Genomic DNA, 117,568 nt, shown 5'->3' with positions numbered 1-117,568 from the left:
TCCTGAGCAAAGAGGGAAGATAGTGTTGAAAACAATTGGGTTTCAGCTATCTATCTCATTCTTCCACTCTTTCAAACAATCACTGGATTGTGTGCCATGTGACAGGTTGTTCACAAGGGTCCTGGGGCAGCACCCTCCAGAGCAGTGAGCTTATGCAGAAAGAAGTATAATGCTCACAGAAGCAGGTCATTAACAGTGCTGGTAGGTGCCTTCAATGCCTAATTCTTTCCCCATCCCCCATTCCCAGCAGCACCTGAACTCTCTGTGTGGAAGAGTCAAGGATCTGCAATGACCTCTCCACCTGTTTTGTGCGTAGGGTGCACTGATGATGACCTGTAGCCCACATCCCATGTACCATTTCAGTGAGATGTGTGGGCAGTGGAAGAATTATTTACCCTGACAGCTTGGATAAGATTATTTTTCTGTGTCTGGCACTGCAGGACAGTCCTCTGGTGAAGGTGTAGGGCACTGTCCACCCTAGCGACTACCTCCTGTGCTGGATTGGTCACATGGCTTGGTCTCATCCTTCCATTCTTAGAGTACAAGACACTCCTCCTGGCCTCCACTCCACTGAGGGAAGTGGCGGTGGGCTGGAGCACCCTGGAGTTGCAGGGCCTTCTCCTCCTTCCATGGTAGGTTTGTGACAAAGAAGTTGATATCTGGGGCCTTTCAAATATGGCAATCAGGTATGATAGCGGGATGTGCGTCATCCAGCTTGCCTGACTACATAGTACATCAGAAAACTCCCCAACCATATGATTAATGAGCCCTGCATTGTGAGATTCAGCACAAATTCCCACTGGGCCCCAAGGCAGGAGACACTCGCAGTTCCACCCCAGCCATGGGATTCAGGCCCAGAATGGAAAATCCTGGCCATCATCTGCTCATTACAGCACACCTTTATGTTCAATCTTTACATCTACCTCAACTCAGGATCAGCATGGGAGGGACATAGTTGCATGTGTGAGCACAGACAGTAAGTGCCTTTACCTATCCTAATAATAACTGGATCAAAATCAGAAGCAGCCAATGTATCCTTTCTTCGTTTTCTCTGTTTCTTAGTCCAGAAACATTCAGCTACAGTTCCTAAATCCAGCCGCAGCCCGGGTGAGTTCACTCAACACAGGCCAGGGATCAAACTTATCTGAGAATGTTCAGTTAATTTTGTACCAAATTTGCCCCAAGACATTGCAAGTCTATTATTCATTGTTATAAGTAATGTTATCTGTGCATTCAGCTCTGCGTGATGCAAGGCATTTTAACAGAGAGATTGAGGGACAAAGAGTACATGGGCACAGACTGTACATTGCTATTTTCAGTTTAGTGACAAATTAAAGAGTGTATGAAGTTTCTGTTTGGGGCTGTTATCGGCAGCTGTGGCTTTGTTATTTGTATAAATATTGGCCTTAATCCAAATCCAAACTAAATACACGTTTGTCATTCATCGTTATCAACCTTCTAATAAAAGTCAAAATGTTTACGAAATCTTCATAAGTATTATTTCTTCACAAATTGGAAGATTACCTTGTGGTCTACCATTTCGACCAGCATAAGGTCGACATGGGAATGCTAATGAAGAAAGATTCAAAATTAACACTCATTTGTGATCTTAGAAATACATAAGAATGAGACTCTTGGCTCCTGTTTTGTTTCTAGTTGGCAGGGTGTAAGTTGAGGAATAGGACTTTCTTGTTGTGGATTCATTTCAATACAGCTCCCTGCCTCTTTCTGATGTTGGTACTTCCTTCTAAAACATAACTTTTTGGGTAATTATCTCCACCCTTGCAATTCTGAAGGTTCCTTCTTTTCTATTCTCAGAGCATCCTTCACTATTACTACTTCATGATGGAATCCCTACAGGGCAGAAAGGGGCCATTTGGCCTATTGAGTCCGCACCAACACTCAGACAGTGCATTCCATCCTGGCCCTATCCCCACAACCTCATGTATTTAGCCCGCTAATCCCCCGAACTAGTACATCTTAGCACAAGAAGACAATTTAGCATGGCACCTAACCTACAAATTTTTGGATTGTGGGAGGAAATGGAGCACATGAAGGAAGCCCGCACAGACATGGGGAGAACATGCAAATCCACACAGTCACCCAAGGTCAGAATTCAACTTGGGTCCCTGGTGCAGCGAGGCATGAATGCTAACCACTGTGCCACCGTGCCACTTTTTACTCCAATCAAGGTTGGTTTCACCAATTGGAGAGCTTCAATGTTAAATGTTTCACTTTCTGAAACCCAAAAAGCTAAGCACTGAACTCAAAAGTTGACATTCCACATGTTTAAATTTGATGCCACATGCCAGACCCACTTGACACTGACTGTTGCTTTAAACTGGGTGAAAAAATGAGCCTACAAGGAGGTTGACTCCACTTGGCACTTGCCAACCTGTGAGGTGGGTGAGTCCCTGCAGGGGAACTTCATATCCAGCAAACAAAACCTTAATTGTATGATTTCTCAGTGGTTTGATTTGGAGCATGTTGATGCATTTCTACATTCATCAAGTTGAAGAGAAAATGAATCATAGAATCCTACAGTGCAAAAGGAGGCCATTCAGCCCATCGAGTCTGCACAGACGACAATCCCACCCAGGCTCTATTCCTATAACCCCATGCATTTACCCTACCTAGTCTCCCTGATGCTAAGGGGCAATTTAGCATGGCCAATCTACCTAATTCGCACATCTTTGGACTCTGGGAGGAAACCGGAGCACCTGGAGGAAACCCACACAGACATGAGGAGAATGTGCAAACTCCACACAGCCACCCAAGCCAGGAGCTGAACCTGGATCCCTGGCGCTGTGAGGCAGCAGTGCCAACTACTGTGCCACCTTCATCATAATTTGTGTTGCCTTCTTTGCAAACAATACTCTCAGACCTATTTAAATTCTCCATTGATTAAAATGTTTGTTCTTGTTACCATTCATGCTTGTTATTCCATAGTTTACAGATTTCAGTTGTCAACATGATCAGCATGATGTGGTGACTGTCCCTTACTTTGCCGTGTTGCAGGGACAATCACCACATCATCTTACACAATTTTTTTCAGAAAGTACTATCTATAGGTTGACTTGGAGTGTTTGCTGAACAAGCTGATGTGACTTCTACCACTCAACCCCAGTGTCTAAGAAATAAAACAGTCTGTACCTTGGCACTTAGCTAAAGGAAATAATGATTGTCAAAATTGACCCATTATTTGAAAAGGCAATCACTTAAGAATTTAGGAGGAAATTAGTTGGTAATGTATTATGATATGCTGCAGTTCTACTTTAATGTTGAATGTTAACAATGAATTTGCCTTTCATTGAGAAAGAAATATATTACAAAGATTAGGAAACTCCAGTTCCAGTGGTTAATTTGTATTACAGTGCCTCAAAAAATTATAGTTTATGTATGCAACATAGAGCACATAGAACATTCATGACCCAGCTTCCATTGACTAAAAACTCAGGCCATTGAGTAAAAGAAAAAAGAATCAATTACCATGATTTTATTAAATTTACCTCGTGTGGGATTATAAATCCACTGATGGTTTGTTTTGCCATCTTTCCCCCTTTCTTTCTTGCCCAAAAGTACTGACTTATGCTGGTCAGTAATTCCATGGACATTAGGAGTCTGGAGCAAATGGAAACTCTTCATGTGCAAATCCAGAGAGTGAGCACTGGGAAGTTACTTAGGTGACATTATAAAACCCTACAACCACACATGTGCAATTTCCACTAGAGCTCAACAGTTTGAGCTTTGGTTGGGTTCCGAGCTCAGGGCATTGTGTCCTCATCCATACGTTTGTTGACTGTAGTCTTGACTATTCTAGTCCTTTCTTGGCCAGCTTCTGTAAGCCCTATTTTCCAGCCTCTGTAAACTGAGGTATGCAAAATCCTACTGCCCGTACCCTGACTTGCACCAAGTTCATCACCTCCATTGACATCTGCTCCAGCAACACCTTAACTTTAACATTCTAAACTCTTGTGTTCAAATCTCTCTGTTTCTGTGTAGAATATCATTTGCAGATTCAGGCATCAAATGTGCACCTGCCTCGAGGGGGTAATTGTACATGCAGGTCACCCCATTCCGTGGGTTTAAAGATGAGACCAGTCTGACTACTTCAGTGTACACAGTGACCAAGCTTTGTCATCTATTGCAGCTTGACTCACAGATCGGTCCACCTGGGATAGTTGTCAATGTCACAGTGACCTTATTTTTTATGCCACAGGACCCTGCCTGTGCAGGGATATGTGGCTTATATGTCAGTTTACTCTTGCATTCAACAACTGAAAGCCATAATTGATCTGGGAAATAGTTTGCAGGGGAAGGAGGAGACACCAGCTGGAAAGGGCTCCAGCCCTTTATCTGGCAGGCTTCTTGAGCCCCGGGAAAGTATGTGGGCACCGGAATTCTACAATGACAACACCAATACATAAATAGACAGAAAGAGAGTGGTTAAAAAAAAGGGTGCTGCATGGACAAGTTGGGCTGAAGGGCCTGTTTCCATGCTGTAAACCTCTTTAACCTCTGTAAAGGATGTCTGCTCGATTGCTGTGTTAGTGTCAGTGATTACCTAGCAAATAATGTCACTCTGCTTCTTAATGACCAATATCTCGGAGGTGCCCACATTTTAACAGCACTAAGTACTTCTGCAATTTTGAGGAAAGAGATACTAAATTAGTTGATCTTTTTAAAAGTTTCTTATATTTCATGGCCTTCCCTATAATAATCCATGCCCTGAGCAAATGGGTAGTAATGGTAAAGAGCTGCTTCTCTTATAATGTGCCCATAATTTCTCTGTATGTATTGCAAATGGACAAGATTCCTTTTGGCATGGCAAATTCAAAGACTAATTCCCTGTTTAATTTTCAGGAAGAAATAAAAAAACACTCCAATGTCTCCAAGAAATTCTCTTTAAAAGTTTGTTTTTGTAAAGGCCTCAGTGGAGATGTCCACCATGTCCACGTGCAGCATCCAATTCCTCCTCTGAAACAATGTAACTTCTCAGTCACTATAATGGATGTTATAGTGTATATGTTAGTCTTCACTGCCACATATAAATATTCTCTGAGGGACATGAATAAGTAGTTTATGGGCTGGATTCAATGCATCACACCGCAATGATAATCAAGGTGCTCAGGCCCATTTAATGGAAAGGCCCCGTGTCAGTTTCCTGGTGCCAGCAAATCCTCCAGCGAGTAAGTCAGCGGGCAGGAACGGCTGATGTGGGATTCCCAACTGCAGCAACAGGATGTTACTTAGGCTCATTAATGAATCAATTGATACCAATTATCCACGATTATCCACAATTAGTGGCAGCTCCAAGTTTAAGTAGTGGGTATATGGCTTATCCTTGCCTTCGGAAGTGCAAGTCCTACGAACTGCATGCTTTGTATAGCGCACGAAAAATAATACATTTCAGTGTATACTAATACATGTGAAAATAATAAATCAAATCAAATCAAATTGAACCTGTTTTAAAACAGTAATGCTCTGCAGCTGCTTAATTTTTTAGAAGGAGTCATTCACACAGAAGTGCAACTCCTGTCAGGTGGCTAAGGGGTGCGGCTGCTGAAAGCCATCCACTGCAGTTGACTCCGATCTCCTGTTCCCACCTGATGTGACCCCATTCCACAATCCTTATCCTGCTCACCATTGGTTTGGGATCCCACCATGATGCTGCAGGCACTGGTGGCATGAAGAGATGCCAGCCAGGATTGCATTCATGCAGTGTTAATGTAAGCCTTACTTGTGACGAATAAATAAGTGTTTTGGGCAGGAATTCTGTTGCTGGGGATCTCAGTCAAAGGGAAGCCTCAGCTGTGGCCATTCGAGTGCCTGAAAGGCATTTGATTCTGTCAGACTTCCCCCACAGTGTGTTGCCAGCCTAAAAATATCTTTTGAACTTGGAGCCACTAAAATAATGGACTTTATTTCTTCTTTCTTGGAGCACAGCCGGCAGGATCAGAAAACCCCACATATTTACCCTGTGAATCCCCTGACACTAGGGTCAATTTAGCATGGCCAAATTTAAAAGAATCATCCAAATTTGCACTTCTGTGTGAATGACTGCTTCTAAAGAATTAAGCAGCTGCAGGGCATTATTGTTTTAAAGCGGAGTCAATTTGATTTGATTTGATTTATTATCACATGTATTAGTATACACTGAAAAACGTTATTTCTTGTGCGCTATACAGATAAAGCATGCTGTTCGTAGAGGAGGAAAAGAGAGGGTGCAGAATGTAATGTTACAGTCATAGCTAGGGTGTACAGTTCATAAGAGTTAGAGTTTTAAAAGCATGGAACAAGACTAAAAGATAGAATCAGATGGTCTTCTGGGCACAGATCACAAGAAGTCACCACACTCCGGCGCCATCTTGTTTAGCAAAGGATATCAATGTCCCAAGAATTAGCTGTTAATGTTTAATTCTGTGAAAAAAAACTTTGCTTCTATGTTTAGCTACCCAAGTAAAAAAAACCCACAAATAATGATTGTTAAAGGGTTATTGACAATAAATGTCAACTATGGCTCAGTTGGTGATATCCTCGCCTCTGCATCCAAAGGTTGTGCATTCAAATCCCACTCCAGGTCTTGAACACAAAAATGAAGGTTGGCATTCCAGTGCAGTACTGAGGGAGCACTTCACTGTCAGGGGTGCTGTTTTTCAGACTAAGTGCAATAAGACCAAGACCCAACTACAGTCATGGGTGGATGTTATGAGGTCCCATCGCACTGTTATGAGGAAGAGCTGGGGAGTCATTTGGTCATTATCACGTTGCTGTGTGTGGGAGCTTGCTGTGTGCAAATTGGCTGTCATATATCTCACTTTATGAATATACATACGAATTAGGAGCAGCAGTAGAGTATTCATCCCCTTAAGGCTGCTCCACCATTCAATAAGATCAAAGTTGATCTGATTGTAACCTCAACCCCAATTTCTGCCTATCACAAATAACTTTTCACCCCCTTGTTAACCAAGGGCCACATGGCCTACTCCTGCCTCTATTTTCGAAGTTTCCATCTTTATATGTAAAAATTTCTCGATCTCTGCCTTAAAAGTATTCAAAGACTGCTTCCACTGCCCTCTGAGAAAAAGTTCCAGAGACTCACAACCCTCTGGGATGAAACATTTCTGCTCATTAATTAATTTCAAAATTAATCAAAAGCACTTTGAGATGTCTGGTGATTCAGAAAGTGCTATATAAATGCAAGTTAAACTTTATTTTTTTTAACGGTTGTATATCTATCATTTGCCCTTAACTGCTGTCCCATTTTGATCATTCCTGAGTCAATGTGGAAATTAGTTGATTCCCACCATTACACTTTGTCAGTGAGGTAAGACTCCCACAGTCTAAAAGACATGCTGGTTCGGTGAATTGACCCGAACAGGTGCCAGACTGTGGTGACTAGAGGAATTTCACAGTAACGTCATTGCAGTATTAATGTAAGCTTTACTTATGACTAATACATAAACTTCACTTACTTTAAGGGAGGATTGTAATCGTAGAAAGATACTGTATATTATTATTATTATCCAGAATGGAATAATTAGCACAGGTTTCTTTGGTATCATGAGCTTTCGGACACTGCCCCTTCATCAGGAGCCTGAGGAAGAAGCAGCGCTCTGAAAGCTCATGATTCCAAATAACCCTGTTGGACTTTAACCTGGTGTTGAGAAACTTCTTACTAAGTCTACCCCAGTCCAATGCTGGCATCTCCACATCATGGCTACCTCCTGAATAACAACTGTCTACACTCTGCTACATGCAATGGAGTTACCGCATTCTTTGTTACAGTCATAGCAACTACAATATTATTAATAATAGTATCCAAATAGAAACAGAAATTCAAATTCTAAAAGCAAAAACAGTAGGAACAAACTCACTAAGCATGTTTATAATTCTAGCCAACTTGTCTGTAAAATTTTGCTATTTAGCATAAAGTGATGTGCTGGTGACATTCACTTAGGATTCACAGAGTAAGGGCGCTGCTAAAAAAGAATGAAACAACTATTCAATAGAACTTCAGCAGTGTTTCCCTTTTCTCCCCGTGTATGGTTGTGCCTGGCTTATATTTGTTAATATCCATTGTGGCATGATTGAAGTAGGAAAACTCATCACATGGAATATATAGGTTCAAATCCATGTCCCAACTCCGTGGAGCAGTGTGCCACAGCATTCTGCAGAGTGACTTCAGCAAAACATTGGCAAAACATTGCAAAAACATTTATTGTCATAAATCTCAGAAGGCATGGATGATTGAAGGGTGCTGCCCTTGGGGGTACCCTGTATTTGTTAAACCTCACTCAACCAATATATAGACTGCGAAAGACAGCATATATTTAAAGAATGAAAAGGAATTTATTTGCTAATGCATGCATCAGGTGAGACACTCAGTCATTTAGGGTTGACTGTGCTCTCTGACCTAATATTACCCGGTAAACTTATACTATTCTTAACATTTCAATATCCTGCCTAGCCTTGTCAATCAGACTGGACGGCCCAATCACAATATTCAACATCATTACCTTAGGCAATATTGTTCTACTTGTCAACAGGAATAGGAGCTTATTAGCTTATTGCCCATATAGGTTCCTTCCCCTTTATCTGAGAAACCTCACCCACCTCATTACCAGTAACCAAGGCATTATTAACATGTGTGATTTTTAATTCATGAAAGGAGTCACTCTTTTGCTGGAATCTGGGTCTTTATCAGCTTGAGAGACTGCTCCAGCCTCGCTACCCATGAATGAATCCGCTCCCTTACATACCAAGCCTATGATTAAACTTGCCTTTCGCATATCCAAAAACAGATAAGAGAAGCTGCCTTTCTGTGCTCCACTGTATTAACAGAATTTGGCCTGTCTACCACTGCATTTTCCATCATGCTGCATTCAGAATGAAGTTGGCCAAGGCGCACAAGATAGGGTTGAAAATACAGTTTAAACTTATAATGCTTTGTTAATTTATATATATAGTTTATAATACCTTTGCAGTTATAATAGCTTTGCATATATTGTTCCAGCCACATTGTGAATTATTACTACATATATAAGGCACTTTATAATTACGTTAACTGAGTCTATTTATTATGGTAAAATGAAGGACCTGATACTGGAATTCTTTACTACCCACCTCCCCCAATCAGTCCCTGCTTTTTGCCCTTGGATATAGACCAAGATAAGGCCACTAAATATAAGTGTCCCAACACTTATTCTTATGTCCTGAAGGATGACTTGCCCCTTTGTATCCTTGCTTGCTCAACTTAAAACCTATCACTGATACCATCCCTTCTGTGGACTTAGACAATCTTGTACAATTGCACTTTACTACATTGACAAGCACCATCAGTGCCAAGATCATGAAGAATATTGCAATCCCTTGTGAGGATTGCTGTTCCCAAGGAGCCCAGCCAGCCTGAGAGCCAACCACCTAAGATAAATAGTTCAGGGTCTTTGCGTTTCTCCACCTCTTTCCTGTTATGATTAACCAGATTAGTTATGTTTTCCGAACTATCTGGTATGGCCTTGCAACCAATCACCTGATCCAATCACTGCACAAGTTCCACCCCTTGCTGCCAAGACTTAATCCAATGCCAATCTGTGTTGAAGTACCACTGCGCGTGACTACTTCTCATCAGTAACTTTGCAAAGGCAATTGCTGTAACATTGGTGACTCGTTCCAAAATGGAGTATAGAACCAGAATTTCAAGTATTGCTTTAGCTACACCATATTGGGGAAACAATATGCCAAAGAACTGTTCTGTATCTGTAATAGCTCGTTGATGTCTTGGCAAGGGATGGAATTTATTACAAATCAAAGGTAACATGACTCTTCCATCCAACAGGGAGCCAAGGGTATGCCCCATCCCTCAAATCCAATATGTTCCATTGAGAGTTGGGTATGTGTTGCCTCCTTTAAAGCAATAATAAATATTACACGATTAGTCATTACTTGGTGGACACAGACATAGCTGGGTGGTTTGATCTACCATCTGTTCACATTCACTCATGCCCAAGTTTTTCCCTTGGCCTTCCATGTTTCTAGCACAATATATCCCTTTTGGTTTTGGTGTTGGCTGTTTTAAAACTAAACTAGGAACTGGTTCCCCTAGGTTATAGATAGTTATATAATGACCGACCTTCCCTGCAGAAGACTACTATTAAGTAATTGTTCCTTTACTCTCTACTGATTCCCCCTCCTGCATGTATGGGGATGTGCGAACATACCCAACACTTAGCCTGACTAGTCAATCTAGCACATCTGTGTACCATATATGAGTAAGTATTAACACATATCTTCCAAAGGGAACGTTGAAGAACTTCAGTTGCTGGTCCCACCTGAGTCAAAATCTGTACGTTCAATGCTGAAAAGATATAATCACATGCATTCATTAAAACAGTCTCTACAACTTCTATCTTACAATCAAACACAATTGTTGATCAATGTCAGGTAATAATACTGCTTGTTTACAAAATTTGCACATTCACTGTGCCACACTTTGTATGTGCTTGCGACGTAACTTGATCTGCGTTGGGGGATGTCTGGTCAATATTGATTGGAGCTGTGCCTTGATTGTAGTCTTCATTGTAGAGCTCTGGGTGTCTTTGCTAGCATATAATCTGTAATACAATCCAGATGGCCTCATGATCTTAAATTTAGCAATCAGAATAAATGTGACCTAATCAGATTCTCTCTACTTCTACTATTATAATAAATCATTCAATCGCTGGGTCAGGTTCGCGATCTTGGGGCTTACCACCAGGATACGACTTTAACTGAGTCCAGTGTCTCCAGCGTGGGCCGCACTTCTTATCAATTAGGCCGCATGTCTGCCCTGTAACCACTTCATCAAAAGGTCCTTCCCAGCCAGTTCCTAGTCCCTTTTTGTCTGTCATGAGTTTCACCATTACTTTATCTCCCGGTGAAGGCAATTTAGGAGTACTCTCTCCTGTCAATTTCGTCCAATCTCGGTGCTATTGTTGCGTGATCACCTGCTTTTCAAGAAAATGTAGATGGTCTATTAGATTCCTCCACATTCAATTCATCTTCTCCACCATTCCTCAACTCTGAGGGTGACGTGGTATGTGGAACCTCTACTTTGTTCCCAACATACGACAGATCCCTCTTTTAAAACTCTCCCTGTGAAATGAGTTCCCTGATCAGAATCCAGCTGAAGAGGCAATCTCCACCTGGAATTACCTCATTTGGTATTATCACAGCTACTGCCGTAGCTGTGGCATCTTTACATGAGAAAGCTTCAACCCATCGAGTAAACTGGTCTACAATTACTAAACAGTACGCTTTCCCTGTACCTGTGGTAACGCCCCTGTAACATCCATCTGTAAATTCTCCCAGGGTCCTTTGGGTTTGAGTTGACTTCCCATTTTAATCTTTCAGTGATGTCCTGGTACCACTAGGGTGCACTGCAGACATTTCTGACAACAGTAACATTTCTTCAATAAATCAAGCACTCTATCCCTGCTCATGTGTGCTATTCCGTGATAAATTTTCAGCAGCAAACTATTATTTTCCCTTTTCTCCTCTATGTTCCATCATGACCTTACCATCCTCCATCTTTTTTCCATTGTTCCTTTTCCTCTTCATATGCTTGTTCCTGCAGTTGTTTTACATCAATATCTGGACTGTCCTCAACTGCTACAGTTGCTAACCCTTCAGGCTGTGCCCACTCCCAATCCTGTTTTACTAAGGCCTTTGCTGCCTGGTTGGCAAATGGTTTTCTTGCTGCACTTCATTCTCAATTTTCCTGTGAGCTTGAACTTTTATCTGATCTTGCTGCTTCTAAAGTGGCTGCCTGGAGTACGTTCCTGAGTATGCAGGCTATGGAGGATCATTTTTTTCCCATCAAGGTGAGGGGCTCTGAAACATTGACCGTCCACGAGTCACAAGCTAGTGCCCTCACACACCGATGCATCCCTCTGGCAACTGAGTAACTGAGTGGAGTAACACCCCATCAGTCTCAATCTGTCCCCATGCTGCTGAGCAATTACAGCTGCCTTGAGTAAGACCCCATCATTTTCCTCACAGAAAATGTGGAATAGTTTGGTGACCAAAGCTGGGGCTGTCACTAAAGTCTGCTTCAAATCTGAAAAAGCCTGTACTTCTGCATCTCCCCACTCTATCTTTTCCTGACTAGCCTTTCCTCCCTTTATCAAGTCCTGTAAGGGCTTGACCACTCGGACATAATCTTCCACAAAATTCCTACAATAGTTAAAAAGTCTTCAATATTTGTCTTACCCCTTTTCTGCTGAAAAGCCTTTGTATGCAAATAACCTCCCCCCCGGTCCTCTGGAAACTATCTTTTTTTTCCCCCAGAATACTACAACTAAGAACATCTTTGAAACAGAGATCAAATCTTTCAATTTGATCCCAGGCCATAACTTATTTCAACTGTTCGTTCTTGTCTCAAATACCATCATTTTATTAAGGTAATTTGCTTACACCACATTTTCTTATGTCAGAATTATCCTAAACTCAGAAAACAGCGTTTTGGGCTTTCAACTGCCCATTAGTGCCCACCTTGTCTTTTCTTTCCTTTAAGGAAACTTTGTTCCTTCATCTATAGCCATCACCTAAACTGCATTCTGCTTTCTAGAATCCCTTTAAATGTCTTCCTTGTGTCCAATGAACCTCACTTTTGATTCTGTGCTCCTCTGTTTGCTATCAGCTCCTCTATAACATATCTTTTGTTATTCTGTTCATTTTCCTTTCTCATTTATTCCATTGAATTATTTCCCTCATCTTTAATTATATTGATCTGTCAATTTGGTGTTATAGTCTGTCTGGCATCTATTATAGTTCCCATGTTCAAAATTTTCAACAGGGTGTGCTTTGTGTTCAAAACTCCTCCTCCAGTTTTGTGGTTGATTCACTACTTGGCATATCCGTGTCACATATTTTAACTGGAATGCATTATGGCAATATAATAATTCCCAGCAATAAACACACACTCCCATTCTACCTAATGTAACTCCCCTTTTATTAGATTTTTGATTTTATGTGTTAAACTACTTCAAGTCTTATAACACAAAGATCCATCCTGTCTGGGACAGAATGGGTTAATTCCCTGCTTGTTTCAGCAGGGGCAGAGTAAATTCGCTCCGATTGACATTATCACTTCAAACACTCCAGAATAATTCTTTCCATTTATCTTTTCATTGTCAGTTCCATCAAGTATACATTTTCGTAAGTGACAACAAGCTTGATCCTGATCAATCCAAAATTAAATTTATTTTTATCACTTTTAAATATCCTTACTAAATTAAAACTTCAACACTTACTTACAATCTCTCCAGTTTAGCTCAACATTTGCATGATTAATTGTTTCTACATCGCTGCCTCCATAACCAATACAGGCAAATATAAAATCAAATCAACTGTGTGCCTAAATGGTTAACTCTCCTTACAACTTTTCAGACATAACAACACCATCTTGAAATTGATTTTCCTTTCCCAACATGGCAGAGCTCAAATCTCCGTCAGATTCCTATTCTTGAAAACGACCATGCGTCGCATAATTACATCCTCTCTCTCTGTGCCATACACAGAGAGCCTGTACCTGCTTTTAACCCTTTACTCCCCTCTTTGGTCTACAACACATTAGACCAACCAATTTAACCTGCCTCTCTCTTTCTCTCACACAAGTCTCTCACAGGAAACCTGTACCCCTGGGACCTCTCCCTGCCAATTCTCTCACATGGTCTTATTCTTACAACTGGAAAACCACCCTGTGAGTTCCTTGTGCCCGAGCCAGCCGCTGTCTGTACGCACATTCTAGCCACTCGATGCTTCACTAGCTACTCAGCCTCTTTGGCTCCGCTGCATAGGAGTGTCCAAGGGTCCGGACCCAGCCCCCTATGTTTAAGCGTAGCTTCTCTGCAAACTCCCCTTCTACCCTCGTGGCTTTTTCAGCTCCACTCCATGGGAGATCTGAGAATCCATCCCCAGCTCCTCTAAGTTAAGCATGGGCTCTTTACAAATACATTGCTTTCGCACCTCTTCCCCAGTCCAAGATACTCAACTTATGGCTTCCAGCTGCTAGATGTGTAGCCCCTCTAGATACTGGGTGCTATTTAAAGAAAGTACTCACCCACCTTTTGGGAACATGTCTCACCATTGGTCACCAGTGAGTACCATGTTTGCAGCGCCAAATTTTAAGAGAAATTTTCTGAAGGGTGTTCCCCTTGGGGTGCCTGTATTTGTTGAACGTCACTCAACCAATATATAGACTGCGAAAGACAGCATATATTTGAAGAACAAAAAATAATTTATTTGCTCATGCATGCATCAGGAGAGAGACATTAGGATTGACTGTGCTCTCTGACCTAATATTACCCGGTAAAGTTATTGTATTATTCTTAACATTTCAATATCCCATCCAGCCTTGTCAATCAGACTGCAGGGCCCAATCACAATATTCAACATTATTAACTGACCCAATAACATTCTACCTGTCAACAGGAATAGGAGCTTATCAGCTTATTGCCCATGTAGGTTCCTTCCCCTTTATCTAAGAAACCTCTCCCGTGTTTTTACCAGTAACCAAAGCCATTATTAACACCTGTGATTTTTAATTGATGAAAGAAGTCACTCTTTTGCTGGAAGCTGGGCTTCCTTTATCAGCTTGGGAGACAGCTCCAGCCTTGGTACCCATGAAAGAATCCACTTCCTTCCATACCAAGCCTGTGATTAAACTTGCCTTTCGTGTATCCAAAAACAAATAAGAGAAGCTGCCTTTCTGTGCTCCATTGTATTAACACAATTTAGCCTGTCTAGCACTGTGTTTCCCATCATGCTGCATCCAGAATGAAGTTGGCCAAGGTGCACAAGATAGGGTTGAAAATACTTCTTAAGCTTATAATACTTAATTCATTTGTGGATATACAGTTTATGATACCTTTGCAATTTATAATGGCTTTGCATATATTGTTCCAGGCACCTTGTGAATTCTTACTGCATATATAAGGCACTTTATAATGACCTTAACTTAGTCTACTTATTATGGTAAAACTAAAATGAAGGGCCTGATACTAGAATTCAATACCACTGACAAGAAGTTTAGAAATAAAACAATCATACCTTATAGAACCGAATGTCCAGTACTGATGGTATAGGTCATTAATCTAAAATGTTGATGACCTAAAACAATATGGTTGAATTTAAAATGCAAAGAGAGAGCGTGAGAAGATAAAATCCAATACCAGGGTCTTGTACTTAAACTAAGGAGACTACAAAGGTATGAGGGAGGCATTGACTAAGGTAGACTGGGAGCAAAAAGTTTATGATGGGACAATTGAGGAATGGTGGAGGACTTTCAAAGTGATTTTTCACAATGCTCAGCAAACTTATATACCAGTGATAAGGAAGGACTGTAGAAAAGCTTAAGGAACTAAAAGAGGGTATCAAATTGAAGGAAAATGCATACAAAGTGGCAAAGCTTAGTGGGAACCTAGAGGATTGGGAAATCTTTAAAGTTAACAGAAAGCTATAAAGAAAAGTAAGATGGATTATGAGAGTAAACTAGCTCAGAATATAAAAATAGATAGCAAAAGTTTCTACAAATAAATAAAACAAAGAGTGGCTAAAGTAAACATTGGTCCTTTAGAGGATGAGAAGGGGGATGTAATAATTGGAAATGAGAAAATGACTGAGGCATTGAACAGGTATTTTGTGTCGGTCTTCACAGTGGAAGACACAATTAACATGCCAAAAATTGATGACAGGAATTCTATAGCAAGTGAAGACCTAGAAACTATCATTATCACGAAAGAAATAGTGTTGACCAAGTTAATGGGGCGTAAGTTAGACAAGTCTCCTGATCCTGATGGAATGCATCCCAGGGTACTAAAAGAGATGGCGAGGGAAAGAGCAAATGCACTAATGGTAATTTCCCAAAATTCTCTGGACCCTGGGATGGTTCCCGCAGATTAGAAAACAGCAAATATAATGCCATTGTTTAAAAAAGGAGATAGACAAAAGGTGGGTAACCATAGGCCAGTTAGCTTAACTTCTGTAGTAGGGTAAATGCTTGAATATATCATCAAGGAAGAAATAGCAAGACATCTGGATATAAATTATTTCATTGGTAAGATGCAGCATGGGTTCATGAAGGGAAGGTCATGTTTGACTAATTTGGTGGAATTCTTTGAGAACATTACATGTGCAGTGGACAATAGGGAATCGGTGGATGTGGTTTATCTGGATTTCCAGAAGGCATTTGACAAGGTGCTGCACCAAAGACTGTTACTTAAGATAAAGGTGCATGATGTTATGGGTAATGTATTAGCATAGATAGAGGAATGGTTAACTAACAAAAAGCAAAGAGTGAGGGTAAATGTGTGTTTTTCTGCTTGGTGATCAGTGACTAGTGGTGTGCCTCAGGGACCAGTGTTGGGACCGCAAATGTTTACTATTTGCATAGATGATTTGGTGTTGGGGGCCAAGTATAGTGTGTCAAAGTTCACAGATGACACTAAGGTGAGTGGCAGAGCAAAGTGTGCAAAGGATGCTGAAAGTCTGCAAAGGGATATAGATAGTCTAAGCGAGTGGGCGAGGGTTTGGCAGATGGAGTACAATATTGGTAAATGTGAGGTCATCCATTTTGGTAGTAATAACAGCAAAATGGGCTATCATTTATATGGTAAAACATTGCAGCATGCTGCAGTGGAGAGGGATCTGGGTGTCCATGTGCAAGAATCACAAGGAGTTGGTTTGCTGATGCAGCAGGTAATTAAGACGGCAAATGGAATTTTGTCCTTCGTTGCTAGAAGGATGGAGTTTAAAAGCAGAGAGGTTATGTTGCAACTTTATAGGGTGCTGGTGAGGCCACACCTGGAGAACTTTCTATGGTTTTGGTCTCCTTACTTGAGAAAGGATATACTAAAACTAGAGAAGGTGCAGAGGAGATTCAATAAGTTGATTCTGGAGTTGAGAAAGTTGGTTTATGAGGAGAGATTGAGTAGACTGGCGCTATACTCATTGTAATTCAGAAGAATGAGGGGAGATCTTATAGAAACACATAAGATTATGAAGGGAATAGATAAGAAGCAGGGAAGTTGCTTCCACTGACAGATGAAAATAGAACTAGGGTGGGCACGGCCTCAAGATAAAGGGAAGCAGATTTAGGACTCAGTTGAGGAGGAGCTTCTTCACACAAAGGGTTGTGAATCTATGGAATTCCCTGCCCAGTGAAGCATTTGAGGCTACCTCATTGAATGTTTTTAAGGCAAGGATAGATAAATTTTTGAACAGTAAAGGAATCAAAAGTTATGGTCAGCGGCTGGGTAAGTCGGGCTGAACCCATGAAAAGATTAGCCATGATCTTATTGAACGGCGGAGTAGGCCCGAGGGGCCAAATGGCTTAGTCCTGCTCCTAGTTCTTATGTTCTTATGTTAACTCTTGTTTCTCTCTCCACAAGTGTTGCCAGACTTACTGAACATTTCCAGTACTTTCTGAATTTTATTTTAGATTTCCAGCAGCAACAACATTTTGATTCTGTGTAAAAATCAATGTTACTGTTTGATGTATTTAACCAACAGGTTGTTTTGGGTGTTACTTAAAGCCAGACCTGAACTGCCTTCCTGAAATAATAATTATCAGGCATCTTTGGGAAAAATGACAAACAATGCTGTCCACTAGTTTAATATCCCACACTCAGCATGATTTTCTTTGCACTCAGCCTCTGTTTCTGCCTATTTTAAAATTGTCTTTTTTCTCTGTTTGTGAATTCAACCTCATTCTCATTCCATACCTGTGATATTTGCATATAACTTTGTATGAAGAACAAGTAAAGTTGTTTATTGCATTAAAGTGTAAAATTCTGGAAACTGTCAGTGAGGCAGGCAGCTTCTGTGGAGTGAGGAAAGTGGGGTTAATAATTCAGAACTATGACCTTTCACCAGATGATTGTATTACTGGAGATTGTCTTGCTGAATGCCCAGAATCTTCAACCAAGCGTTAAATGTTTAAATCAGTCACAAAAACGTGGTTGAAACAACATGAGCTGTGGGAAGTACTAAATTAGAAGCTGGAATCTGCTGCATTTTCAGGTGTATAGCTGAAACCAGATGATCTCCTCACATTTCCATTAAATACTCAAATCCCCAACATGCCACCAAAACGTTGCTCTTCTCAAAGTTAGAAGGATTGAGAGAATGTTTTTTCAGTTTGGAACTATTCCCGAGATCAGCTGAAACCTTCAAGCACAAATTTAAAGGCTTATGCTAATAAGGGAGGCGTGGACAGGAAGTAACGCTTTCAATAAAGTAATTCCAGTGCTTTCAAGTTATGCAAGTGCTTATTTGAAGTCATCTCATACTGTGCTGGACAAAAAAAAAACCCAAGCGGCCGCATGAAACAGGATTGCAGTTATTTCTAATGGAGGAAAATGCTCTGAAAGATCACCATGGCTTGCTTAATCCAGGAGAGGAAGGGGAACAGGTAAGTATATTTTTGAAGGGCATGCAGTTTAATTTTGAAGTAACATACACGGCCGCAAGTTTTCAGTAACTATTAGTTTGCTGCATGATGGAACAATCTTATTACAATTGCATACAATCCTCTTAAAGGTTGCTGTGGAAACTTAAATATTTTGTTTAGAATTGATTCTCAAGCTGTTGAAGCTTATTTGTCACCTGAGTTGAAGGGTAAATACAAATGCTGTAGTTCTAAATTTGAAGGAACAGATGAAATCTAAAAGCATTCTCTGCTGTGTGAGACCACAGAATTTCACTTGAAATATCATTTTTCAAATCAGAAAATATTTCCTCCTTGACTCGGGCAGGAAGATTAAAACGAAATTGGTGCAAAAAGTGAAAAGAAATAACTAAAGAGAACATGAGAAATAAAAATACAGAGGCTGCCAATTGGCTCATAGTGTCCTTTGATACCAAACTATACAGTCCATGAAGTTCCCAGCTCAGTGTGTGGATTTTTAGTAGAGGTGATCCAAAACAGTGGTTAATGCTATAATTTTCTTCAACATTCCTAGAGCTGAGGAATTTTTTTATTGAATGCCTACAGTGCAAAAGGAGGCCACTTGGCCCATCAAGTCTGCATCCACACCCCCCCATTCCTGTAACCCCACACATTTACCCAGCTAATCCCCCGAACCTACGCATCTTGGCACACTAGGGGGCAATTAAGCATGGCCAATCCACCCAACCTGCACACCTTTGGACTGTGGGAGGAAACCAGAGCACCCGGAAAAAACCTACGCAGACATAGGGAGAACATGCAGACCCCACATAGACAGTCACCCAGGCCGGAATCGAACCCAGGTCCCTAGCACTGAGGCAGCAGTGCTAACCCCTATGCCACCTTGCTGTTTCTTTAGATCTGCACAGTTAGTCTTTTGAAAAGTTCATTCATGCAGATGTAGGATAAGGATGATAATATATTTGATCAGGCTTCACTGTGGTATTCCTCGAACTGCTTTCTTATTGTCATATAGCCTTCAATTATCAAAGTCCCCACATGAAAATCAGCCACTTGGCTGAGATACTGATTGCCTGCCAGAACCTATGAAAGCATATGTTATCTTCAAGAACAAAAATTAGGAGTGCAGGGAAAATCAAAGAAGAACAAAAAGAGATTATATTTTCATTAAAATGTTTAGAAATCATTTCTGTATTCACATCTACCTAACAAGTACCGGAATACTATATCCATTCACCATAGCATCCTTAGACAGGTATGTCCATTTGGCTTTACTCACATTTGTTCTACTCCAACAGTACAATTTAATTATAAGCATTTCTACTATTTCAAGGGCATACAGTTTAAGGATGTGGAAGGGAGAAAAAAACTTTTTTTCTCTATTGGGGCACAGCCTCAAGATAAAGGGGGGCGCTGTTTAGAACGGAGTTGAGGAGGAACTTCTTCACTCAAAGGGTGGTGAATCTCTGGAATTCTCTGCCCGTTGAAGTGGTGGAGGTTGCCTTGCTAAATATTTTTAAGACGTGGGTTGATGGGTTTTTGATAAGCGAGGGGATTAAGGGTTATGGGGAGAGGGCGGGAATGTGGAACTGAGCCATGACAGATCAGCCATGATCCTATTGAATGGCGGGGCAGGCTCGAAGGGCTGGATGGCCTACTCCTGCTCCTATTTCTTATGTTCTTATGTTCTAAATTGTGTACATTGAAACAATAGTGCAAAATCAATACATTGTTAACAAACATTAGCAACGGTTTCCTGTTGCAAAGGTAATATTTAAGAGAAATTATCTAAACTCAACTTTGACAAACACCAGCCAAAAATAAATTATACACAGGTATTGCAAACATAAATCATTCATAACACGTGAAGACCATTTAATGCATCTTTATCTGTTCTGCATCAAGGCGTGCTTTTCCCATGAAACTTTAGTCCGTTTTAAATTTTATTAATGTTCCTAATGCAAGGATCATATATTTTGAACTGATGTCATATAAATTAATAAAGTAAATAAAACATACCTATAGATAGTTGAATGTTACCTTGCAGTAAGCAATAATGATGACAATACCTCCAAGTTCTGCTGGATAGTTTGAGTGAGCTCTGAGGCTTGTTTTTCAGAACTTCTTTGAATATCGTAAAAAGAACAAAATTGTCATTTTAAGTTAAAGTATTAAAATTTGTGGCAGCTCCAATTTGGAGGTATTTACACAGTAGTTAATACTCAGATGCTTCAATATCTAAAGAAATAATTCAGCATTTTCAATAAGATGGGGGACCAGTATCAGGCATGAACGCATTCCAGCTAACTTTGTTGGCAGTATTCCCACTGTGGGACCAGAAGATTGAGGTGCTTGAGTAACTAATCTAGGCTGGCATCCCAGTACAAAAAAAAGGACGTTGGATCATTGTCAGGTGATGAATATTGATTTTATATCAATTGGGAGTTAATCAATTGAGATACATCTGTGCCCACATGTATAAAAGCAAGCTGAAAACTTGATTATTGTTGCACAATATGTTGTGGATGTCTCTGTAAAGGAAAGTTTGTAGGTGAAGATATGTGTCAGAACCCAACCTTTCTTCCCCACTCTTTGATTGATAATGTCAGGGGTTTCTCTCTGATTTATGATGGTAAATATATTAATTCTGTGTCAGTACTGAACCATTTACATGCCGATTGAAAATAACTCAGGGTGACAGTCTTTCTTGTGTTTAAACATAAAGGGGGTTAGTTTTTATTGAGCTAAAACCCACCCAAGAAAACATATGAAGATATTTTAAAAAGTAAATTCTCGACCTGACCTTTGTAACACACAGACACATGAAATTACAAGTTATATAGTAGACGAGATTAACACTTGACCAAATTAAGATTCAATGAAGAAAGACAAAAAGATAGAAATTCCATAGTTTATGACTCCTTTGCAAATGTTCATGGCTGAGGCAGATTTTTCACAGTGCTCTTGAAATTCTGGTGGGATTGAAGCCAACATGAGCTGAAATTTCTCTAGACCCTCTCTTTTAAATTGTAATCCATCTTTTCCAAAATTTGATGCCATTCTACCTGACGTTTCTTTCAATTGAAATTCTCTATCTCTGGTGGATTCCAAAATGTATCCAAGATAGTGCTCTGAACTTGAGAAGAGAGAGAGAGATTGCAGACTCCCTTTCAAACTGCCAAAAGCAACCAGGGTGTTGTTATAAAAGACATATTAAAATGGTGATCCTTGTCACATGCCCTCTTTCAATGATTTGATTTGATTTATTATTATCACATGTATTAGTGTACAATGAAAAGCATTGTTCTTGTGTGCTATACAGACAAAGCATACCGTAGATAGAGAAGGAAAGGAGTGAATGTAGAATATAGTGTTACAATCATAGTCAATGATGCATGTGCCACAGAAGGTAATTGATTAACTCTTGTCTGGACAGACTTTACTATTATGTTACTGCCTAGGTGATTAGAACAAAGAACAGTACAGCACAGGAACAGGTCAAGTCTGTGCCAGCACAGACTCTCTAATATAATATTTTCTTGCCTCTATGTGGTCCCTATCTCTCCATTCACTGCCTATTGTGTATTTAACCAGATGCCTCTTGAATGTTGTTGTAGAATCTGCCTCCACCACCTTCACCAAGACCGTGTTCCAGGCATTCACCAGCCTGTGTGTGGAAAAACACACATCTCTTTTAAACTCTACCCTCTCACTTTCAACCTATACCCCTGAGTAATTGACCCTTCGACCCTGGGAAAAAGCTCTGACTATCCACTCTATCTAAACCTGTCATAATCTTATAAATCTCTATCAGGTACCTCCTTATCCTTCAAGTTTGTTCAACCTTTCTTCATGGTCCATATCTTCCAAACCAGGCATCATCCTGGTAAATCTCTTCTGCACTCTTTGCAACGTATCAACTTCATTCTAGTAGTGTGGCAACTAGAATTATACATAATACTCCAAATGCGCCTAACCAAAGTCTTATACAGCAGCAACATACTTTTCCAATTCCTATACACAATGCCCCAACTGATAAAGGTCAGTATGCCATATGCCTTCTTGACCACCTTGTCTATTTTGGTGCCACCTTCAGGGAACTGTGGATGTGCATGCCTAGATCCCTCTGTATGCTAATATTTCTAAGGGCTCTGCCGTTCACTGTATACTTTCCTTTTGCAGTATACCTTCCAAGTTACATCACCTCACATTTGTCTGGGTTAAATTCCATCTGCCATCTTTCGGTCCAGATCTCCCGCTGATTAATTTGTTTAATGTCCTAGCCTTTCTTCTCTGTGATGAACTAGGAAGAACTCGTGATCACCTTCTATATTACCATTGTCCTTGCAGACATATTTCTGCCTGAAAGGATAGCTTTATAGAAATACAATTGGTGAGAGCCAGTTATAAGGCCCACTACACCTTCAATATCATTCTTGACATCGGCAGGTGTGGGGTTCTACAGAAGGTTTGCCTTGGCATGTCTTAGTTGTCATTCATATTGGAACCTTCTAAAAATCAATCAAGTTGTAATTCGAGATTTGTTAAATGACCTGCAATGGCCATTTTACATCAATGGGCAGGATTTACTGGCTCTTTGTGCCAGTGGCACCTTCGGCCCTGCTGAAGGCAAACCCCCTCCCAACCCCCCACGACAGTTTGCCTGGTGGCCTGGCCAGCAAGCAATGCAAATGTCTATTGACTTTGGCGGGACCAGAAGATCTCATCAGCAACCAATGGTGAGCTGCCTCCATCACTGGAAAACCCGCCACATGACAAGAGTGGGCAGGGAGGGTTTGGGGGGACAATTGTCCCAGTCAGTGCCTTTGCTTGCTGCAAATGTTGACTAACTGCTGAAATTAAAGATTAAAATTACACATACAAATCTCACATCCCATTACAATATATCATCATTCAGTTCCAGTCTAGTCACTGCCTGCCCTGCTTAGTTCTAACAGAAAAGCTGAAAGTTTAGCTCTGCATGGAATAAATATAAAATGATACAGGTTGGAGGTCATATACTGTTGCCCTAGTTACTCAACCGTGAGGGGTAAAAATGCTTTACAACTCTCAATTTCATTTTGCAGTCACTTTGTAATTGGTTGCCTTTTAATTTTTAAATTACTCTCTCATCATAGCAAAACTTTACAGGTGAAGAGCAATGGGCTTCCTAATTGGCAGCATTATTAAGATGGTAATGTAAAGGATATGTTGAATAATGCATTCCTGTTATTGATTAACATCTGAATGCAGTATGGACTTGATTTTGCTGGGGTAAAATCCTGAAAGTGGTTGGAAATCTGTCTGAACAGCATCTCATTGCATTTCCACTCAAGAGTAAGGTCCAGGCAGAATGTCACAGGATATTGTGCGATAGGACTGAGTGAATTTAGGACAAATTGTTAAACTAATATTGTAATATTGTTCTTAAGAAAGATGAAGTTTTATTCTGAATGTCCAAGCAATGAAAGATTGTCTTTAGGGTCTGACAGGATTTTGGCACAAGCTTTTGTGGTTCCAGGTCAAAGTATGCTGCAATTTTTAATTTTGAATGAAGGTATTTGCTTGCTTTCTAACAGAGATTCAGGATATTGTCTTCATCTCACAAATCGATCACATGTTATGTAATGACAACACAGCTAGGTTTATTTATCATTTTATGTTAATCCTTTGAACTATTAAACATCATGCAAGCTGTGTTTACTGGAAGTGAGATATCTGCTTGGCCCATTTGCATTTTGTTTGCAAAAGGTATTTGCAGTCATTAAAAGAAAGGACTTTCAAACCATTGTGCACTCCAGAGAGGTCAATGTTTATGCAATGCCAATGCCAATCATACCCCCGAACATATGTTTTAAGTGGACATTGGACATCCAAAGGCATCATTCTTGAACATAAGATTGTTTTCCTCGGGCATTTTCCAGATCAAAAATCAACAGTACCAAAGCAGATTAACAGGTCATTCACCTCATGCTGCATGTGGAATCTTATTCTGCAAAGAATGCCTGCTGCATTTTCCTCCATGACAAGTAAAGTAAGTCCTCACTTAAAATCACCCTACAGAAGATCACTTTGACATGATCGATACTTTATGGCCTGTTTCTCTGATATACATTGCTATTTTTGATTTTACATCATCTGTAGCCTGACCCTACACCCGCAGCGTGCTGCCTCTGGGCCAAAGGCCACCATGTTCTGATGCCAGAGCCATCACCACTATCACCAGAGGCCAAGCAAGTGGGAAGATAGCAAGACCCGAGATCTGGGAGCAGGAGAACAGAGTGAGAAGTCTCACAACACCAGGTTAAAGTCCAACAGGTTTATTTGGTAGCAAGCGCCACTAGCTTTCGGAGCGCTGGCTGTTCCTATGTGAGGTGAATGGGAGTTTTTTCGCAAACAGGGCATATAAAGACACAAACTCAATTTACAGAATAATGATTGGAATGCGAATCTTTACAGGTAATCAAGTCTTAAAGTCACTTTGTGACAAATCAAGTCACAGTGTGAGTGCAGAGAGCATTAAGCACAGGTTAAAGAGATGTGTATTATCTCCAGACAGAACAGTTAGTGAGATTTTACAAGTCCAGGCGAGTCGTGGTGGTTACAGATAGTACAACATGAACCCAGGATCCCAGTTGAGGCTGTCCTCAAATGTGTGGAACTTAGCTGTCAATCTCTGCTCAGCAACCCTGCACAGTCTTGTGTCATGAAAGCTGCCTTGGAGAAAGCTTACCCGAAGATCAGAGGCCGAATGCCCGTGACCGCTGAAGTGTTCCCCAACAGGAAGTGAACAGTCTTGCCTGGGGATTGTCGAGTGGAGTTCATTCATCCATTGTCATAGCGACTGCACGGTCTCCCCAATGTACAATGCCTCGGGACATCCTTTCCAGCAGCGTATCAGGTAGACAACGTTGGCTGAGTTGCAAGAGTATGTACCTTGTACCTCATCGATCGACAGTTCCAATGCGCCACAGCAAGAAACCGCTCCCACCTCCTCAGAAGACAAACATGGGACACGGTCGATAGAGTACCCTTTGTCGTCCAGTACTTCCCTGAAGCGGAGAAACTATGACATCTCCTTTGGAGCCTTCAACATATCATTGATGAAGACGAACATCTTGCTGAGGCAATCCCCACACCCCCACTTCTTGCCTTCAAACAACCGTACAACCTCAAACAGATCATTGTTCGCAGCAAACTACCCAGCTTTCAGGAGAACAGTGACCACAACACCAGACAACCCTGCCACAGCAATCACTGCAAGACATGCCAGATCATCGACACGAATGCCATCATCTCATGTAAGAATACCATCCACCAGGTACACGATACATACTCTTGCAACTCGGCCAACATTGTCCACTTGATATGCTGCAGGAAAGGATGTCCCAAGGCATGGTACATTGGAGAGACCATGCAGACGCTATGACAATGGATGAATGAACACCACTTGACAATCACCAGGCAAGATTGTTCTCTTCCTATTGGGGAATACTTTAGCGGTCACGGGCATTCAGCCTCTGATCTTTGGGTAACCGTTCTCCAAGGCGGCCTTCACGACACACGACAGCGCAAAGTCGCTGAGCAGAGAATGATAGCCAAGTTCTGCACACATGAGGACGGCCTCAACCGGGATCTTGGGTTCATGTCACGCTATCTTAACCCGTACGATTTGCCTGGATTTGCAAAATCTTACTAACTGTCCTGTCTGGAGACAATATACATCTCTTTAACCTGTGCTTAATGCTCTCTCCACTCACATTGTCTGTACTTGATTAGCTGTAAAGATTCACATTCCAATCATTATTCTGTACATTGAGTTTGTGTCTTTATATGCCCTGTTTGTGAACAGAACTCCCACTTACCTGACGAAGGAGCAGCGCTCCGAAAGCTAGTGGTGTTGGACTTTAACCTGGTGTTGTGAGACTTCTTACAGTGTTTATCCCAGTCCAACGCTGATATCTTCACAGAAGGAGAACAGGGCAGAGTTGGGAAGCTGCAAATCGCCAATTGGGTGGTGAAGCATGGGTAATCTGGGATGGGGATGAAAGCAGGTGGGGGAAGGGGCAAGGGACCGGGGCCCTACCTTCACACCACATCCCACCAACCTCATCTTCAAAAACACAAGAAAGAGAGAGACAGAGTGGGAAACAAGAGAGAGAGAGAGAAACAGTATATATTAGGAGAGAGAATGTATGGGAAAGAAGAGAAAATGAGAAACAAAGTGGGAGAAGAGAGAGAGCCCAAAGAGACAAAAAATGGGAAAGGAGGGAAAGTGTGAAAGAGTGGGAAATGAGAGAGAGTGTGAGAGAGAGTGAGAAAAGGTGACAGAGAGTTTGTGGGAAAGGGGAGAGAAAGAGTGAGAAAGGAGACAGTGTGGTAAAGGAGAAAGTGTGAGAGAAACACTGTGCCGATTGTCCTTTTAAGGATCCATCTGCAGGGTTAAGGTCACATGAATTGGGAACAAATTGGGAAGCAGGGTAGGGTCCCAGAACCTTCTTGGAAGCTGACCGGCAGCCAAAAGGCTGAAAGCTTCTGTATTACAGTAAATGAACATTGCAGTTATTATCAACCTAACTTGTGAACATTGGTGACAAAGATAAAAGAAAAAAAGCAGTCCCATGATTATTGAAACTCAGTTCAAGTTGAGAAACAGAAGAGTGTTTGTAGATTTGCCCCTACTGGACAGATAGATCCTTCTGATGCCTCTGTGGAGGATTGGACACAATGCATTGAACATTTGAGCTACTATTTTCAAGCCAATGAAATAGAAGAGAATGGATAGAGAAAGGAAATTCTCCAGAGCATGTTTGGGACCCAGGTCTACAATTTAATATAGCACCTCACCTCCCCAAGCGCCCCAACTCCAAGTCATTCATCTGGCTAGTTGAATTGGGGAGAACACAATACCACTCGAATCCATCTGTAATATTGCAGCAATTTAAGTTTAACTCTGCCAGGTGAGCCCCTGGGGAAATTATTGCAACTTATGTTATAAAGTTGAGACATATCTCAGAGAACTGCGACTTTGGAGACATTCTCAATGATAAGCTGCAGGATTGATCAGTTTGCAGGGTAAATAATGAGAAGAGGCAGAGATAAATTTTAAGAAGGCACTGGAGATAGCATTGGTCATGATGTGGAGATGCCGGTGTTGGACTGGGGTAAACACAGTAAAAAGTCTGACAACACCAGGTTTAAGTCCAACCGATTTATTTGGTAGTAAACTCACTAGCTTTTGAGGTTTCCCTCTTCTTCAGGTGAATGGAGAGTTCTGGCCTCCGACAGAACATATAAAGCACAGACAGTTTAGAGATTACTGATTAGAATGCGAATCTTTACACCTAACCTGCTGCTCAAGTCCTAAAGTGGCCGACAATGTGAGTGGAAGGAGCACTGATCACAGGCTAAAGAGATGTGTATTGTCTCCAGACAGTACAGTAAGTGAGGTTTTGCAAACCCAGGCAAGTCATGGGGGTTACAGATAGTGCAACATGAACCCAAGATCCCTGTTGAGACCGTCCTCATGTGTGTGGAACTTGGCTATCAGTCTCTGCTCAGCGACTCTGCGTTGTCGTGTGTCGTGAAGGCCGCCTTGGAGAATGCTTACCCGAAGGTCAGAGGCTGAATGCCCGTGACCACTGAAGTGTTCGCCAACAGGAAGGGAACAGTCTTGCCTGGTGATTGTCGAGCGATGTTCATTCATCCGTTGTCGTGGCGTCTGCATGGTCTCCCCAATGTACCATGCTTCGGGACATCCTTTCTTGCAACGTATCAGGTAGACAATGTTGGCCGAGTTGCAAGAGTATTTACCGTGTACCTGGTGGATGGTATTCTCACGTGTGATGATGGTATCCATGTCGATGATCCGGCATGTCTTGCAGAGGTTGCTGTGGCAGGGTTGTGTGGTATTGTGGTCACTGTTCTCCTGAAGACTGGGTAGTTTGCTGCGAACAATGGTCTGTTGAGGTTGTGTGGTTGTCTGAAGGCAAGAAGTGGGGGTGTGGGGATAGCCCTGGCGAGATGTTCGTCTTCATCAATGATATGTTGAAGACTCCGGAGAAGATGTCGTAGCTTCTCCGCTCTGGGGAAGTACTGGACGACAAAGGGTACTCTGTCCACCGTGTCCCATGTTTGTCTATACTCTAGCTATGACTGTAACACTACATTCAGCACTCTCCTGTTTCCTTCTCTATGAACGGTATGCTTTGTCATATACCGTACAAGAAACAGTACTTTTCACTGTATACTAATACATGTGACAATAATAAATCAAATCAGGTAATTTTAAAATATCTTTTTCAAAGTGTATCTGATTTTTAATAATTTTACTAACTAAATGATGCAGCAACTTTTCTTTTGCAATATGACACAATTGCAATTGAAGTACTTTTATTTTGGTGCATAATTAACCATTGCATGTCAGACGTAGGGGTACTTTTATTCAGCTAGTCCATGGGATGTGATATAACATTCATCATTTTAAACAGAAAGTAGCCCCATTTTAAGGAAATCTACTGGAGAATAGACTTGCCTATCATGAAAATATGATCACATCAATTCCTTAAGTATGGAATTTACAGGATGGAAAGTTTTGACTTCATTTATATCAAAGAATGTAAAAAAGGAGCCAGTTTTTCAGATTACAACTTGATTTCTGTGCAAAATGTAGGAAAAATGATGTCTTACTAAATATTAGAATCGGTTTTTAAATGACCAAATGGAACAAGTTTGAGTAAACTTAATAAAATGTGTTTAAATAAAATGCTCTGCTTAATTGAGACCTGAAATTAAACATATTTGGTGAGAGTTTTCTTACCTTGTTCGGTGTAAAATTGGGATCAGTTGGGCGCTCTGGGTACTAATTGGGGGATCTAACGGATGTCTGTGATCACTCACATACTTTGGGGCAAGCTGCCTTGAATACCATACTGCTGAGGACATTAGTGCTCCTACAGTGAATGAGGTTTGCAGAGTAGCTAGATTGTGACGTCAATCATACAAAGCTGTATTGATGTCAGGGTTACATTTTGATGTTCAATGTTTGAGCTAACACCCTCACTTAACCTCATACAGATGAACACATATTTGGCAGTGGAAATGACCTCCACAAGTACTATTTAAAGAAATGTGGGGCGATCTTACCAAAAAAAAAGCAGAATGAGCATGAAAATGGGAGAGAATTATGCTTTTTTTTGGAAGAGTAAAAAAATCGAATCTTACTTCACTCTGTGAAAAAAATAATGTAAGATGGGCGCAAGGCTGATCTCGTCAATGTCTGGTGCCTGTAAGATCGCGAGAAGTGAGAATTTGGGTGCCATCTTACCAACTGGGCCCAACCATCAGCTGGTGGGGCAAATAGTAAGATTGTGGCTATCATCAATTGTTTAAAGATTAGTTGATGATTGGTTTCTTCTGGCTGTTGCTTTGATTTGACAATTCTTTGTTGCTTTCCATGGTTCTTTAAAATTGCAAAGGTCTGGCAGGTTTTCACAAAGTATTTGATGACTTCAAGGCTACCTCGTAAACCAGGTAGATCCCAGGTTGACTCTGTTGGTAGCATTACTCTTGGAATACAGCATGACTTGGAGAATGTAGAGAGGCCACACAGAGCAGGGCAAGCTGCTAGAAGAGGTATCAAAGGAGCAGAAGGGCCCTTGGGTGCTAATATCTGCTTAGCACATGCAGGAAGCAATTCTCCTACCTCAAGCACACTATTGCAAATGTCTGCAATATCTGGGCTTCAGTAATGTTGTCCTTAGAAACTCCAGTTCATTGACATGAATGGCAACAGTCTAGGCCAGCAGGCTGGCAGGTGTGAGAGAATGAATGCTGCTTTCCTGAGTAACCATAGCACCATGATCCTTAGAGCCATTTCCACAGCCCTGGGGCGTCAACTCAGCAATCTAAGGGTGGGATTTTACAGCCTCGCTCAGCACAAAACTGTAAAATCCCACATGAGGTCAATGGACATTTTCATTGTCCACCCCCAGCCGTTTCAATTCTGTGGCGGGTGAGGTGGCAAAATTCCGGCCTAAATCTTTTTACTTATTCATGGGATCTGGACATCCCATTAATTACCATCCCTAATTGCTTTTGAGAAGCTCATCTATTGAGGAGAGACTGCTGGACTACCGTGAATGTCTGCAAATTCCTTTGCACATTATTGCCACCATGACTATGGATTACAATCTAAGCATGCGAGTTAGTAAGCTGACCTTATATGGTAGCAGTTTGAGTCCACCCCAACACACAGAATTCTTCTGGAAGCTGATTATGCTGCAGTGGGGGAAGCTGAGACATTGGCCATCAGACAGTATCATGCTTGTGTCCACAAGAGTTCTGATGGAGCTGGCTACAACTTCCATGCTGGAAAGAATGGGCTGCAGGCTTTGTTGAACCCTGTATTGAGTTGAACTTAGTCTCCTCTTTCTATGACATTGAATAGAAAGGCTTCCTAATACTCCAGGAATTCTGTTGTTCATACCCATCAGTCTTGTTTTGTGGGTTGTTCCATTAAAATGTGCACCTGAGTCTTCTGCAGCAGGGTTCATGCGCTAACCTTTTCCCTTGCTCTGATTTCAGGTTACCCATGATTGGTGTCTTGTCTCTGTTCCTACCTCTAAATTCCACACAGTTTCAGTGCCTGAACTGGTGGCTGCGAGCATGAGAGCAAATGACAGTGAGGTTTCATCATCACTGTCTTGTGTATCTGAAAGGCTAAAGGCACAAGGAGAAGAATAGGGTGTGGGGAATGTAAAGGGTGCTGTGCTTACACCTTGTGAATCAGTAGAAAGTGTGGGATGAGGAGGAAGTGTGATAATAAATAGGAGCTGCAGGTCATGCAGCCTGAGCTTGCAAAACTATTTAATAAGATCATGGGTGAGTTTTGACCTCAATTTCAATTACCTGCTTGATTTTCATACACTTTGGCCCCTTTACAGACCAAAAAGGTTGTATTCCTGGGTTATTAGTTCATATTCTCACTACTTTTGGTTAAGGAGGGCTATCTGAATTTCTACATGATTTCTTGGCAATTACCTCATATTATTAACCTCTTGATTTGTTCTTCCCATGAGTGAAAACACTCATCATTTAGTCTACTGTATCAAAGCTTTCATCATTTTGTAAACCTTTGTAGGTTGTAACTGAACCTTGTGTTCTCAAGTAAAAGAGATTCAGCCTGGTTATCTTTCCCTGATAGGTATAATGGCCTGAATTTTCACACTTGAGATAAGTAGCATGAGCTGGTAAAATTGCTACCTACACCTCAGGAGTAAGTGGCACAGGAGGCATGATCTTCATTGCTGGGAGGGGGAGGGAGAATGGGTGCAGGCTGCATACAGGCTGGGAAGACAACTCCTAGGTGGCCACAGGGACTGTCGGGTGCCAAAGTATGTTGTGGACTTTGTCCCAGTTAAAACAAAAATACGAAGGTCCCGCAGCACGTATCAGTCACACCCCTCCCAATACCATAATGCTCCCCATGCGCTATCCACATGCTTCTCCACATACCCACATAACCCTTCAATCCCTTTAGTCCGAGCTATGGCTCTCCCATGCCCATTCAGGTTCTCCATACTGTATAGAAGCAATGAACTTTACGATGACAGTAAAAGAGAAACTTCAATAAAACAATCATTCATCACTTTCCATTTACTTAATTTTTTTACTACAAGCCAATAAAAGTGTCAATCATCCAGAGCCTTTAAAGTATCAATAGTAGAACCAGCAAGCACTTGAAACCTCTTAATCTTGTATAAATAGATATTGTGCATATGACAGAAAATACCAAAGAGCTGGAATTGTCAATCAAGTGATGTTTTCCCCAGGGCTCAGTTGTTTCAACAGATTGATGAAATCCTAAGCTCTCAGCCAAGGATACATGATGAAGATGTCACTTTAGAATTCACTGGTTCAAAAAATGTACAGTGGATGAATGGACATGGAAGTGCTGTAGCTTGACAAGGAGATACTTTCTGCTCCAGGAATTCTGCTGTTCAAACCCATCAGTCTTGATCTTTAGGTTGTCCCATTAAAGTACGCACCTGAGTTTTCTACAGCAGAACTCATGTGCTAGCCTTTTCCCTTGCTCTGATTTCAGGTTAACCGTGATTGGTATCTTGTCTCTGTTCCTACCTCTAAATTCCACACAGTTTCACTGCCTGAACTGGTAGCTGTGAGCATGAGGTTTTAACATCACTGTCTTGTGTATCTGAAAGGCTAAAGGCACAAGGAGAAGGATAGGGCGTGGGGAAAGTAAAGAATGCTGTGCTTACACCTTCTGCAGCTTGTGAATCAGCAGAGAGTGTGGGATGAGGAGGAAGTTCTCTTCCTTCATCACCAGCACCTCAAAACATCAATCGACTTTGTTCATTTTTGTGCTTATTAAACTATTATGGAAGGTTTGTCCCTAATCTAACGGCTTTTACACAATTTATTGTGTCAAAACAGGAGATGGAAATGGCTGGATCAGTGTGAGAAAGTCTTCATATAAGCTAAGAGATATTACCAAAGTCAGAAGTCCTAATACACTTTGATCTGAATTTACTTTTGCCATTGGGATGTGACACATCATTATCAGTGGTGGAGATAGTTGTGTCTCACATAATATCCAATGGTGAATAGAATCCAAAAGCTTTTGCATCAAGATCCTTGAATAAAGTAGAATTGAACTATGCATGGAAAGAAGCTCTCAAACATTTTCAGAATCCAATGTTTCTATAAATATCTGTACGGAAGGGAATTTACTTTATTAATGGATCATCGATCACTGACAATGATATTTGGGCCTCAAACTAGGATTCCATCTCTGACAGTGAACCAAATGTAGAGATAGGCATTGTTGTTGCCAGCACACACATACATGATAAACTATCATCAATCAAATCTCCATGGGAACACTGATGGACTCTCCTGATACATTTATCCAACACATCATCAATAAATAGTTTGAGTGGAAACATTTTCTAATTCAAGCAAGTAGAGAACACTCCTATAACTCCAGAACAAGTTAAGAAGGAAACCAGAAATGACCCAGTACTGTCAGAAGTTATGGACATGTTACTTTCTGGCAAGACAGTGGGAGCAAACCCAGAGTTTAGTCTATATGTCACCTGAAAACTCAAATTATCTGTACAGCTGGTTGTCTCCTCTGGGAAATAAGGGTCATTATACCATCATTATTAAGGAAACATATACTAAGCCAATGATATGAAGGTCACCGTGGTGCAGTAGAGATGAAGGAGATAGCCAGAAGCTATTTTTGGTGGCAGGACTTGATACCAAAATTGAGGAGAAGGCAGAACTGTGTTTGTCTTGTGCAAAAGTTCTGAACCTGCTGCCACTAGTGCCATTACACCTTTGGGAATGATCAGAAGGGCCGTGGCAAAGTGTTCACATAGATTATGCTGAACTATTCTAAGGGTCTATGTTTCTCATTGTGGTCACACTCAAATGGCTTGAAGTTGCAATTATGACGACTGGGTTATTGGAGAGAACTGTAGAAAGATTGGGTGAGACTTTTGGAAAATACAATTATCCTGAACAGCTTGTGCGTGACAATAAGCACAGTTCATTTTGCAAGAATTCACAAGCTATTTAAAGGAGAACTGGATTCAACACACCTGATCTGTTCCTTATCATCCTGCCACAAATGGGCTGACAAAGTGGTTTGTTCAAATAATGAAACATTCATTGCAAGTAACTCGGGAGCAAGATTCATTGTCTAACTGATTGTCTCAGTTCTTGATGATTTATAGGAATCCTACACTTCCAACAACTCAAAGTTCTCGAGAATTGCTCATGATAAAATGGCAGTTTAAGCCGCCCAAGACAAGAGAAATTGTTAAAAAGAAACAGCAAGGTCAGGTTATACAAATGAGAACCGGGTTTTTTCATGAAGACCAAGGAGTATTGGCAAGGAACTATACTGCCAGTGAGAAATGGATACCTACCATTGCCTTGGCACAGACAGGACCAATTCCTACATCATACAAACTCAGGACAATGTAATGTGGAGAAGACATGCAGACCAACTTCTGACAACCAGAAGCAGTTTGTCAGAGACAGAATCAGCAACAAGCTGCATCAAGTGAAGACCTGGGCATACACAAGGACCCGACAATACCCCAAACAAGTGGAGTATTTGAAAACACTTCAACACCAACTTAACCACCCAACACTATGTCGACTCTGGTGAAGACAGCCACAGATGAAGTCCAAACTAAACTATAAACACTAGAGATTGCAGTCAACACGAAATTGCAGACACCCGAGGTTCACCTACAACCACTCAAAAATCGACATCCTCTGAAATGTCCAAACTACTGACTGTTGTGTTTATTAATTGCTACTTGCAACCAACCCAAAAAAACCAGTCCCATACGCTCCTGTTTTATCGTTCAAGAATTTGTTTTCTAAAATTCCACCCCTTGCCTTTTAGCCCTGTAACATGGCTTCCTAGTTCCCACATTCCCAGTTTAAATCTACCCCAACAACACTAGCAAATCATTTCACAAGGACATTGTTCCTGATTCTGTTCAGGTGCAATCTGACAGGTTTGTGCAAGTCCCATCTGTCCCAGAACTGGTCTCAATGTTCCATGAATCCAAAGTTCTGCCTTCCACATCATCTCTGCAGCCACACTTTAATTTGCTGCCTCCATCTATTCCAGAGGTTACTACCTCTGATGTCCTGCTTACTTTAAAATTAGGGATCACCCTTTTAGGACAGAGATGAGAAGAAGTTTTCTCTCTCTTAGCGTGGTGTGACTTCGGAACTGTCTGCCTCAGAGATGGAATCAATGAACATGTTTAAGGCTGAGATAGAAAGGTTTTTGTTAGGCAAGGGAATCAGATCGTGAGTAAATAGAAATGTGGAATTAGAAACACAAACAGATCAGCTGTGGCAGCGTGCCACTTTAAGGGGCAAGCTCCTGGAGGGTCATGTGACCTGTTCAGCCAATTGGGCTACAGCGTACAAATACTGGAGCTGATGGGTTTTCCTTGCCAGTTATGAGTCTGGAGTTGGGGATTATGGTGGCCTTCATAACATTCTACGTACATAGTTACTGTCGTCACTTGAGACAGTTCAATGTGGCAAATAACAAACTAATGGATTTACTGATTGGGAAGAGCTATCTAAAGGAAAGAGTTTAGCGAGCATAACTAGATAGGTCTACTCCTAACTATAACTTGACTCCAGTTGCAGCCCTGGGGATGCACGCCCTCTCCCCCAGTCAGCTCAGGTTGACATGCTCGCACTCCATTGGATGCAATCCAGTCACATGGCCCAGGAAGGATTGCCATTAAAGGGACCAAGCTTCCACAGTTACTTACCTTAATAAACTGTCCATTTGTTAAGCTCTTGGTGGTCATTCGTCTTTACAAGGTATAACATCAGCCATGATCTTGATGAATGGTGGCGCATGCTTAAAAGGCCCAGTGGCCTATTGTTGCTCCCATTTCATATGTCTGAATGTATTAGCTTTTTCTTTTCACCCAAACCTCTTGTTGCAGGACCTCATCCCTCTTTTCATCTATACTTTTCTGTAGATGTAGAACCACCATCACACCACCCTCCCCGACACCCCCAGAATTTGCTCTGCCACTGCTTAATAATGTCCTTGATCAAGGCATCTGGGATACAACATACCATCCTGGATTCAGCCACAGAAACACTTAGCTATTTTCCTAACTATCGAGTCCCCTATCACAATTGATTTCCTAATCTTGAGCTGGATTTTATGCCACCCAATCCTCCAGGGTGGGAAGTTGAAGTTGGGTGAGGGGGTGACCAGGTTAGGAGGCCATAAAATGCCATGGTTACTGTGCCTGCCATGCAACCGCCTGCCCCTGCATTGGCCACAATTTTCCCAGTGGTGGGAGAGGCTTGTGCCAAACATTCAGCCTGGCATTTTTCACTGTGCAGGCTACTGGTGAGCAAGTAGGTGCCTCCTTCGTGGCTCCCAGGTGCAAATGGAAGCCACATAAGGTGTCCTCTCCATTCCCCTCCTCTCTTAGCCTGATTATCCTAGACTTCCCAACCCCCCCACCCCCTCGCAATCCTCCCAACTTTGTTGAGGCCTCCCAAACTGTCAGTGATGAGGCCTTTGGTCAAAGCCTTGTCCAGGTTCCAGTACAGCACTCCATCCTTCAGACCTCACCACATTACTGGTAGTACCCACCGCTCCCAGCAGCCCTCTGGGTACTGGAGAGTGACTGGCCTCTAAGGAGGGACTTCCTCTTCCTGTGGGTCCCATAACAGGCTGATAAGTTGCTGAGGGAAGAGCCCTCGGCAAGATTTTATTTATATCACCAACCCCAATGCAAAATGCTTCTTCTTTCCGCAAACTCTGCCTGGCCTGTACACATTCCATCTTCCCCCAGAACTGGTCCCAGTGAATTTTTGAATCAGGTGGTACTTCAGGGTGTTCCACTAATGTATTTATAATGAAAAATCTTTCCGATCTGGATTTTCATCCTCCGACACTGACCAACTGCCACTTTCCATCTTAAACTGTCAAGCAATTGCACGGTGCTAATTCAAATGAGGCGCAGCAGTTAGAATGTGACAAGTATCTGGAATCTGGCATGGAGTTTAATCATCGAATCCCTACAGTGCAGAAGGAGGCCATTCGACCCATAGAGCCTGCACTAATCAACAATCCCACCCAAGCCTGATCCCTGTAACTCCATGTATTTACCCTTCTAATCCCCCTGACGCTAAGGGCCAATTTAGCACAGCCGATCCACCTAACCGGCACATCTTTGGACTGTGCGAGGAAACTGTAGCACCCAGAGAAAACCCATGCAGACATGAGGAGGACGTGCAAACTTCACACAGACAGTTACTCAAGGCCAGAATTGAACCCGGATCCCTGATGCTGAGAGATAGTGCTAACCACTGTGCTGCCGTGTCACCCCTATCTTGGCTGCTAAATTTCAATATTCAGTTCCTGCATTTCATCAAGAGATAACACTTACAGTTTGTGTGCTTCATAATTCAAAATCTCTGGAATAATGGGTAGCTCCTTAATTTAGCCAGCAAAGGGCTATTTTTAACCCTGAAGCTTTTTTAAATTGATGTAAATGAGCCCTTCTTGTCCTTTAACCTCAATCTTTAAAACTGTCCTCAATATTTTCTTTTTATTAGTAGCCTACAATGAATATAAGTCAAATTCTGTATTTATTACAAGGATTTCTGGGGTATTTTAGGGGAATCTTCCACTCTTCTGAGAAACATATCAATGGCCTTTGCTTATGGCTTGTCTTTTATACCATGTTATGGAGGTTGAGATTTTTAGAGAATTGCTTTAACTTGTGGTCACCTCTGGAATTTGTTCATGACGGTTTGATTTGGAAATATATACTTCTCAGCACTTAACAATGTGTAATCCTCCCTCAGGGATAAAATGCAAATTCTAGTTGACATCAGGTTTCTATTTATTTCTAGTAACTAAATTTGAGGAACAACCAAGCTTTAATACACTTTCATTTCAGCGGCAGAATCACATATTCCGCCTTATATATTTTAATGGTCCTATCAATATATATCTGCAAGATATCCAATTTACTACAGGTGAGCCATTAGTCTGCTTTGAAATTTACCTTATAATGCCATCTGATGCACAGTTTCTTCATCAATAATAAGTACTGATGGACTATTACTATTTCTGTGTTGTATAGGACATATTTGGTTATAAGTCCAGTCGCTGCCGCAGTGTCCTGTTTGTCATAGGGTCTGTTTTAACCTGTGGATTTCTGCTGCTTCTGTTTTACTGGCGACCCGAGTGGGATGTCTGGGCTAAGTGTATTCAATGCACACTACAAGAAGCTGACATCGTCCTGCTTAGAACAACGGTAAGTCTTATCCTTTCCTGTAACAGAATGGTTGGGATTGCAGAGACCCTCCTACACTTTACAATGGGTTGAGAAGAAGACACTTGCATCCATTGGATGCAAGTATCCTCACTGGACATTAGAGCTGGTTATCAGTATTCTGCTAGCTGTGGCTGTTTGGCATGATGCCCAAAACCCTACAAACATAAGTGGCAGGAATGTTTCCACCAAACCTGTGGTCACTGTAACACGAAAGATAAGGGATGAGCTATGGAACTGAGGGAGGCAAAAGGGATTAGTTTAATTTGGCGTCATGTTCGGCACAACACTGTGGGCCAAGGGGCCTGTTCCTATGCTGTATTGTTCCATGTTCTATGTAATAACAGGCTTGAAATTATATCCTACTAGCTTATTTTAGGCATTCTCTGAAGATGCATGAAGCATCAGCTGGTTAACCATAAACTACTACATCAAGGAGGTGATACTCTATAAAAAGACAAGTATGCACTTCAGCCCTGACCACCAACAGTAACAAAGGCAACTATTGTTCCATAGGGTTCTGAAGTACCACAAGGTGTGGGACACATTGGCCTATTCGCAGACAAAGGTCAAAATTCTCCCTCTCGCACTTGCCACTGCATGGATAATTTGGCGCTTAGTCAAATCCCAGTGCCGGTGAGGTCGGAGAATTCCAGCTGCTGGCTAAACCAACTTGTTGGCAGCTATGCAGTCCCAGCAGGGCAGCAGTAGCCATTGCTGGGACAAGCAGGTCCTAGTGCTAAAGAGCCCGTTGAGGTGGTGGAGGCTGCCTCGCTAAATATATTTAAGACGTGGGTTGATAGGTTTTTGATAGGCAAGGGGATTAAAGGTTATGGGGAGAGGGCGGGAATGTGGAACTGAGCCACGACAGATCAGCCATGATCTTATTGAATGGCGGGGCAGGCTCGAAGGGCTAGATGGCCTACTCCTGCTCCTATTTCTTATGTTCTTATGTTCTTTTGTTCTAACCCAGATTGACAAGTAAGTCTCAGGTTAGATGTTGTAGTAAGGTAGGTAAATGAAGGCATGATGGCAAGAGGTTGAGTGGGAGGATGTGGGGGGGTGGTCAGGTTCGAGAAACTGGGGTGGGAAGGTTAAGAAGGTTGGGTGGGGTGGAGATGTCCTGGGTTGGGGGATGGATGTGGTTTCTCTGGTGGGTCAGCGCCCCAGAAGGACATAGCCCAGATGTAAAATACTGAAAATATTAGGATGAAGCCTGTAAGTGATTATAAGGGTCTCAGTTGGCCCAAAGGTAGGCAGGGCCATTCAATGCCACCCCCTGCCTCCTCAAACTACCTATTTTTTCAGGTCAGAGCAGGCATGTGGGTAGCAGGAAGGCCATGCGTATGATTTAATGTGCCCCATGGCTTCAAACCCAGCTGGTGATGGAGCATAAAATCCAGCCCATTAGCAATTTGATTCCAGCTCCATTGGTGAAATTTGAATTCAGTATTAGACATTTACAAAATGAGCACACACATTCGGTAAATATGTTTTTCCCTTCCTTTCTGTTCAGGATGAATTTAAAATCTGGACTAAGAAGAAGATAATGTGGATTCACTTATCTTTACTCAGGAAACCAACAAGAGATGAACTACAACACTCACTTTTCTCCAATGAGACATCATTGTTACACAGAATCATCATGGAACCTGATTTAAAAGTAAGAGCAATCTTTTAGAATCTGCTCTTGTGCATTTTAGAGGTTAAAACTATATCCACATCAACATGTTTGAAGCTCTTAATTTAGTTAAAACAGAGATAAAAAGTTTAAAGTTTATTTATTGGTCACAAGTAAGGCTTACATTAACACTGCAATGAGGTGAAATTCCCCTAGTCGTTACACTTGTTTGGGTCCATGCATCTAATCAGCGTGTCTTTCAGTCTATGGGAGGAAACCCGGAGCACCTGAAGGAAACCCACAGGAACCCTTGTTATTTGTTACAGCCTGCTTATATGTTACATTTTATTTTTCAAAATATATTTATTCTCTTGGTTCATACCTATAGGTACGGTACATCGAAATTCAAAAGATCAGGTACATCTGGGATCTTCATGAAAAGCAGTTTGTTCGAGCTGAGTAAGTTTTTGCAAATCCATCTGTCTTTCTGGAATTAAGGTAATTTTAAGCTTCTTCAAATGTATTCTTTAACTCATTGCTTTATTCAGAATACTGGAAGACAGTCATTCCTGTGCTGATATCCGTTGTAAATTTGGCTCTGGATTAACGACCACAGAAGAAGCTATCAGGTAGTTAGTAAAAAGTAATAATTTGGCTTGATAATGCATTTTGTTAATGTGTATATGAGACAGAGAGAAATTGTTGTATTGTTTGATCTTATGGCCAGCTAACTTTGCTTAAAGCTTGTAAATATTGATTTTTAAATGGGAGCAGTAATTTTTCTTTTCAAAATCAAGGATTTCCTAGAAAAGGCTCTTCTCTGTTCTGGTGGTTGTCCTGCAAGAGGAGGCACGTTGTAACCATAGAAACTCTGTAACAACGCCAGCCAGGCCCTATCCCCATAACCCCAAACATTTACCCTGCTAATCTCTCTAACCTCCTGGACACGAAGTGGCAATTTAACATGGCCAATGCACCTAACCCACACATATTTGGACTGTGGGAGGGAATCGGAACACCCAGAGGAAACCCACGCAGACACGGGAAGAATGTGCAAACTCCACATAGACAGTAACCCAGGCTGGGAATCCAACCGAGATCCTTAGCACCATGAGGCAGCAGTGCTAACCACTGTGCCACTGTGCATTACATGGGACACAGAGGGAACAGTATTTACTCATTTGAGACTTGAGGAATAACAGCATTTCTGTTGAGGATTTTTAGGTTTCTTTGCTGCCCCCACTTCACCAGTGGCGTAGGCATGCCTTTCTCCACCCTGGCCAGCTCAAGTGCCGACTCCTCGAAGCATGTAAGGGTATGACTCCAGATGGCCGTGCCCTGTCGTGGTTGAGTTTGTCCTGCAATATCACAGATAGGTACAATTTGGGTGGCAGTGTTGACATTTAAAATGGTGATGAGATATGGCGTGGGTGGGGCTTGGGTGGGAGCTGGAGTGTAAGGAGCATTGCAGCTACTGGTGTAATATGGTGATTGTTGGGGGGGAGGTGAGGACCTAGTGCCTGATGTTGGAATAGGCCAAGGTGACTGAGTGAAAGGGTTGGGGGTGCAAGGGGTGTCCATGGGGGTCCAATGGGGGGCTGTGGGTGGTTCACCTACCCTGGCTGAGCAAAGAAGATCGTTCATCTTCCTCTGACACTGCTGCCCAGTCTTCTTCTGTAGTGCACTCGCACTGACCAGGGTTACCACTGCACCCCAGACTCTGCTGGAAGGCCGTCTCCTGGAGCGGGGGTATAGGGTTTCCTGCCTCCACTCCACTCCATCCAGTTTCTGGAGGGCTCCCTTTGAAAAGCACAGTGCTGACTACTTTGCTGCCATCTCCTGCGATCATTGTGGAACAAGTGGCAGGGAGCCGTTTATGCGGAGCTCCCCAGTGCTTGCAGCAGTTACATCATTACGCGGAGGAAAAGCACCGCTGGAGCATTGTGAAACCCACGGGAAGAAATAGTAATCCTCATAAACCATAAGAATTGACCCAAAAACACACCGACATCATTGATCAGGTTTTTCATGCTGGAACAAACACTTTCGCCTACTGTGTTATCCAATCCCCAAGGACATTTTGACTGCTTTTAGCAATATGCTACAGATTCTGGAAATCTAAATAAAAACAGAAAATGCTGGGAATACTCAGCATATCAGGCAGAATCTGTGGAAAGAGAAACAGAGTTGGATGTTGCTCGTGATGAAGTTTAGCACACAGGAATCCTGGCAGAAGGTTTACTTCTGGTCCTGTTGAATTGAACACAAGTACCTGATTATCGGGTCTGGAATTCACTTCCCGGCCACAGCCTGCAATATTGATAGGTTGTCTGGCTGTCAGGCAGGTAGGACTGCAAAATCCATGAGGGATTAGTTGTGGGATAGACATAGTGTCATATAGTACAGAAGAGGCCGTTCAGCCCATTGAGTCTGCACCGATGGATGCACCGAGGATGAGGGATTACGTGGGGGAGGAAGGCTGGGAGTGGAGGTTGGGGGGGGGGTTCAGGTAGAAGGCAAAAATTGCAAACATAATGCTGAGGTATACTATATTTAAAAAAATATGGTGCACTGGTAATACATAGGTACTTTTGCAGTTACAGAGAGGACTTCAGAAGGACTGAGGAGATGGGAGTGGGTGATTGAGTAGCTAGGAAGGAAATCACAGATAGTGAAAGAGATCAGAAGAGTATCAGGATAGGGAGTCACTCGGGGTGCGGATCACAGGGGATGGTAACAGAGTGGTTTGATGGGCGGGGACTTGCATTTCTGTTCCTCCTGGTCCGCAAGCATTGCTGGATCGGTACTTTGCTGTTCTTTTGTGCAGTTCTCACCTCCCTTCAGCAACTAGGTTCCCTGAAGACCAGGAAAACATTAGCAAACCAACATTAAAGCTGGAATTCAGATGAAATAAGAGGCATGTCGCCTTGGTTAAAACTGGAAATGGACAGATTAGGTTTGCGTTTGAAACTTGTTACATTTTAACTTTCCACCTGATCCAACCCAGCCTTTAAAAAAATGTTCAAATGCTTCTTACTGGCATCGCCAATATTTATCATTTACCATTCCTAATAATGTAGGCCACATCTGAGGGCGGTTAAGAGTCAACATATCATTAGGGTCAGAAATCACAAGTCAACTAGACCAGATAAATACAGCAGGTTTCCTTCCCAAAGTAACATTAGTAAATCAGATGGGTTTGTTTTACAATAATCCAGTAATTTCATGTTCACCAATATTGATGTTATATTTTTAATCCCAAATTTAATTAATTAACTGAATTTAAATTCTCCAGCCGTTGTGGTGGGATTTGAACTCATGTCTCTGGATCACCAATCCAGTAACAATTGCTACTTTTTAACTCTGGGTTAAAATTAATCTCAATTTTTCAGGTTGATGACCTTTCAGCAGAAAGGGCAAAGCAAAAAGATATTTCAGATCATAACCACTATTCCTCTTTTTTCAGAGCCGGTAATGGTTCTGCTTTTGTCATTTACACCTCCTCTAGACGCATTTTTGGAGGTTTACTAGGCTGATGCCGGAGTTGAGGGGGTTGAGCTATGAGGGGAGGCTGAATAAACTAGGCTTGTACTCGTTAGAGTTTAGAAGAATGAGGGGAGATCTCATTGAGACGTATAAGATGATGAATGGGATGGATAGGATAGAGGTGGAGAGACTCTTCCCGCTCAGAAAGGACAGTAGGACTAGGGGGCACAGCCTCAAGATAAAGGGGGGGCAGTTTAGAACGGAGTTGTGGAGGAACTTCTTCACTCAAAGGGTGGTGAATCTCTGGAATTCTCTGCCCGTTGAAGCGGTGGAGGCTACCTCGCTAAATATTTTTAAGATGCGGGTTGATGGGTTTTTGATAAGAGAGGGGATTAAGGGTTATGGGGAGAGGGCGGGAATGTGGAACTGAGCCACAACAGATCAGCCATGATCTTATTGAATGGCGGGGCAGGCTCGAAGGGCCAGATGGCCTACTCCTGCTCCTATTTCTTATGTTCTTATGTTCTTTTCCCCTGCACCATTATCTGTTTGTCATGTAATTATCCCTACCTTTCATTAGATCGCAGGCTTTCCCTTTTGTTCATTCCTCTCTCCCATTTTACCCGTCCCTGTGCTCGCTTAACAACTGTCACATTTTTAACTTTAGGAGACTCTGACAAAAGGTCATGAATCTGAAACATGAACCCTGTTTCTCTTGCAACAGATGTTAAATAAATTGGGCTTTTATTTATTCAACTTTTATTGGACAGAGGAGGACGGAAGTTATATTTTATTCAATTGATGATTACTTAAGTGTTTATCTTAATATTGAATATTGCCTAAATTATGTCAAATATGTTTGCATTTATTACCCTTGCTTCAGAGACAAAGAAGATCTAGCAATGTGGTCACTTATGTACATTTCTAACGTCATTATTGCATATTTAAATAGCAATGAAATGGAAATTTAGTCCTCTTTTTAATAACCCTATAATGTTTAAATGCAGGAGATTAATATTTGGACCTAATACAATTGAAATCCAAATTGTTCCCATTTGGAAGCTCCTTTGCAAAGAGGTACATTTTGTTCTGTATATTTTCTAATTACTTCTTCCAAATTAATTGTAAACAGATGACTTTTTGGCTTTCTTTTTTCTTTTGTCATAGGTTTTAAATCCATTTTATACATTTCAAATCTTTAGTGTGTGTCTGTGGCTTTCTGAGGACTACATAGAATATTCAGTCGTACTCATAATAATGTCACTCATTTCCATTGCCTTTTCCGTGTATGATGTGCGTCAGGTGAGTTTTTAAGCAGAGATAAATTTAAAGCTCTACCTGGTGCTATCCAAATTCGTACTTTACAATGCTGGTGCAGTGATCAATTCACCCGCCTGTTTACTGATTCCAACCACGTGTGAACTATTAAACCTCTCGTTTGAGCTTCATTAAGAAGATGCATATTTAATTGGACTTAACCCCTCAGTTGAAAGGTCAGGGGACACAAATTAAAAATGAGGGTTGGGAGATTTAGGGGTGATTTAAGGAAAGACCATTTTACCTAGAGGGTGGACGGTCTGGAATGCACTGCCTGGGAGGCTGGTGGAGGCGGGATGCCTCACATCCTTTAAAAAGCACCTGGATGAGTACTTGGCACACCATAACATTCAAGGCTATGGGCCATGAGGTGGGCAAGTCAGGGTCTTTCATGTGTTGATGTTAACTCGATGGGTCAAAGGGCCTCTTCTGCACTGTAGTATTCTGCGATTCTGATTCAGTGTTTCTGTAAACCTTCATTACACCTTCTGAAATCTGACTAAGGAAATACAAGGATTTCATTAACTTGGAAATGATAATAGAATAGGCAGAGTAAGTTCTTACTTTACTGTTTCCAGCAATCTATGAAGTTGCACAGACTTGTGGAATCTCACAATAACATGATGGTCACTGTTTGCAGAAAGGATGGAGGTGAGTTATTTTCAGTGCTCTGACTGTCTTCTATTTCATGGCTTAAGTTATATTCAAATAATGGTTCAGTTTCATTTGCTTTTGCTTCGCAATTCATTACCCATTCCTTGGTACTCCTTCCTTACTCATATGTTCTTATTCATTGAAATATTATTCCTTCCAATACACTTTTCTTGTGTGTGTCAATTTTTTGTCCAGCAATGTACCTAATAATAGCTTGCAAAGAGCTGATTTTTATAGGTTCCTGCAATGCACCATTCTGACTTTTCCTAGATCCTTCTCAATTTGGCGCTAATGTATGGGCAGCAATGTCCTGCAAGCTAATACCAAGTAATTGGATGAGACTGAATGAATTCATTTCACTTTGAACAAATACAATCTTGCAGCTGATCGAGGAGACTGAAGACTTTCACTTGTCAGATTAGGTTTGTACCTATTTTCCAAGAGAGAGAGAGAGCAGTGCTGTGTCCCTGTCTACTACACTTGTGACCCAGGAATTCAGATCATTTTACCATTACAGTGCAGTAAGGCAGGATTTCTCAAACATTTCCAGCCATAGAACTCCTTTTTACCTCTTAAGGGTATGGATTGAACCCTGGAGAAACATTTTTATTAAGCTGCCATGTTAAAAATGATAATTTTTGCACAATAGATACTTCAGTAGTGTTTTCTTTCATACAATTGCCCAACAGTGAGAATCAGTAGATAACATTTTCTTATTATACTCTAAGTGAGACAGCTAGCATCTCCTCCATATTGGCATCTTTCATTAAAAAGCCTCCCATCTTCAACTCCTGTCAGTCCACTGTATTATTTCTTGCCATTTTTATTGACACTACGTTAGACATTGGTGCTCTCAACATGATTTTCTTCAAAGCTACAAATAGACCATCCTACACACTCGCTCTCCTCTTTGCATCCCCAGTATATTGAAATCAGTTCACTGCATGCTTTCCCATACTATCTTAACCTCTCTCATGACGTCGAAAGTATGGACCAAAGATGAGCTTTTCTTTCCTCTTGCAGGTTTATGCTATCAGATTTAGTACCACAATATCCACGTTATAACTTGCTTTCTCCCCTGCTCACCTTGGAAGTTAACAGGGTCGAAAAGCTGAAGTGGATTGAATAGTTTACATGTTGTTGCTTATATTTACAGCATATGAGGAAGTGCCATCGAGTGAGCTGGCACCTGGTGATGTTTTTTTAGTTACGGGAAATAAGCAAGTATTGTCCTGTGACGCTGTTCTGATCCATGGGGACTGCATTGTCAATGAGAGCATGCTTACGGGTAAGAACCTCTCTTCTTCCCTTGTGTGCAAGCTTATCCTACTTGTTCTCTAAAAATTGGCAAGTTAAATAAACTTGATTATCACTTCTACGTTTGCTAGTGGCCCCGTCAAGAGCAAGGGACATTAAATATTCTCAAGGATAGAAAAATTGAAGCAGTGGAGAAACTACCTGTTTGAGTCAAATTTCTTTCTCTGTAAGTCAGACATTTTTTTCTGAATGATAGATAGATGTTAAAGATAGATAGGAGTGATGAGGAAAGTGGAGTTGAGGCAAAAAGAGCAACATGATTGTATTGAATGATGGAGCAGTCTCGAAGGGCTGTATGCTTAACTCTTATCCTTATTCCTTATATTCCCCCTCGAGAAAAGAGAAATTAGAAGAATGATATTTGAAGAAGGAGATCATCAGCACACACATAAGATGGGTGACAGAACTTACCAATCGGCTTAGTTAGTTGGCAGGAGCCTCAAACTTATCACATTGATGTTTGAATGAATTTGGTTCAATATGACTTTAACTTTCTTTCTCTCGTTCAAGAATTTTCACTCTTTTTGTTATTGAAATATGCATGACATTAGCAAGTGAGCCAACACTAGTTTCCTTGGCATAGTTGGCCATCACTAGTTTCCCTGGGGGGACGCCATAGCAGTCAACCATATAATGTAGCCTAGAATCACATGTAGGTGAAATCTAGTGGTGAGGGGGTCCCTTTTACATATTGTGGCCACTTACTCTATAAACTTTAAGGACTAATGGAACATGATGCCTTCCTTCCTCCTCTTACCCACCACCACCCACTACCCATCACCACTCACTGCCCACCACCCACCACCACCAGACTGTGGTGAGCTCTTGCCTGTTGGCAAAAGTAATTTCAGGACCTTGCCTCCCATTGATAATGAATTGGAAAATCCTACAAACTTGACTCTTGCTTAGTGTCAAACGTAGAAAATCTCCACATATTTTTACTGCTTTATTGTGAATTTGAAATTTTGGAATTAATTACTGTTGACTGATTATAACTTTGTTGATTTATCTATTACTTGGTCCTACTATAAGGTGAAAGTATTCCTGTAACAAAGACACCATTGCCAAACGTAGCTATCACTAACTTTTGGAAGAGCTCGACTAGAGATTACAAGCACCATATCCTTTTCTGTGGGACCCAAGTGATTCAGTCAAAGGCAACAGGCCAGGGTGAAGTGAAAGCTGTTGTCTATCGAACAGGTATTTTACAGATAAAAATATTAATTATTTGGGGTGTAAATATTTCCATATAAATGTTGCAGAATACAGACTTCTCCATCTGCTGCACTTCATTTCAGCAGGGGTAAATGTTTTGTCTTCACCTTAAGTGTGTTAATCATCTTTAATCTATACATTACTCATCACCTAGGCAGAATGCATAAAAGAACCAATAGAAGGAAAATTGATTGGATTTGCTCCTTGAGTACTCTCTTACTGCCTAATTTTCTGTCCTGCACTCCAAAGTGATGCTTAGTGCCTGAATGGCATACATGGAGATCTAACTCGATATGTCAACTTGTGTTTTTGACATTAGATACTAGGTTATTGATGCCACAGCAATGTGTTGTATTATTGAGATGTAAGACTTTAATTCCTCAAATTTCAACAATAGGTTCAGCTACAATACTGGGTAGGAAGAATATTGGCAAAAGCATTGATCATTCTTCAATGGAGAGAAGGAAATATAGTTAGAAAATCATTGGGATTGGATTTATTTATGTCCTAATAGTATTAATATAGAACATAGAACATAGAACACTACAGCACAAACAGGCCCTTCGGCCCACGGGTTGCGCCGATCACATCAACACCTACCAATCTATTGACCTATCTATAACCCCCAATCCCATAAAACCCCATATACTCATCCAGAAGTCTTTTAAAAGACCCCAGCGAGTTCGCCTCCACCACCACTGACGGCAGCCGATTCCATTCACTCACCACCCTCTGAGTGAAAAACTTATCCCTAACATCACTTCTGTACTTTCCTCCCCGCACCTTAAATCAGTGTCCTCTCGTAGCGAGGACATTGTCAAGCTTAACCTTGTCAAGCTCTGGAAGAGCATTGCTTCTTCGCCCATTAAGTAAAAAACACCATTTGTAGAAAGTTAAAATAGTTTGCAGCGTGTAATTACTAATCTTTAGTAATGATGGAACTATCAGTCCCTCAAACCAATGGCAATTTGTGCCTATCAGAATAGAAAAGGTTTGTTTCATCCTTCACAATCATGTTGCTATTGAGAACAACTCAATAACTGGTAACTTCATTAATACTTTCTCCTCTTTATTACCAATTAAATCATCTCACTTCAGGTTTTACTACGACCAAAGGGGAGTTGGTGAGATCCATTATGTTCCCAAAGCCAATGGACTTCAAACTGTACCAAGATGCCTTTCGATTTCTGCTTTGCTTGACAGTTATTGCAACAATTGGAATGATCTATTCAGTCTGTATCCTTGTGCTAAATGGGGTAAGTTAACAACAGTTACTGTACACCAATGCACCAGAAATAACAAAATTGACATTATATCTGTTCTTTTCCTGGATTGATTTACAAGTTCCCTTCCTTGTTTTCAGATTACGGTCTTAGTTTTCCTTACCTGTGGTCTTTTCCAACCATAAATCTCAACTCATACTCACTGTTCCCCTTCTTCCAAATTCCATTTTTCTTCTCATTCTTTCATAAGAACATAAGAACATAAGAAATAGGAGCAGGAGTAGGCCATCTAGCCCTTCAAGCCTGCCCCGCCATTCAATAAGATCATGGCTGATCTGTCGTGGCTCAGTTCCACATTCCCGCCCTCTCCCCATAACCCTTAATCCCCTCTCTTATCAAAAACCCATCAACCCGCGTCTTAAAAATATTTAGCGAGGTAGCCTCCACCACTTCAACGGGCAGAGAATTCCAGAGATTCACCACCCTTTGAGTGAAGAAGTTCCTCCTCAACTCCGTTTTAAACCGCCCCCCCTTTATCTTGAGGCTGTGCCCCCTAGTCCTACTATCCTTTCTGAGCAGGAAGAGTCTCTCCACCTCTATCCTATCCATCCCATTCATCATCTTATACGTCTCAATGAGATCTCCCCTCATTCTTCTAAACTCTAACGAGTACAAGCCTAGTTTATTCAGTCTCTCCTCATAGCTCAACCCACTCAACTCCGGCATCAGCCTAGTAAACCTCCTCTGCACTCCCTCCAAGGCCAAAATATCCTTGTGTAAGTACAGCGCCCGAAACTGCACACAGTACTCCAGCTGCGGCCTCACCAATGCTCTATACAGCCGCAGCAAGACCTCCCTACTTTTATTTTCAATCCCCCTCGCTATGAAGGCCAGCATCCCATTCGCCTTCCTGATCACCTGCTGCACCTGCAAGCTGGGTTTTTGCGACTCATGCACAAGGACTCCAAGGTCCCTCTGCACCGTCGCCTGCTGCAGTTTTTCGCCACATAAGTGATAATCGTTCCTACCATTATTCCTACCAAAGTGGACCACCTCACACTTGCCAACATTAAATTCCATTTGCCATTTCCTGGCCCATTCGCCCAGCCTATCTAGATCCTTCTGTAGACTCTCCACACCCTCCGCACAATTTGCCTTTCCTCCAATCTTGGTATCATCAGCAAATTTCGACACCCTACACTCGGTTCCCTCCTCCAGATCATCTATATAAATGGTAAATAGCTGAGGCCCCAGCACCGACCCCTGAGGCACTCCACTAGTCACCATCCGCCAATCCGAATAGCACCCATTGACTCCCACTCTCTGCCTCCTATCTGACAACCAATCCTCTATCCATGCTAACACCCTACCCCCAACTCCCTGTCCCCTGACCTTCTGCAATAACCTCCTGTGAGGTACCTTGTCAAACGCCTTCTGAAAATCAAGAAAGACCACATCCACCGGCTCTCCTCTATCCACCGCCCTAGACACATCCTCATAGAACTCCAGTAAATTTGTCAGACACAACTTCCCTTTAACGAAACCGTGCTGCGTCTGCTCTATCAAGCAATTCCTCTCAAGATGCCTCGTTATTTCCTCCTTGATGACGGATTCTAACATTTTACCTACAACAGACGTTAAACGAACCGGTCTTTAATTCCCTGCCTTTTGCCTGGCACCCTTCTTAAACAACGGCGTAACATTAGCCGCTTTCCAATCTTCCGGCACTTCCCCGGAATCCAGCGATGTCTGGAAAATAACCACCAATGCATCCACTATCACCTCCGCCATTTCTTTCAGAACCCTCGGATGCATTCCATCCGGTCCTGGCGACTTTCATGGTGGGTAGTGCCATTGGTTGGAGCAGCGTAGTTGCCCATTCCTAATTATGCTTGAGAAGGTGATGGTGAGCAGCCTTCTTGAACCAATGCAGTAGACACACCCACAGTGCTATTAGAAAAGGAGTTCCAAGATTCTAATCCAGCAATGGTAAAGAACAGTGATACAGTTCCAAGCCAGGATGGTGTGTCGCTTAGTCGGAAACTTGTAGGGTAGTACTCTCATGTATCTGCTATTGTCATCCTTCTAATGGTAGAGGTCACATGTTTGGAAGGTGCTGTTGAAGGAGCCTTGGTGAGTTGCTGCAGTGCATCTTGTAGATGGTATACCCTTCTGCCATTGTGAATTAATGTTGGAGGGAGTGAATTTTTAAGGTGGTGGATGGGGAGGTGGGGAAGGGTGGGAAATCAATTTGCCCACTTTGAACTGGACCATATCCATCTTTTTGAGTGCTGTTGGAGTTGTGCTTATCCAGGAAAATGAAGAGTATTCCATCAAACCTCTGACTTGTGTCTTGTACTGATGAGCTGGCTTTGGGGAGTCAGGGGGTGAGTTACTCGCTGTAGAATTCTCAGCCCCTGACTTGCACGAATGCCACAGTATTTATATGGCTTATTCAGTTCAGTTCTGGTCAATGGTAACCCCAAGGATGTTGATACTGTGGAATTCCATGATGGTAATGGCCCTTGAGTATTAAGGAAGGATGTTCTCTCTTACTTGAAATGGTTATTGCCTGGCAATTTAGGGGTGTGAATGTTACTGGCCATTTATCAGCCCAAGCTTGAATGTTGCTTAAGTCCGACTTTGTGCTTGTACTGACTGCTTTAGGATCTGAGGAATTGTAAATGGTGCTGATGATTGTGCAATCATCGTGAGCAGTTGTTCACATGAATAATGTTTTATTTGCCTCAAAGCAGCTTGGGCTAGTGGTCAGCTAGTTCTGGAGCATAAGTCTTCAGTGCTATGGCTGGGATGTTGTTGGGGCTTATTTCCTTTGCAGTATCCTGTGCTTTTAGCCAGTTTACTCCACTACATGGAGCCCATCCCCAGGAGGAGTGTAGGTTTAGGGAAACTGTGTGTTATGCCTGCAGCAGAAAGGTACCAATAAGAAGGAAATGCAGGGCTAAACAGGACCTGCCCAGTGCTGGAGAAAAAAAATTCCAGATCCAGAGTACAGCACAGAGAGTAATTCTGAAGAAGGATCAGAAATATGCAGGTTGAATAATATTAAGATGGGCAAAGTGACTCCCATCACAATTGTGCTGATGGTTAGTAGTCAGGGCGATAAGCATTGTCTGTATAACATGCAAGAAACAATACTTTTCACTTATACTAATACCATATGACAATAATAAATCAAATCAAGACATCGAATGTAAAGGTCATAGAAATCACTTTGGCAAGGGCAAGATTAACAAAAGGTTGGTACAATTCATTTAGCAGCTGTAAAGAGTAACTTCAAGTCCAAAATGAATTAAATCATTCAGTGGAGTTCGCGCAACTCCACTTTTTGATTAACTCTGAGAAATGATGAAATTTTTTTTTGTATAGCATCTATTTTGTGGTAGAAATACTTGTGACATGCCTGATTTGCTGCAAGATGATTGACAATATTCTTCTCGGGTGACAGGTACCAGCAGGGAAAATCGTGAGGAAAGCACTTGATGTGATAACAATTGCTGTATCTCCTGCCTTACCTGCTGCTGTGACTATAGGCATAATATACGCCCAAGAAAGACTGAAAAAGAAGGGAATCTTTTGCATTAGCCCACAGAGAATCAATATTTGTGGACAGTTGAATCTTATCTGTTTTGACAAGGTGTGCTTTTTTTTGAACTTGGTGACGTCAATTTGCCATTTACTGTACAGTAATCACAAAGTAATCCTTTCATTAATGTTCTTCCTGGTTTAAACTTGTATTACACATTGTATGACTGTCATTCATTTAGATTGTATTTGTAACCATGAACAGAATGAGGAACTGGTGGATCTGACATAACTCAACATTTTAGTGAAACTGGAGTTAATAGGATCCCGACAGTACAGAAAGAGACCATTCAGCCCATCAAGCTTGCACTGACAACAATCCTACCCAGGCCTTATCCTCATAACCCTCATATTTAACCTGGTAAACCCCCTGACACTAAGGGGCAATTTAGCAAGGCCAATCCACCTAACCTGCACATCTCTGGACTGTAGGGGGAAACCAGAGCATCCAGAGGAAACCCACGCAGACATGTGAAGAACATGCAGACTCTACACCAACAGTCACATGAGGCTGGAATTGAACCTGGGTCCCTGGCACCACTATACTAATATGCCACCTTGAAAACTGGAGTCTCTTCATATCTATTTCTGTATAGTTCAACAAATGTGGACAGAGGATAGATGAATAAAATTAGATACCATTTTTTTCCCAAAGTCCCACCCTCCTGGTACTGTTAATTCATACACATTTAGTCTTAACCAGCAGTATCTGTCTCAGGGAAATCCCAATGCTACTCCTACTTATGCATCTATAGTGCAAGTTATAACATGGGATCGATTTGAAATTTAAGTTGGAGAAAATGGGCAATGCTGCCTTCAGATAACTTCTCTAAAATCTGGTGAGACAGCTTTCCTGGTCTTTGAGGAGGGTGCTTCTGTTGCAACGTTAGACTGCAGTTTTTCAGTGCTTATGGTCTTTACCCCATTTTGTTCAACTTGCTGACTCCAAAACACCCTCACATTGTCAGTAATTGAGAGAAAAATCAAGTCCTTAGTCTCATATCTGATGACCACTGAAATAAGGCACAAAGTTAGTCTCGTCATGGCCTGAGTTTTAGGCTTGGTAGGGAAGCCTGATTGGAGGGATTGGAAGCGGATGTGAACTCTGCCCCCGCCTGCCATCTGCACCCGACAGCAATTTTGCACTCACTGGCCAATTAACTGGTGGCCAGCTTGAAACACTCGCTGAGAGAGGTTCAGTGCTGCCGCTGGGGACAGGAATAGGGTGAGTCCTGGGATGAATGAAGGTGTGGGTGGGGGTTAAAATGGAGCTCCTAGAGCGCTGACAATCAATGCGCAACAGACTACTTTGCTCAGTCTTTATGCTATCCCTTTGTCTGCAATATGTCTCCATGCACCCAAAGCCCATATCGGGTTTGGATGGAAATGCCCAGAGTTAATCTGCCCCTGCTTTTCTGATGAGTGTCTATAGCTTCTGCTGAAGGCAGTCAGCGCCCGACAGGACATCTTACTGCCACGAGCTGGAGAGAGGAGGCCAGCTCAATTCATAGAGGAGGCCTGGACTGAGGTGGCAGGTCCGGTCCCTGAACATGGCATTGTATGAAACACCTGGATCAGTTCAGGAAGATGTTCAATTAAATTCTGTGTTCTGCCAGGGTGAGTACTGAATCCAGGTGTTACTGTGGAGTGATGTGTTTATGGGTGACAGTGCCTGTTGATACTCATGAGTATGAAATGTAGAGCATCAGTTGGTATGCATTCCTGTGCCTTAAAGACAATGACTGGCATGTATGTAAGGGAGAATTGCAGCAATGTGATGGGAACCTGACCCCGTGACTCTGTGGTGGAGGGATGGAGGGGAAGGGGAAAGGCTGGTAGGTTCTAGCATGTAGAGGCAAAGATTGACCAAGGGTATAGTAGTCACAATGCAAGGGAGCAAGGACGGATGAGTGGTGATGTTCTAAATCTTCTGCTGTTGAGTCAGACAGAGGAGTAAGTATAAGAGGTGGCCTGTGAACATGGAGCCAAGTGCACTGGTCGCAGAGGGGCAGGGGCCTTGGAGGAGGGTAAGAGTCCGATGGACAGTTAAGAGAATGGGGGATGCTGTGAGAGATGTTGGACAGTGGTTGAAGTTTGAAATGTGAAATCCACTAAACCTTGTTGCTCATCCATTCAGAAGTCTTTGTTCAGCCAGATGGATGTCCTGAGCAGTGACCAGACAGCGTGAATACTGAATTCATCATGCTATTTGAGACTGACATTTTTACTTTCTCCCTCAGATGGAACATTGTTAAAACTCCCCAAGGGACCTCCCCTGATCTTAGAGAATGATCTGCAGCTAGATGCGCCTGTTTCACATCCTCCCTCTGCATAATGCACCAGGGCAGGCACATCGGAGGGCATATTGAAGCAGATGGTGGGGTACCTTTGGGAAGGTGTGTCACACTCACACGAGGAGCTAGCAGAGGCAGAGAGTCCACAGGATTGCTGGAGATCAGGATGAAGCTGAGCCTCTGGCAAATGATGAGCCTCTGGATTATCTATTAAATGGCAGATGCTGGTGTCCAATGGGATGCGCGTGAAGATGTGGCAGTGATTCCTGTGTGCCATGGTCTCTATACTGGAGGGGACCATTTGGAGCACTGTGTTAGCCCAGAACTCTGAATTCACAGCTTCCTCCACAGAGAGACTGGTGACTCTCATAGAGAGGCAGTTCCAAAAGCTTAATCAGGGGTTTACTGGGATTGTGTTCAGACCTGCGACCCCACACACTGACAGTAACCTCAATAGGAGGCTGACAATGTAAGAGACAGGTGAGGAACTTGATGACTCTGTTGATGCCCTGTCCACTTCTGGTGAACAGGAAGATTCAAACAAACCCCATAAAATCATAGAATCCCTACAGTGCACAAGTCTGCACCAACCACAATCCCACTCAGACCCTAGCGAGTCCTCCTGACACTGAGGGGCAATTTAGCGTGGCCAATCCACCTAACCCACACACCTTTGGACTGTGGGAGGAAACTGGTGCGCCCAGAGGAAACCCATGCAGACACATAGAGAATCCTCACAGGCTGTGACCCAAACTGGGAATTGAACCTGGGCCCCTGGTGCTGTGAGGCCTCAGTGCTAACCACTGTGCCACCGTGTTGCCCGTATGTTGGAAGATGACCTACAGCTTCATGGGCTCCGATGTCCAGAGGAAGATTGCCAAGGTCAGCAAGGCCGACTGCAGCCTCCAATTCAGCTGCCAGTGAGGGAGAAGTACCGAGGTGTAGCACTCACAAGTCAAAATGTAAGTCACTGTGGTCACATTAGGGCTCTCACAGTGAACGATTCCTCATTGAGGTGTGTAATTGTGAATGTACATCTCACAACTCAATACTAAGCTGTGAGATCATCTATAAGGGCTTTAGTGTGCTTCAGGTAATTGTTAGGGAAGGGGTTTTGTGTCCATATCTAAGGGGCCTTAAAGTTTATTTCAGAGGTAGGGACATGAGTGCCTCTTCAGCACTGATCAGTAAAGTGCATCTTCTTTGTCATCACTTTGACATCTTTGGAGGCATACTCTTCTGAATCAAAGGATCCCTGCCTCCCATAAGCATCCTCAATCCAGGATCTTCCTTCTCACCCTGCGGCTGTTCAGACTTCCCTTCAGGTCAGCACCTCCCCTCTTGAGAGAGCCAGAGTGCGTAGGACACATCAGACTAGTACAATAAAGGAGACCCATTCTGGAAGAAATTGCAGTGATAGAGAGTGGAAGCCTTTTCTATTGACAGAGGCACTTATCTCCCCCACTGGTTTCACGATAGGTACACGTGTACAGTTAAGAACACCCTGTATTTGGGGGAGTGTTGCAATTGCAGCAATCCTCTGGCTCACTCTGCTGGCTGGCCTTGTATGTGCTGAATTGAATGAAGTTGCTGACGATTCAAAACAAAGTGTCTGTAACCAACCAGGTGGAGAGCGGATCGCGCGATTTCACAGAGATCTCCACTGAGTTTGGAATGAACGTGAGGCATAAAGGTTCAGGTTCTGCCTTCAGAGCCAGTGGTGTAGACCAGCCACCTACATGGGTGGAGGCTATTTGGGGACTGATCTTCTGACAGATAAAAGCGAGTGTCGCTGGACAGGTGGATCCTTCTTCAATACTGAACCTCTGAAATGATCAGTGTCTATACACTCTCGCTGTTGGATAATGACATCTTCCCCTGAGCTTTCTGCCTCGCAAATCCCGCTGGCCCTCCACCCCTTCCGCTTGTGTCTCTTGGTCCAGAGGGCAGGCCCTGGGAAAGTGCCCGCAGGTAATTGGCCTCCTTTCCCTCCTGGCCCTCTCCTCCTCTGAGGAGGAGGTCCCACCAGCAGAGTGCATAATCCTCAGGTTTACAAAGAACAAAGAACAACCCAGCACGGGAAACAGGCCCTTCGGCCCAACGAGCCCACGCCGCCGCATCACCCTACACCTATTCTACCCTGTGTGTCTACGAATGGAACCCCTAACTTAGCCAGATTCAGGGGAGAATAGTGTCAATTTGGTAAACCAATCAGCCTAAGAGCACACCTTTGGGGTGTGGGAGGAAACCGGAGCACCCGGAGGAAACCCACGCAACCACAGGGAGAATGCGCAAACTCCCACAGACACAGGCCCAAATCCATGTATCTGCACAGCCAGCAGTGCTAGTCACTGAGCTGTTGCGGCGCCCGTCTACCGGTCCAGGATCAAGCACACACACCGACACGAAGTACTAGGCCACTCCCGGAACCTCCAAGAGCAGCCCACGCACGACCCACCGTGTGCATGCCCCTTGTTTGACAACGAGGTGGACCTCCACCTGCGGAATAAAAAGACAAAAACGTTAACATACAAATCTGCATTTCCGGTGTCTCCCGAGGCTCTGACCTTATTTAATAGCCCCTACTATAACCCTCCATCCCCGTTTCACTCATGTGTCTGTCTAATTGAACCTTAAACAAGTCCAATGTTCCCGCCTCCACCACCCTACTCGGTAGCACGTTCCATACCCCCACGACTCTCTGCGTAAAGAACCTTCCTCTCACATCCAAATTATACCTCTCCCCCCTCACCCTTAAATCATGACCTCTCGTAGTTGTACCCAGTCTTGGGAACAGTCTCTCACTATTGACTCTATCTATTCCCTTCAGTATCTTATATACCTCTATCATGTCCCCCCTCAATCTCCGTCTTTCCAAGGAGAAAAGTCCGAGTTTCTCCAACCTTTCCTCGTAACCCAGCCCCTCCATGCCAGGCAACATCCTGGTAAACCTCCTCTGAACCCTCTCCAGAGACTCCACGTCCTTCCGGTAGTAAGGTGACCAGAACTGGACGCAGTACTCCAAATGCAGTCTAACCAACGTTCTGTACAACTGAAGCATTAGACGGCAGCTTTTATACTCTATACCTCTTCCTATAAAGGCTAGCATTCCATAAGCCTTCCTAATAACCTTCTCCACTTGTGTCGCAACCTTCATGGACTTATGAACCTGCACTCCCAGGTCCCTCTGTATTTCTATACTCCTAATCGGTCTACCTTTTATCACATAGCTCCTCTCTGCATTATTCCTTCCAAAATGCATCACCTCGCATTTGTCAGGATTAAATTCCATCTGCCACCTATCTGCCCAATACACCAACCTATCTATATCCTGTTGTATCACCTGACATTCCTCTTCAGTACCCGCCAACCCTGCCATCTTGGTGTCATCCGCAAACTTGCTGATCACACCACCTACGCTTTCTTCCAAGTCATTTATGTATACTACAAAGAGGAGAGGTCCCAGTACTGAGCCCTGCGGCACACCACTGGTCACTGGCCTCCAGCCCGAAAAGGTCCCTTCCACAACTACCCTCTGTCTCCTATGCCCAGCCAGTTCTCAATCCACCTAGCTACCTGACCTCGTATGCCATGCGCCTTAACCTTTTCTACCAGCCTACCATGAGGGACTTTGTCAAACACCTTACTGAAATCCATATAGATGACATCAACGGCTCTCCCATCGTCAACCGTTTTTGTCACCTCCTCAAAGAATTCTACCAGGTTCGTAAGGCAAGACCTCCCTCTAACAAAGCCATGTTGCGTATCCCTAATCAGATCGCAACGCTCCAAATGCTCATACATCCTACCCCTAAGTATTTTTTCCATTAATTTCCCTACCACCGATGTCAAACTCACTGGTCTATAATTCCCAGGATTATCCCTACTACCTTTTTTAAACAGCGGTACCACATTTGCTACCCTCCAGTCTTCTGGGACCTCACCTGTGTCCAAAGAAGAGACAAAGATTTGCGCCAGAGGCCCAGCAATTTCATCTTTCACCTCCCTAAGCAGCCTGGGATAAATACCATCAGGCCCCGGAGCTTTATCCGTCCTTACGCTACCTAAAAGCCCTAGCACTTCCTCCCTCATAATAGATATTTCCTGCAACTGATTCACAGCTTTCTCCAAGAGACCGCATGCTTCCGAACCCCTCTCCTTCGTGAATACCGACGCAAAGTATTCATTCAGGAGCTCCCCCATTCCCTCCGACTCAATACATAACTCCCCACTTTTGTCCCTAAGAGGACCAATTTTCCCTCTAACTACTCTCTTGCTCCTAATATAGGAATAAAATGCCTTTGGATTTTCCTTAATCCTACCAGCCAAAGCCATTTCATGCCCTCTCTTCACCCTTCTAATTCCCCTTTTTAAGCTCCCTCCTACTCTCTCTATATTCCTCCAGCGCTCTCTCCGTACCCAGTTGTTCCGACCTAACATACGTCTCCCTCTTCTTCCTGACCAAGTCTTCAATACTCCCTGGATGGCTGCACAGATTTCTGCTCTGAAGGAGCCTTTCTGCGGAAAGCGTGTGCAAATGTTTAGCAATCAGAGAGTTCCCCAATACAACCACTTTTTTTCAAAAGAAACAATCTCTGTGTACAAATGACTCATGGCAAAACTCCTAACTCCCCAACATCTGGGCTTTTTACCCCACCGTGGATTAGAATGAATGAGGAACAGGAACAATGTCTGGTGATTTGGCCTGTGATCTGAGTGTAGAAGTGTATGGGCCACTCCAAATCACAGTCAATTGGGCATTTCATGAGCTTAATTTTCAGCAGTCGTGCTTCCAATCTCTGTGCATGCCCGCCAACTGAAAGATCGTGAGGTGGCACAATGAGGTCATCACTCTCCAGTTCGCAAACAGTCAGGCTAACCAGGCTTGTATGGCAATCATAAAATCCTGGCCCGTGTGTTTATTGTGAAAGGTCATTAGTCTGACCATTAGTCTAATGTTCATTCTATGCAAATCTGTAATATTAACATGCTAAATGTAGAGGGTGCTGTCAGTCTTGGTCAATGTGAAAACAGTACATACACTTCAAACTGATAAGTGGGTTATTTCTATTGCTCGGGATCAGAGCAAGATATTACTGTCTCTACAAAAGAATACTGAGGCACAACTAAATTCGTTATTTCCAAGAAGTTATCCCATTTAAGACACAGATTCCCGTTAAGCAGATGGATGAGGTCTGATTGCATGCAGGTAGATTGGCTATGTGACTTTGTGACAGAACAAAGAGGAACTATTGAAAAATATCTCAGACAGTTGACTGAATCTATTTTTAATTCAGACTTATTCCATCTAGAATTGTACAAAATAAAGATAAAATATTATATTCATTGCAAATGTTTCAATCTCATGCCTATTCTTCTTACAAAAATAAGTGGATGAATCATAGAATCCTTACAGTGCAGAAGGAGGCCATTCGGCCTGCACTGACAACAATCCCACCCACACCCTATCCCTACAACCCCACTTAGCTACCTTGCTAATCCCCCTGACACTGAGGGGCAATTCAACATGGTCAACCCACCTAGCATCTTTGGAGTGTGGGAGGGAACACATGAGGAAGCATGCAAATTCTACACAGACAGTCATCCGAGGCTGGAATTGAACCCGGATGCCTGATTGTGAGGCATCAGTGCTAACCACTGTGCCATTGTGCCACCCTGGAGGAAGCTATACCCTGATTGATAAAAAATATTGTAGAAAATCAATAAATTTTATACTATTTGTTTTTAGTACAAGCCTTTAATATGTTCATCTTGCAATTCATCTCTCCATTATTTTGAATAATGAGCGAGGAACTTCTGTTTAATGTGTTAAACATTAGTGCACAAGTAATGCACAGTGTCTAATTTTGTTTGTGTTATGAGTAGCGTATTTCTTTACTTCATAATTTTCTCTTCACCAGAATTCTTTACTATTTTGTGCTTCATGCAGACAGGGACTCTGACTGAAGAAGGACTGGATTTGTGGGGCTTAGCATCAACTAAAGGGAAAGGGTACGTTCACTTGAAATTATAGAACCAAAACCTTTGAAAAAGCTTAATCCCTGAGTGCATGATTGTTCTTAGCTTCCCCGCATTAGCTTTTGCTTGAGGTAGGTTTAGATTACTCATCATGGACAAGAAGAAAAGTGTCATAGTTGAAGTCACAGTACAGTAAAGCATTCTTATATGGAGCGACTTATTTGCTTTATCTACATTATTTGATTTCATTCGGCAAATGTAGTGATTACATTGTAGGACCGCTCATCATGGAGCTTTTGAAAGAACATACAAGTGACATGATCTAAATCTTTCTACTGATACATCAAATTTAAAAAAATAAACAGTTTCTACTTTGGGATAGCTTTGAGAAATATTTTCATCTTTCAATATTCTTAAATGGCATTCATGATTTTGATGATTCTATGTGGTTTTCGAATATTTACGAAAAATGATGAGAGCTTTAAATTGTTAACCATTGGGGAACAAAACAGCACAGATTCATGCCTAACCTTGTGTATCTATTAAGATCTTTCTAAATGTCCAGTTTACAGAATATATTCAAGTTTAACAGTGAAGATATGTTACCATGGGGGCCATTCTTTGCTGCTATGGCCAGTTGTCACTCACTGATCCTCTTGGACAACACTCTTCATGGTGACCCACTGGATTTAAAAATGTTTGAGACAACTCGCTGGGTAAGAGTTAGATGGCATGTTTTAAAGAAATTGCATATTTCCATTTTCACAAATTGAGACTCAAATTTATTTCTTAGCATCTTAACATTAAATTTTCCAAAAGCATTTTTTGATTTTGTTTATTCCTATCTATGCATCTCCTTTATATTAATTCATGGGACATCAGCAGAACTGGCTGGCAGGCATTTATTGCCCATCCCTAGTTGCCTTGACCTGAGTGGCTTGCTGACGGTAGTTGAGAGTCCATCACATTGCTGTGACTCTGGAGTCATAGGTAGACCAGGCCAGGTGAGGACGACACATCCCCTTTAAAGATGGTGCCCCGTTCTCTCTGCAGTGGGGCTTCGCCTGCACGTTGAGGCCCTGTCCCCTGCATGATCGTGTGAAACACACCTGCTGGATTTTTTTTGGAAGAGTGAGGTAAGAGATGGAGAGAAAGCTGACCTATTTCTCTACAGAGAAACATGCCGATTTTCTATTCGGAAACAACACTCCCCCATTTTTTGGTAAGAGACCCTCCCTCCCCAGTCCCTTCGGCTGAAAACTGGTGTAACTGAATTAGTAGTGACCTTAAAATGCCAGCTGTATTTAAATTCCATTGAAGAATTAAAATAGGGTAGTGTGTGAAATCGGGAGCTAATGGCACCTTTCAGCTGCCTATCAGGTGGATGAGGTCAAAATTCCTCTCAATCTATATCTACACGTTAACATTGTCCTCTTTCGATTTCTAGCCTTATTTTCTAAAGTCTGTTAATATCCAAGCACAAATCCTTCCTTTGTTGGGACGACATGTTCCTCGAAAATTGATTTTGACTGTGACCTTTGGCTGCACTAACTATATGTTAATTGTTTTTGCTTTTATGTGGGTGGTAGGGGTTAACTGGAGACTCACCTCTGTCCTGATAAATAGACAGAGTCAAACTTTGTTTGTTGGATTAGGAGATTCATGTTTGTACTGTGAAACTTTGTCAATAAATGCTTATTAAAGTGTGTAAAGATTGGCTTCAGTCCCCTTTACCAATTGACTTACTGGGGTATAACAAGCTGCTGGGAAAGAATTTGTGTTGGAGAGGAAACTGACATGAACTTCTTCCCTGTATGAAACAAAACCTCTACAAAATATTCCCTGATGAGATCCATGAATATACTGATTAGCAACACAATGAGTAAGAAATTGCATCCAGCAATAATAGACATAATGTGGAATTTGTAGTTGAGGTTGTATTGTTCTGTTGGAGCTGCCAACTTTACCTGAGACGGTAAACTAAGGCCATTTTTGCCCGTCCAGTGAGTCAAGTGAATATTCCAGATTCCAGAGCAGCGTTGGAAGAATAACAGAGAGTTTTCCCAGTCTCCTCAGCAACATTGTCCCTCTCAGCAGATATCATTGAAGGCAGAATAACTGGTCATTATTCTCATTCATCGTTTGTGAAATCTCACTGTGGATCTTATGCCTGCCTGTAGATTTACAGTGGCTACAATTCTGAAGACATTATTGGTTGTGAACAACTTTGGGTTTCCTAAGTATGTAAAAGTTTCTTTGTAAATACAAGATCTTTCCTTCTTCCTACTTCATAGGCTTTGAGCTGTTTTAAGATTGCACATTTAGTCACAGGTCATTGTCCAAATTTATTCAGACTGCCTTTTGTCCACCAGGCTGCTGTAGATAAATATAATAAGATATATTTCAATTTAAAGAAATAAAAGTTTAATTAAATATTTGAACTTATGCCAGGAACTGAAAGAAAACACAATGTTAAAGCAGCCAAACGAGGAAGCACACTCATTTATTGTCAAACCAGGACCTAGAGCCAATAAGGTACGTGATTTTTTTTAAACCAATGTTCAGCGCTTTCCTTTAAACTAGGAACTCAATTCATTAGAACATTCCCACTTTACACTCTTAAAGGAATTATTTTCAGTTCATCTATTTGCATGCAAATATTTACATAAATTCACCGGGATGGAGACAAAGATAAAAAACTGTAGTCTCGAGGAGAGATTTGAGATTTTGGAACAATGACGCAAAGATGGGCAATAAGAGATAAAATAGAGATTTTTTTTAAATTATGAAAAGAGTTTTGATAAAGTAGCTGGTGAAACATTTCCTTTTATTGGGGGCTCACTATTGAGGATCCATCAGTTTAAATCTAATCAGTGAGTGAATGAGGAAGCAGAGCAGAAGACATTTCCTGACAATACAGCAAATGGAATGCTTTGCCTCAGGGAGTGGTTGAAGCATTTTGTCCAGGAAAAATGGATAAGTATCCAAAGCAGAAGGAGGCATTTGGCCAAATGGAGAGCACAGGTAGTGGGATTAATTTTGCGTTTCTTTAACACTGACACAATGACTGAATGGTCTTAACTGCTGTAAAGCACTGTGGTTCTAATAGCAGCAAAGTAACAGAACTCAAAATGTGTTAAAGAGTAATTCACTTGTCAAATTTCTCAACAGGACAATGTTACTTTATATTACAGGTGTCAAAGGAAGGGATTATAGTTCTGAAGCAATACCCATTCTCACCAGCACTGCAGAGAATGTCAGTTGTAACCCAAGTGATTGGAAAAGAGAAACTGACAGTCTACCTTAAGGGAGCACCAGAGACCGTTATTCAGCTTTGTAAACCTGAAACAGGTTTGATTGGCTATCCTTGAAAACAAAAGCATTTACTGATATTATGATTAGCTTCTGAATGTGTGAAATTCATGATACATATTGATGTTGGGAGAAAGTCAACACTCTAAATAACTTGATGATATTTCACAGAAATAATTCTAACTGCCTCAGATACAATGAATTCCAGTGAAGTGCAGTAATAGTAATGAAATGCAACAGCTATTTGCACTCAGAATGATCCAATAAACAAAGGTACATGATGAGCTAATTTGTTTTTGATGGTGTTGGGTTGAGAGAGGGTGTAGAACTAATAGTATGACTTGATGTGATGGAGAGGGTTGGACAGCTCCGCAGGAAGGGCAGGGTTGTTGGCTTACTTGATCAGCCCCTTCAAGCAGATGGAATAGGCATAATGGACAAAATGGCTTTGTTCTGTGCTGCATCATTCTTTCAGCCTATCCCTGTTCTTCTTTAACTTATGTCATATGAGCTACAATGTTCATTGTGACACATTTTGCTTAATGGATAAGACCTCAATTTAACTTTTCACCCCAAAATCAACATGCCCAACAGCGCCATATGCCCTCATTATGTTCTGCAATGTCAGTGTAATTTATATGCTAACATTAAAGTTTATTTATTAGTCACAAGTAGGTGTACATTAACACCACAATGAAGTTATTGTGAAATTCCCCTAGTCGCCACAGTCTGGCACCAGTTCATGTCAATGCATCTAACCAGCACGTGGGAGAATGTGGGAGGAAATGGGAGGAAACCCACACAGACACAGGGAGAACGTGCAAACTCCACACAGACAGTGACCCAAGCCAGGAATCGAACACGGGGTCCCTGACGCTGTGAGGCAGCAGTACTAACCACTGTGCAACCATGCTGCCCCATTCTGGAGTGGATCTCAGATCCACAACTTGCTCGTCTAGAGGTTAGAGTGCCATCAACTGATCAAAGATCAGGTAAAAAGCACTATTACAGGATGACAAATTTTTTTTTTCTCAATTGCTTTATGGCTGCACTATTGGGTTTTGTAGTACCTCTGCTACCGGAGTAAGGAAAACCCTAATGTAAGAAAAGGGCACATGAGGTGCTTTTGCCCACTCCCAGTGCGACACGGTGCTCTTTGTCAGGAAGGACACCAGCAGAGGTATACAAACGTGTGTGAGAAGCACCAGGAGCATTGGATCTTAACATTTAAAACAGTTTCCACTGATACTTTGTATATTTTGAAAATTGGACCAGTGTACACATGCCAATCATAGTAAGCTAAACCTGTGTTCATTTGCATGAGAAACTTACTCTTTGTTCTTTGAAAGAAGAGGCATGCAATGTGCAGCTGAAGTGCTTTTGTCTTTACTAATACTGCAGCAGTATTTGTGGATACATTGTGGTTTAATCTTGGATGTTGTTTGGTAAGTCTGTGCATCCAATTAGGGAGGGCAGAGGGATTCATTCATCAATATAAACCAGCCCGAGTTATCCAGTCTCACACGCCCCGCTGCCACTGCCAACGAGAACCAAGAATTTGGCACTCAGCCAAATCTCCGTTCACTGCAGCAGGACTGGGAAATCCCAGCTGTGGCAAGGTTGGAGAATTCTGGCACAAGTCTGCAAAAGAATGTAGTTGCAGGACCTCTAGGAAGCTCTTCAAAGAGGGAGGGGAAGCCTGAACTGTGACAGGGTTTCAACCTTAATAATGTGAGGAGATTGGCATATCACAATGTGTAGGAAGGAAAAGTTCACATTACATGCAACTTGTAGTTTATGCCAGATATAGGATTCGGGGAACTTAGAGTCCTGAAGGGGCATAAACTAGGAGTGTATTGTTATCTTCAATGTTCTTGGTGATAGCTATCCTAACACCGCCAAACCCATGCTACGGAGCAGGCGTCTCCAAACTACAGCTTGCAGGCCACATCCGGCCTGCAGCGGGCTGCATCCAATCGGAGTTTGGAGACCGCTGCTGTAGAGAACCATTTCCTCGATTGGGCCTCAGGCAATGAAGGTAAACTTGTCTGTTGCAAGTTCTGTTCTGTATCTGTCTATTGTGTGCTACAATGTCCTGCAAGAAAAAGGGAAGAATACCAATGGGTGTGTTGCAACTTGTTTGGGTACTGTGCCTGTGAGAGTTGAATAGCTGGAGGGATTGGAGGTTGAGTGAGGCTGAAGTGGAGTATCTGAATATCGGGCCTGAGCCCTGACTGCCAGGGACTGCTCATGAATGAGTGATGGGGTTCTGGTGCATGGAGCAGCAGGAAATATTGGTGATTTGGTGGCTGATATATGTCATGTCAAAATGCATTCACTAATCCTGACCATGCCTCTGCAGTGAGGTCACTGGCACCGTTGCCAGGTCCTCAACAGCAAATTCCTTGCATTGACCTTCCTGGCCAACTGTAGCCATTCCCTTTGGAGGACATTCCTAGATGGTTTCCTGCAGAAACACAGCTTCTATTTTCCTTTCCATCTCCATGTTTAAGGCTTTCAGTGGCATATCCTTGAACCTGTGGTTCTGTCCTGGCATTCCATTTGTTTTGTTTCAATTGTGGACTCTTGTAGTACTGGCAACCAGCAACAACTTCATCTCAATGAGGACAACTCCCCTTTAAGAGTGGGGGGGGGGGCAGAGGTGAGCTGGAACACATTCTCATCTTGGTCTGCACAATAAGATCAGGGAAGTGAATAGACGGGATGCTGCCTATTTCAATAGGGTTAAGCATGGGAATTGAAATCCACATCCAAAATCAGATGCATTTAAACTTTAATCTCTTTCTATCTGTGTTTATCAAAGAATGTGTTGTAATAATGCTCAATTAATTTACAGCATAAATTCACATATCTTGCAGTTCCACGGAGTTTCTCAACTGAACTGCAGCGTTACACGAAGCAGGGTTTTCGAGTTATTGGATTTGCATTTAAGTCTCTTTGGAACAGCAGAGACATCACAGTAGCCAATTTAAAGAGGTGGGTCAGATCAGCATACTCCAGTCATTAAAGATGGGAATTAGGTACGTTGGTCTTGCCAATTTATAATTGGAACAGAATACAAACTCAAATGTATTGATTTAAACTCTCACTAGAACAATTCAATGAATGTTAACAGTTGCTTATCTGCAATCTGTTCCAATGTTGCAGCATTCACACTGTTGGAGGATTACACAACTGACACATCACAAGTAAAATGTTGAAACTGGTGAATAGATTTTAAAAATTTGAGCTAAACATCAGGAGGCACAATTACTTTTCTAACATGTTTTTTTGTTTTTCAATAAGCTTCTCAATTTTTATATATTCTTTATAAAAAGTGTAGTGTTCAGACCTGTGCTAAACACAAAATATTTACTCATACAAATGTGACTATCAAGCGTTTTAGGAATCAGATTAGCGTTCACTCTTACATAAGGGATGAAATTCTTATTTTAAAACAAAAATCACCAACAAAGTGGTGGGCCTGTTGTTTAGCAAAACGCAGAGCTTAATTTTCCTGCCTTTTTTTCCCCTGGGAGGTTCCCATTTCCTGTGTTCCTCAAGTAGCTGGGGATGGTTGGATTGTTGCCTTATTTATTTTGTGCAGGATATACAGCGGTCCCTCAGAGGAATAGAGATGGGTGTAAGTGAGACAGGAGGCGACCTCACATCTCCCGTTTCCATAGGTGTCCAGCACTAGACAGAGGAAGAGTCAACTTATTGCTCCCTAACTTCTCAGAATGTGAGGCTGACACAGAAATTATAAATACACATATTTATATGGAAATTGAATCCAAATATCAACTGTTATAAGTTAATTCTTCAAGCACGTTAGATATATTGCTCTAATTTGGTTTCTCCAAGCCAACTGTGTTCTGTTTAAAATTTGTGGGATTGTTCAGTAAGCCATTTTGTACTTCTGTATGTGTGTAACACATCCCTATTGTTCTATATGATCTGCTCAGAAAGAGAAGTGATCCTTTCTTTCATTCATGGCTTTGATTGTGTGGCTTTATTTTTTTTTAATTGAAGAGATGGTTGGGCTCCAATCCAATTGAGAATGGAACCTGTCCTAACATTTCTTCATTTGCAATTATATCTTTCCAGTTTGAAAAGGAAGCCAGCAAATTTGAGAACTGCTCCAAGAGTTTGGCTTAAAACTAAGATACCTTTTATATGCACGTTGGGAGGATCTCATAATTCCAGTCTAAGATAAGACTGCTCATGTTTCTCTTCACGCAAATATTTTTTGAAAATAATTGAAAAATACCAACCCCTACCTCAAGTACAACTCCTCACACTCCACTTCCTGTAAGGATTCCATCCCATTCTCCCAGTTTCTCCACCTCTATTGCATCTGTTCCAATGATGCAAACTTCAAATATAGCGTTTCTGACATGTCTGCCATTTTCCTCAACCGAGGATTTTCCCCCTGACTGTGGCTGGCAGGCCACACAATTTCCCACACCTCTGCCCTCAACTCTCCTCTCTCTCTCTCTCAGAACCATGACAGGGTCTGTCTTGGCCATACTTTCCACCCTACCAGCATTGCCATCCATAGGATCACCTTCTGCCATTTCTGCCAACTCCAGTGTGATATTACCACAAAATAAATCTGCCCCTCACTCCCCTGTCAGCATTCCACTGGGACAGCTCCTCTGTGACACCCTGGTCCACAGTTCCATCACTCCCAATCTTCATTCTCTTCCCATGACCTCGTGGAAGGTGCAACACCTCCCCTTTTACCTCTTGCTTCCTCACGGTCCAAGGCCCCAATATTTCTTTCAGGCGAAGAAGCATTTCACTTGCATCTCCTTTAACTTGGTCTGCTGTGCTCACTTTTCCCAATGCAGCCTCCTCTACAGTGAGGAGACTAAACAAAAACTGGATGCCCGCTTTGCAGAATGCCTTTGGTCAGTCCGCAAGCCATGACCCTGTCCTTCCTGTCACTTGCCATTTCAATTCACTGCCTTGTTCTCATGTCCATCCTTGGCCTGCTGCAATGTTCAGTAAAGACCAATGCAAGCTGGAGCAACAATGCCTCATCTTCTGATTCAGCACATCACAGCCTTCTGGACTTGAGTTGAACAACTTTAGACTATGAACTCTCCCCTCCATTTTGACCCCTGTTCTGTTTTTTGTTTTCTTTGTTTGTCTCAATGAAACCCCTTCCCCCACAGGACCATCTGTCATTCGTTCTTTAGTTTTCCTTTCACTGAACACTGATCCTTGTTCTCTTATCTTACCTTCATGTCACTATCAGCATCACCTTTAGTCCTTTCGCTACCATTAACACTCCTTCTGTCTTGTGTCTACTGCATTTATGTAGCCCCCACTTATCCATGACCTTCTACTCTGTTCCACCTTCTCCACCCCCATCTCAAATTTATAACTGTAAAATCCATCATCACTCTTCTGCTCTGAAGAAGAATCATCTGGACTCAAAACATTGACTCTATTTCTTTCTCCACAGATGCTGCCAGACCTGCAGTGTTTATTCAGGATTTTCTGTTTTTATTTCCAGAATCCGTAGTATTTCACTTTTATTTATCCTGTTAAAACCTAGTTTTTAGTTTAGTTTACATAAATGAGGGAACTGCATTTTATGGATCTGGTTATGCATGGGGAGAGATATGTGATTTTTTTTTTCCCTTTTTCTCATTTCTCAGATGACTAAAGCAAAATATATTTTTGAAGAGTATTTTAACCCCTCAAGTGATGTGACCCTGAAGAACAGGCATGAAACAAGCTTTCTTGTAGGGTTAAAACAAAAGGATAAATCTTTATTTCTTACAACACCTGAAACATTTATACCTCACACATATTAGATACATACACAAGGAGAGTTGATTTCTAATGATGTAAATTGCACTTAAATTACATAAAGGGTAACAAAAAATCACTACTGTTTAGACCTCAAGATAGTTGAAACGGTGCAAACCTGAAGGGTTTGCTCTTGATATAATGAAGATTGCAGGTTTCTGGAGATGAATTCACACTTGTCCACCCCAAACAACCGCAAGTTTTGGCTTTGCAGTTGAAGCCCATTAGCAAACTACACTCTGACAAGTAAAATTAATGAGTCAATTCTCTGCCTAAGGTGACTTTTGAGTCAGGGTCCTCCCTTACACTGGGGCAAGGGATGGTTTCCCTCAAGTCTTTGTATGCCAGACTGTCCTGGCTTGTCCTTGTGGATTGATAAGGCACTTGCAGATAGTTCTCATCTCAAACCAGTTTCTGTTATATGACAACAGCATCAATGTCTTCCATTGTCCAAACAATCAGTTGACGATTAAACAGCTTGCCACACAATGAAGGGTGTCTGCCAGCTCATCAACATTTCAGCTATAATTAGCCCCTGAAATAGTATTATTTCAAGTCCATCTCCATAGGGTCAGCAAGTGTAACAGCCAATGCCATTTTAAATTTCTTCCCTTGAAATGGTGAAGGAAAGTCAATCAGTATATGAGAAGGAAATCTGCATTTGAAGTAACTATTTCCAGAGATACGTTCAGATATGTCTGTCTCCGTGCAGAAGCAACAAAATAAGTCACCTGACTCTCTGGAGTCCACTTTCTGAAGGTACGGTGTCTATATTCAACATTGCTTTGAAAAGTGAAATGTCTATACCCAATAATCTTTATAGACATATCATGCCACTGCAACAATATACAATACCTCAACCCTATCTTTACTGAACTATTAGTGGATATTTGAATAAAGTACAACTTTTGAATATACACCATGTGCATTATGAGCATAAAAATTGTATTAATTGCTTTATTTTTTTTCTTGCTTTTTTATACTAGAGAAGATGTGGAGTCTGACCTAGTATTTCTTGGGTTACTGATTCTGGAGAACAAATTGAAACCACAGACAATTCCTGTAATATCTGAGTTGTCTAATGCCAGGATTCGAACAGTTATGATCACAGGTGCTTGGAAAATTTACTATAGCTTATTCAATTTATTGTAAATATGTTTATAGATTACCTAATAGCTGAGTTAGGATAGCCAGCCATACAAATCAGAAAAAGACCCAAATTCAGTCCATATGGGACCAGCCAATCCCAAACATAATTAACCTGAGATCAAGGGAAAAAATTGGCTGAAGTTCCCATTCCTAATTATGGTCTCATGAGTGGTGTGGAGGGCAGGTAAGATCAAATTTGGGTTCCATGGCCCAGTCGATTGCTGACTCTCACAGAGAAACAGCTCAGTTTTCTCTCCTGATCTTATAACACTCTTTATAAAAATCAAGGGTGTTTCATGTCATCATGCCAGGGGGCAGGACTTTAAAAAGCTGGCAAAACCCAGCTGCACTGAGATTGGGGCACCATCATTGAAGGGTGCCCCGATCAGAACAGGAGTAAATCTTTCCCCCCAGCCCACCACAAAGGTCTCAGGGGCTCCATTCCCAATCAGAGTTGGCACTTCCCGATCACCTCTCTGATAATAAGATCCTTTCCCCTGATTATTGGCTCTTTCCCCCTTCTTTTCCCCTGGTCAGTGGCCCTTCCCCCTTTTCCCGATCCTTAGACTCTTCCACCCCCATTCTCCCTGATCATTGGTCCCTTCCTCTCCCCACACTGCGATCATCAGCCCTTTCCCACCACACCCTACTCACATTTGGAGCAAGCACTCTCCCCTGGTGGCCATCGCCGGCATCCACTGCCCCTCCATCTACTCCCAGCCCACAACCAAATCTCAATGAAAATCCCCCTCCCCACCCAATCTCCCATGAGGCTTCCATTGGGACCTGCCCCTTGGCACAGGTTAGCACTGCCAGATTGACATGGGCATGGTGCCAACCTGGCAGTGCCAACCTGTGCCAGGGGCATTGCCAATCCACTGCCTGGCCATGTCCCTCTCCTCTGGGAACTATATTCACATTTACGCATCTCCAGGCTACCCCCACAATAGGTTAGTGCCTAGGTGAACCTACTGTAAATGGCGCCCACTGAATATCCAGTGAGATATCCTGGAGAGAGTGCCTGCTAATGACCTGATAATGTTTTAAAATGAGCTTTCTGTGGTCCCATGGCATGTTTCACGCCACTCCACTGGCAAGGGGTTGGGAAAATCGGAACTTGGAAACTCACTAGTGTGAATCACGCTTTCTGTATTTTGAATGTGCGCCACCATTCCCACAGATGGAGGGTACAGGCTCAAAACCTCCTCCTTAGTGTATTCCTTAAAATGAAGTCTCATCATGTTCTCCAAGTTTTGTAAGGATACAATTCATAACTTATTAGAAAAAGCTTTATTTTGGCTTGGTCTAATTTCCACAATAATACAGCGGGAAGAAGTTTTTAAAAATATACACCTCTAGTGAATAGTTTGATGAACTATTCAGAGCGTGCAATTATGCAGTGGTAGGATGATTTACAGTTACGTTTTCTCATTTAGCGGTGAGACTGTTACAAACTGTTTTTAAATTGCAGCCACTTTCCACAGGTGATAACTTGCAGACTGCTGTTACAGTGGCAAGAAATGCTGGAATGATTCCATTAACACACAGAATCATTTTAATAGAAGCCTCAAAACCAAAGGAATCTGGTCCAGCTGTCATCAGCTGGACATTAATGGAAAAAGACAAGAACGGTGGTCAGATTTGTCCTGATGTAAGTATTGAATGAATATTAGGTGCTAGTTTTCACCACAATATTGTAGTTAATGAATATCCTACAATAGTTAGCTGCCAGCGAATCATCTGAGGAACATTACACATTTTGTGAACAATACCTAACAATATACCAATAGAACAAAGAGTTTCAATTTCTGACTCATTAGTCAGTCAGCTATTTTAAATCATTATAAGTTGTGTATTCATGTGGCCGGTACATTGTGCCACTGATGGTGTATGGAGCAATGTAACAAGCATTATGATATTATGAGGATATTTTAGTACATAAATTACTTTGCTTTCAATTCATAATATTGTATCAGTTATTTGTTCAAATGTTATTCATAGGTTACAAAAGCTTTAATTTGATTGCTACTAATGCCATTTGAACAACTTTATACTGTAATACACAGCAAGTATATTATTGGAATATTTTTTGTGGTTCTATGATTTTATCTAATAGTATTAAACACAAAATATGATATTTATGTGTTCAAGGAAACTAAAATTCCTATAGATGAGTTTGGGAAGAAAAACTTCCATTTTGCTATGACTGGAAAATCCTATGATATTTTGTTACAACACTTCTATCATTTACTGCCAAAGGTAAGTCATTTAATAAAAAGAATATCTATATGATCGTATTATACCTATTTTTCTTAAATGATGTCCTTGTGCATGTATAACAATACCATTAAGCACCACTCAGAGTAAACATTCTCAATTAAATTTTCATTTCAGTTGCTTATAAGTGCTACAGTTTTTGCCAGAATGTCACCAAACCAGAAGGGAAGCCTGATAGAGGAATTTCAAAAGTTAGAGTAAGTTTTATAAATGCATATTTATGACTAAAATAAAGACATGCTAAGTCCAGCAAAAAATGGTCTTCAGTGAACCCCATTTGCTTTTAACATTAATTTACCGCGATTTCAATTGCATGGTTTTCAATTGATTTGCTGTAAGCAATTGCCAACTCTGAAATCAAATTATTTCATTTATAGAGCAATAAAGTTGCAAGGTAGCAACTTTAATCTATGGATAAAAGTTTAGCAAATACTTTACAGTAGATTTTTTTTTGTTCTTTATCACCAATTAAATGTATTGACTTGTCTCTGGCAGCAATCTGGCCAGAAATCTAAAATCAGAGCTAAAATAATTTATTTTCATTCATAGGTCTTATGCAAATAGGTTTCCCTTAAGAATTCCACAAATCTTCTGCATTACTTTATAGCAATAATTTTTGTGTTCCTTTTCTTTCGAACTGTGTTGTCAAAAATAGATTGAAAAAAGATCTGCAGATCACAAGATGGAGTTGGATCCAAAAGACCATTAATTACATGTGCACTCATCCATCCAGAACAAACCTACTGTCTATCTTTATAGCATTGAGCTGCTTCTTAAATGCTTCCAGAAATGCTTCCTCCATTCCAGTTCCTGGAAGTACCAAAGCGTAGACTTACTGCTCAACTTTCTATAAACGAGAACTTCAAAACATTGCACTTGCCCCTTTTGCAGTAATCTGAGTAGGTGTTTGTTCTAAATGCTATTTTGGTGCAGAAGTGATAGCTTTAGGTCTATAAGCATAATTCATCTTAACTCTCTGAAGCAATGCAATAAATTAACTTTCAGCACCTTCAAAAGACACATGTAGAATTTTGAAAGTGATTTTTACATGTAGTTTAATAATTTAGTTAAAGTAACTATGTACATTCTTGAAGAACAGTATCTAGAAAAAATACTATCCTTCTCTCAATGATTGGACATTTCTGAGAAATGGCTATTTTTTTTAATTTTCCAGTTATTATGTGGGAATGTGTGGAGATGGTGCAAATGACTGTGGGGTAAGTATTGTTAGAATTCTAATCAGCAGAATCCAGTTCATTTCCATTCATGAAAGATGATTTTTTTTATTTTAGACCACATAAAATAGAATCTCTGTAAAATATCAGTGTCTGTACCAACATTAATCCTGAGCCAATGCACTGTAATTAATACCTAATATTGGTTAATAAATTAAATGCATGAATAATGTATTAAACTTGAAGGCTGGTTCAACATGAATTATGTGCTACTTATAGGATAGAAATAATTTAGTTTTGATGATTTAGTGTAGCTATAAAGTGAAGAAACTTGAGTAATGTTTGATCCTAGCCTTTCAATCTTGCAAAAAAAATGGTATGCACTGATACGAATGAATGGTCTTGCACAAGTCATGTCATTCAAATCGTGAATTGTTTTGGTGGAATTTAAATGTTTATCTATGATGCACATCGCAGACTTTGTGTGGTAGAGAAATTCTACAAGATTTTAAGAAAGTGAAATCGTTCACAGCTACTACCTGTAACATAAATTAGCTTTCCCGAATTTCATATATTTTCATCATCCAGCTCCCAGTCCTATAAATTAATTGAAATTGTAGTAATTCACTCTCAAACCCCTATGAATGTCTTTCAGTAAAATACAATTAGTGCTGATTTAAAATGGCAATCTAGAGTGAGGAATTTAAAGGAAACAGAGCAATACTCAAATGAACATGTGCAGAAATCAAGGTTCCTCTTTTGAATACTCTAAAGGTGTGCATGGTGAGACCTTGAGCCGTATCTGAATCTTGTGAGATGAACAGAATAATAGGTAGGTGCACAGCTGAGGTCATCTTCACTGACTGCCTTGCTTTATTTGTTAGAGCTTTAATGGAATGAGTTGGAAATGTCATCAGTTTAGTTACCATTTAGTTTACAACAGTCTTAGTGATGTGAGCCAGTTTGCAATCAATCTGAGGTGTCTATCACGCTGCATCAAATTAAAATAGATTTGTAACCTTTCCATACATCAATAGAAAATAAATCGTGGTATTTTCAGTGTGAGGTCTTCATTCCAATCTGAAACTTACTTTTCCCTCACATTCATGCATACTTTACTGCTGAAGGTGACTGAAGAGCAGTCAAGAGTGGCAATTCTTGGTAAATGTGCTTTCTGTTGCTTGAGGTGATAAATACATATTGTAACCTTCCAACTTCAGGATGAACATGGGACTTTTCCATCTGAATAATCTAAAGGTCTACTGAGACTTTGCAGCTGGCTTCTAGTTTTATTGACATTAGGACACGACAGATTTTCCAGATAACAATGCCATTCAGTCCTGTCTGGGGAACATAATTCCATTCTAAGGATGATCAGATCCTAGTTCTGGGAGAGTGTGGGGTGTCCTTAGTCCATCCAATTTGTCTTCCCACCTTCCATGGCCTCCTGGAATTAATGACATTCTTCTGAATAGCTGTGACACACAGTACCCTCAGCGTCCCCAACAGTCCAGCCAGCCTTTAGGGTGCTGCCTACTCTCCTTTTCATCCAGCCCCCACCACACTCCCCCCTGCCTGCTCAGAGACCTAATCGGCAGATGCGTTACACACTGGGCAGGCCTTAATTGGCCACACAGTGTAATATTATGTTCAATAAGATTCCCTCTCATGCAGTGGAACTTAGAAGAATACAGGCCCAGTTGACTCAATCTCTCCTCACATGACAATCTTGCCAAGCTAGAAATCAATCTGGTGAACCTTCGCTGCATTCCCTTTGTGGCAAATATATCTTTTCTTAGATAAGGAGGCTAAAACTGCACATAAAACTCCAGGTGCAGTCTTACCAATGCCCTGTACAGCTGCAGTAAGACATTCTTGCTCCTGCACTCTCAGTCTGTAGTAATGAAGGCCAACACACCATTTGCCTTCTTAACTGCTTCTGTACACCTGCATGCTTGCTTTTAGTACTTGGTGTACACGACATACATGTACGTCAACATTTTCCAATCTATCACCATTGAAATAATATTGACATTCTGTTTCTCTGTCCAAAGTGGATAACTTCAAATTACATAAGAACATAAGAACATAAGAAATAGGAGCAGGAGTAGGCCATCTAGCCCTTCGAGTCTGCCCTGCCATTCAATAAGATCATGGCTGATCTGGAGTGGATCAGTCCCACTTGCCCACTTTCTCCCCATAACCCTTAATTCCCTTGTCTATCAGAAACCTATCTACCCATGACTTAAATATATTCAGCGAGGTAGCCTCCACCACCTCAATGGGCAGAGAATTCCAGAGACTCACCACTCTTTGAGTGAAGAAGTTCCTCCTCAACTCCGATCTAAACTGCCCCCCTCCTCCCACCTATTTTGAGGATGTGTCCTCCAGTTCTGCTATCCTTTCTAAGCAGGAAGAATTTAAATTTATTCACGTTACACTGTACTTGCTATGCTGTGTATTTGCCACTCATTCAACTCATCCAAATCACTTTGAAGCCTCATAACATCCTCCTCACCTCTCATATTCCCGCCAAGTTTTGTGTCACCAGCAAACTTTATGGCCGGAATCTTATCACTGTTCACACTGGTGGGAATTTGGATGGCCACCAAATTCTCCGACCTTGCTGCAGCGGGAACGTGGCATGAACAGCAGGTAAGATTGCGGCTGAAAATACTACATATGGTTCCCTCATCCAAATCATTGAAATGCATTGTGAATAGTTGGGGTCCAAGCAATGATAACTTTGCGGTACCCCACTAGTTACCACCTGCCATTCTGAAAAAGACATATTTATTCCTACTCTGTTTCTTGTCTGCTAACCAATTCTCAATCTATGCCAATATATTATCCCAATTCCATGTGCTTTAGTTTTGCCAACCAACTTCTTACATGGGACTTTATTGAAAGTTTTCTGAAAATCCAAATACACCACATCCACCCTATCTATTCTGCTAATTACATATTCAAAAATTCCAGTAGGTTTCTCAAACATGATTTCCCTTTCATAAATCCATGTCAACTTTATCTAAACCTATTCATATATCCCTAGCCACTACAGCTACCACTGCTGAGTCCTCAGCACAATTGCTCTTGGTAGATTTGCCATCAATTAATCTCATTCAGCAATTGTTGTACTGATTGACTGACCATGTGATTTTCTACTTGCACGTTTACAGTGAAAAGCATTGAGGAAAGTTGACTTTAGCAAGCAGTTTGGATGAGAAATTCAACATAATTTTGCCCATTTTTTTTGGTGAAAAATGAAAGTCAGGAGAACAAATTTGACGTCAGGATCCCAAGGCCCTCATTTTTCCTACGTCTCAAGAGCCTACCTGCAGTTGACTCAGCCACAGGGCTGGCTGGTGTTTGGCAGGCCCCAACTAGCAATGGACACTGGCCACCTTATTTCCATCTGAAACTAGCCTGTTTAATTCAACTGAGGCTCGATACTGTATTTCCATCAGACATTAGGTTGGCCGGTACCAGCATTCAAAGCAGTTACGTTGTTGACTTGCTGCCTGTTTTGATCACAAGTTCAATTTCTCAGCACTATATTTGCAGTTCACTGCAAAAATAATCTCAGTGAGAATCAGGAATAGTACAATTTCCACAGGTCTAATCCAGGCAGGGTTGAAAACACGAAAATAGACATAGAACATAGAACATAGAACATAGACAGATCAGTAACAGTTGAAATATTTTTATTTCTAGGCTTTGAAGACTGCTCATGCAGGGATCTCACTGTCTGAACAAGAGGCTTCTGTAGCTTCACCATTTACCTCAAAAATTCCTAATATTGACTGTGTTCCACAACTTATCAAGTAAGTCCATCAATATCTATTCAAACTCTGCACAGATTGTAAGAAATCATTATTATTTTTATTCTGTGATCCCACTTTAAAAAATTGCAGGGCAAAATAAGCATTTAGGAATCCAGTTCTTGATGTATCAGCACAACAGAAATTAATTTATATAGGAAACAATATACATGACAGGACATCACAAAGAATGAACATTGACCAAGTTATTTGACAAATAACAGCACATTCAAAAATTAATATTTAAGAGTACAAGATTGTGGATTATATAACATAGCAAGATGTGGAACTAGCCACAGTGCTTCTTTCCATGAAGTTTCTTGAAATATTGCATAAAAAGGCAGCATGGTGCAACAGTGGTTAGCACTGCTGCCTCACAGCCCCAGGGACCTGTGTTTGATTCCCGGCTTGGGTCACTATCTGTGTGGAGTTTCTCCTCGTGTCTGCTTGGGTTTCCTCCGGGTGCTCTGGATTCCTCCCACAGTCCAAAGTCAGGTTAGGTGGACTGGCCATGCTAAATTGCCCTTTAGTGTCAGGGGACTAGCTAGGGTAAATGCATGGGATTATGGGGATAAGGCCCGTGTGGGATTGTGGTTTTTGTAGATTCAGTGGGCTGAATGGCCTCCTTCTGCACTGTAGGATTTTATGATGCTAAGAAATCAGAAATATGCTTTATTTTCAGTTCTTAGATGGTGAGGAGTGGATCTGCATTTCAGATTGCAATCATCCCAACTGGAATATCTGGAAGCATGGGCATGAGTTCCATTTCAGTCTTCATAAATTGATCAGTCATTGAGCCAATGTTAGTCACACTTAAAATGCAACAGATTTAAAAAAAAGTCACAAGTGTGCTGGCTTTAATCATGTTTGTGATTTCTGTAGCCTTAATGTCTAGCTTCAAACATAGCCAAGTAGTTTGCATGACCTTTTTTTACCATTAAGCACTGGCTCCAAGTGTGAGATAATTGAATCTGTATCCTGCCCAACATTTGCAGACAATGGTGATGTAGTCATTGTACCTAAATCTGCCAACAAACTGCGGGTTTTTACACAGTGTAACTGAAGAACCAAACATAGAGGGGCATCCTCTACAGGGGACCTGTGACCAAGAGTGAACAGGCCAAGCAATGGCATGTCTCCTTAGACAATCAGATTGAAGGGTCCTTGCTGAGACATGTAGTGGATTTAGTTGACTAGCATCTCCAAATGGACAACGGACTTCATGAATAACCTGTGTCTGTTGATTGAAACACAGGCAGAGAGCCAACAGTCTTGTTGTTGTTTTCTCTCACCCAATCCTCATGTTCATGAATCACACACATCAGCAAGGGCCTAAAATCATAATGTTATCACACTATTTAAAGATAACTTGCACCTCTAAAAGCGCAGGTGAATTGCAACTGGATGAGCTAGCTGTGCTGACCAGTCATGCGAGAAGCATATCTGTCCTAGAGAACAGGGCTGCAATTTTTGTTTGCCAAGTTCTATCCAGGGATACATGGAGGGCCTGCCAAACAAATTGTCAAAAGACTGTGCAAGCGACCTAAGACCCAGGCGTGCCTCAAGAATGTGTATAGAATGGCAGATGGAAGGGTCGAAGGTGGGTAGGGTGGCAGATGGATGAAGTGGGTCAGGTGGTTGGAGCTAGTCAGGTCAGGTCAGGGGGTAAATGGAGTGTTGAGAAGTTTATCGTGGTGTGATTGGGAGTTATGGTCAGAGGAGGATAGTTGTATAATTGTGAATGAGTTAGACTCAAACCTTTATGGCAAACATTGCCTGGCTAATTATTCAGGTAAATAAATCAGAACTGTCTGAAGTCATTGACTCTACATAGGTTTAGAGGCCTTTTTGGGGAATTGGCCATCAGAAATTCAAATTTCCCTAGCAATTCCCATGAAGTCAGTGTGTTGGGAATTCTGAGGCATCTTGTCACACATTTTCTGGGGTTCGTATGGTCTCCCATGATCTAGAAACCAGAAGAAGATCTGGACTGATGTTTCAGCACACCACTAGACTGCTCAATTGCATTTCCTGTTGTGGCATGGCTCTCATTGTAAGCATACTGTCATGTGTGCTTGGGTAATGCACCAAAGTCATTAGCTGTATTGTCAGCAGATAGCCCTTGTCGCCCACTAGTCACTCTTTGGTTTGCTACAATGGCCCAAGTGGAACTGGCAGAATGGACTGTCACAAAATCAATACTCCAGGGAACTGGGCTTTGTCCTGCATGATGTACTGCTTATAATCTCACAACATCTGGAGGTTGATGGAGTGGAACCCTTTTCAGTTATGGTATAGGGCAGAGTTGATAATTAGCACTTGCAAAGCAATGTGTATGTAATCAATGAAACTCTGCACCATGAGTATGGATTTTACAAAATAATGAATTACCCATGCCCTAACTGCAAAGAGAATTGACATTTTGCTGACTTGAAATCTGGCTATCATGCAGCAATGTTACATTGAAGCAGCATTAATTCATTAAGAGTAGGATTTCTGCCTCTCAGGGAAGGAAGTCATTGCTTAAGAGACCTGCCAGCCACTTCAGCAGTACCACACTGCTGGGACCACAAGTCCCAAAGACCAAGTAAAAATGGATAGTGGACTTAAGATAACTCTAGGGATTTTGGGCAAGTATGACTGCAAGGTGCAGAATGGGGTGTGTACAGATGGTGGGTGGGGTGGGGGGGGCGGTGAGGTATAAATGTGGTGGGAGAGTCCATTTTGGACAGTTGCCCCATTGGGCAGAGGGGACACCCAAAAAGAATCTCCTCTCCTCTTCCTGTCAAAGCTGCCAGGATGCCTGCCTTCCCAGAAGGCCCAAAATTTGTGGTGGAGTTTGAATGAGGGTCTTCAGTGGGATTTAATTGTCCATTTAAATGGCTGTGTAGACCTTAAGGATGAACAGGATGTCTTATAACTTGCCCAGCCTTTGTAATGTGGGGGACTGGTTAAGGGATCAGCAGGAAGGTGGCAGGCTGGCCACCTGCTTTATTTCATGTGCCTCCCCAACTTTAAATATGCGGGCAGAGTGTGGGTGGAGGTGGGGGGGTGGGGTGGTGGGGGAAAGGTGGGGGGGGGGGGAGGTGGGGGTGGGGGGGAGGGGTGGCATAAAATTCACCCCATAGAGAATGCTGCTATTTTAGCAAAGTCACATGCTTGCTCAGCCTGCAGGTTGCTGGCGAGAGGGAATTAAATATAGTCAGCTGTCCATGAATAGGGAGTCTCAGTGAGCACCCTCCATAATTGGGCTTCAAGCAAGGAGGCCTCCCTTCCATGTTTGGACTTGAGGGTGAAGGAGTCTTCATTATAGCCCTTCCCACTTCATCAAATGGCTCTCCCACCTCCCAGTTTGCATCTGGCGAGCAATAAATTCTACCCACTGACTCAAGTTTGGGTGGGTGGCGAAAATGCATTGCACGTGCATTGAGGAAGCTTTCCTCGAGATAACTAGTTATATCATGAATGGTCTTACTTGCACTAATTCCTACATTTCAAATCTATGTGCATGGCTCAGACTTCGTCTGGATTGGAGCAAGGGTATGGTGCATCATTCAGCAAACATGCTATCTGTCATTTCATAGAGTCCCTACAGTGCAGAAGGAGGCCATTCGGCCCATCAAGTCTGCACCAACCACCCACCCAGTCCCTATTCCTGTAACCCCATATATTTACCCTGCTAATCTCCCTGACACTAGGGTCAATGTAGCATGGCTAATCAACTTTACCCGCGCATCTTTGGACTGTGGGAGGAAACCTGCGCACCCGGAGGAAACCCACACAGACATGGGAAGAATGTACAAATTCACACAGACAGTGACCAGAGGCCAGAATTGAACCCGGGTCCCTGGTGCCATGAGACAGCAATGCTAACCACTGTGCCATCATGCCCTTCTCAGTGTTACAATATCACTCCCATAAATTATGCCAGAAATAATCTCTAGGTTTAAAATTCTATTGATTTTAAATGTGGTGCATAAGTGTGTCTCCTTCAACATTGTAGGTCTAAGTCTTTCTTGGATTTAATTCAGTAATGAAGTAAGGTATCTTGAAACAATAATGCAAAACTTAGCTGTACAATACTGTCATCCTAGCATATTCATGCATTATCCATCACTGCCTTAAAAATACATTCTGGAGTGACTTTCTTAAGTAGAGTGAAAAAGCCTGATGTTGAAATGGCAAAGTTTTCAATCAAGATTTATCCAACTTCCAACTATTCAGTGTGCAGTGTTTATGTTGAATTCAGTATTGTTCATGTGCCTCCTTAGGATACAATACAGCAGACTTTTACGTGGCATAGGCAGTGGCAATACAGACAATGAGCATCTTATGTCATTCAGTAATGTTACACACAGAAGGATGTAGTCACTGACCATCCCTGAGGAAGAGAATAGATCCAGGTTAGGCAGGCAAGGTTTAGGAATGAGAAGCATTGGTCACATGTAATGCTTTTATTAGCAGTTTAATGATAAATGTCTTTACATTTTTTTCCCCGACAGGGAAGGAAGGGCAGCACTGGTCTCCTCGTTTTGCATATTTAAGTATATGGCTCTCTACAGTTTGATCCAGTATGTTGGGGTTTTGTGTCTGTACTGGGTATGAGTAATTTTTCGAACTTACCTTTCTGGAATTGGAAAATTTTCACTTTTGCTCGGTCAAATTTTCTGTATACATATTTAAAAGTGGATTCAAAAAGATTTTGGTTAAAATTTAGAGCACCATCTATAAAGCACATCAAATCTCTTCAGATTTGAAATGTTGGAACTGAAAGACAAATTCATTTTTTGGAAACAACAGTAAAATATTGAGGATGCTGGAAATCTGAATACAGAAAACGTTTGAAATACTCAGCAGGTCAGGCATGCAGAAAGGATCAGCATTTACAATGCAGGTTGATCACTTTTCATCAGATTGTTCTGAATCCTGCTTGAAAGCTCACCAGTATTGTTGCTACTAAAGAACACACTTAAACCAAAAAAGTCTGAATCCACTTTCTTAATGTGAAATTTGATTTTGATTTGTGTTAAAATTCTAAAATTCATTATTTCTAATCAGGAATCACAAAACAAGTTTTATACATTTTTAAAAAATCACTTTATCTATTTTCTTCAAATTATTTCTTTCTGCTTTTGAAGGTGTTGCATCATGTTATTGTTCCTTTAGATGTTGTCAGTCTGTGTAATTGTGTACAATTCTCCAATTTTTATTGGATGAATCCAGAGACTAAGGCTGGAATTCTCCAGCTGTTCATGTCAGTGAGAATGGAGAATTTGGCACTCAGCCAAATCTCCATTTGCCAGACAGGAGAATCCAGCAGTGGGTTAGGTGCATTGGCCACACTAAATTCTCCCTCAGTGTACCCAAACTGGCACCAGAGTACAGCAACTAGGGGATTTTTCACAATTGCTTAGTTGCAGTGTTAATGTAAGCCTACTTGTGATTAATAAATAAACTTTAAACTTTAGATTGGAGAATCTGGTTCTAAATCTGAACCGGTTACTTGCTCAAAGCAAAGTTTAATCTTGTCCTTAGCTGATAGCCACATTTTTTTGTCAGGGTGATTGGATAGTAACCAATTGGTGAGACATTAGCTGACTTTTTCTCCTCCAACCAAGAATACTACGACTTACTGGACTGGCCACTCCAGCTGAAATCAGCTAAGTAAGCACACCTCAAGGATTCCACCTAGTCCACAAAGTTCACACAACATGATACATGTGTACCAATTAGGCTTTCAGGGTGCCTATCCTGGCCCTTTGAAATTTCACAACCCCAGTTATTTTATAAAGCAGCATATATAAAAGTTTCAGTTACATTGAGACATTATATGTGGCTGTTTTCTGTATGCTAATGTAATAAAGAAATGTATTTTGTGCTACTCGTTCTTCAGTACTGTGCAAACTACTTTCTGTCCACATGCTGGCAACAATCTGAGTGACTGCAGAGTCTGTACACATTATTCAAACATAAACTATAAATTTACAAGTTACATATATTCGATTTATTAACATAAAACTGCTTTTTCAATTTAGGAATCAAATACTTTTGGAAATTATCAATTTTTGTTTGAGGATCTGGCTATTACAACTATTATTGGTATCACAAGTAAGTATTGTTACTGCTGGGTCTCAATGCACACTCAAAATTCTTTGCTGTTCTAGTTTAAAATTGTTGAGGCCTGTTGAATATGTTGCAGTCTTGTGACTCAACTGTAAATATGTTATCATTCATATAAACTAGCTCTGCCAGTTTTTTTCATGTTGTCGTAATGATGGTATATAATGCTCACTAAATATTTAGAAATATTTGGGAGAGGTTTCAGCAGATTTGAGATATTCAGCAGATTCAAAATATTTGTGTAAATTAACTGAGGTGAGCTAATTCAAATTTTTATTTCTATTTCAGTGAGTTTCAACCATGCACATCCACAGTTGGACCTGAATCGACCCCCTGGCCAGCTTATTTCTCCACCTTTACTGCTGTCAGTTATTCTCAATGTTGCTCTTAGCCTGGTTTTACATGTGTTTGGATTCATAATGGTTCAGCAACAACCTTGGTACACGCGCACAGATATATACAGGTACCAAGCATTAACATGCTTAACATTATTAAAGTATTTACACCACAGAAACAGGCTATCTGGTTCAACAGGTCCATACTGTTATTTATGCTACACAAATATCTCCTCCCAGACTTCATCATCTAATCCCATATCCATATATTCCTTTCCCCATATTGCGTTTCTCCAGCTACCCTTTTACTGCATTTATATCATTTGCCTGAGCTAGCAGGTTACTCTAGGCTTGGTCATGTGCAATGAGACTGGATTAATCAATAACGTCACAGTGAAGAAGCAACACTGGTGATAACATAATAGAATTTCATGTTCAGTTTGAAGACGAGATTTATGGATCCAAGGTAAGTTTTGTATCTAATTCAAGGTAATTACATGGGTACGGATGCAGAATTAGCTAAAATTAACTGGAAAATTGGATTAGAAGGTAGGACAGAAGATAGGACAGTAGCAATGCAATGCAAACTTTTACGGAGATATTAATTAATTCTCAGCAACTATTGTCCCCAGTGAGAAAGACACCTTGAGAAGAATGCATCATCGGTGTTTAAGTAAGGAAGTTAAGGATAGTGTAAACATAGAACATAGAACATTACAGCTCAGTACAGGCCCTTCGGCCCTCAATGTTGCACCGACCAGTGGAACCAATCTAATGACCCTCTAACCTAAACTATTCCAACATTATCCATATGCCTATCCACTGACCATTTGAAAGAAACACTGCATATAATCACTGAAAACTGGTGGTAGGTCTAAAGATTGAATAGATTTTAAGAATTAGCGAAGAATAAGTAAATAAAAAGACAGAAAGCTAGCTAGAAATACCAAAATAGACAGTAAGAGTTTCTATAAATATTTATATATAAAAAAAGTAACAAAAACAAGTTTGGTCCATTGGAGAATGAACCTGGGAAATTAACAATACCAAACAAAGAAATGGCAGAAGCATTAAATAGGTATTTTGTGCCAATCTTCACTGTATATGTCTTAGGAAAAGTCACAAACATACTTGAAAATCAAGAGGTGAAAGGGAGGGTGGAATTTAAAACAATTGCTATCAACTAGGAAAAGATACTGGAAAAACTATGAGACCTAAAGGAGGAAAGTTCCCAGGGCCTGATGGCCTGCACCCTAAGGTCTTAATGTGGCTGCAGAGCTAGTAAGAGGCATTGGTTATAATCTTTGAAAATTCCTTAGATTCTGGAAGACTCCCAACAGATTGGAAAATGGCAAATGTAATGTCTTTATTCAAGAAAAATGGAAGACAGAAAGCAGAGAACTTTTAGCCAGTTAACCTAAAACTGTTGTCGGGGAATTGCTGGAGTGTATTATTAAGAAGGTTATAACGCGATATTTAGAAAATCATAATAGAATCAAGCAGAGTCAAATTGGTTTTATGAAAGAGAAATTGGGGGTAATTCTCCCATCCCGCTGCACTATTTTTCTATGTGGCCTCCTTACGCTGAGCTTGATGCTTGAGGAAGCAGCCAATGTTCACTTCCAATTTTTTCTCCCTTGTACTAATTTATAACTGACACTCATTCATACTAAATTCCTTGCCCTTATTTTAAGTATCTATGTTTATAATTTCCCACTCCTCTACATTGGAGCCCACTGTCCCAATCTAAACATATCAACAAGCAATCTGTTTTCCTCTTTTAGTAATTTCCTTACACAATTTGGAGTCATTTGAAAATGTATTTATTGTATCGGCTATGCTCTCTTCTTGATTATGAGGCATATAACAGAAGGAGATTGAACACTCAAGCATTTCATTCATTATGGAACTCATTGAGGAAGAGCCATGAAAAAGCCTCCTTTTCATAACCCTTTTAATCTTTTATTTCATTTTCTACACTTTGAGATATGTTATTTTCACTTAATGCGTCATGTGGCACTTGATCAAAAATCTTTTAGAAATAGTAGCCGATGATCACTCAATCTCCCTAATACTTCATTCCCACTACCTTTCAAAACATTGGATCAGGTGTGACCTTTGCTTTCTAAAACTGTATTGGGGTTCCTTACAACTACTGTACCTGCTCAGTGTTTATTTATACCATCTCTTATGATATGGGTGGCATGTGACACAGTGGTTAGCACTGCTGCCTCACAGCTCCAGGGACCCAGGTTCAATTCTGATCTTGAGTGACTGTCTATGTGGAGTTCTCCTCGTGTCTGCAAGGGTTTCCTCTGAGTGCTCCGGTTTCCTCTCACAGTGCAAAGATGTGCAGGTTTGGTGAATTGGCCATGCCAAAATTGCCCCTCAGTGTCCCAAGATGTTTAGGTTAGTTGGATTAGCCTTGGTAAATATGTGGGGTTACAGGAAGAGGGCCTGGGTAAGGCATGCTGTTGGAGAGTTGATGCAGACTTAATGGGCCAAATGACCTCTTTTGCACTTTTGGGATTCTATGATATCTCTATGATAGGTTCTGTTAACTTCTGAGCTTAGATGCATCGCATGCAGAAACTGGCTGGTTGCGAATCAGCAGCCTGTTTTAAACTTAATTTAATTTTCTTTCCCAGGGACTGACTTTAATGCCTTTTTGAAAAAAGGGACCAAGTTATCTTCTGACACTAACTGGGCTATTCCAATATATACCAACCCATCACACAAGACCCCTTACTTTGGCATACTCAAGAAATGACAATTAAGTCATGTCAAGTTACTTTTTCTACTTAATAGTTATAGGGACTTTACAGTAGAACAAAGGCATTTGATATTTGACAATCAGTCATACTAATGAACTTATAATTGTATTTAAAAGTTTTTAATAATTTCTCTTTGCAGAGCTTGTAGACCCACAAACCTAACCAATGATGACATAACTACAATTAACAAGACAACAGACGCTGTTGCTAACTGGCTGGCATCAAATGAAGATAGCTATAGGAGCTATGAGAATACCACTGTGTACCTTCTATCCCTTTTCAACTGTATAACAACAGCAATTGTATTCAGCAAAGGAAAGCCCTATCGAAAACCAATCTATACTAACTGTAAGGAAGCTTGGTATTTCTATTAGCTTCATTGAAATTATTATCTATTCTGATTATCAGCTAAGTATAAATGTATATATTTAATAATTGATTTGAAATTATTCTACAGTAGCTAACATTAAGATATGGATTTTCAAGACTATTTGATGTGCCAATTTTTTATATTTTGAGTCACATCTAAGTGCACTAAGTACCATTGAAAATATCAATGACAACTCTCCTTCTGGATCATAGAATCCCTACAGTGTGGAAGGAGGCCATTTGGCCCATCAAAGTCTGCACCAACCACAATCCCATCCAGGCCCTACCTCCATAACCCTTCATATTTACCTGGCTAATCCCCTAGACACTAAAGTTAATTTATCATGGCCAATCAACCTAATCCACACATCTTTAGATTGTGAGAGGAAACCGGAGCACCCTGAATAAATACATGCAGACATGGGGAGAATGTGCAAACTCCACACATACATGACCTAAGGCCAGATTTGAACCCAGGTCCCTGGCGCTGTGAGGCAGCAATGCTAACCACTGTGCCATTGTGCTGCCCCAACCAGCGTCACCGTATATTGGAAAGTCAGGTTCGACTCCAACTTCATGTTCAGTTAGCCAATCTCATCTAAGAAAATAATAAAATGCTACAATTCATTGCCCTGCCATTTAGCCAATGACAGTAGAATTTACAAATATTCCCATCTCTAGTCTTTATTCAGTAATTTCTGATGTGAAGCGTGTGTGTAGAGTGGTTGGATTCGAATTCACCTAGTTACGTGGAAGGGTACTGTCATGACAACCATGGATCATTAGTGGATCATTAATACTATAGATCACCCCGCAGGCTTCATGAAGTGCAAGCTGCCTTATTGAGCGAGCATAGGTTCAACAAATGGGAAGCAGCCAGCCAGGATTTTCAAGCCTGTAACCTTAGCCAGACTGGAGTTGTATGTCCTGAGGTGAAGATTATCTGACTGTAACCTGAAGGAGTGGCCTTTTCCTTTGATTCACGATAAAGGGTGTTAGTGATGGAAACCAGCATGTGGGCTGCATTACTACAATGATGATAAGGGGAAAATGTTTTCCTTCCTCCATCTTTCCTTCTGGAGAACATCTGAACGTCAAGAATTTCCCCAGTAAGAAACAGCCATTATGCCTCTTTTCAGGAAAGTGGAGCCCTGTGACACCAGTGGGGAAAACTCGGCCCAATTCACGGAATGCATGTGTTACTCCTTCTATGCTAACAACATTGAAGGGACAAAGAGCAAGAAGTGATATTGTTAACAGCATGCAGGGCACCGCATCAACTTTCAGTGTAATAAAAAATCCAACCTCTCCAGAAAACTTTTAATGAGTTGGTGAACCTGATTTAAAAAAAAACCACTACGACCTGAAGCTCCAAGTAATTCTCCAGATATATCACTTCAACATGGCAAACCCGTCACTGAGTTCTTGGTTAGGTTTCAGAAACTAGCTGAATGCTGTGAATTTGGACCGCTTCTTAGTGAAATGTTGCAGGACAGATTGGTCTGTGGAATAAATGATCTAACCATCCAAAATAAGCTGTAAGCAGAATCCAATTTGGACTTACAAAAAGCTGTTGAACCTTGAGACGTGAGAAGATGGATAAAGGGACTCAGGCTTTACAAAGGGCATCAATCAACAATATGTTCCAACTAATGCGAGGGACATCATAAAACCAGTCCTCAATGGAGAGAGAGTGCTTGTGTCAATCAGGTAATAAAGAGTCACTATAAAATCTTAATGTCATACCAGACAATCAAGAACAGCAATATTGACACTAATAACATTAAATAATATACTCTATAAGGGTATAGTTGGAGGAATTGTGGCAAGCACTGTCAAAGAACACAGCCATAGCAATGTTTCAGGAACACACAAAATATGTGCTGTCTAGAAAGGAAGCCAAGGCTGCTACTTGAGTGTTCCATGCAGAGATATCTCCTCTTCCAGAGACAATAGGCAACTAATGCTGAGGTTAGAAGATATAAAGGCCAGGCTGGTCACCTACACAAGGGAACCTTTACAAATAAAAGGCAATACAGTGGCCCTGGTAGACAGTAGTTAGCTCTCACTCATTGTTATATGGGGTTACAGACCAAGCCCTATGGGGAGAGATTAGCTTCAGCAGATTCCACTCAACACATTGGAAATCTTCAGGGGAGGCATTGGGGGACAGTACGAGATTATCAGGAGGGCCTGAGGAAAATAGAAAGATCAAAGGCCAAGATCTACATTGACCCTGACACTACATCTAGGTATTCCAGAGTCAGACCAGTCCCTTACTCCCTGCTGAAGAAGGTGGAAATTGAAAAAGGATGTCGCAAAAGCTTGGATATAATGAGGCTTGTGCAATTTGCAGCGTGGTCCATACAACTTGCCTCTTTTCTTAAACACAACAAATCAGTTCGTCTTTGCGGGGATTATAAACAGACAGTCAATTGGATCTTTGACCCCGATAGGTACACGATGCCTCAGATTGAAATGCTGTACATCAGATTAACAGGTGGCAATTTGTTCTCCAAGTTGGATATGAACCCAGCCTATCTCCAGCTTGAACTGGACAAGTCCTCTCAAAAACGTGACAATCAACACACATCAGGGATGCTATGAGTATACCCGTTTGCCTTTTGAGGACTCATCGGCATCTACCATCTTCCAGAAGGTTATGGAGAACATCGTTCAAGGGCTACTCAAGGTAGCAGTGCATTTAGATGACATCTTGGTCACAGGGGCTTTAGAACAGGAATACCTGGTCAACATAGAAGACGCCCTGCAATGATTTTCCAGGGCAGGAATCCATTCAAGAGGGAGAAATACATTTTCCAGGCCATCAAGAAGGCACCGATCCCAAGGAACACTACAGAGCTAAAGTGTTTCCTGGGGTTAGTCAATTATTATGGCAAATCTATACTGAATCGGCTTCCATGCTGGCCACCTTACATGCCCCACTACAGAAATACCACAGGTGATCTTGGGGAGCTTTGCAGACAGAGGCTTTTTGTCAGGTCAAACATCAGTTACTATCATCCAACCTACTGGCCCATATTGACCCGAAAGAAATAACTTTTTTTGATTTGTGATGTTTTCCCATACAAGATTGGTGCAATACTGTCACATTGCTAGAAAGACCAGATGGAGAAGCCCAGTGCATATGCCTCCAGGACCCTTTCAGATGCAGGGTGACAATATTCTCAAATTGAGAAGGAAGAGTTGGTGGTCACAATGGGTGTGAAAAAGTTCCATTAATACGTCTATTATCAACATTTTTTAATAGTTACTGACCATAAACCCTTAGTGGGCCTCTTCAAAGAGGACAAGGTAATTGCCTTCCCCCCCCCAATTCCCCTTCGCCCCTTTGCCTCCACTCGAATACTGGGCCTTGCTATTGACAGCCATTTATTCTAGAACATTGCCCTGAGACCCAGATAGCTAATGTGGACACATTGAGTTGCCTCCCGTTGCCGACAAGCCTGGCTCCTTCACCAGCAGTAGAAGAGGTTGTGATGACCCTGAACATTTTGGAGACCTTGCCAGTGTCAGCAAGGCAGCTCAAAGCCTGGATCCAAAAAAGACCTAACCTTAACCAAAATTAGGCATATGATCCTACATTTAGGATTACAAGGATGACCATCTGAAGAAATGAAACCCTATCTCATTCAGAAAGCTGAACTTGGTGTTAAGGATGGGATCATTCTTTAGAGGCCCCGAGTAATTGTTCTGCCCCCAGAACAATGTCCAATATTAGTGAAACTACATAATGGCCACCTAGATGTATCAAAAATTAAGGTGTTGGCCAGGAGTTACATCTGGTGGCCCAGATTTGGTGAAGTGATGTGAACCTGTGGCAGGAAAATCTATAACTCCCACCCTCGCCCATAGCAGTGGCCTGGCAAGCCATAGGTGCCCATGCATGTGGACTTTGCAGGTCTCTTTATGAGTTTTATGTTTTTAATCATGGCGGATACTCAAATGGTTCGAGGTGCACCACATGAGTTCCACAACTACTCAGGCTATGATCAAGAAATTGTGGCTAAACTTCAGCACACACGGATACTGGAAGTTCTGGTCTCCAATAACAGTACAGCCTTTCCTATCAGTGATTTTCAGAACTTTATGCTTTCCAATGGTATTCGAGATGTCCGAACAGCACCTTATCAATCTTCATCAAATGGATTGGCAGAATGGCCGGTTCAAACAGTCAACACTGCTATGAAGAAACAACCAGCGGCATCCATGGTGACTAAACTGGAATGATTTTCCTTCGATTACAGGATTACACCACATACCACAACAGGTCTGATGATGGGCCGACATCTTCATATCAGATTGAGCCTATTATTCCCAAACTTGCAAAGGAGGGTGGAGTCCCAACATGAAAGCCAAAAAAGAAACTTTGGTTCCATGAGGACAGAAAGAACTGGGGACTTCCTTTTTTCAGAGGGAGCATCAAAGTTTGCGCAGTGTTTTCCTCTTCAGGTTCTGCTTCAGCCTGGAGGGCCACTTCTCCAGCCTCCATCAGAGTCCAAACTTTTATTGTCCAGAGGGGCCAACGCAAAGTCAACTCCAAGCTGAGGGCTGGCACTAGGGGCCATCTCCCTGACCCTGAGGTGGTCCAAGTGCTTTTTCAGGGTTTTAGCCTGAACAGTCAAGCCTTGCACAAGCTTCTGATATGTTATCCTGATTTGTACCTTTAAATGGTTGCACCCTTTAAACTTACCCAAGATCCATTATTTAAAAAAAAAATCAAGGCTAAAAAAATGCAATTGCTCAGGTCCTTATTTCTGCTGTTCCGGTACCAAACCTAATTATGCTGTATAAGTGCAACTGACTCCACAAATTAGATAAAGCCAGCACAATGATTAAACAGGTGGGAACAACAACATCTAAAAAGAAAATCTATCACGGTTTAAATCCAAATATCATGAATGGCCATAAGAACCTAAGAAATAGGAGCCACATGGCCCCCTGAACCTGCTCTGTCATTCAGTAAGATGATGCCTGATCTGACTGTGGCTTTAACTCCATGTTTCTGCTTCCCCCCCCACCCCCCCCTCATTACCTTGGACCCCCATGCTAATCAAAAATCTGTCTAACTCAGCCTTTAACATATTCAAAGATCCAGCCAAACACGAGTGACCTTCCTCCTCTCTCAATCCCCAATGGGAGACTCCTTATTTTGAAACAGCGTGCCCCGTTCCAGATACCCTCACAGGGAAACATCCTGTCAGTATCTTTTTTGTCAAAATGTTTCAAGAAAATGACCTTTCATTCTTCTAAACTCCAATGAGCATAAGCCCAAGCTGCTCACTTTCCCTCATAAGACGAACCCCTCATCCCAGGAATCAGCCTAGTGAACCTTCTCTGAATCGCTCCCTCCTTAAGTAAGTTGACAAAAACTGTGCACAGTATTCCAGGTGCAGTCCCATAAATGTCCTTTACAGCAATACTTCCCTATTTTATACTCTATCCCCATGCAATAAAGGAAAACATTGCATTTGCCTTCCTAATTATTTCTTGAGCCTGCATGCTGACGTTTTGTGGTTCATGTATGAAGACACGCACATCCTTCCGTACTGGAGCATTCTGCAGTCTCTGTCCACTTAAATAATGATTTTTTTTTACATTCTTCCTCCAAAGTTGGAACACTCACATTTTCCCACATTCTATCCCCTCTGTCAATGTTTGCCACTCACTAAGCTGATCTAGATCACATCACAGACTCTTTGTAACTTCCTCATAACTTGTTTTCTTAGCTACCTTTGTGTCTTCAACAAATTTGCCAACAAAAGGTGCTAGAGAGTGGCCAGTTCCTGTGAAACCTTATTCCGAAAAAAGTTAATACTTAGAGGGTTTGAATAAAAATTAGTAAATCAAAGGAAAAAAAGAATTTTACCAAGTGAAAGAATGCTTGTAAAATTGTTGATTATATGCCACTTCAAAAAACAACTGAGTTATAGTTCTCTGTATCTTTCTTCTTTCTATATGGTTAAGAGAGTTACAAGATTATATTTCAGTTTATTGCAAAGATGCTACAAACTTTGAGATCACAGACTGGGTGGTATATGTGGGTGATAGAATGCTATTATGCTTCTATATTCCTCATCTGAACCATTTTCTTCAGATTGCACTAAGAACAAAGCTTGCTGGACACATATGTGGTCATTTGGCACTTACTGGTCATGCTAAATTGATTCTAATATCTGGAGGATTAGCAGGGTAAATATGTGGGACTGTGGGAATCGGACCTTGGTGGGATTACGGGAATAGGGCCTTGGTGGGATTGTGGTCAGTGAAGGCTGATGGACCAAATGGCCTCTTTCTGCAATGTAGGGATTCAATAATTCTATAAGGAATTAAAGGGAACTGTTCTCCATTCCTGATGAGGAGTGCTCATCACAGAAAATGCATCATGACAGCACAGACATTGATTTTCAGTGTACCCATGATCTTCAAATGTGTGATCTTTACAAGAGCTGCTTTCTGCTGGGAATACTGATTTAGCCCTAAAAACAAATTAGCTCACTTGTGCTGGAAGGTCTGAGTTAAGACCAGATGGTGCTGGATACAAATTCCTGGTTAATTTATGTTGGAAATAGGGAAGACACATTGTTAGTTCCCCAGCTTTTTCATTCATTGGTTATCCTTTCTTTGATTTCAGATATTTTCATGATTGCCATTTTGGCTCAGGTTGGAACATGCCTCTATTTCCTTTTCGGTGAGCAGGATACTTTATACAATGCACTGGATGTAAGTACACTAAGCCATAAAGATGTAGCATTCAACTTCAGCAGGAATGGAAAATAACGAGTGTGGATTAGCCTGCTTTGCTCCTTCACTGAAATAGTATTTTACCCTTCTTGGTACAATAATTGCCAATATTTCACAAACCTACTAAGATGTGAAATAGGAGCAAAGGTAAGCTATTTGACTTCTCATGCCTGCTCAATACAATATTAGTTGGTTTATTTGTGTTTTAAATTCCACATTCCTATCTACCCCCAATAACCTTTGATTCCTTTGCCTAAAAAGAATCTATCTACCTCTTCCTCAAATATATTTAGTGACTCTGACCCCACAGCCTTCTGAAGTACAGAGTCCCAAAGTCTCAAAACCCTCTGAGAGAAAACATTTCTCCTCCCCTCTGTTCTAAAAGGATGAACCCTAATTTTAAACAGTGCCCCTATTTCTGGACTCACCCACAAGAGGAAACATCTTTTCCACATCTATGTTATTGAAACAATTTAGAATTTTATATACTTCAGTCAAGTCACCCCTCCCTCTTCCAAACTCCAGTGGAAACAAGCCCAGTCTGTTCATCCTTTCCTCATAAGACACTACACTATGAGCAATATCCTTTAATGTGGCACTCTCCTGAATGTCTTCTGAAAATCCAGAAACAGTGGGCGGAACTTTCCAGCCGTTCTTGACCCCAAACTGGAAATTCCCGCCTGAAGTCAATGGAACTTTGCGTGGTCCACCCCCATCTCCCGTTACGATTCTTGCGGCAGGTGGGATAGGAAAATTCCCCCCAGTATATCTACAGGATCCCTTTATCCACAGTACAAGTTACTCCTTCAAAGAACTATAATAAATTGGTTAAACATGATTCCTCTTCCGCAAAACGATTCTGAATCTTGAGCTTTTCTGCCCAGCTATAAACTTTCCAATGGACATTAAGCTAACTGGCCTCTTGTTTCCTGTTTTCTGCTTCCCTCCCTTTTTCAGCAGAGGGCATATAATTGCTCATTTGATGGAACCTGATGGAACCTTTTCAACATCTAGTGAATTTTGGAAAATCAAAACCAATGTATTTGCTGTCTCATGAACCATTTCTTTTAAAGCCCTAGGATGAAGTCCCTCAGAATCCAAAGACTTATCCGCCCACAACTTCATCACTTTGCTCAGTATATCCCTAGTGATTGTAATTTCACCAAGTTCCTCACTCCCTTCCACCTCCTGATTTCCAGCTATTACTGAAATGTTCTTTATATATTCTACAGTGAGGACAGAAGCAAAATATTTGCTCATTTCACCTGTCATTTCCTTATCGACTATCATAGTCAATCTCTCGAGGACCAACTTATTCTTTTTCTTTTGAAATATCTGTAGAAATTCTTACTATCCATTTTAACATTTCTTGCTTTCTTCATCTCATACTCTTTTTCTCTCCTGATCTTTTAGTCATTCTGTGCTGCTCTTCATGTTTTATAGTAAGAAGTCCCACAATGCCAGGTTAAAGTCCAACAGGTTTACTTGGTCGCAAAATTCACTAACTTTTGGAGTGCTGCTCCTTCGTCAAGTTCATCATACCTATTATCTGATGAAGAAGCAGCATTCCGAAAGCTAGTGGATTTTGCTACAAAATAAACCTGTTGGACTTTAACCTGGCGTTGTGAGACTTCTTATTGTGTTTACCCCAGTGCAACGCCGGCATCTCCACATCATGACTTTATATTTTAACCAATCATCTGTCCTGCTTGTCAACTTTATACTTAAGTTTCTTTAAGTTTGAAGCTTTCCTTAATTTCTTGAGTTAACCATGGATAGTGAGTCCTCCCATTAGAATGTTTCTTTATAGTAGGAATATACTTATTCTGAATATTCGGGTTAGTAAGTTCGCAGACGATACGAAGGTTGGTGGTGTTGTGGATGGTCTGGAGGGATGTCAGAAGTTGCAGCGGGACATAGATAGGATGCAAGACTGAACGGAGAAGTGGTAGATGGACTTCAACGCAGATAAATGTATAGTGGTCCATTTTGGCAGGACCAATGGGATGAAGGAATACAATATCAAGGGTAGGAGTTTTAGCTGTGTTGAAGAGCAGAGGGATCTTGGGGTCCGGGTCCACAGGACTCTTAAATCGGCCTCAGAGGTGGAGGATGTGGTCAAGAAGGCGTATGGTGTACTGGCCTTCATTAATCGAGGGATTGAGTTTAGGAGTCGGGAGGTAATGCTGCAACTTTATAAGACTCTTGTCAGACCCCACTTGGAGTACTGTGCGCAGTTCTGGTCGCCTCACTATAGGAAGGACGTGGAAGCTATTGAAAGGGTGCAGAGGCGATTTACAAGGATGTTGCCTGGATTGGGAGGCATGCCTTATGAAGATAGGTTGAGGGAGCTGGGACTCTTCTCCCTGGACAGACGAAGGTTGAGAGGCGACCTGATAGAGATTTATAAGGTGTTGAGAGGAATAGATAGGGTGGATTCTCAGAGGCTATTTCCCAGGGCTGAAATGGTCGCTACGAGAGGACACAGATTTAAGGTGCAGGGAAGCAAGTACAGAGGAGATGTTAGGGGTAAGTTTTCCACTCAGAGGGTGGTGAGTGAATGGAATCGGCTGCCATCGGTGGTGGTGGAGGCGAACTCGCTGGGGTCTTTTAAAAGACTTCTGGATGAGTATATGGGATCTAATGGGATTGGGGGTTATAGATAGGTCTATGGCTTAGTAGGGATAGAAGTGATCGGCTCAACTAGTGGGTCGAGGGGTCTGTTTGTGCTGTAGTGTTGAATGTTCTATGTTCTATTCTGAAATATCCCCTTATATATCTGCCACTACTTCTTTATTGAACTATCCAGTAGTCCAGTGTTTCAGTTCACTCCAACAAGCTCGGCTTTCATATCTCCATTGTTGCCCCTATTTAAGTTTAAAATATTAGTCTTAGACACACTCTTCTCCCTTTCAAAATGGGATGTAAAATTCAATCATATTGTGGTCACTGCCTCTTGGAGTGCCTTTAGTATGAGGTCATTAATTAATCCTGGCACATCATACAACACTAACCAGTTGGATCCAGAACTTACTGCTCTAAGAAATTATCTCAAAAGCATTTGATGAATCCATCCAATGAATTATTGGCAATCTGATTTTTCCAGTTTCTGTGCAGATAAAATCATCCATGATTATTTTTGTCCCTTTTCCATATGCCACTCAATATTTCTTCTTGTACGCTTTGACCTGCATTATGGTTACTGTTTGAGACTTGTAAACCACTTCCATCAAAACCACATTTTGATTTCCTGAACCAAAGTCACCTCTAACTATTGCACCAATACCATACCTATTAAGTGCCACCCCTCCACCTTTACTGAGCTTCCTTTTTTAAAATGTCATATACTCTTGGTATTCAGGATTCATTTATTGTCATCCTGCAGCCATACCCTCATAATGGTTTTCTGATCAAATTTATTTACTTCAGAGCGTGGCTATCAATTCATGCTATGAGCATTCAGATATACAGCCTTCAGTTTTATATTTTTGTTATCTTAGTAACATCTAGTCTTGACTGTTGGTGCATTCTTAGTTGTGTGCTCTCATCTCCTGCAAGGAGGGAAAATGTTTGTGTAAATGTTTGAAAGAAGACAAGACAAAATTTTGAAGAGTATTTGCAGAGCATGGGTGTGAGCTTAATTGGACGAGGGTGAGTTTGAATGTTGGCTATTTAGATGGGCATGATAGCTGCATGCGGGGAATGATAGCTGTGAGATGTGTTGACCTTACAACTGCTGCACAGGAGAACACTGGGAATGTTAGAGTACAGCTTGGCCCCTGAAGGTATATTACACTCACCTGCCAGACCCTCCTGAGGCCCTGGTTCATCGAGGTGCATTTTTTCCAGGTTAGAGCAGTCTCACTTCTGCTGCTGAATTCCTCAGTCGCTGCCATCCAGGCTACTTTGGTTGGTGGGGGGTGGGGGGGTGGTGGTCTGTCCTCTTTTTCACATCCTTGAGTGGGTTCCTCTTACTATACCTCCTCAGATCTGGCAATCAGATCTCCAAGTAAAAGGGACACCAAACGGGTAGCACTGGCGGGTCCTCTCCATTCCTATAGTGGCTGCACCCTCAAGAATCCAAGTGAGCTTCTCTGACACACGTTATTGTCCCCTATCCTTTTTCTGACAGAGTGTACTTGTCATCCTGCCCACCTTCTGTCATTGATCAAAGCGGGATAATAACAGTGTGCCTGAATTAAGAGTTCCTGCTAAGCTTGCCCATTTAAATTAGTTTTCTGATCCAAGGTTGTACAGCCCTTCAGGCAAGGATTCATTTCAGAAGGTTCCATTGATAGTCTTCAATTTTCTTTCACCATTCTTCCCTAAAATACTTTCAGATCCTCACCCTCCAATTATATCATACTCCACTCCACACCAATCCCTACTGCTTCCTTCATTCTTACTGGACCTCAGGATCTACTCCCCTGCAATTCAGTCCCTTCCCAAGCTTCTCTGTACCATGTATCCAGCCCCTTGCTCCAATATTCCTTCATTCCAATTTGTCAATTGTCCCAGAACCCAATACCTTGTCCACTGCTCCCAAATCTCATTATCCATTTCTTGTTTTACCAACACTGCAATACTACTTTTATTGTTTTATAAACTTGCTCTGCTTCTCTCACTGTTCCCAGTCAAGGCATCTCCCACTCAATACTCTCATGCTGAGAAAAAGTTCACTCCGCTTACTTCTTATTATGCTTATCTGTGTATCCAAGATCACATGACTGCTCCCCTACCACTTTCACACTCCCAACTGAGCACTCCCAATGTTCTGAGAATCTTATGGCTCCCAACCACTACTTTGAAATTTAAGAAAATTCCTCTCCAATATTTGAGAACTGCAACATCACTTCATTCTTATATACCCCACTTACCCTTCCAGCCGCCCAAGACACCAAGATTACATTCCCAGTACTACCAAACCCTATGTATTCCCCATTCCCATTACTGCTCCAAATCTCCTCCCTGTATGCAACCTGCAACACCTTATTTACCATTATTATTTTGTTCCTGCACTTTCATAAAGGTAAGTGATAAAATTCATTGTTAGCATAAGTAAACCAATGTAATAAGAATCAAGGTCTTGACTATAGTATTTCTCCAAGTATAAAGGAATAAGAACATAATTTGACATAGAAAATGCATCTCACTTTCTCTCACAGAAAGCTTTTGTGATAAAAATGCAATTTAATTCATTCAATCACAGTAAATCACTGGAACAAAGAGTCTATCAATGGTTTATTTTAACATTATAATGTTAAACCTCTTTTCTTTTCTTAGCTTGTTTGCACTCCAAGAAGCTGGAGGGTTTATCTTCTAGTTATGGTTCTTGTTCATTTTTTTGTTATGATGGCCATTGAGGTAAGTAGGCTTTGGCTTATTTATGCCACAAATATGTACTTGATATTTTTGAATCTTACACAGAAATAGAGAGAATTTATAGCACAGGCCATTCTGTCCAACAGGTCTATGCCAGCACCTGTGTTAATCTAGAAACCTCCAGCTACCCTACTTTGTCTACTCCTATCAACATATATCAACAGATTCTTCTATTCCTTTCTCCCTCATGTGCTTATCTCTTCTTAGTCAGTCTCTTGGGATTGACGACAGGTTGACTTTCTTCCTTGCAGTTCAGTGGACTCTGAGATGGCTGATAAGTCCAAAGTGTGATCCACATATGGCGGCAGGTGGTGTTCGAAAAGCTGGGTAGATGAATTGTGTGAAGTTTTGTGTGCTTTCTCCAATGCCTCGACTTCACTTCTTCATGTTCCCAACAAAGTTTTTCAATGTGTTCTGTGCCTGCACGAAAGAACCTTTTCCATTTGGTTGGTCACAAGCCAGGGATTGCCATGTGTTGATAGAATGTTTGACCTCTTTAGGGGTGCTTTGAGGACATCCCTAAAGTGTTTCTGCTGTCCACTGGAAGTCTCATGCCGTGACCAATTTTTGAGAAAAGCAGTCATTTCAAGAGTCTGGTGTCAGGCATGTGAACAACGTGTCCTTTGCAGAGTTGGTTTTGAGTGCATTAATCTGGGCATGTTGCCTTGGGAAAGAAAGTCTGCCTATCTTGCCGCCAGATTTGGAGTATCTTGCAAAGACATCGCCAATAGTATTTCTCCACTGTTTTGAGGTGTCTACTAAGGTCTCAAACCTCTTTAGAAGCTGTCCAAATCTCCAAAGTATATCAGAGCATGGTAATCACTGCTGTCTGGTGAACCATCTAATTTCCCCTTAAATGCATCCATGCTTTTTTCTCATGTACACCATGCAGTGGGGACCTGCACATGCTTCCCACTCTTTGGATTAAGGATTGTTTCCTAATTTCCTGATTGGATTCATTGGTGACTTTCTTATGAGCATTAATCTTGGTGTCACCAAAAACTGGAAACATCTTCAAACCGCTTCAGAATTTTAAAGCCTTTTCTCCCATTCATCCCTTAAGCTTTCTCTATGCCAGAGAAAAGAGCTCCACCCTGTTCAGTCTTTCATGGTAAGTATATTCTTTCAGATCTTCGTCCTCTCTGCACTTTGACTGCATTGAAATCAGAGCCCATTTATTGAAAGCCTACCACTTTAAGAGTAGGTAGTGTTTTCAGGCATGCATCAGTAAAAGTGATGGTACAAGTTGGCTCTCTGATAACCACAGAAGGCTGTTTGCACAGGCTTCAGTACAACTTTAGCTCAACACAAAGTTTCATTTTAAAACTTTGTTAATGTTATGAGAGACTGAATGCTTCAACAAACTGTTTCCTATCACTACAACAAATTGATAACAGAGCTTTGCATGTGGATCTAAGTATCTATTTGCAAAGCTTCTTTGTAACTGTGATTACAAACTAATGGACCAAGTCAGTTATATTGATGCTGAATTTTTTATATAATTTGTTCCCAAGATAAGAATATTTCCAATGTAATACTGCCTTTAAATATGCAAAACTGGAATAGTTTCAGTGCTGGGCAGTTCATTGTTTGCACGATAAATTCTGACATCTACTTTTGTTTTGGAAACTTTCTTTCTCAAGCATGTCAGCCTGTGCTTGCATATTCTCCCAGTGGAGAATATTGTGCCACCACTGGCTACATGATTACAACAACTAGCTACGTGATTACAACATGTTCCCACTATAATTGTGGACAGAGGAATTTGTAGTGGAATGATAAAAATAAGGACAGAACAGATGATTTGAAACTGGGACCTGGTCCAAATTATGGCTTAGTCCTCATATGGTCTAGACTTCCTACATGCAATGTCACAAGAGATTGAAATTAAATATTAGAACATTAAATGTATGTCTTTACAATGGGAGCTAAATTATCCATGCATTTTATAGGTATTTGTCTTAACATTATTAGAAAGCTTACACCTACAGTCCTTGATCCAAGTATTCCCTGCCTTCTAATTCAATTTAATCTGATGACAACTCCCTAAGTACAACACAATTTAATCTGAATTCCTAAATACAATACAACAGGGGAGCAATTAGTTTATTACTCGACCACAACAATGGTAAAAGCTAACAAGCTACAACTTATTATGTGATTGCTTTAAACTTAGGGCTTTCAGTGTGAAGATAGTGACATTTTTATGAAGATTGTAATAACCAAACCTTTTATTAAAAGGACAAGTTGCTTGATTTTAAAGGAAATGAAACCTGCAGATTGATTGAAGAAAAACTAATTAATGAATAAGGCTGATGTTACTTTACTAGGAAATTGTGATAGAAAACAGATGCCTCAGGGTGTTCCTAAAAAGGTTTTGTAAAGTAAAATCTACACAGCGTTACAAGAAGATGCAAAGAATAATAAAGAAAGAACCAAACTGGCCGCCAGAAGGTGATACAGATTACACAACATTTTGCATTGCGGAGGAAGAAACTCTGGAAATTTACTCTAATAAGAGTTATGAACATGACAAAATCTCTAAAGAGGTGTCAAATGGATTTGCAAATTCTACTTCAAGGCAAACTGAGGAGGGAGGCTACAAAAAAGAAGACATTTGATATACTTACTGATAACATTGCAGCAAATTTTAACTTTGCATTAAGGCGCCGTTCCACTTGTCAACTGACTTTGGTAAACATGTTTTGTAATGAAGTACAATATCAGAAGTGAGATTCATGTAAACGATTTTTAAAGTCATTAAATTTTCATAAGATATTGATATGCTGAAAATTATCTGAGAATTTTGGGCAATCATTTGCTCTGTGATACAGGACTCTGTTTACTGCTATTAATGTCATTATCAGAATCAAATTACACCTTCCATTTTATTCACAAACTATTCAATAAAAAGTTACACACTTAAGCATCTTGAAACAAAATAATATTGGTTTCTATTGCTTTACTGGAAAAAAGTTTAAATCTACCTGGAACTTGAACACTGTGGGGATTTGAAGAGAAGACTGAATAAACTGAGTCTTTATTTGCTACTGTGGTGGTGTTCTAGATCATTAATAATCAATAGCATACTCTACATAATTCATGCTCATTGCTTAACCATTTCTGGTGCTCCTTACATCAATTCATACATGTGGGAACATCCTCATTCAATGTGACCTCATGAAGAAAGCAGTAGTCCTGTTAGGCCTCTCAATTTTAACTGTTTTCCATTTCATTGCAAATTTTGTAACCTCACTGTTTGTATGTGTAGCATTTTATATAAAAATGATCAATTTCAATGAGAATGTGAATGATGCAATTGCATTTAGATAATTGCTTAAGAAACGTGAACAGTGATTTTGGCATCTTAATAGTGGAATATCTCTATAAGATAGTGAAAAAAAGAAGATACTTGAATTTCATCTGTTGACCTATAACCTTACTGATAATGTATTCCTGCAACACGATGGTCTAAATTTTCATTCTCAAGGTGGGTGGTGGTGGGTTGGCAAAATTCCCAGCTCTACTTGCTCGCCTCGGGACAAAGTGCCTATAAAGGCAGGATCTTCATTGCTGGGAGTGGATAAGGGCTGGGTAAGGCCAGCTGATGGTAGTCATGATGTAGAGATGCCGGCGTTGGGGCAAACACAGTAAGAGGTCTGACACCACCAGGTTTAAGTCCAACCAGTTTATTTGATAGTAATCCCACCAGCTTTTGGAAACGGTGTTCCTTTGTCAGATGTTGGAAGGTGCTGGAACCTTCCAACACCTGACGAAGGAACACCGTTTCCGAAAGCTTGTGGGATTACTATCAAATCAACTGGTTAGACTTAAACCTGGTGTTGTCAGACTTCTTACTAAGGCCAGCTGAACCAGGAAAATGTTCAGGAGCTGCTACACGTGGAGTCAGCTGTTATCTTGGTGCTCTATTAATTTCTCCCTCATTTGCTTGTCCAGCTTTCTCTTGAATTCATTCCTTAATTTGTGCTCTATCCGAAGGCAGGTCCTTGGTTCGTGGTCCGCTGATGTTTTAGCCTGAGCCATTTTCTTCACCATTCTATTGTCAGTGATGGTTTGCCAGAACCTTCTCCCCTCAGGGGGAAGGCGAGGAGGTGGATCCCAAATCTCCCTCATCCAGAACAGGAATTAAACTGACGCTGTTATTCTTTCATGTGATGTGAATATCATTGACAATTAAGGCTGGCAATTGTTGCTCATCCCTAACTACCCCTTGAGAAGATGATGATGAATTACCTTCCTGAACAGTTGCAGTCCATCTGATGTTGGTACACCTACAGTGCTGTTAGGAAGAGAGTTCCAAGATTTTAACTATGTGAAAATGAAGTTTCATGACAGTTACCACTATTAGTTAGTTTTAGTCTAGATTTGTCTAATTAACCAAATTTAAGTTCCCCATGTGCTGTGATGGGGTTTGAATCCATGTCTGTGGATCAACTAATAAGGTTGGTTTTGAACCATTAATACTATGCCCAGATGGTACTAATCACAACCAATATCCAGGCAATTTTTAAATTTTGTTTCAAAGTTTAAAAGAAAATATCAAATGGGTTATTGCACTGCTGCTGAATCCATAGACACTTCAAGACAAAGACTGATCATAGAATCATAGAACCCTACAGTACAGAAATAGGCCATTCAGCCCATCGAGTCTGCACCGACCACAATCCCACCCAGGCCCTTACCCCATATCCCTACATATTTACCCACTAACCCTCTAACCTACACATCTCAGGACACTAAAGGCAATTTTAGCATGGTCAATCAACCTGACCCGCACATCTTTGGACTGTGGGAGGAAAACGGAGCACCTGGAGGAAACCCATGCAGACACGAGGAGAATGTGCAAACTCCACAGACAGTAACCCAAGCCAGGAATTGAACCCAGGTCCCTGGAGGTGTGAAGCAGCAGTGCTAACCACTGTGCTACTGTGCTGCCCCAAACTGATGATCAATTCTTGTCCATACATTTGAATTTATCCACACAATACATATGTATTGATTACAACTTCAATGGATGTTAAGTGCTATTGTAATCTTCACACATTCCAGTTATACCTAAAGTATCATGAGCCATAATCAATATTTCAAGACAGTTCAGTCCACTTACTTATGAAAGAGAGATTGATAGATGCAAGTTTATCCCTTGCCCAAATAATTGTACATTTTCCTTAATATGGAACAAATCATTACTTTACAAATAAGACATTTGTAAATCCCGATTATGTTCAATCTGCCATTTACAATTACATGTTCAAATTTATTAACTACTTTAATATTTCCCATCAAGCATCAACCAAGTCTTGGTACCTTGTTAGCAATGTATTTTCTCGATTGTAAGAGCTGCACATGATGTTGTCCAAGAAACATAATCAAAACTTATAAAGAATTACTGAACTTTGATAATTTCCTCTCAACCTAGCAAACTTTTGGGTATTGTTTTTAACCTTGAACACTTCTCAGCATTTTTGATGTTATTCTTGATTTTTGTCCATTTTAATTTTTGGGCCAGCAATTTCCTCAGAGCTCTTCTGCCCCTTCCAACACTGTAAATTGGCAGAAACCTCTGTTACACACTATGTTATTGCAATAGAATGAGAACATCTCCAAGGAAATTCCAGATCTCTGTCTCTTACAAAGGGAGAGACTCTAAGGGCAGAATTTTCTGGCCTCGCTCGCTCCAAGACCAGAAAGTCCCACCCAGGGTCAATAAACCTTTGCATGGTCCTGTCCCACCCAATATAATTCCTATGGCAGGCAGGACTGGATAATTCCATCCTTACTAATCTGCCTCCCTCTCTCTCAATAATAGTTTGAATATTTCTAGTTATTCTTCTTCAATCAACTATTTCCCTTTTTTCACTCGTCGATCTCTTTTTCTCCAACTATCTATGTTTGCCTCTATCTCATCTCAATTTCTGCATTCCTATATTACTCCATCCCTATCAATTCCTGTCTGCTTCTGTCTCTCTATTGATCCTGATCTGTCTGTGTCCCTTCGCTAGCTATCCCTGCATGACACTTGTGCTAATTGTTAGTTTATATTTATTAAGGTTATGCAAATTATAATGAAGTTGCTTAGCAAAAGATGCCATTACATAGGAATTTTATAATGGGCTTGGGTCAGTGCCAAAATTATATTTTAGTTTTATTTTGTGACTTACTGGTTATTGTCCTATTTTGTTTGTCTGTAAAATAAATCAATTAGTTTCTGTTCCTTTGATCTTTTTGCATAAATTTGCCTGTATTCCATTTTTGCCTTTAGTGGAACATGGGGAAAGTATCCCACAAAGCAAACTCCATTACAGACAGCTCTTAGAAACAAGTACATTTGATATCTGGATGTTTCATATCAGCCTGGCTTGCTAGCTACACATAAATCTTGCACTTGTAATTGAATATAAACAAGCTAATAACTTGCATTTTACCATTATTCCATAAGTAACATGTATGAAAGTATTAGCTAAAATGTGTATACTTAAATACATTCCTGAAAAATGTTTAGAAGGAATATATTAATTTAACATAGACAATATTCAATGTTATCTGAATTTAAGATAATTTAAAATTGCCTATATCTACTTTTTTTGGAAAAATAAATGAACAATTTGGCTCAAAATGATTGAATATAAAATTTAAAAATGGGTTAAATAATAACAAAGGACTTCAAACCACATTTTTGTTCATTTATTTTAAATTTGTCTCAGTTTTCATATACAATTACTTTCCTCTTCCTGAACGTCCTTCAATAATTCCTTTGCCTTGATCTATTATGAAATAGTCCAATCATTGAAAAGGCACTGGCTGCAGCTGTTACGAAGGAAATGGCACTGATAGCTCTGCTTGCCTGAGGAAACAAAAGGATATTTAACAAAAAGTTAATACAACTGGTGTGGGGCAAAATCAGCAAATGCTGGAAAATCTCAGCAGGTCTGACAGCATCTGTCGAGACAGAACAAAGTAAGAAGTCTCACAACTTTTCACACACCTGATGAAGGAATAGCGTTTCTGAAAGCTTGTGTGTTTACTATCAAATAAACTGGTTGGACTTTAACCTGGTGTTGTGGGACTTCTTATTATGTTTACCCCAGTCCAACGCCATCTTCTCCACATCGAGAGAGAACAGAGCCAATGTTTTGAGTCTGAATGATCCAGTCATGAAAGGTTAGCTCTGTCCTCTCTCCACTGATCCTGTCACACCTGCTGAGATTTTCTGTTTCTGTTTCAGATTCCAGCATCCGCGGTAATTTTCTTTTATCTTGGTAGCTGTGGGGCCCTTTTGATTAGATGATATGTTGGTTAATATGAAAATTGCCAAGTCAGAAAGGGTGGGATTTTGCGGCTATGTTTGCCCCAATACCGGAAAATCCCGCCCGAGGTCACTGCATGGTCAGTGTCCCGCCCCCTGTGATTCCTATGGCGGGTGGGACAGGATAATTCCACCCAACATGTTTGTACTGGCAGTTGATCATGTTTGAATCCCTTTGAAAGATTTCTTAAAATGATGAGTCAATCATAATTTTTGTAAATCTTAAAAAAAAATTGAGCTTGCCAAATAATACTTAGACCCAGATTTTCACAATGACAGAAAGCCTCTCTGTCATGGCAAAAATTGGAAGAAGTGGCCAAAAAATAAAAAGCTCTGCACCCCCCCGAGATTGGCACATTTTCATTCGGGCAGAAATGGGGGCAGGGCACTATTCACCATGCATTTTATAGAGGCAGCTGGCCATTTAAATCATCAGTAGTGGGATTTTGGTCGGTCAGGGCATGTGGCAACACTTCAGGAAGTACATTCCTTTTATTTCACTCTCCTCCCCGCCTAAATATGCACTGGAGAGTGTAAAGATCAGATCAATGTCTCTTTGTGATATATGATTTCATGGGGATGACTGTAACCAACCCATTGCTTAATTGATGATTGGATAATCAGTAAATATTATGCTTGGAAACAAAAAAAAATCAGTAAGCATAGCACCTGTTAGAGCCCTGGGTTCAATTCCCGGCTTGGGTTACTGTCTGTGTGGCATTTGCACATTCTCCCCGTGTCTGCGTGGGTTTCCTCTGGGTGCTCCAGTTTCCTCCCACATTCTGAAAGATGTGCTAGTTAAGTGCATTGACCTGAACAGGTGCCACATATGGGGCGACTAGGGGAATTCCACAGTAACTTCATTGCAATGTTAATATAAGCCTTACTTGTGATTAATACTTTAACCCCACAGATAATTCTGATTGAAAAGAAATGTTTCAAAATAATATGATTAAAAATCTGTTGATTACTTCAAAGCTAATTAAAAATTGATAGGTAAAAGCAAATTACTGCAGATGTTGGAATTTCAATCTCTCTCCATAGATGTTGCCACTTGTGCTGAGATTTTCCAGCATTTTTCGTAGAAATTGATAGGTGTCATTTTGCAAAATGCTTGCTGGTGTAATTTCTGTGTCAATTGAGAAGTATTTTGTTCATATACACTTTTCATTGTGATACTCAACACTATTGTATCAATATAATTATCTAACGGTGTTATTGATCAATAGGAGATCAAGGGTTACGGGGAGAAGGCAGGAGAATGGGGATGAGAATCATATCAAACATGATTGAATAGCGCAGCAGACTCGATGGATAGAATGGCATGATTCTGCTCCTATATCTTATGGTCTCAAGGTCTTACGTTTCTCTGAAGGTAGGAGAGTAAGGAACATCACTGAGGGGAAATCCAAATCTGTGGTGAGTTTTGCATCCATTTGAGACCCCGCAGCTTCCATGTGTCTTCTTATCTGAAGTGCATATGTTACATTGTGCAAAATAATCACGCACTAGAATTTTGAGGCAAGCCACGTACCTGATCAGAGACACCCTCACCATAGCGAAGCAAGGTGACAAAATGCTCACAGTTATTTCCGAGCAAATCATAGGACACTTCCTGACCGATCAGAAACTCTGCCCGCTTAACAATTTCATCCACTGGCAGAGGTGTGTGGTTACCATCATATTTGTTATTTATTTTGAAAGTGTCCTGACCAACAACGTCTTTCAGTAGTTGCATTTTTGCCTTTGCTTTCCTGCTGAAAACTGACTTTGCGCTAGTGAATGAAGCAGGTGGCCCTTCCTCTGTTGGATGAAAATAAAAATAAGGTTTAGGAAGAGAGGTGATTCAAGAACACTGCCATTGTCTCAGATCGCCAGTAATCAAATCATTTTTAACAAATTGCAAATATTAAATTATGTCTGTTAAAAGAATAGCCACACTTTAATTATAATTTACTATAGCAATATAAATGCTTCCAATGTCAACACAGCTATTGATCTGCTTTAAATACTTATCTTTTGTCTGTATAATTATCAGCTTCTACAGTGGGCACTGCTGCCTCACAGCATCAGGGACCCAAGTTCAATTCCCATCTTGGGTCACTGTCTGTGTGGAGTCTGCACATTCTCCCTGTGTTTGCGTGGGTTTCCTCCGGGTGCTCCGGTTTCCTCCCACAGTCTGAAAGACATGCTGGTTAGATGAATTGGCCATCTGGTTAGATGAATTGGCATGGACAGGAGTGAAAGTAATAGGGTAATTGTTATGGGAGACTTTAACTTTACTAATATTGAATGGAATAGCTATAGCTCTAGCTCGTTAGAGGGGTCAGTTTTTACACAAAGCGTGCAGGAAGGTTTCTTGACTCAGAATGTAGATAGGCCAACTAGAGGTGAGGCTATATTGGATTTGGTGCTGGGAAACGAGCCAAACCAGGTGTTAGACTTGGAAGTTGGTGAACATTTTGGTGATAGTGACCACAATTCGGTTACGTTCACCTTAGTGATGGAAAGGGATAGGCATGAACCACGGGGCAGTAGTTATAGCTGGGGTAAGGGTAATTATGAGGCTATTAGGAGGGAATTAGGGAGCATAGGTTGGGCTAGGAAACTACAGGGGCTTGGAACATCCGAAATGTGGAGTTTATTCAAGGAGCAGCTACTGCGAGTCCTTGATAAGTATGTCCCTGTCAGGCAAGGAGGAAATGTCGAGCGAGGGAACCATGGTGCACTAAAAAAGTTGATTCGCTGGTTAAAAGGAAAAAGCAGGCTTATGTCAGGATGAGGCTTGAGGGCTCAGGTAGTGCACTGGAAAGCTATAGATTAGCCAGAAGGGAGTTGGAGGGAGTTAAGAAGAGCTAAAAGAGGACACGAGAAGACTTTGGCTGATAGGATTAAGGAGAATCCTAAGGCTTTCTTTAGATATGTTAAGAATAGAAGATTGGTTAGGGCAAGATTAGGGCCAGTCAGAGACAGCAGTGGGAAGTTATGTGTGGAACCGGAAGAGATTGGAGAGGCACTGAACAAATATTTCTCTTCGGTATTCACGCAGGGAGACATAAATGTAGTTGTGGAGAACACCGGGTTACAGGGTTGTAAACTGGATAGTATTGCATTAGATAAGGAGGATGTGCTAGATATTCTTGAGGGTTTGAAAATAGATAAGTCCCCTGGGCCGGACGGGATTTACCCTAGGATTCTCTGGGAGGCAAGAGAGGCGATTGCAGAGCCTCTGGCTCTGATCTTCAGGTCGTCGTTGGTCACAGGTATAGTGCCAGAAGACTGGAGGATAGCGAATGTTGTCCCATTGTTTAAGAAGGGGAATAGAGACTTCCCCGGGAATTATAGACCGGTGAGTCTTACTTCTGTTGTGGGCAAAGTATTAGAAAAAATTATTAGGCATAGGATTTATAGTTATTTAGAGAGTAATGAATTGATTGGAGATAGTCAGCATGGTTTTGTGAATGGTAGGTCGTGCCTTACTAACCTTACTGAGTTCTTTGAAAAAGTGACCAAAGAAGTGGATGGGGGTAAGGCAGTTGACATGGTATATATGGACTTTAGTAAGGTGTTTGATAAGGTTCACCATGGAAGGCTTCTGCAGAAAATGCAGATGTATGGGATTGAGGGTGATTTAGTTAATTGGATCAGGAATTGGCTAGCTGATAGAAGACAGAGGGTGGTGGTTGATGGTAAGTATTCGTCATGGAGTTCGGTTACAAGTGGTGTGCCCCACTGCTGTTTGTAATTTTTATAAATGATCTGGATGAGGGTATAGAAAGATGGATTAGTAAATTTGCTGATGACACCAAAGTCGGAGGAGTGGTAGATAGTGAAGAGGGGTATCATAGTTTACAGAGAGACTTGGACAAATTGCAGAGCTGGGCCGAGAGGTGGCGGATGGAGTTTAATGCGGAAAAGTGTGAGGTAATTCACTTTGGCAGGAATAACAGATGTGTAGAGTATAGGGCTAACGGTAGGACTCTGAATAGTGTTGACGAACAGAGGGATCTAGGTGTATATGTGCATAGATCCCTGAAAGTTGGAAATCAAGTCGATAAGGTTGTTAGGAAGGCATACGGCGTCTTGGCGTTTATTGGTAGGGGGATTGAATTTAGGAGCCGCAACGTCATGTTGCAACTGTACAAAACTCTGGTGGGCCGCACTTGGAGTATTGTGTGCAGTTCTGGTCCCCACATTATAGGGAGGATGTGGAGGCACTGGAGAGGGTGCAGAGGAGGTTTACCAGGATGTTGCCTGGTATGGAGGGAAGGTCCTATGAGGAGAGACTGAGGGATTTGGGGTTGTTTTCGTTGGAAAGAAGGTGGCTAAGGGGAGACCTTATTGAAACATACAAGATGATTAGAGGTATAGATAGGGTGGACAGTGATAGCCTATTTCCTCGGATGGAGAAAGCTAGCACGAGGGTACATAGCTTTAAATTAACGGGGGTAGTTATAGGACGGATGTCAGAGGTAGGTTCTTTACCCAGAGGGTGGTGGGGGAATGGAATGCCCTGCCTGCTGCAGTTGTAGATGCGCCTAGTTTGGGGGCGTTTAAGAGGTCCGTGGATAGGTTTATGGATGGAAAGGGATTGGTTTAGGTTAGAGGGTCATTGCTTTTCTCTTAGTTGGTCGGCGCAACATCGTGGGCCGAAGGGCCTGTTCTGCACTGTAATATTCTATGTTCTATGTTCTAAATGCTCCCTCAGTGTACCCGAATAGGCACCGGAGTTTGGCGACTCAGGGATTTTCACAGTAACTTCACTGCAGTGTTAATACAAGCCTAAGCCTACTTGTGACACTAATGAACTTAAAAATAAGCATGATTGCATCAGCGGTATTGAACTCTTTGCTATCTTTTTGTGGCATCTTTATATCAATGAGCTGGTGTGATGCAGGGTCTTCTTTCATCAGTTCTGCCAGTGAGCACTTTTTGTTTTTTAACTTCAACTGAGGCCTTTCAGCAGCCAATTATTGTCCACTAGATCATTTCCCTCCCAGCCTCAATTTTCAGGCTGACAGGAGGAGATCAGGGGCAGGAGGAAGCTTGGAGAGTGACCCTATTGAAGCCTCGGGCCACAATGCAAGTCTTGCCAGCAGGGGGAGGGAGTGGACTAATCTCACCAAGAAGCTGGTTGCTGAGCTCTCAGGACGCCATTGCGCAAGTGCCCTACCATTTCCTAGTATACTGTGTACACCGGCAGGATGACCAAATAAGATTGTTCCCCCAATAAGTCCACTGATTCTGTACTTCGGGTAAAAATTGAACAATGGCTGATACAAAGCCCACAGATAACATTTGTCTTGGTATTTGCATTCCACAAATAGTGATTCAATCCAAACTTTCTGAAAGCTTGATTGTTTGAGTTGAATAAGCAAAGGTCAACAGACCCCTTGACAGCAGTCTTAACAATTCATCAATGTCCATTTTAAATAAAGCTTCCATATGAGCACATTCCATGTTTGAAGTTATGAATATGACATGCTGTTACTGGGCATGACAGGTGCTAGGAATTTTCATCAGCGATGCTTCCAGCACATCCACTGTATTCAATGGGATGGCCATCAAACAAATGCTAGTTGTCCTTGAAACCAAATCCACAAGCATTCAGGCAATACTCTGCAAAATCAACTTCGATGGAATAGAAATTGTGTCTGGAAGGTTGCAAAGCATCTCTCTGCCAGGTCTGTTTTTTTCAACTCTCAAATGGCCAGCATACCGGGGCGACAAAGAAAGCACTTCAAAAACACTGAATCTCTCCATGAAACATGTCAGTATTGACATCAATGACGGCGAGAAACTTCATACCAATTGGTCAAAATGGGAACCACTTGTCCATCAAACAGCATCACACTTTGAATCACAGAATCTTAATGACAAGGCAGAGCGGTGGCAGAGAAGGAAAAAAGCCTGCACTCTACCTCATTGAACATCCTGCCCCATGTGCTCAAAGATTCGAGGAGAGAGAAGTGACCTGTTCAGTCACATGGAAACCCATGGCATTACCTCAGGACCCCGAGTTGACCTTGCCCCCGAACCAAGGGACAGCGGCAGCCGCTGATATCAATCAGCTTGAGATAAGACAGCACGTGTGCGGTATGTGTGAATACAGTCTGTGTGTCTTTGGTGACACATTGAACACAAATCTAATAAGCTAACTGGTCCTGCGTTTTGGATGTGCCACTGGCAAGAAACTAAAACAAAGGATTAAACAGAGGTTAGACGCAAGAGTGGGTGGGAATGGGATCGGATTGGTGCCTCGATCGAGTGTCTTTATTTATTAGGATTGACATTGAATATTTAACAATCAACATGGCAGAGATTTAAGGGACATTTTTACTCAAAATTAGTTATAAGCTTTGAAAATTTAAAGCAGAGATGAAGTTTGTGCAGCACTAATTCTTTTCTCTTCTTCATTTATCTTACCTAAAGGTGCCACATTTATAACGTAGCCATCTCCCAGGTAAAGAGCCCAATGCTGATATGCAGGTCGAAATATTTCTATTAAGTCCCCAGGGTGGGGTTCCCCAGAGTGTTCCACACTAATGTGGTCATTAGAAGCCATCTGAAATGGAAAACATGCATTAAAGCATTTTGAAAACTTCCTCCGCATAATTGATCAAAATATTCAAATTGATTGTAATTCCCAGTGAGAAAGTATTGGGTCACTTTGTACAAACATACAAAACTGACAAACTAACCAAAAAACTGATGCTGAAAATCTGGAACCACAGAAAATCAAACACTTAGCAGATCATTCCCATCTCTTAAGAGAACAAAGAGGGAATTTTCTCATCCCACCCACAATGGGAATCAGCGGACCACACAAAGGTCAGTTGACCTTGGGGAGGATTTTCCCGTTTTGAGGTGAGTGCTTCTGGAAAATCCCACCCTTTACAGTTCATGGTTCAGGGATGGGGTTTCAGTTAGAACTAAATACCTGAACCGTTAATTCTTCTATCCTCTGCCCAGAGACTGGCTGCCTTGCTGAGTATTTGCATCATCGTCTGATTAAAAATAGCAGAGGGAGAAAGCTAAATACAAATGGAGATAGAGAGCTTTATGTTGATAATTCTAAAAATACATACCTACAGAAAGAGCTCGGCACTGGCTAATCTCGAAAGTCATTCATTGACTGAGAGCTAAATAATGAAGTATCTATCTAGTAAATCTTCAGGGAATCAGAACAGAACAGGAATTCCTCACTGTTGTGTTTATGGGCTTTGCTTTGAGGAGCGTTAATGCCTAATGTGGTTATTGATCCAGTTAAGTTCTACACTGGGTAGCTGACAGATGGATAATTAAATAGTGTATATTTTATTGTATAATTTGGGTATCAACTTTTGTTCCACTGTTAGAAGCCACTTCGGAATTTTTTTTAATCAATTCATGAGATTTGGGCATCACTGGCTACAGCCAGTATTCACTGTTCATCCCTAATTGCTCGAGAAGATAAACCACCTCCTTGTCAACAGAATTCTCTGCTAAGTTAAAGACAAAATACTGCAGATGCTAGAATCTGAAACAAAAACAGGAAATGCCCGAGAAACTCAGCAGGTCTGACAGCATTTTTGGAGCGAGAACTGGGCCAACGTTTCGAATCTGGATGACCTATTTTCAGCTTTGAAATATCATTTAGACTCAAAACATTAGCTCCATTCTCTCTCCACAGATGCCACACGACCTGCTGAGTTTCTCCAGCATTTTCTGTTTATGGCTCTGCTAACTTATTTCGGAGGAGAATTAAAAGTTGACCACAGATCTGTGGCTTTGACATCACATACAGGCCAGACAAGGAAGGGAATTAAATTTTTTTAAAAATGACAATCTAGCAGTTACATGGTCACCATTACTGAGGCCAGCGTTTTATACAACATTTGTGTAATTAACAAAGAGCAGAGATTCCCTGTTTACAACCACAGCATGTCGTTCTTTTTCCTCCTCTTTTCCACCATACAATTTATTGTTGGTTGAAATATGATAAAACATTATTCAACCTTTTGATAATCAGAAACACATTTTTTATAATAGGAAATGATTAGTAACATATCTAACTATATGAAATCACAAACTCCATGCGTACAAAAAATGTGACTGGCCACCTTGGGAGATAGATACCTTGTTTGTCTATAATAACATTATGCAAACTTGACCATTTTGCACAACTTTGAAAAATATTCCATTTTTAAAATTACAAAGCACAAGCCCTATATCCATCTCCTTCCTTGTTCCAAAAAACAATTCAAATTGAATCCAATTCATGGTCCCTACAAAAGAGACATATAAGATCCAAGCTGATGCAAAAAGTCATTGCACACCCCATCTCGGGTTTGATCTTATCCAAAAGGCCAAGAAGCGACCCATGTTACACAGTGCTGCATTTGTCTACTCAATCACCTGACTACATCTTCCTCAAGTCCTTCACACTCTTCCTCACGCTTTACTGTGTTCCTTAATTTGATGTGGAGATACCGGCATTGGACTGGGGTGGGCTCAGTAAGGAGCCTCTCAACTTAAAAGTTTAAAGTCCAAAGATTTATTTGGAATCATGAGATTTTGGAGCAGTGCTCCTTCATCAGGTGTGTGACTCACCTGATGAAGGCGCAGCACTCGGAAAGATCGCGATTCCAAATAAATGTGCTGAACTTTAACCTGGTGTTGTGAGACTTTTTACTGTTTTAATTTGATGCAATTTGCAAATTTTGATATTAACCCCTCTGCATCTCCAAATCATTTATGATGAATTATCACATTTAATCGGTTATATTGTACAGAGTGGATTTCTAAGACTTAAGAGTTAAGCATCCTAATTTGTTGCCACACATTATATCCTCTAAATATGTAAAGCAATCAAACTATTTAAATCACTTAACACAATAAAAAACGTGAAAATCTCACACGCAAATGCTATGAATCTCGGTGACTTCTGTTCAACTTGTTTCATAACAAATAAGGATTTTTACACTGATTTTGTAACTTAATACTAAGTATTGCCAGTACCAGCACTTTCTAATTCCACACGCCTGTAATAGCTTCTCTCTCCCACCAGCTTAGTGTGGTATCAAACGGTTTCTCAAGTCTTCTGCCTGAGAGAAGATGACATTTCATTTAAAACATACACACACACACACACACACACAAAGGATTCCTCCCAATTAAACTCGGAATCATAATTATTAATAGTCCAAATAAATCAACTGAGGTGCAGGGCTGACGAATGGTACTTGCATCAAAACAAGTTATAAATACTCAACCCAATGACCGAGGCGTCATTCATTCCACGGTTGGTTGTCAGAACGTCCACTGGTTTGAAAATAGCACCAGATTTAGTTCCACGTGGTAAAAAAGCTGGCTGCATTTGCCGATTTGGCTGCTGCAGAAAGATAAGCTGAATAAAGCAGCGACTTACTGTTGTGATCTAAACATCCCACACAGCTGTTTAGTGTTCGTCCTGCTATAGGCTGCTGTTATTGTAAATGCAATACTATTCCTGAAGTTTTAAAGCTGCCTGCAACTTGTATGCAGATCAGGTTAAGGATTACACCACTGACATTGCTGTCTGCGCTGAGGTTTACCGCTCCCAATATTGTGATGGTAATCTGAAATGAACGCGTGAGAAGTGGTCCCGCCCACCGAACTGTGTCACTTTCTGGAATTCAATTCATTCACCAACATAAACGCTGAGTCTGGAGTTTTCTAATTCTGTCCACATGTAAGTTCAGTGTCAGGTGGGAGATCTGCTGTGTGACTGCAAGCCTTCAGCAAGAGTGAAGAATCATTTTTAGTTTTTTTTATGGGTCATGGGCATGGCTGGCTGGCCAGCATTATATTGTCCATCTCTAATTGCCCTTGAAGGGGACAGTTGAAAGTCAACTGCATTGCTGTGGCTTTGAGGTGTC

General features: G+C 41.4%; 2 protein-coding genes across 13 annotated transcripts; one reads left to right on the top strand and one right to left on the bottom strand.

Annotated features, from left to right (window-relative positions):
• The first annotated feature begins 18,308 nt into the window (after nucleotides 1-18,308).
• Nucleotides 18,309-103,641, top strand: LOC145340996 (putative cation-transporting ATPase 13A4). 8 transcript variants are annotated; one of them, XM_080185644.1, is made up of 30 exons: nucleotides 18,309-18,451; nucleotides 38,137-38,310; nucleotides 39,845-39,991; nucleotides 40,338-40,408; nucleotides 40,498-40,578; nucleotides 44,443-44,512; nucleotides 44,603-44,737; nucleotides 45,331-45,403; nucleotides 46,563-46,694; nucleotides 47,756-47,923; nucleotides 49,037-49,194; nucleotides 52,631-52,819; nucleotides 61,012-61,073; nucleotides 61,606-61,756; nucleotides 63,492-63,575; nucleotides 64,235-64,391; nucleotides 67,232-67,349; nucleotides 71,162-71,286; nucleotides 72,809-72,975; nucleotides 73,476-73,583; nucleotides 73,719-73,798; nucleotides 74,776-74,818; nucleotides 78,491-78,600; nucleotides 83,100-83,196; nucleotides 84,633-84,705; nucleotides 85,006-85,180; nucleotides 87,966-88,174; nucleotides 94,851-94,939; nucleotides 100,244-100,324; nucleotides 102,673-103,641. In XM_080185644.1, exons 1-30 carry the CDS (start codon nucleotides 18,389-18,391, stop codon nucleotides 102,961-102,963), a joined length of 3,681 nt encoding a protein of 1,226 aa, XP_080041770.1. In that variant the 5' UTR covers nucleotides 18,309-18,388; the 3' UTR covers nucleotides 102,964-103,641. The 8 variants fall into 8 exon arrangements, with proteins under 8 accessions (XP_080041770.1, XP_080041774.1, XP_080041775.1 ...); XM_080185648.1 differs by having other exon boundaries at nucleotides 102,654-102,840; XM_080185649.1 differs by having other exon boundaries at nucleotides 94,851-94,907; nucleotides 102,673-102,783.
• Nucleotides 103,642-107,032: 3,391 nt separating this feature from the next.
• Nucleotides 107,033-117,238, bottom strand: plaat1 (phospholipase A and acyltransferase 1). 5 transcript variants are annotated; one of them, XM_080186450.1, is made up of 4 exons: nucleotides 117,079-117,238; nucleotides 114,096-114,234; nucleotides 109,204-109,472; nucleotides 107,033-107,207 (listed from the first exon to the last, which is right to left on the bottom strand). In XM_080186450.1, the coding sequence occupies exons 2-4, from the start codon at nucleotides 114,232-114,234 to the stop codon at nucleotides 107,106-107,108; spliced, it is 510 nt and encodes a 169-aa protein (XP_080042576.1). In that variant the 5' UTR covers nucleotides 117,079-117,238; the 3' UTR covers nucleotides 107,033-107,105. The 5 variants fall into 5 exon arrangements, with proteins under 5 accessions (XP_080042576.1, XP_080042574.1, XP_080042573.1 ...); XM_080186448.1 differs by lacking the exon at nucleotides 117,079-117,238 and adding an exon at nucleotides 116,924-117,011; XM_080186447.1 differs by lacking the exon at nucleotides 117,079-117,238 and adding an exon at nucleotides 116,568-116,888.
• Nucleotides 117,239-117,568: the final 330 nt, after the last annotated feature.

The sequence above is a fragment of the Carcharhinus amblyrhynchos genome, chromosome 3 (assembly GCF_965287045.1).
Source record: "Carcharhinus amblyrhynchos chromosome 3, sCarAmb.v2.hapA, whole genome shotgun sequence".
NCBI classification, from domain to species: Eukaryota; Metazoa; Chordata; class Chondrichthyes; order Carcharhiniformes; family Carcharhinidae; genus Carcharhinus; species Carcharhinus amblyrhynchos.
Note: the sequence above shows the minus strand (reverse complement) of the source record. Positions and strands in the feature narration are given on the sequence as shown.

Bases quoted from the DNA above. Each gene is read 5' to 3' on its own strand.
- LOC145340996 (XM_080185644.1), top strand. From the start codon at position 18,389: ATGGAGGAAAATGCTCTGAAAGATCACCATGGCTTGCTTAATCCAGGA. The intron at 63,576-64,234 runs GTACGTGATTTT...TTTATATTACAG, and splicing joins CAGGACCTAGAGCCAATAAG to GTGTCAAAGGAAGGGATTAT. The intron at 74,819-78,490 runs GTAAGTATTGTT...TTTTATTTCTAG, and splicing joins ATGGTGCAAATGACTGTGGG to GCTTTGAAGACTGCTCATGC.
- plaat1 (XM_080186450.1), bottom strand. From the start codon at position 114,234: ATGGCTTCTAATGACCACATTAGTGTGGAACACTCTGGGGAACCCCAC. The intron at 109,473-114,095 runs GTAAGATAAATG...TTCATCCAACAG, and splicing joins TATAAATGTGGCACCTTTAG to AGGAAGGGCCACCTGCTTCA. The intron at 107,208-109,203 runs GTACGTGGCTTG...TTGTTTCCTCAG, and splicing joins GTGAGGGTGTCTCTGATCAG to GCAAGCAGAGCTATCAGTGC.